The sequence below is a fragment of the Colossoma macropomum genome, unplaced genomic scaffold (assembly GCF_904425465.1).
Source record: "Colossoma macropomum unplaced genomic scaffold, Colossoma_macropomum, whole genome shotgun sequence".
Lineage (NCBI taxonomy): Eukaryota > Metazoa > Chordata > Actinopteri > Characiformes > Serrasalmidae > Colossoma > Colossoma macropomum.
The window spans coordinates 2,645,071-2,772,168 of NW_023494804.1; the positions used below are offsets into that span (position 1 = coordinate 2,645,071).

At 40.6% G+C, this 127,098-nt stretch overlaps 5 protein-coding genes and 5 non-coding genes across 10 annotated transcripts in view; 6 read left to right on the forward strand and 4 right to left on the reverse strand.

The window, feature by feature from the left end:
* Window positions 1–41,026, reverse strand: part of foxo1b (forkhead box O1 b) — a 57,308-nt gene extending 16,282 nt beyond the window's left edge. Inside the window, exon 1 of the mRNA XM_036594571.1 lies at window positions 40,179–41,026. Coding sequence (XP_036450464.1) covers window positions 40,179–40,730 — 552 coding nt within the window. The 5' untranslated portion in view covers window positions 40,731–41,026. The remainder of the gene's footprint in view (window positions 1–40,178) is intronic.
* Window positions 41,027–42,535: 1,509 nt separating this feature from the next.
* Window positions 42,536–51,156, reverse strand: ap4m1 (adaptor related protein complex 4 subunit mu 1). Its single transcript, XM_036594572.1, has 15 exons — window positions 50,832–51,156; window positions 49,541–49,626; window positions 49,318–49,424; window positions 48,193–48,289; window positions 47,953–48,063; window positions 47,180–47,260; window positions 46,273–46,335; window positions 46,104–46,170; window positions 45,944–45,997; window positions 45,726–45,832; window positions 44,780–44,871; window positions 44,640–44,684; window positions 44,406–44,456; window positions 43,900–44,017; window positions 42,536–42,916 (listed from the first exon to the last, which is right to left on the reverse strand). Exons 1-15 carry the CDS (start codon window positions 50,887–50,889, stop codon window positions 42,725–42,727), a joined length of 1,329 nt encoding a protein of 442 aa, XP_036450465.1. The 5' UTR covers window positions 50,890–51,156; the 3' UTR covers window positions 42,536–42,724.
* A 5,636-nt stretch (window positions 51,157–56,792) lies between these two features.
* and3 (actinodin3) lies at window positions 56,793–59,770 on the forward strand. The gene is made up of 5 exons (XM_036595502.1): window positions 56,793–56,850; window positions 57,157–57,220; window positions 57,309–57,350; window positions 58,114–58,277; window positions 59,084–59,770. The coding sequence occupies exons 2-5, from the start codon at window positions 57,166–57,168 to the stop codon at window positions 59,768–59,770; spliced, it is 948 nt and encodes a 315-aa protein (XP_036451395.1). The 5' UTR covers window positions 56,793–56,850; window positions 57,157–57,165.
* A 2,589-nt stretch (window positions 59,771–62,359) lies between these two features.
* On the forward strand, window positions 62,360–62,441 carry trnal-uag. The gene has a single exon. It is a non-coding gene; the product is annotated as a tRNA-Leu (tRNA).
* A 4,621-nt stretch (window positions 62,442–67,062) lies between these two features.
* Window positions 67,063–67,136, reverse strand: trnat-agu. The gene has a single exon. It is a non-coding gene; the product is annotated as a tRNA-Thr (tRNA).
* A 320-nt stretch (window positions 67,137–67,456) lies between these two features.
* Window positions 67,457–67,538, reverse strand: trnas-gcu. The gene has a single exon. It is a non-coding gene; the product is annotated as a tRNA-Ser (tRNA).
* A 1,382-nt stretch (window positions 67,539–68,920) lies between these two features.
* On the forward strand, window positions 68,921–69,055 carry LOC118825307. The gene has a single exon (XR_005008652.1). It is a non-coding gene; the product is annotated as a U8 small nucleolar RNA (small nucleolar RNA).
* A 3,593-nt stretch (window positions 69,056–72,648) lies between these two features.
* trnal-aag lies at window positions 72,649–72,730 on the forward strand. Its single transcript has one exon. It is a non-coding gene; the product is annotated as a tRNA-Leu (tRNA).
* Window positions 72,731–76,915: 4,185 nt separating this feature from the next.
* Window positions 76,916–89,320, forward strand: vamp2 (vesicle-associated membrane protein 2). Its single transcript, XM_036594890.1, has 5 exons — window positions 76,916–77,240; window positions 82,747–82,855; window positions 84,109–84,267; window positions 85,719–85,770; window positions 87,348–89,320. Coding segments are annotated over exons 1-5 (339 nt in total). The 5' UTR covers window positions 76,916–77,238; the 3' UTR covers window positions 87,365–89,320.
* Window positions 89,321–96,371: 7,051 nt separating this feature from the next.
* On the forward strand, window positions 96,372–121,403 carry per1a (period circadian clock 1a). The gene is given in 21 exon segments (XM_036594363.1): window positions 96,372–96,527; window positions 100,321–100,831; window positions 102,606–102,859; window positions 104,059–104,180; window positions 104,311–104,512; window positions 105,472–105,663; window positions 106,748–106,826; window positions 107,074–107,180; window positions 107,947–108,100; window positions 109,361–109,604; window positions 110,451–110,556; window positions 110,667–110,826; window positions 111,980–112,098; window positions 112,871–112,899; window positions 112,901–113,048; window positions 115,034–115,360; window positions 116,597–117,588; window positions 117,779–117,962; window positions 118,348–118,531; window positions 118,734–118,884; window positions 119,391–121,403. Coding segments are annotated over 20 exon segments (4,347 nt in total). The 5' UTR covers window positions 96,372–96,527; window positions 100,321–100,514; the 3' UTR covers window positions 119,667–121,403.
* The last annotated feature ends 5,695 nt before the right edge of the window (window positions 121,404–127,098 follow it).

Consider the following 127,098-nt stretch of genomic DNA (forward strand, 5'->3'; position numbering starts at 1 on the left):
GCAAAATGGTCCCCAAAGAAAACTTATTATTTGAGATTTTCCCCTGTTTTCCCATCATCAACATTCCAAATAAACTCAGAAGATAACAAATTCTCCATCTCTCTCTCTCACACACACACAAACACATGCACACACAGAGCACTTGCACTTTAACCTACAGAATCTCTTCACCGATCCAGCTGCGCAGTCACTTCCGCACCAAATCACTTTCACGTTATGCTTTAGAGCATAACTGAGGCCAGCAGCGTCACTAAATACACTATTAATGATTAGGATTATATTAAAGAAAGGTGGCTCATTGCTTCTATCTATCTATCTATGTGTATATATATATATATATATATATATATATATATATATATATTAGTCTTAGAACTAATTTAAAGCCCTGAAGTCTATAGAGATCAAAATGTTTTAAAGATCTATGAAAAGTTCTATCACTTTGGACGAGGATTCATATATTCATATATATATGTATTTTTAAATATACACATACTTGTACATGTATGTGATTACACAGCAACAGCAGTACTGTAAACACTGATGTATACAGTATGTGTCATAGTGTGGTATATAACCATGGTGGTGGTGGTGGTGGTTGTGGTGGGGGGGATTGGGGGGGTGGGGGGCTAACACAGCTGCTGCACTACAACCAGTCAAGCATGCTGCCACGGTAACGGCTAGCAGGTCAGAGTAAACAAACAACGACCCCTCAGACCAGGTGCACTGTGGGTTACAGCTCACATGCTCTATACAATATCAGGATGTGGGGTTACATATATAAGAATCTATATACAATAATAATAATTATTAATAAATTATTATAACTATTATATGTCCCATAGACATATATATGAGAACTGCATATGGATATTTAGGTATATGTAATGTCTTATTGTATTATATGTATTACATGTATTATATGTTTTTGCTGTGAGAACAAAAGTAAATTTACAGGTGCAGGAAAAACTTTCCTGCAAAAATATATAGGAGATGTGAGTCTTTGTTCCGACAGTGATGATATGTAAGTTTCTATATGTAATAATAATAATAATAATAATAATAAATCCCACATGATGAAGGGACCAACATAAATGCTCTAAAATTCATTTAAAGGATAAGAAAAATTTGCCATCTCCTATAAAGTTACCATTCTGGAGATTTGTTTGGACAGTGCTGATACATGTATATGAATATGTATATGTATATATGAGTATGTATATGTCTATGTATATGTAAGACCCTACACAAAGTCAGGAGCATTTAATTGGTTGTGTAGGTTAGTCTTGCGTTCTGCGGTTTTACTACGAATGTCAGAACATTTTTGTCCTCAAATTGTATAAACACACTCACACACAACCGCCTCAGTGTGACGTCAGCCCGTCTCTCCTCATTGTGCTCGTGTCTGTCTACAGATCGTTTCAGCGCTGCAGTGTTTGAATTGCAGACATGCGCTCGGGCAGACGGTGACGCCGTCTGGAGCTCACTTTATTTTTAAACTGGCAGCGCAAAACTGGCAGCAGGAGCTCTGCTCTCTGGAGGACAAATAGGACCTCCACCATGGACGTGATAGCTAGGGTTCCAGCGATACCCTGTATGTTAAAGCGTGTCTCTGGATGTAATCACTTAGGTACACTTAGAAAATCAACAACTCACTTAGAAAATCAACAACTCGCCCTCGAGTACGCGCCCCAGAGCGTCTGTAGTTTTTCAGAAGCTCCTCCCACCTTCAAGATACATCATCAGGAGGGATTTTGGTCATCTTTAAACTGGATCATCTTGCTCTAGAGCAGGGGGTCAAACTCAACCACTTAAAGGGCCATACTGAAATATCTCAACTAATTCACACTGTGCCATGACCCCAACTGGCCATTGTTTATTCAAACAGCAAAACAGGCACTGAATACTTGAACGATTCAAAAATAATTTTAAATATAAAAAATAGTTGTTTTATATCACACAATAAGCTACATTAGCTACAGAGAACCGTTAAACCTCTTTAAATGACCCCAGGAGGCATTTTTCTAAAACTGCCTATTCTCTTGAACTAGACACCCGGCATCTTTTCTTTGTGTGTAACTGCTGGCCCAGAGATTGTTGTTGGAGTTTTATACATAAAGTTACATCAGTGTTAACAGTAAAACGCAGGATATGGGCCCTTTAAGTAAAACCATTCGTTTTTTCACCATAGTAAAGAGATCTGCCAACACTATCATTTCATCTGAATTATTAGCTCCTTAAAATCAGCATCAGTATCAGCGGTGAAACGCTGGTATTGGTCGAGCTGCAGTGATAACAGATCTCAGTGTGTGAAAGAAAAGAGAGAGAGGGAGAGAGAGAGACTGAGAGAGAGAGAGAGAGAGAGAGAGAGAGAGAGAGAGAGAGACTGAGAGAGAGAGAGAGAGAGAGAGAGAGAGACTGAGAGAGAGCAATAGGTCTGCAGAGATAAGTTCACAACGCCAAACTTCAATGAACTAAACCACTTCCTTCTGCGCACATCCTCTCTCTCTCTCTCTCTCTCTCTTTTTTTTCTCTCTCTCTTTCTATCACTCTCTCTCTCTCTGATTAAGGGTCAAAGGTAGGCTCGTTGTAAGGTTGAGTGAAAGCTGTGTTTCTGTTTCATATATATATATATATATATATATAGAGAGAGAGAGAGAGAGAGAGAGTAAGAGAGAGAGAGATGGAAAGGAGAGAGAGAAACAGAGGGGAATGAGAAGGAAAGAAAGAAAGAAAGAAAGAAAGAAAGAAAGAAAGAAAGGCAGAGTGGGTGAGAAGAAATAATGAGAGTGAGAAAGGAGTAGGAGGAGAAAGAAGGAACGAAAGACAGTAAGAATGGCGCAGCGTGTGAGTGAAAAGAAACAAGAGGCCGAGAGAGGGAGAAAAGAAAGAAAGAAAGAAAGAAGGGAGGGTTACACACTGAGAGGTTTGGGTCAGAAGGACGACACCATCGACTCTGAGTGGCCGCTATATCAGAAACGCCTGCCCTACAGCTGCAGTTTACACAGTTACAGTTACTGTAGTTTTGCTTTAAACACTGTTTACACTTCTGGCCAGTTTATCAGAAACCCCTCTCGTGCTGCTCCACCTGGCTGTTGAACAGTTAGAGACTGGAGCTCAGTTTATGCTGGGGGGCTTTAAACCCCTCTAGCCCACGTTTGGCACTGGGCATGGTGACCTTGGGCTCACGTGCAGCTAGCGCTCTATTGGTCAGTGCCTTTCTGTGGAGATCATACAGGCTGTGCAGGCCGGCCTTACACAGCACTGTGTGTTTTCGCTGTGGACTCGCTGCCCTTCTGTCTCTGTTTGCCCCACATTAGGGTCAGAGAGACCCTCCCTGCTGGAGTCAGACACTACAGCCCAAACCCCCCCACACAACCCTTCAGGCTGGTCAGACGTGGAGGGCAGACTGAGCTCCATATCAGTCCGGGACAGCACTTCCTGAACACACTTGCACGCGCACACACACACACACACACACACACACCACCCGTTTCTCTAACAAACACTGTGGGACACCAACTTTTTTTCCCAACTCCCTCTTTTCCCTCTATCACTCGCTTTCTCTCTCTGTCTCTCTCTCACTGATCAGAAACACCTACCTTGTACTTCCACTCACCGGCCACTTTATTAGAAACACCTACGTGTTTAACTGTGCAGCAGCAGGGTGGAGCTACAGGGGAGGGGTTTCTGATAAAGTGGCCACGTATGTTTATGTATATCTGAAGTGATTCATTTTGGACAGCGATGGTAGAGATTAGTGGCAATGTTTCCATACAGAAACCCCAGCAGTGTAATGTGTTGAGGAGGTGATCACTGACAAAATCGAAAACACACACACCCACGCTCACACACACTCACACACACCCACGCACACCCACACTCACACACACTCACAAAATCCTGTTTCACATTCCTTCTGAGGACTTCAAAAGGTTTCTATTGATTTTTGTATTACTGTAGGAAGTAACACTACACCAAAACCTAAACTTAACCCTCACCTTAACGGGGTACTCCACTGATTTTTCAAAAATTCTGCATAAATAAATGCTTCAGATGTACAAAAAGTCATTCAGAGTGGTTTGTTGAAATGCTCCATCCTAGAGACACTTACCAGACAAGTAGACACTTGAGTCAGGATTGTTCACAGTGGTGGTGATAGGAACCAGACGTCCACCTCTAAAAGCCCCCTTACAGAAAGCTACTACATGAAATATTTATAAATTCACTGCCTGAGACATTGTTTTGCGATAGTTTTGCGATAACGTTTCGACTTAAAATGTATTTGAATCCATTTATGTCAATCCATTCATGGTGGAGGGATACATGCAGGGTGTTGTGAGGCCAAATAGTCCCCAAAGAAAACAGATTTTCCACTATTTTCCCATCATCAACATTCCATATAAACTCAGAAGACTCGTGTAGGTTCACTGGTGGTTCTGGATAGTAAATAAAATGTCTATATTTGTGTTGTAGTCATGGCGACCCCTGGTTCCTATCACCACCACTGTAAAGACATCTGAACCATTTCACACCAAACCACTCTGAGTCACTCTGTTCACATCTCACACACTGAATTATGCAGAAATTTTGAACAATTTGGGTGGCATTCCCCTTTATACTCAGTGTCCAAAATGCAATGTTTTACCTGAGCATTAATGTCATGTTTGTCCCATCATTGTAAGGATATGTAGTCCTCACAAGTACAGCTAGACGTCTATATATATATACATATATATATATATATATACACACTCACACGCTCAGACCAGAAGGTGGGTTTGACACCCACAGCGGTTCGTTGTGTTTTCTAAGCGTGCTCCACACCCTGAGCCCTGCAGGTTACACCATCTCATTTCATGTGGCTGAAAGAAGGAGCGGCAGGAAAGGAGGAGAGCGCGCTTCACAGGCGCAGGGCGTGACTCGCGCTGCTCAGCTGATACTCAGGCTGGAGAGTCATTATTACTGCTTCTGTTTAAATACCAGAATAATAATACATCATCATCATCATCATCATCATCATCATCTTCACTGAGCAGCTCGAACTCTTACAGAACTCTGTATAGAGGAGGACGCGCTCTTTACGCCTCTCTCTCGCTCTCCTTCCCTCTTACGTCTCCCTTCTCTATTCTCTTTCCTTCTCGCCCTTTCCCTTTTCTCCTTCCTCTCTCTCTTTCTCCCTTTCTTTCCTTTCACATCTCTCTCTCCTTCCTCTTTCCTTCTCTCCCTTGTCTATCTTCCTCTTTTTTCTTTCCTCTCTTTCTCCCTTCATTTTTCTCTCTCTCTATCTTCCTCATTCCTTCTCCCCCTACCCCTTTCTCTCCTCCCTCTCTCACCCCTCTTTCTTTCCTTCCACACCTCTCTATCTCTCCTTCCCTTTCTCTTCCCCTTTGTTCTTTCTCTCTCTATCTTACTCTTTTAATTATCTCCCTATTTCTTTCCTTCTGCACCTCTCTATCTTTCTCTCCTTCCCTTTCTCTTCTTTCTCACTTTCCTCCCTTCTCTTTTTCTTCTTTCTCTATCTTCCCCTTTTAATCTCCTCTCTCTCTCTTTCCTTCCTTCCACACCTCTTTCTCTTCTCTCTCTTTCTTCCCTTCTCTTTCTCTTGTCTCTCCCTCTATCTTCCTTTTAATCTTTTTTCTCTCTTTATTTCCTCCCATACTTCTCTTTTTCTCATTACCTTTATCTTCTTTCTCTCTATTCTCTTACGTCATTTCTCTCTCTCCCTTCCTACCTTTTTCTCGTTACCTTTCTCTTCTTTCTCTCTCCTTCCCCCTCTCTCTTTCCTTTCTTTCTTGTTCTTCCCTCTCTCGCTCTCTTTCCCGTTCTCTCATCCCCCCCTTTCTTTCCTTGATATTTATTTTTCCTTTCTCTTTTCTTCCTTCCCTTTCTCTTGTCTCTCCTTATCCTCTTTCTTCTCTCTTTCTTTCCTTTTTGCCTTATCCCCCCCCTCTCTCTCTCTCTCTTTCTCACCTGACTTGACCTCCATTCATGCTCTCTGAGTCTTACTCTTTTTTTCCTTCTGGGCGTGCCGCCAGCACACGCCGAGATTCAGCTTTAAACTCATGTATACATAAATACATATGACTCATAACAATATACACTCTAATAACTAATAACTAGATCGCCTGAGTACAAACCAGATCCGTCGCTATTAGTCACTGAGTAATCTACCTATTATTCTGACAATGAATCAGGTAATCAGAGCTGTTTTAAATATCTGACATCAATCTTCTATGGTTTCCCCTGAAGTCCACTTATAATATTTGTGTAGCTTCATATATTAAAAACAGCCATAATTCATTTCTACATGATCATTTTCCGGCCTCTCTTTATCTCTTACAATCAAATAGCGTGTTTTTGTTACTGTGCCTTTAAGACCGATATATGTAAATGAGCTCTGAGTGATACGAATCATGAAAATGTATCGTGACATATTTTTGCCATATCACCAACCCTCAACATTAGGCTCCACTGGAGCAGTAGAGAAATTTCTCCCCAGTCTGAGGGCCTCTTAGTGGTCACTTGGCTGGCAGAACCGAAATGAACTTGTCAGACATTTTTAATAATGTAATCAAATAAAATAGTGGTGGTTGCTAAGGTGTTGTTTGGCCATTGCTATTGTATCCCAGCTGATTGCTAAGGTGTTGCAAGGCCATTGCTATGGTATCCCAGCTGGTTGCTAAGGTGTTGCTAGGCCATTGCTATGGTATCCCAGCTGGTTGCTAAGGTATTGCTAGGCCACTGCTATGGTATCCCAGCTGGTTGCTAGGGTTTTGATAGGCTGCTGCTGTGTTGTCCCAGGTTGTTGCTAAGGTGTTGTTAGGCCACTGCTAGGTGGTTGCTAAGGTGTTGCTAGACCATTGCTATGGTATCCCAGGTGGTTGCTAAGGTATTAGTAGGACATTGCTATGGTATCCCAGCTGGCTGCTAAGATGTTGCGAGGCCATTGCTATAGTATCCCAGGTGGTTGGTAAAGTGTTGCTAGGCCATTGCTATGGTATCCCAGGTGGTTGCTAAGGTGTTGCTAGACCATTGCTAGGTGACATCATTTGCGGTAGTTAGATGTTGAACTGAAAATGTAAATGCGATCGAATCCAAAAGCACAATTTCCGTATAGCCTCTATGATCCTGCAGAGTTTTGTGGCTCTAGCTCAAAAACAAAGACCTGTGAAACGGAACAAAAAAACTAAAATTATAAAACAAAGAACAAAGAATAATTTTTATTATTCAATAAAAACAGTAAAATTGAAGGCTGATCTGAGGGACCTCTAAAACAGGCTGAATTTTCATTCTCTGGGTACTGTGCGTGAATAAAATAAAATATGCATTATAATTGTCAAGTAGTCACTTCTGAGTCATTGAGAAGGTACATTTTAATTAATTTATTTTTAAATTGAGTAATTGAGTAATCAAGTAATCGTGACAGAACTGCTACGAACTGAGATGTAAACAGTGTGTCTTTCTGCTGGAGCCTGACTCACAGCACAAACCGTCACATCTCAAACTCGCCAAGATCGACCACACACACACACACACACACACACACACACACACACACACACACACACACTCACACACACTCACACACACACACACACTCACACACACACACACACACACACTCACACTCACACACACACACACACACACACACACACACTCACACACACTCACACACACACACACTCACACACACACACACACACACACTCACACTCACACTCACACACATGCGGGGGCCCACGGGAGAGCAATTATCCTGAACTAGACTGAACACAATACAGCCTGCATACTTCACATTCCAATCTCACACACACATTCACAGGCCCCGGCGCGCACACACACACACACACACACACACACACACACACACACACACACATACACACACAGTCAGTCAGTCAGCCAGTCAGTCAAAAGTTTAGAGACACCAACTTGAATCTTAAAGATACTGACCAGGCTTAAGCTTAAATGCAAATATAATTTATCTCTACAAATATATTAACACAGATACAGAGACATTTTCCAAAGTGCACTTAGCATTAGCAGCATCTTTGGAGTTTTAATCCATGTATTTAGTGTAGCCAGCATCTTTGTATATGTCGCTGTTGTCAGAACAAAACCTCGTATCTCCAAAATGGTAACTTTACAGGAGAAGGAAAAATCATACTATACTTTTAATGTAAGTCAAGGGAACCAGAATTTTTTCCAAGTCATCATGAAATTTACACACAATGTAAAGAGCAACAGGCATTTTCAAATTATGTCAAAAAACTTAAAAATGACAAAAATGGAGATACGAAGTTTTCTTCCGACAGCAGCGATGTACATACATGCATACATGTATTTGCTCATGTTAAAAATATATGTGCAATGTATGCATAATATATTTGTGCTAAATGTGTTCAGCATAAGCCAACACGTGCACAAATTAGTGAATGTACTGCATTATATGCACACATGTAGGTACAATCTTTTCATATTCCCATATATGCCTAAATAAATGTAAACACGTACTTTGCATAACTAGATATATCTAGTGCAGAATATGAGGCAGAAAGCATCTTCAGAGCTTTAATCTGTCTCATGTTCTCCACTTCACTTATGAATTCTAGAGTGAACCTGTTTTACAGTGTAAATGATCCACTATTGGTTTCACTATCAGCCTTAATAACGTGTTAATTAACAGTTATCAGATCAGAAATTCCACATCATTGCGCGCTAACCCGCAGCTCTGCTCTCTCAGCACTCAGACCGTGCACCGTGGGCATGCAGGCTGTTGTAATTTGAGTGTTTGCAGTCTGCAGGCTGAGGGGAATTACACGCAGTGACGTTATGTGTAAGTGTAGAGGAAGTAAGAGTTCTTCACTGCAGCGGCTGTGGGCTGACGGGCCGAGGTCAGGGGAACAGGTCTTATCTCAGCTCCGACTCCATTCATCACACCTTTCCCACACCGAGCTTTCCCCTCACACCTTACCAAACACGCTAACACTGCCAGTAATCCGCTTTTCCCTTACGCTCATTATTCCTAAAATATAGTTACAGTGGTGCGAATGTCAAAATTTCACATCCTAAATGCACGAGCAGGCAGATTCTGCCTCTTTCTGTAATGTAGCTGGTAGTGTGGCAAATCACACACGTCTAACATACAAAGATAAATCACTAAATCAACCAAACCATCAGGTGCAGACCAGATCTTTTGCTAGCTGTGCGCAAACGTTGGGGCTAAATCTTACATTTTTCTTGCATTTTCTTTTTTTACCTGAAGTCTGTTTACTTTCTGTGAGGTTTTAGGTACCATAAGCATTCATAATGCACTTTAAAATGACCTCACTTTATCTCTTAATTATTGTTAATTATTGCACCGTGCCTTTATGTAAATGAGCTCTGCTCTGATTGGGCTGCCCTGCCGCCTCATTCAAAACAAGCAGGGCTAAAACACTGCTTATAACTTCAGCTAGAATCATGTAGGCCTCACCCACCGTGACACGGCAAGGCGACCAGAGGTCATTCATTTTCAATGAGAGCTGCGATTTCCAGCGACGGGGGGCCGTGCGAACACTGGCCATGCAAAGTGGGCGGAGTCAGCGCCATGACAAAGTCGAACGGAGTTTAACTTTATGCAAATAAGGAGCGAAGTGAGGTGGCAATTACTAATAGGAACTGAGCACTAAGCAGCATAGTGGGCGCTTTATCTCCGCCACTTTGAAACAGTACGCTCTGTTTTTGGTTTGGTTCCTAGATAACTGTTCCTACTAGAGGTGGAATAATGAATAAAGCCTCTCTGGGATGCTTTTTTATACCCAATCATGTTACTGACCTGTTGCCAATCAACCTCCAGGTGTTTTTTTTAAGCATTACACAACTTTACCAGCCGTTTGTTTCACCCATCCCAACTCTTTTTGAAAGTGCTGCTGGCATCAAATTCAAAATGGTCAAATATTTTTCAAAAGACTTCCCTAGCGCTCCCTCAAAATCACCCCTTGATGATATTCTGGAAATAGATGCTGATGCCAGAAGCATTATTTCTAAATTATATAACCTCATATTCTCTTTAGCCCCTACCCCTGGTACTGTTATTAAACAGCAGCGGGAAAAAGAGCTACAGTTCACTTTTGAGGAAAATGATTGGGACAAGATAATTCGCCGTATCCATAGCTCTTCAGTCTGTGCTAAACATAGTCTTATTCAGTTGAAGTTGGTTCATCGAACTTACTGGACAAAGGTTAAACTCGCTAAACTTAACCCAGATTTGGATGATCTTTGTGATCGATGTTCCCAAGCTCCAGCTACCTTGTCTCATATGTTTTGGTTTTGCCCTGCTCTAAAATCCTTTTGGCAGTCTGTGTTTCGTTGCTTCTCCTTCATTCTCGATTCAAAAATTGAACCTTGCCCACTAGTCGCTCTGTTTGGTTTATCGCCCAAAGATTCTACTATGTCAGCTGCATATTCTGATGTCCTTGCTTTCTGCACCCTTTTAGCTAGACGTCTAATTTTGATTCAGTGGAAAAGTCCCACTCCACCTTCATTTGAACGCTGGCTTAAGGATGTTGCCTCATTTCTTTACTTGGAAAAAATTAGACACACTTAAAGGTGACACACATTTTCTTCGCGTATGGGGTCACTTTTTCTCCTTCTTCTCTGAGTTCAAGCAGTTTAACGTTCCCAGTGTATCACAGTAATTAATTTAATTGTTAATCTTATTTATTTATTTATTTATTTTTTTAATTAATTTATTTATTTTTATTATTATTATTATTATTTTTAACTATTATTATTTATTTATTATATATATATTTTTTCCTGTTAATATATAATTGTGCATATGTTTCTGTATATATATTATGTAGGTATACATGTGGGTATGTATACGTGTATGTGTATTTTCCATTTATTTACTCATTTGACACTCAATGTTGTCTGGTGAGGTGACGGGGTGGAAGTGGGTGGACGTGGGTGGATTTGGGTGGGGGGGTGGCTGGTATGGGTTTAGTTGGTTTAGGGGATTTGGGATGGCTTATTTGGTTAATTCTTGGGAATAACCAACAAAATCTGTGCATGTATCTTGTCTCAGCTTTGATAGCCTTTTCTTTCTTTCATACTCAATAAACAGAATGGTCAAAAATATATATATATATATATATATTTCAAAAAACAATCAAATTTGTCAGTTTCAACATTTGATATATTGTCTTTGTACTATTTTCTGTAAAATATAGGGTTTAAATGATTTGCACATCATTGCATTTTGTTTCTATTTACATTTTGCTTAGCGTCCCAACTTTTTTGGAAATGGGGTTGTAGACAGAAATCGCAAAGACCAAATACTGTTTTCCTCACATACTGACTGCACAGACACAGGGGTTAAATAAAAATAAGCACACACGTGATTTCTCACCAGGATTTATACTTTTAGCAGGAACTGATCTGATTTGTGCTTGGCGTCAGTGAAACCACGGCAACCAACGGTCAGTTGGAGCTCAGAAACAGCCACAGGCGATGAGCGATCAGCGTTTTGGATGACAAGAGGCGAAAAGTCGCTGCCGGTGTGAACGCAGGCTAAGAGGTGGACATAAGTGGGTAAGTATTCATGGTTGTGACATCACAACCATGCTGGATTTTTTTTCTTACACGGTTTAGTTTCTAGGGATGCACCGATGTAGGAGCTGCAGACCAATGATGAGTTTCGGTATTTTTCATGTACATATCTGCTGATGCTGATGTTGACCCATAAACTGGAGCTACATATACCACTTATATCTATAGAGTTATAAATACAGTAAAACGAATAAAATGCAGATATTTTAGCAAATTTTAACCCAGCGTCGCCTAAACGATTTTGCTTTTCTGAGTACAATAAGTGCGTCATCAAATATCGGCTTGAAATCTTGGCCAAATCTTAACATCCATTCGATACTGGTCATTTTTTAAGCCATTAACTGCCCATACTGATACAATTTAGATATTATTATGCATCCTTAGCATGGACTGGGATGTGAACACTATGTTTTGAAACTTGAACAATGTTTTCATACTACATCAAACTCATATTATGTTAAAAAAAGTGAATAAAATCCAATTTTCCATGATATGGGCCTTTTAAAATGATTAACTGAACAATAAGCCTGCAGTGTAGCCCTTTAAGAACCACGCAAAAAAGTCTCTATTCCTGTTTCATTTATTTGTTTCATGTTGCATTTATTTGTTATGTACAGACTGTGATCTAACAAGGTTTTGTTTTTAATCAGATTGTGTCGCAAATGACATTTTTGAACAAGAAACGCATAAATAGGAACATAAATCATGCATTTCTGATACTGATCTGAATCAGAGCATCTTTTACACAGTGATGGGAAACACGGTAGCTCACAGAAAGCTCTGGTCCTGCACGCTTTTCACTGGCCAACATGGACATGCACACACCATAACTCCTCTGGCAGCAGTGTTTAAGGGCTTATCGTCAATTTCTTAGAAATTATCACCAGTGAGACGTTCGGTTCCATAGCATTAATGGTACTGTCAGCACAGTCACTTACAGCACTAGGGTCGCCGGAATGAAACGTTTATGAATGTTTACAACCTGCACGTGTGCTAACGGCTCAGTTCACAGACGCTGGCTTCCAGTAATGCACACCGGAGCAGCACGGCAGTGCGCCGTACCCCTCAGGGGGGTATAAAGCCGGGGTCCCACCGTCCGTGGGGAGCAAACGGCTGCAACACCCAGCTGGCACTGAGCCAGGGGTACAGCACTCACAGCGTGAGTGTGTGTGTGTGTGTCCACACGTGCGGTACAGGAAGCTCAGCTATGACTAAACCCCCGAGACCTGCACACTGTTATTGTGATAGTGAGTAAAGAAAACACTCCTTATTGTCCCCTCCCCTGTTATTCTCCCTCTCTCTCTCACTGTTATTGTTTTCAGTAGGTTCTCTAACTGTGCGCTTTTTCCATTTTCGTCTTTATAACTTAACTAAATGACTCAAACACAGCGTAGCTGAAGACATCAGCCAGTGCAAATCTATTATCTACAGCATAGCATGTAATTCCATCATTAATATGGGTTATTGGCTGTTTCTGCAGTCAAGTTATGCTGTGTTTTGTTTACATATCAGACACATGTACTCTAGTAACTCTAACTCTTTTAATCATTATTAATGGACAATACTAGTTCTAATGAGCAGTGGGAGCTCTAATGGGCAGGACTAGTCCTAATGGGTAGTAAAAGACCTTATGAGCAATACCTGTCCTCTAGTTCTAACTGGCAGAACTGTTCCAGTACTGAGCCTAATGGGCAGTACTATTCCTCTAGTCCTAATGGGCAGTATTAGCTATGATGGCAGTACTGGAACTAAAAAGCAACACCAGTCCTCTAGCTCTAATTAGTGGAACTATTCCTAATATGCAGTACTGGTCCTAATGAGCAGTACTAGTCTTCTAATTCCAAAGAGCAGTATTGATCCTAATAGGCAATACTTGTCCTAAGGAGAAGTCCTAGTACTTTGGTTCTAATGTGCAATATTAGCTTTAATGAACTGGACTATTCCTAATGGGCAGTAGAGTCCTAATGAGCAATATTAGTCCTCTAATCCTAATGGTCAGTACTGGTCCTAATGGGCAGCAGAACCCTAATGAGCAATAGTAGTCCTTTAATTTCAATAGACAGTACTGGTTCTAAAGGTAAGCACATGTCTTAATGAACAGTATTAGCCCTCTAAATCCCATGGGCAGTACTGGTCCTAATGGGCAGTAGAGCCCTAATGAGCAATACTAGTCCTCTAATCCTAATGGGCAGTACTGGTCCTAATGGGCAGCAGAGTCATAATAAGCAATACTAGTCCTATAATCCTAATGGGCAGTAGAATCCTATTAAGCAATACTAGTCCTATAATTTTAATGTCCTAATGAGCAATACTAGTCTTTTAATCCTAATGGGCAGCATTAGCTCTAATGGGCAGGACCAGTCCTCTAATTCAACTGGCCTGTACTAGTTCTAAAGGGAGGTACCAGTCCATCCACAAAGACAACCAGTAGTAGGGGGCAGTTTAAATTTACACCGACTACCTTCAGGACGCTTCCTGAGGACGCAGGGACGATGCTGTGACAGGTGAGACGAAGCTGAGCGTCAAAGCTTCTGAAGGTGGTTTCTGTGTTTATGTTTTGAAATGTTTACGTTCACTGCAGGGACTCGTACTATAAAACCTCAAACAGACGGACTCTTCCTCTTTTCTGTTTCTGCCTGTGTCCACAGCGGTCCTGCTGTTAAACTCTCTGGCCCTCCTCTCTGTCCAGCGAGTGTGTTTTTCAGGGAGGAGACGTTAACACACAGCGTATATTTTCCAGCCACTCAGCAGGAAACGCATCATCGCTCATTGTGGGAGACGTGTGCGCTGTTTTTACAGGAAAGTGCAAAAATAACCCCGAGCCAAAGGTTCCACCGGAGCCGCGCTGGACACAACATAAAAAAACGCGTAGAAGCAGGAAAAGGGACTTCTTAAAAGAGAGAGAGAGAGCGAGAGAGAGAGAGAGAGAGAGAGAGAGAGAGAGAGAGAGAGAGAGAGAGAAACAGAGAAACAGAGAGAGAGAGAAAAAGAGAGAAACAGAGAGACAGAGAAGAAAGACAGAGGGAGAGAGAAAAGAGATAGAGAAAAAGAAAGACAGAGAAAAGAGAACGAGAGAGAGACAGAGAGAGAGAGAGACATAGAGAGTGAGAAAAAGATAGAGAGAGACAAACCGAGAAAAAAGAGAGATAGATAGACAAAGGGAGGGAGACAGAGAAAGAAAGAAATAGAGAGAGAGAGAAAAGAGATAGAAAGATAGAGGGAGCGAGAGACAGACATAAAGAGAAAGAGAGAGAGAAAAAAAGAGAGAAGAGAGAGAGAGAGGAGAGAGACAGAGAGACAGAGAAAGAAAGAAAGAGAGAGAAAAGAGATAGAAAGATAGAGGGAGCGAGAGACAGACATAAAGAGAAAGAGAGAGAGAAAAAAAGAGAGAAGAGAGAGAGAGAGGAGAGAGACAGAGAGACAGAGAAAGAAAGAAAGAGAGAGAAAAGAGAGAAAGATAGAGGGAGCGAGAGACAGACATAAAGAGAAAGAGAGAGAGAAATAGAGACAGAGACATCGAGAAAAGAGAGAGAGAGATACAGAGAGACACAGAGGCATAGATAGAAAAGAGAGAGAGAAAGAGAGAGACAGAGACATAAAGAGAAAGAGAGAAACAGAGAAAAAGAAAAAACAAAGAGAGAGAGAGAAAGAGAAAGAGAGACGGACAGAGAAAGAGGGCTTACAGTCACAGAGGGCCAACAGAAACTGCTAATGCAGTTTATGTCAGTGTAAGTTTTTTCCTCTGATTTTACTACAAAAGTCAGAGCAAACACACACACACACACACACACTCACACACACACACACACACACACAAGCGAAAGGCTCAGACAAAGATCAGCCTTTCATGAGAGTGCTTTTGAAGACGATACTCCGCAAAGCTGACTAAAAAACCCCAAAGAAGGTTTTTTTCCATCAGTGGAAAAAAGCTGAAGTGGCGTATTTTTCATTCTTTCACTCTCAGTTAATCACTTCTCTCAGTTACACGATGAGATGAGACACAGTCACTTCACACTGGGGTGGGGCTGATTAGCGGTGATAAGGTATCGAGGAGGCGCTGGGCAATATGACAATATATATCATTATACTGATAAATTTTGTCACTGTACGAAACAATACGCTTTCCTGAACATATCATGTGTATCGTCAGCACTCGTAGACAGTGACCAACTGCATGTTTCATTATAAAGAGAGCAGAATTAGACCCGTTTGACTGGATTTAGTGCCAAATACTGAATAAAAATCACTGTGTTCACAGTTTTTGATTTATTTTTTTTTTAATGTAGCAATACTTGATCTTTTTATCTGTTACAACTGATCAGAAGACTGAAAAAATAAATATCGTGAGATATTACATTGTGAAAATTTCTTGCATCATGATATTAAATCTTTGCCATATCTCCCACCTCTACACCAAGGAATTTAAAAATGATGAAGGTTTTTAAAAAGGATGACGTATCAAATTTCTATCACGATTAAACAAACCCATTCAGTCCGATTATATTTTAGACTAGGTTAGAGCTCACCAATAGGTGGTGCTCATAAAAAGAAGGGAAAACTGAGCTTGTTAGCAGCTAAGCGCTAAACTCACAACATAACACTCAGCTTTCACTCCAACACCAGTCACTCCAGTCTGCGCTCTCAGATATCCTCTAAACAGGCATCGTTTTAGCTTCAGTTAGCTAGAACCGAGACTGTGCTGTGCTGTGTGGCACATCTGGCTGGCTAACTAAGCTCTCATTAGCTTAGCCAAAATGCTACAATCCCAAACACAGCAGAACAGCTTTGATTTCAGTTTTCTGTCATTCACTCCACTTTTACTCTCTCAGACTTTAGTTTTTATCATCTACACTTGTCTCAGCAGAGCAACAGTCAGTCAGAATCAGACCTGTACTGTGGTGTGCAGCTCTGTTTGGGTCTTTAGCTGCTCGCTAAGCTAACGTTAAGATCCAAACACCACAGAACAGGTTTCATTTCTCCTTTCTGTCCCTTCAGCTGCTCAACTTCACACTCAGACTTGAATCTATATCATCTAAACGTGTGTCGGTGTTTAGTTAGCCACAATCAAGCGTGTTCTGTGGTGAGCAGAACATTTTGAAATAAAAGTCACACTGATGACATCACTTGACGTCCTTTTACCTGTTTTCTGAGGATCTATGAAGAAAATCACATGGTGAGTCCACTGTGTCTTTCAGTTATCAGAGATTTTCTCATTTAGCTCATGATTTCATATGAAGCTTTTAGCTGAAGTCACTGGTGTGACCCACTTTATTCTGAGGTAACTGTGAAAAAATAGAATACAAATGGATTAAATTCCATATTTTAGTGGATTTTCCATGACTGACCACATGTGGTTTGATGCTCTGTAGCAGTTATTATAAAATGCATTGTTCATTAAAATGTCTCTGGTGTTTCCTTTATTATGTGTAACACCAATGAGGATCGGTAACACCAGTGACGCCTATGCACAGATAGAACAGTGGACGTTTCTGTTGAATGACCCATTTATTTCGAACTTTAACTTGTGCAGAAATATGAACTGTATCTCTAAGATTTCTGAACTCTGTCCACTATTGATTGGACAGTTTTCTGCTTTGAGCCGTTAAATTTAGACCTGATTTTCAGCCTTGCTGAAAGTGGAAGACACGGCCTTATAGCGCACAATAACAAGAGGTGACTCGAGCAAGCTAGAGAAAGAGAGAGGGAAAAAGAGAGGGAGAGAGAGAGGAGGAAGCATGTTCGAGGAGGAAAGACGTCAAACATCCTCCATTCCTGAGGCGTGCGCTCATTTCCCAGCGCGTGTCTCGCAGAGCAGCGGACTCGCCTCAGAACCAAAAACAGTTTAACTATTAACTCTTTATCTCACTAAATGAATAGTGCGGTAATATTTTGTGCCTTTGTGCACTAAAAACATGAAACAGATGAACAGCGCTAATCCCTCGCCACGCTGAACACACCCTCTAAATGAATCACTCAAACCCATTCACAAACTTTGCAGCATCTACGCCACATCTGCACCACTCCGGCTGTGGCTGCTCTTCCCTCAAATAAGCTAAACCACTGACTTTAAACATAAACCTATGAACTATTCAGCTTTAGAAGCTGTGCGATTGACAGAACTGGAAGTGAGCTAACAACCACCTGGAAGAGCTGGTAGACCCCAAAACTGCCCCATCAGATAAACAGCACTTAAAGCTTTCATCTGTGAGAGAGAGGAGAAAATCAAGCTGCTTCAGATCTGAAAACATCCACAGGTGTTTCTGTCCATCCTTCCACTGTGAGAAGACGACTCAGCGCTGTGGGTCTGAAAGGATGTGTAGCTGTCAAGAAGAACCTCACTGAGAAAAGGAGACGGACACATCAAACAAAGAAGCTGTACGATGGACTGACCACCCCAGAGTCCAGACCTCAACACCACTGAATGTGTTTGATTACTTCAGAAAATGATCAACCAGCTTCTAAGACTGAACTTTGGAGGTGTGTCTGCAGATTCTTTGAGGAGCTGAAAGCGAGTCTCCTGAAAAGAATGGAAGCTGGAATAAAGGGAAAGAGTGACACACTGAATATTAGGGGTGTAACGATTCTGAAACCAAGACCGAAAGCACGATACAAACATCCCCTCCCCAAACCCCAACCTGCTGCTGGTGAGCTCTCATTAGTGTTAACTGTGTTTCATTTCACAGTTAACACTATGACACAAGTAAAATCACTAAATCACTATACTACGTAAAATTATGGCAAACTTTATATTTTGTAAATATTGCACATTACACATATTTTATCATCTTCCAGCTGCATGTGTCATGTGACTATTTTTAACCAGTCATGACTGAGTGACCACGGCTGTGGTAAAAGTTTAGCTAGTTTAATTAGCTCAAGATGAATAATAACCCTGAGATTAGAGACCCACCAGGCACATTCAATCAGCAGTATGGGAACATTTTGGTTGTCCAGTGGAGTGTAAGGAGGGCAACTGTGTCGTAGACATCTGTCTATCTGTCTGTCTATCTGTCTATGTATGTATGTATCAAACTATCTGTCTGTCTATCTATCTGTCTATCTATCTGTCTGTCTCTCTCTCTCTGTCTATCTATCTATCTCTCTCTCTCTATCTATCTATACATATATAGGCCACATTTGCTACAGATAACTGTTAACCATCTATGAACTCATCCGCATGTCAAATTAGATGTTCCTCTCTCTTTGTGATGATCCAGCACAGAAATCCAGTTCAAACACTTCCTGAATCTGTAGAGTCGCCCTTTCCATTCCATCTTATCACGAGATCATACGAGACTCACATCCGGAGTTATGAGCCTGTGAAGAGGGGCTGAGATACACGTCATCTGCCTCTCACCGTGTGGAACTGGTGGATTGGTGTGTCCGTCTACATTCTGTGTGAAACTGACCAACGGACACTCAGGAAATCACTAAGGACTGACCATCACGCCGGAAACCCTTCATTCTTCATTCAGTCCACATCGGCGACTCATGTGAAACGGCGTGCAGAGAGTTTACAGCTGCTGAAGCTGCTGCAGCAGTTTTGGAAAGTAGTGATGAAGATAACGGAGCATTTTGATATGAAACATATGAGGATCATGATATATGAAGAGCCTTTAGAGGAGGATTTAAGAATACATGCAAAAATCGAGAGAATCCAGAGGGTTAAGCTCTTTTGGGTGAGGGAGAGGAGTGCATGCTGGGGATTGTAGTGCAGCACATTGTGAAACGGGCTAATATTAATAGAAAATTAAAATCATTTCACGGGCCTGAATTATGCAGGCTATGCAGGACGGGCCTTGTGTTCGTCACATGAGCTCTAAATACTGACAAATCTGAAACGACATTTAGTTGTGGCTTTTTTTCTTGATGCAGAAAAATGAACCTGTTCTTGTTTTAACTGGAAATGAAATAAATGAAGGGTGGGCTCTGACTTTTGCACAGTGCCATATGTTAAGGTTACTCCCCTAGTAAACAGTGCAGGCCACAATACAGTAGCACTGGCTTTTGTATGTTCAAGTTCATAAAGTCAAAGTAATTAATTTTGCTATTGAAAGTCATGCAGAGCACAAAGAGCGTAGTATTTCAGTCATTACTCATCCGCAGACGAGCGTCCACACCTGGCCGTGTTCTTTGGCTTGTTTTTTCACTCCATATCTGTCATTACGGATCAGTTCGTCTGGCCGTCTGTCTGTCAGCTAATCCCTCTCTCTCTCACCTCCGTGCTGTTTCGGAGCTGACGGCCTGCCAGCAGTGCTGACTGTACGTTCATCTCTCTCTCTCTCACGCTGTCTCGTCCGTGTGCCGCGGCTGACTAATGCTGTTGCTATCCCGCTGGGCGATGCCACGTCTGTCAGCGCGGCTAACCGCTCCAAACTCACCTCTTTAGCAGCCACTGCTGCTGAGAACAAACTGTTTCAATGCTGCGTATGAATTATTTCTGACTCGTAGCTCATTGTGGAGAAGTGTGAACCACAAGCGGAGAATCTGTGTAGAGTGTAAACTTTCAATCCACAGCACATCAGTGTTTGTAAGTTAGAGAAGAGACATTTCATTTTTGTGTGTACAAATACTGAATAGTAAATAGTAGATACTGAATAATTCATAGTAGTTCCTTAATAATTCATTGTAGACACTGAATAATTCATAGTAGTTCCTTAAAAATTCATAGTAGACACTGAATAATTCATAGTAGTTCCTTAAAAATTCATAGTAGACACTGAATAATTCATAGTAGTTCCTTAAAAATTCATAGTAGACACTGAATAATTCATAGTAGTTCCTTAATAATTTATAGCAGACACTGAATAATTCATAGTAGTTCCTTAATAATTTATAGCAGACACTGAATAATTCATAGTAGTTCCTTAATAATTTATAGTAGACACTGAATAATTCATAGTAGTTCCTTAATAATTTATAGCAGACACTGAATAATTCATAGTAGTTCCTTAATAATTTATAGTAGACACTGAATAATATATAGTAGTTCCTTAATAATTTATAGTAGACACTGAAAAATTCATGGTAGTTCCTTAATAATTCATAGTAGACACTGAATAATTCATAGTATATACTGAACAACTCAAAGTAGATACTGAAGTTCATTCATAGTAGATACTGTAAAATTCATAGTAGATGGTGAATAATTCATAGCAGATACTGAATAATTTATAGCAGATACTGAATAATTCATCGTGGATACTGAATAATTCATAGTAGTTCCTTAATATTTCATAGTAGATACTGAATAATTAAAAGTAGATATTGCAAATTTGATAAAAAGATACTGAATAATTCACAGTAGATACTGAATAATTAATAGTAGCTATGGAATAATTCACAGTAGACACTTAATAATTCATAGTAAATGTGGAATAATTCATAGTAGATACTGAATCTAATGTCTAATTTGTAATAAAGTCTTCATCAGTGAATAACAGGCCAAAAGTTTCAGAGATCACCTTAAAAAAAACACCTTTTTGTAAATATATGTTACAACAGCAAAAATACAGCTATGTATATTTTTGTGTATTTGCAATGCAGGCTATCAGATTCTTCGTGGTTTGGTGTTTGGTCTCTTCAGCCCCTCGGGCAGCGAGTTTTGGCTCGTATCAGTGAGATTCCTGTAAGTGTGTGTTTGTGCAATCACACATGACCAGATCTAACCGCGGGCACACACATACACACACACACTAACCTCTCTGTGGCCACCTTCGGTCTGACTGATAAAAATAACCACAAATCTGTTATTGTTAATGCTCCTTATTGCGAAACACTCGAAAATAGCTGGCATTTCCCACTTTCGAAGAACAGCGAAGGAACCAAAATACGGACCACTATTTATAACCGATGTAAACAGGCTTTAAGGGAATGCCTTTGGCCGAGTGCAAGGTGAATTCCCACCGATCCGAAAGTTCTTCTTTTTACTTATGGTGGAACAAAGCGCTTGGCACGCTTCCAGCGCGGCTAACATGTTAGCATTGTTCTACCTTGACTCCTTCATCTCAGGCCAGCTCGCGGCGACTGATCTCAGCTCTGATGAGGCCTGTGCCAGCCTGTGTTATTGTAGTGAGTGAAAGTTTCCTGTATTTACAGAAATTATTATTAACCAGCAGGGAACAGCCGTCATTGTAAACAACAAATCACACATCCATTATTTTACTCCATCCAGCATTTTATAAACATATACATATATACAGTACTGTGGAGAAGTCAAGTGAATAGTGTTCATTTATTTCATCACCTGTCAAAACAAGCGCAACTTATTCATTTTCAGGAGATGTTTGTGAGAAGATTAGATATAAAATACTCCACCTAAGGAAGGAAAATTAGTGAAGTTTCCAGAACTTCAAACAGAGGTCAAAAAAGTGATTAAGCACTACAGAGAAAATGGGACTCCTAACAACCACCCGCATCGCCTGGTGGACACCAAAACCACACAGAAATGCTGTAAAAATGCAGATTTTTTCGCTCAAAATGCAGAATGGCCTCAGGTGACGCAGATATCATTTGGGGTCAAACGGTGACGTTAAGTGGGCTACTTTCCGTTTTAGATAAGTGAAAGAAGTCTGGAGTCTCACCGCCTCATTCAGGAACTGAAACTTTACTAGCAATTTCGCGAATAACATGGACCTGCAAAAACTGAACAGAGGGTGAATAAAGAGTGTTGCACCTGAAAAATCACATTCAGTGTGGAAGAAGTTATCAGTTATACACGAGTTTGAATTAATTTACCGACACCCAAATAAATGGCACCAATAATTCACTCTTGGTGTGCAAAGGCCTTCAGAGTAGAGCTGGGCGATATGGCAGAAAGGTAATATCATGATAGTTTAAGATGTTTTCACAACACACAATATGCCTTGATATATCTGTTAGCTGACAACTGATACGTTGGAACAGACACAGTAAATCCAGTGAAAACAAGCATTAAGTGCAAGATATTCATTTTCAGGAGATGTTTGTGAGGAGATTAGATATAAAATAATCCACCTGAGGAAGCAGAAAGACAAAGGAAAATAAGTTTCCAAAACTGCAGTTCAAAAACTGAATAAAAGCTACAGAGAAAATAGGACTCCTAACAACCACCGGGAAGACCGGGTAGACACCAAAACTGCCAAAAATGCTGTAAAAATGCAAATATGATTTTTTCCGATCGAAGGGCAGAATGTCCTCAGGTGACGCTGATATCATCTGGGGTCAAACGGTGACGTTAAGTGGGCTACTTTCCATTATAGATAAGTGAAAGAAGCTTGGAGTCTCACCGCCTCATTCAGGAGCCGAAACTTTACTAGCAATTTTGCGGATAACGTGGACCTGCAAAAACTGAACAGAGGGTGAATAAAGAGTGTTGCACCTGAAAAATCGCGTTCAGTGTGGAAAATGTTATCAGTTATACACGAGTTTAAATTCATTTACAGACACCCAAATAAATGGCATCAATAATTCACTCTTGGTGTGCAAAGGCCTTCAGAGTAGAGCTGGGCGATATGGCAGAAATGTTATATCACGATACTTTAAGGCATTTTATGATACTTGATATGTCACGATATATATTATATATATCTGACAACTGATAAGTTTGAACAGACTAAGTAGTGCCACGTTTAAAAAATACCACCAACAATAATGAATAAAATCATTTTTATTCAACATTTCACACACTTGCTGCACTAACTCCAACTAAACAGGTCTACTTTTGCTCTCTTTCATCAAACATGCAGGTGGGAAGTGTTTTTAAGTACTGATATGCTCAGAAAAGCATGTGACACAGTTTATACTGTCATCTCGCCCAGCCGTACTTTAGAGTAAAGCGACTACTAACGTGGGGGGTGGAATGGTACGCTCTTCAAAATGATGGTTCTTCAAGAGTTCTTCTCTATACAGAACCATGAACACCCAAAGAACCCTTTGCATGATTAAATTGTTCATTGCATTGCTAAAAGGTTCTTTAGATTGATGGAGAATGTGCTGTAGTTGGTTCCATACAGAACCTTTTTGAAAAGCGTTCAATATGGCACTAAAAAAGGGTTCTTCTATAGTTATGATGTCAAGCCTATAACAATAGAAATACCCTTTTGGTGCTAAGTAGTACCCTTTTTAAAAAGGTTCTATATAGAACCACATAAAGACATTCTCCATCAATCTAAAGAACCTTTCACGATGCAAAGCACCCTTTAATCATGTGTTCTTTGAGTGTTCATGTAAATATAAAACCATTTTCTTTACCGAAGAGCCCTTGAAGAACCATCTTTTCAAGTGTGTACGAACGTGGTGAAAACAAATGTGAGTAGAACACAATCGGATTGTGTGGGCGGAGCTAAATGCTGCATCATGTGCGCGGTTATCTATAGATTCAGAAATATGTTTTAATACTGACGTAACTAAAGACGTAACTAGGCCAAATAGAACGTCCGCTGCTCTGAACGACTGATTATACTTTAAGCACTTCTGGAAAAATTTCTAAAAGTTCGGAAGTTGCCTTTTCGCTAATGACGTCACGTTTAAACCCGATCTACAGATTAAAACCGGTGAATTAAATTTAACCCTAAAAACCCGACACGAGGCTCCTTTACCTGCTAAATGACGTATGCAGAGAACCGCACTACGGCTGCAGTAAATGTCAGCTAACCCGTTGCTCGCTGCACCGCGTGCGAAAGCGCGACAATAGAGGAGAAAAGACTGCAGAGTGCTGACTGCTGTAATATGTAACTTCCTTTTGACATTTTTCTTTGGGGATTTTTCTGATATCTAATGAATTCTCAGAAGACTTTCAGGTTTCACGTGATTTTTTTTTTTTTCTCATCTTTCGTGTCGCAGCCCGTACAGCTGAGCAGGGCGCTTTCATCTCATTTCACCCCCCTCCCCCCGTCTCTGTGCACCTTGCACGATGCTAATTGCACTGCATACCTGCAGGCACGTATCATCAAGAGGAACCACAAACGCCAGCTTCAAACTCTCTGTGCTGATTTTTATCTTTGTGAAAGATTCTCAGAAGCTGGCCGAAAACCACCTTAACGTAAAGGCTTTAATCGTTCTTTATGTTAACATATAGATTAAACAACCAGCCTCTTTGATCAATACATAAAGCAGCCATTTCTAACTTTTAACCCCTTAAAATCTCAGGCTTATTACACACTAAGGCTTATTGTTCAGTAACTACAGGGACTTCAGTGCAAACTAGCTGAGCTATTCTTAAGTTATAGCAGTGAGTAGTAAAACTTGGCCATGTAAGCAGTTAATCTACTCTTCTCCATTATTAATGTTGTTGTTGCAGTTACTTTAATAGGCAAATTAAATAGGGACACACTTGACACTTCAGTGTCTGTGTTTACATGCAAAGATTTTCGCCAATCCGATTGGATACATTCTGATTATAGATGAAGACTGAGGTGTTTATTCTCACTCTGCTCAACAATCTGATGGAAAATCTCAGTTTACATGCTCACTACAAGTAATCAGATCCAAAATTCCACGCATGTGTAGAGAACCGCTTAGTGTAGACTTACCATGACAACCAGCATCACGTGAGTCCGGTCAGAGTGAGATGAGCAGCAGTGAGCAGCGCTTGTGTTTTTAATTGCTTTAAAATGATGTCAGACTCAGGAAAACGTCCTTCACATGTCCTTATTAAAGAAGGCCGAGAGGAAGACGTCGTGCTCTGAGACACATAAGATGGACGTCCGTCCCACCGCCGTCTTTTAAAGATCAGAGCATAAACTTCGTCTCCTCTGCAGATGTTGAACGGTATAAACTTTCACTATGACGCGATGAACATGATCAGAACGACTTAAACTTTCCGATAGGGAATGTAATCAGATACAGGCGTTTACAAGGATATTATTCTTCTATTTAACGGATTATTTACTGGATTACCCACCTCGATCAGTTGGATAGAAACTGCATTCCGAATGGCCTGAACCAGACTAAACTATTTCGATTGAGGTGTTTACATGGACGTATTCTATTCCGATTGAGCTATTAGTCGGATTATTAACGGATTATTAGGCTGCATGTAAACATGGCTAGTGGTCTATTATTGTTTCTCTGATTAAAAACAGATCAGTAATAAATGCTCAGAAACTCCTGCAGTGCATCCAACAATAAAGTTAGCAGAGCTACTTTTATGCAGGGATAGGAAACACAGTAAAAGCTCCGCTTCCACATGCTGATCCATTTTACTGACCAACGTGGACACGCAGATCACAAACTACTCTGGAGGACTGATTTTAAGTGAGTGGATCACCCACCACACTTTAGGTAGGAAACAGATAAGCAGAACAACAGATGCAAAATATTTATCAGAGGTCACTTTTAAGTCCATCAGTTTAAAGTTTAAAAGGTATGCATTCAATCTCGTGTCCTCCACAGAAGTGTGAGATGTAATCAGAGAGATTCAGAGCGGTTTGGTGTGAAATGGTTCAGACGTCTTTACAGTGGTGGTGATAGGAACCAGGGGTCGCCATGACTACAACACAAATATAGACATTTTATTTACTATCCAGAACCACCAGTGAACCTACACGAGTCTTCTGAGTTTATATGGAATGTTGATGATGGAAAATAGTGGAAAATCTGAAAAGTTTTCTTTGGGGACTATTTTGCCTCACAGCGCCCTGCATATTATGTATCCCTCCATCATGAATGGATTTTAAGGCCAAAATCTTCTCAAAACTATCATAAAACAGAGTCTCAGTCATCAGGCAGTGAATTCATAACCATTTCATGTAGTAACTTTCTGTGAGGGAGCTTTTAGAGGTGGACGTCTGGTTCCTATCACCACCACTGTGAACGATTCTGACGTAGTAAGTTACTCTAGAACGGAGCGTTTCACACCAAACCGCTCTGAATCACTCTGTTTACATCTTAACCATTTTATTTTACAGAACTTTCTCTTTAAAAATCAGTCGAATACTCTTTTAATAAAGATGAAAGCTCTGCACTAATGCTTGGTGCATATTTATCTTCAACACTCAGCTTCGTGTTAATCAAAGTGTCTTCCTTGGTACGAAGAGCAGGTTTGGCCTAAATAATGGCTAATTGCTTTTTCTAAAAAGATTTCAATCCAACAAATAAAACATTCCTCATTTTGAAAAGCTAGGTGTTCCCAAACTTTTGAGGTAGTGTAGCTAGAACGTAGAAAAACAGTGGTCTTCAGAGAAGGATGTTAGTTTGAATGTATTCCTGAATTCCTGCGTTCAAAACAGCCCCAACACGGCAGTCAAGGTCAGTCGCAGTGATTTGGTATTTGAGTATCAATGACCCGTCCATCCTCACAAACTGACTCACTCTGTTTACTTTCCAGCAGCAGCGTTACACATTACAGCCCCGCTCATGTGACCACATCTCACACGGCTACCTCTGCTGCTACTGTATAGTTTATCATTATTGGGATAAATTACATCAAAATATGCAAATTCAGGTATCGACACTATTACTACACTCTTAACCCTCTACTGCACGTTATGAGAGCAATTTTAAAAGAAATATTCAATTCACTTTTCTTGCATAAAATGGACCTGATTATTAAATATCAAAACCTTTTTTTAAAATAATGTGTGCAGGGGTCATTTTGGGGTTTGTTGCCCTGAGGCAACATTGTACAACAATGGGAAGAAATGATACAGAGCCGTGTTCCCTGAGCTGGTGAGACCCGGCTTGTGACTGGTCAAATCCATTGCACGATTTGCACAATGTTGCTTCTAGGCAACACGCATATTTCTACAAATTGTCATAACAAAAAAAAATTATACTGAATGTTAAAAAAGAGGTTTAAAAGTTCCCACTAAGAGACACTATGACCAGGAACCTGCTTTTTGTTGACATTGGAAACTGTTTCCTTTATTGTTAAGCATGTCATTGTCTTTAAATATGGATATTGTTATTGTAAAGTGAGGAAAATGGGTTTGTTGCCCTGAGGCAACATTGTGCAACAGAGGGTTAAAAAGATGCTTCTTCAGGTGTTCTTTAGTAAAGACAATGGTTCTACATAGAACCAATGCTAAAAGTGTTCTTTGCATGGTGAAATGGTTCTTCAGATTGATGGAGAATGTGTTGAATATGTTCCTATATAGCATCAAAAATGTTTCTGCTATTGTTACAAACTTCACATCGTAACTATAGCACAGCCGTTTTCAAAGAGATTCTCTATAGAACCACATACAACACATTCTCCATCAATCTGAAGAAGCTTTGAGCATTCATGGTTCTATTTAGAACCACTGTCTTTACTAAAGAACCATTGAAGAACCATCTTTTTTAAGTTGCTTGTAGAGGTGGGAGATATGGCGAAAATATTATATCGGGATACTTCAAGAAATTTTTATGATACACTGTACGTCATGATCTTTATTTGGAACAGAGAAAAAAAAAACAGTAGTGCTACATTTAAAAAAATACTATCAATAACTGTGAACACAATGATTTTTATTCATTATGCACTAAATCAGTTAAACAGGACTAATTTTGCTCTCTTTATAATGAAATATGCAGTTGGTCAGTTTCAACAAGCACCGACGATATGATAAGAAAAGCATATTGCATTATATTGCGATATAATTTATCACAATAACGATGTATATTATCATATTGCCCAGCCCTAGCTGCTTGCTCAAAACAAATGATATTTACGCTGTGTTTGACTAGAACTCGGAATCTCCTCACCTGGAAATTCCTACTTGGAGAGTCTCAGAACTCTGAAAATCTCAGAATTTGTAGCTTTGCTAAATCACTTTGTTTACATGTCAAATTAAAAGTGACAACAGAATTCAGAAATCACTTTATTAGTTGAAAAAAAATGTTTAGTTTGAGTCATAAATGTCATTTTTGGACAAGAATACAGGAATTAGGGGCACTGATATGAGAATTGTGTGCTGATGCCAATATTTGATATTTTTCATATACATATCTGCTGATGCCGATACATAAACACAGTATGTAACCTAACCAAACACTAACCCCAACTCACAGCATTCAGAAATCACTTTATAAGGGTAAACGAGTAAATAAACAACAGAAAGAGCCACTTTTTTCTGCAGCCTTAAAGGGTTAAAATAGGAAATCCCACTCGAGTCTACTGCGGCTCTGAGCGCGACTGTTAGCTATAAGCCGCCTTACTCGCTGTTGGCAATAACAGTGTTGGTGTCATATATTTTATTCATATGAAAACGATAATGATGTCTGAGTGCCGCTGTTCTGTCAGTGCAGTGAAGCTCTATACAGATCAGCCCTGCAGTTCACTCTCGTTCACACAGAGTGAGCAGGAGTGAATACGTGTGTCTCTGGGTCAGAGGGGCCGCCGAAAACTTCAAAAGCACGAGCGGATAACAAGGTTCATCTGCTAAAAGCACAGGGTCACAGTTAAACATTCAAACCTACTGACAAACAGAGAGAGGGGGAGAAAAGAGAGAAGAAAGAGAGAGAGAAAAGGGAGAGAGAGGGAGGGAGGGAGAGAGAAGAAAGAAAGAGAGGAGAAAGAGAGACAGAAAAGGGAAAGAGAGAGATAGGGGAAAAAGAGTAGGGGAAGAAAGAAAAAGAGAGAAAAAGAGAGAGGGGAGAGAGAGAGAATAAAGGAGAGAGAGACAAACGAGGGAGGAGGAGAAAAGAAAGACAGAGGGAAATAAGAAAGACAGGAGAAAAAGAAAGAGTAAAGAAGAGAGAGAAAGAAGAAAGACAGCAAGAGAGAAAGAGAACGAGAGAGAGAGAGAGAAATAGAAGGGGAGAGAGAGGGAGAGTAGAAAGAGAGAGAGGGGGGAGAAAAAGTGGGGGAAGAAACAGAGAGAGGAAGGAGAGACATAGAGAGAAAGAGAGAGACAGAAAAGGAGGCAGAGAGAAAGAGAAGGGGAGGGAGAGAGAGAGAGAGAGAGGAAAAAGAGGGAGAGAGTGAGAGAAAGAGAAGGGGAGAGAGAAGGGAGAGAGAGAGAGAGAGAGACACAAACACACACACACACACACACACCACACACACACACACACACACACACACCCCCCTCTCTCTCTCTCTCTCGGGCAGAGACAGTGAGATGATGTCGGTGGTGAGAGAGCGGGCACGCTGCCGATGAGGTCAGTGGGAAGGTTTGGTATTCCACAGAGACAAACTCAGGAATACCCACCACATTCCAGACACACACACAGATCAGCCAAAACACACACACTCCCCACAAACAGGCCACTGTGTGTGTGTGTGTGTGTGTGTGTGACTACAGTGGTTCTGCAAAAAGTATCTGGACACTCTGCACAGTTGTTTTTTTAAATCTGTGAAAAATAAATGTTTACGCAAACAACGTTGTGTATTTCAGTTACCTGACGACATTAAAAGGAGTGTTTCTATTATTTCTTTCTCCATTCTCCTGTGTGGGCGTGGGCATCAGCAGATTGATTGACAGCCTCTAAGCCAAACTTTACCGCCCATTTAGACAGTATGGCGCAAGCTGGAAATAGGATCGCCTTACCTTTATGAACCTGAAGAGGGAGATTCTGAACGAGAACCTGAACCTGAACCTAAAAACCACAGCTGGATTTCTGTCTGTCAGCCTGCTAATCGAAGGTTTTGCATGTCAAATGTACGTCAAACACAAAGCTTCTTACTCGCCAGCTTCTTGTTCGAATTTTCCCGTTCCACCTTAAATGGTGCAGCAGATACTAAGTCTATACTTCAAGGCAGTACATCAATATTTTGAAACACTATGTCAATATTTCAAGATACTGAGTCAATATTTTGAGATACTAAGTCAATATTTTAAGGTAATATGTTAATATTTCAATCACCAATGTCCAAATACTTTTGGGGCCACAGTATATTTTGTATTGATTAGCCTATAACGCAGCATTTAAAAACCAACAGAAACGATATCATCCATCAAAGAGCACCACTGACCTCAGCTGACACTCCGGCAGCCCAGCAAAAAACTAAATTTACACTATTTTCCCCATAAATGGACAAAAGTACGTCACACAAACTCAGTAAAATCAGCAGCAGTGGTCATCCTGAAGCCTGAACTTTGTCCATACTGTATGTTTATAGGTAACAGTGAGTCATACAGTGTCAAAAACCACAAAGTCAAGACTGTTAGAGACACTGAACGAAACTTTTAGGCCCCTGAAATCAGTACCAGCCACAAATATTCATATCAGCTGGAGCTTAATAAAAATAAGAAAGTGGGTTCCGAAGTTTTCTTATGAAATGTTGCGCACGCCGGGCGTTCCTGTACGAGCTCCGGAAAAAACGCAGACCAGAAAACATCCCACGAGCGTCAGGAACGCAGAAACTCTGACGTCAGAGCAGCATCCTGTCGAGGCATGCAGGCCTCAGAGTCTACCTGCACAGGTAATCACAGGTAATCCTGCGGCTATTTTTAGCTGGGCGTGTGGAGGGAGGGAGCTCTGACGTCTAAGGCGTAAAAACTGCGGTTTTCTGATGTCACTCACACACCTTCACATCGACACCAGCGTCCTGAGTGACAGACAAAGAATTCCACACCTAAAAGCTGTCATAACCTTTACAAAACACAATACTGTACAAAAGTCAGAGAGCTCCCTTCTGTTATCATCTCTGGTCGAAACGCTCGTTAAGTACGAGTTATTACTGTATTTAGGAGATTAGATATATAGATAATTCACTTGCATAAATAAGGATAAAGTCAAAAGTAATTAAATGGAAAACCAGGAGATTCCAAAAGTTCAAAAAAAGAAAATGTGCCTCCTAATAACCACCTGGAAGAGCTGGTCGACCCCAAAACTGCCCCCATCAGATGAACAGCACTTAAAGCTTTCATCTCTGAGAGAGAGGAGAAAATCAAGCTGCTTCAGATCTGAAAACATCCACAGGTGTTTCTGTCCATCCTTCCACTGTGAGAAGACGACTCAGCGCTGTGGGTCTGAAAGGATGTGTAGCTGATCAAGAAGAACCTCACTGAGAAAAGGAGACGGACACATCAAACAAAGAAGCTGAACGATGGACTGACCACCCCAGAGTCCAGACCTCAACACCACTGAATGTGTTTGATTACTTCTGTACAGACCCCTGCGGGTGACATACCGTATAAATAAAAATAATGTGTGGCCACGACTTAGTAAGGTGTGGGAATGAGATCCTAATGTGCAGCCATGAGATCCTAATGTTGGGTCATGACTTGCTAGACATGGGAATGAGTTAAGTCGTGGCCATGACTTAGTAAGGTGTGGAAACAAGATAAGTCATGGCCACGATTTAGTAAGGCGTGGGAACGAGATCCTAATGTGTGGCCATGACTTAGAAAGGCCTGAGAATGAGATAATTAAGCGTTGACCACAGCTTAATAAGGCGTGATCTTGTTCCAACGCTAAGTCGTGGCCACGACTTAATTATGTCATTTCCACGCTTTACTAAGTTGTGGCCACGCATTAGGATCTTGTTCCCAGATGAGTGGACAAAATTTTAAGGTGTGTATTATTTGCTGATGTTTATGTGTATTTTTCTGTTAATTATTAACGTTTTCTGAGAGAGAAAAATGAATAACTGGCACTTAATTACCAATCTGACTGGAAATTACATAAGTGGTCTCTGACTTTTGTACAGTACTGTAAATAAATGTGCGCACACTTAAAAAAGATGGTTCTTCAAGGGTTCTTTAGTAAAGGCAATGGTTCTATATACAACCATGAATTCTATATTGAACCATTTCATGCCTAAATGTTTTTTTGCATGTAGAAACGGTTCTTCAGATTGATGGAGAATGTGTTGTATATGGTTCTATATAGCACCAACCATTCTGAAACAGGTTCTATATAGACCCATATACAACACATTTCACCATGCAGAGAACTGCTTAAGCATGAAATGGATCTATATACAAATCATGGTTCTAAATAGAACCATTGCCTTTACTAAAGAACCCTTGAAGAACCATCTTTTTTATGTGTGTAGTTGTATGTACCATATGATCAGCTGAAGTTGCATGTATAGCAAAATGACGATAAGTCTCCAGTATGAAGTGCTGCAGTTGTGCACAGAGACACATGCGGGAGGAAGACAGGTAAACAACTGCAAAGCGGCGCTTCAAAACAAACCGTCCGCAGGCTTAATTTAGCTCATGAGAAATCAGGCTGTAAAACCGCAACGGAACTGCAGGCCTCGATTTGTGATAGCCGGCGTGACTGACCACATCTCAGAGCACCACAGGACTTTCAGTGTTTAAGCACAAGGTCTACACACGACTGAGAAACGGCCCAAAATGACTCTGAAAAAAGTTCTGGTTCCATTGACTTACATTACAAGTAAAGTAGGTTTTTTCCTTCTCCTGTAAAATTACTATTTCGGAGATACGAGGTTTTCTTCTGACAACAGCGATACGTATAATACTTATACATATTATTACATATAGATACATATATGTATATATATGTATATACATACATATATATATATATATATATATATATATATATATATATATATATGTATAATACTTATAGAACACATTATTATTGCATATGGATACTTAAATATAAATATAATATATGTGGGGCATTAAATTATTACATATAGATACATACATATTTATAATGTAAATGGATCACATTATTATTGCATGCAGATACTTACATATATAATATGTACAGAACATGTGAATATTACATATAGGTACTTATATATTATACATAAGGGAAATATATGACTGCCTGTCTGGCACAGTGGAAGCAAACCTGTAGCCCAGCTCACACATATGTACACACATACACACAGCTGACCGGACGCTGAGGATCAGCTGTGTTTGGTAAGGTAGTTAAGAGTTGTTAAGGTGTTGCTTGGCTGCTGCTATGGAATCCCTGTGGTTGTTAAGGTGTTGCTTGGCTATTGCTACGATTTCTTAGGTGGTTGCTAAGGTGTTGCTAGGCTGCTGCAATGCTTTCCTATGTGGTTGCTAAGGTGTTGCTCAGCTGCTGCTGCTATGATATCCAGGGGGTTGCTAAGGTGCTGCATGGCCCTTGCTAATGGATTCCTGTGGTTGCTAAGGCGTTTCTTGGCTGTTGCTATGGAATTCCTGTGGTTGTTAAGGTGTTGCTTGGCTGCTGCTATGGAATTCCTGTGGTTGTTAAGGTGTTGCTTGGCTATTGCTACGATTTCTTAGGTGGTTGCTAAGGTGTTGCTAGGCTGCTGCAATGCCTTCCTATGTGGTTGCTAAGGTGTTGCTCAGCTGCTGCTGCTATGATATCCAGGGGGTTGCTAAGGTGCTGCTAGGCCCCTGCTAATTCCTGTGGTTGTTAAGGTGTTGCTTGGCTGTTGCTATGGAGTCCCTGTGGTTGTTAAGGTGTTGCTTGGCTGTTGCTATGGAGTCCCTGTGGTTGTTAAGGCTATTAAGGCTATCCCTGTGGCTTGCCTATTGTTACGGTTTCTTAGGTGGTTGTTAAGGTGTTGCTAGGCTATTGCTATGGAATCCCTGTGGTTGCTAAGTTGGTGCTTGGCTATTGCTACGGTTTCTAAGGTAGTTGCTAAGGCTGCTGCTATGCTTTCCTATGTGGTTGCAAAGGTGTTGCTTAGCTGCTGCTATGATATCCAGAGGGTTGCTAAGGTGTTGCTAGGCCCTTGCTATGGAATCCCTGTGGTTGCTAATGTGTTGCTTGGCTGTTGCTATGGAATCCCTGTGGTTGTTAAGGTGTTGCTTGGCTGTTGCTATGGTTTCTTAGGTGGCTGCTAAGGTGTTGCTAAGCTGTTGCTATGGAACCCCAGGTGGTTGTTAAGGTGTTGCTTGGCTGCTGCTATGGAATTCCTGTGGTTGTTAAGGTGTTGCTTGGCTATTGCTACAATTTTCTAGGTGGTTGCTAAGGTGTTGCTAGGCTGCTGCAATGCTTTCCTATGTGGTTGCTAAGGTGTTGCTCAGCTGCTGCTGCTATGATATCCAACGGGTTGCTAAGGTGCTGCATGGCCCTTGCTAATGAATTCCTGTGGTTGTTAAGGTGTTGCTTGGCTATTGCTACGATTTCTTAGGTGGTTGCTAAGGTGTTGCTAGGCTGCTGCAATGCCTTCCTATGTGGTTGCTAAGGTGTTGCTCAGCTGCTGCTGCTATGATATCCAAAAGGTTGCTAAGGTGCTGCATGGCCCTTGCTAATGAATTCCTGTGGTTGTTAAGGTGTTGCTTGGCTATTGCTACAATTTCTTAGGTGGTTGCTAAGGTGTTGCTAGGCTGCTGCTGCTATGATATCCAGGGGGTTGCTAAGGTGCTGCTAGGCCCCTGCTAATGAATTCCTGTTGTTGTTAAGGTGTTGCTTGGCTGTTGCTATGGAGTCCCTGTGGTTGTTAAGGCTATTAAGGCTATCCCTGTGGCTTGCCTATTGTTACGGTTTCTTAGGTGGTTGTTAAGGTGGTGCTTGGCTATTGCTACGGCTTCTAAGGTAGTTGCTAAGGCTGCTGCTATGCTTTCCTATGTGGTTGCAAAGGTGTTGCTTAGCTGCTGCTATGATATCCAGAGGGTTGCTAAGGTGTTGCTAGGCCCTTGCTATGGAATCCCTGTGGTTGCTAATGTGTTGCTTGGCTGTTGCTATGGAATCCCTGTGGTTGTTAAGGTGTTGCTTGGCTGTTGCTATGGTTTCTTAGGTGGCTGCTAAGGTGTTGCTAAGCTGTTGCTATGGAACCCCAGGTGGTTGTTAAGGTGTTGCTTGGCTGTTGCAATGGTTTCTTACATGGTTGCCAAGGTGTTGCTAGGCTACTGCTATGATAACTAGAGGTGGTTTAAGGTGTTGTTAGGCTATGGATTCCCTGTGGTTGTTAAAGTGTTGCTAGGCTGCTGCTATGATATCCAGGGGGTTGCTAAGGTGCTGCTAGGCCGTGGCTATGGAATCCCTGTGGTTGTTAAGGTGTTGCTTGGCTGTTGCTATTGTTTCTTAGGTGGTTACTAAGGTGTTTCCAGGCTGTTGCTATGATAATAGGCGTTGCTAAGATGCTGCTAGGCCATTGCTATGCAATCGCTGTGGGGTGTTGCTTGGCCGTGGCTATGATTTTTTATTTGATTGCTAAGGTGTTCTGGGTTGTTGTTATGGTTTCCTATGTGGTTGCTAAGTTGTTGCTAGGCTGCTGCTGTGATATCCAGGAGGTTTCTAAGGTGCTGCTAGGCCGTTGCTATCGAATCCCAGGCGGCTGCTAATATGTGTGTATATTTATGCACTTGTAAGTGACAGATATCTTTTTTTTACATGCAATCAATCCGAAACGCACAGTTTTAGTACAGTACGATCAAAGTTTCATGGTTCTAACTCAAAAACTGCGACTTGTGAAAATGGTACCAAAAAAAGCATAAATAAAGAATAATAAAACAAAGAACATTACGAAGCTTCTGTGTAATTCCTGCTAATATGTTTTTTGCTTTTTCCAGACACTGAAAAATGATTTACTTGTATTTAATCGTTGTTTTGACTGTAAATTTGTGCTCTCTGGTTTTGCATAGTGCTGTATATTAATACTGCATTTATATTTATATTGTTTCATACTGTTTTGAAAATGTAAGGTAAGGGGTCTGATGTAAATACAGTAATTAGAGTGAAAGATTTTGCAGCACATGAACACAAAGTCTACATGCAAAGTCAAACATTTTAAAAGTAGGTTGCTAAAAATGACTCACCTTCTGAAACTCTAATCTTACACACACACACACACACACACACACACACACACACACGCTCACTCTACCTCTGCGTATCTCACCTTCCTCTCCTGGATTACTCATACTGAAACATCTTTGTACCTACTGCGAGCATGGGACATTTTCACGTAACCTCAGCTAACCTCACTCTTCCGTTTGCAGACGTACAGCGAGGAAGTTGTTCGCTGCTAAAACGTGTCTGCAGATAAATCTCCCTTTAAACCTGCTACGACTTCTCTGTCAAACCTAATAACCGCACTGATCGCTGACCACACGCTGTGAAACTGACCGGCGTGCTGCAAAACACTGGGGGGGGAGTCTTGGGTGTGCGTGTGCAGTCCCCCAACTGTCGTCCCAGAAATCCCAAACCAAACCACGCGTCGCTGGGGGACTTCACAAGCACTTCTCAAAATACAGGCCAGCAACCTTTTACCAACAGCTGCACGCATTACTATTATTACACACGTTGCTAAATCACATTATAGATTATAATCTGTCCCTGTCCTCCTCTCTCTACAGTCACACTTCTTATTACACGTCCATTACAGCTCACTGCACACGGATGAATTACATTATAGAGGTTATAATCTCTAATTACTGCATCATAATCCTACCTTATAATCTCTCATTTGTTACTATATGCAGCTAAATTATACTATATCTAATATTCTCTCATTCTGTTGCACCACAGCTACATTTGGTATTATATGCATATTATAGCTCACTGCACACAGCTAAATGCCATTAAGGGTTATAATCTCTCGTACACTGTATCTCATTGCATACAAATTACATTAGAGGTTATAATCTCTCATTGTCATTACATGTAGCTAAATTATGTTTTATAATCTCTCGTTATCTCACTTGTTACTACACATAGCTGAAGTGTATTATATCTTATAATCTCAACATTGTCTTTCAGTTGTTATTACATGTACAGTACAGCTTATAGCATAGAGCTAAATTATATTATAGGTTATAATCCCTCATTGTTATTACATGTAGCTAAATTATGTTTTATAATTTCTCATGATCTCATTTGTTACTACACATAGCTAAAGTGCATTATATCTTACAATCTCACATTGTCTTTCAGTTGTTATTACATGTACATTACAGCTTATAGTATGTAGCTAAATTACCTTACAGGTTATGATCTCTCATTGTTATTACATGTACATGATGTTAGAATCTCATTATCTCACTTATTATGTATATAATAGTTATAATCTCTAATATTCTTTCACAAAGTTATACTTGTTTGACATTATAGCTAATTACACAAAGGTAAATTAAATTAGTGATTATAATCTCTCATTGTTATTACATGTAGCTCAATTACATCTCATAACATTTTCATATCTTACTTATTATTGCACGCAGTGACAGCATATCTTATAATCCTACATTGCGTTACTCTAACAGTTACGCTCATTATTACATGTATGTTACAGCTCATAACACGCAGCTAACATAACATTGCAGGTTATAATCTCTCACGGTTATTACACAAAGAAAAATGATATTTTATAATCTCATTATCTCACTTGTTATATAGCGAAAGTATATTACATCTTATAATCTCTCTTTGTTATAGGAGTTTCACTCATTGCATGGACATGTTAGACAATATACACAAGGCTGTAATCTCTCATTGTTATTACAGCTCATAATCTCTTAACAGCTACACTTGTAACTTGGCCTATGATATATATCTTATCTCTTTCAATATTAATAACTAAAGCCACTGCTGACCATCAATGTGCAATAAGGGCACAGCCGCTCAGCCAGTGCCCTGTTTTTCAGGTACGGTTGACGGACTTTATCCACTACATTAGTGGTCACCAACCCACGTCCTGGACATCTACTGACCTTCTTGCAGGTTTGGACCCAAATGCAACACACTTGATGCAGCTAATCAATAATGTTTGAACACAGTCATGAGCACAAAGCAAATCACATCACTTAAGCCAAATAGGACGAAAGTTAAGGGACATTTCAAGGGAAATTTTAAGATTCCTATAGGAATTGCATAGAAATTCCTGTCGTATATAATTGATAACACTTGAATTGTTCCCTACAACAAACTACACTAGCTGCTCCAATTTACTCTAAGATTCCTATGGGAATCCTGTATAAAGTCCTGTAGCAATAACCCATATAATCTATAGTACTTTTACTTAACTCCCATAAATTTATTTTTTTTCCCCAAATGGAAACATATAGAAACGTATTATTACATAATGCATGATTCTTGCATTGTGCTCTATAGTAATGTATAGTAATTGTCCCAGTTTACTTTAATATTCCTATAGAAATTGCACATAAATTCTTATAGGAGCCTACATAATTTATATTACATGTGTAAAGTGAACCAAAATGTCCCAACTGATTCCTGAAGGCATCCTACAGAAATCTAATTGTGATTTTTCTGACTAATTTTCTGCAACTGCAATTTGAACTGTGATTATTTTCTATAAATTAATGTTCAGGCCTATTTTTTTGACCAGAATGTCCATATACACCGTATTTTCCGGCTTGAAGCTTGACCCCTGAATATAGTGTGTGAGAGTGTGAAGTTGTGGTTATGATGTCACAACACATGGGGGTTTGGTTAGATCTAATTGGTCTAACGTTTCTACAGGCAGTTCACAGGCTCCGAGTTATTTGGTTAAATCTCCCCTCTTAAAACAGCATTTTTAGTAATGTAGGCTGTAATAAACTCAATAAAATAAGCTCTTTAACTTAATAAAATAAGCTCTTGTGGTTTGAAAACTGCACCCTGTTAAATTGCAATTTCAGTTTAAAAATTATTCATCTTTCCACCCTCGTATATCATGTAAATGACTTGTGTAATATACAGAGTGCACTGTAGCTTTATTAATCTGCATAATCTGCTTTACTGGTGTTCTCCCCTATAGTAAACAATGCGTAAACCAAAGTACGGTAAACTAAAGTGAAAGTAAAGTGAGTGCCCCTCATTAACTCTGGCGGGAATCATACAGAAATCCCTCTAGTACTGCAATATTATCTATAAATACTATATATAAAGTATAATATATATACTTGTGTAGTACCGTGTTGTAGAGTAACAGTCCCAATTGACTTTTAGATACCTATAGGAATGCTATAGGAAGTTCTGTACTATTACAAACCCATATAATCTATATTACTTGTGTTTTTCCCTACTGTAAACTAACAAATAATTAAAGTGATTCCAGTATCCTTCTGGTATTACAAAATAATCTATAATGCTTTATAACACTGTCCAACACTAAACTATATTACCATTATTATTACATACTAACACTATATTATTACTATAAATCCTTTTTATAAAACCAGGATTGGTAAGCACTGTTTTGGAGTGAGCTTTTAAATATAAATCCCACCAATTGTTCAAAATTCCTCCATACTTTAGTGTGTGAGGTGTAAACAGAGTGATTCGGAGTGGTTTGGTGTGAAATGGTTCAGATTTCTTTACAGTGGTGGTGATAGGAACCAGGGGTCGCCATGACTACGACACAAATACAAACATTTTGTTGACTATCCAAAACCACCGGTGAACCTACACGAGTCTTCTGAGCGTTTATATGGAATGTTGATGATGGGTAAAATAGACAACAAGTTTTCTTTGGGGATTATTTTGCCTCACAACGCCCTGCATATTACGTATCCCTCCACCATGAACAGATTTTAAGGCCAAAATCTTCTCGTAAAACAGCGTCTCAGACATCAGGCAGTGAATTCATATCCATTTCATGTAGTAACTTTCTGTGAGGGAGCTTTTAGAGGTGGACGTCTGGTTCCTATCACCACCACTGTGCACAGTTCTGACTCTGCAGGTTTCTCTAAAATGGAGCATTTCACACCAAACCACTCTGACTGAACTTTGTTTACCTCTTAACCGTTTAATTATGGGGAACTTTTGGAAAACTGGTGGAGTTCCTCTTTAATGTGTACCTTCCATCCCGCGGAGCTGTTGCTGTCCCCCTTGTCCCTGAAGTAAGGCACACTCTTCACCATCCACTCGTAGATCTGACTCAGAGTGAGGCGCTTCTCAGGGGAGCTTTCGATGGCCCTGGTGATCAAATCCGCGTAGCTCATGTTGCCCCAGGCGTTTCTACGGGAAGAGCTGCTCTTCCTCTGCCCGGAAAGAGGCACCTGTTGCTGCTGCTGCTGCTGTTGCTGCTGCTGAACCAGCCTGGGGCTCTGCTGCTGCTGCTGCTGCTGCTGGGGCTGCTGGTGGACGCAGCCTTCCGGACACGGGAAGCCACTGCACGGCACAAACCCCTTCCCATCCTCCGGGTAGTCCTCCGTCTCTTCCAGCAGGCTCAGGCTGCTGATAAAGTCCACATTGCCCGGCTCCTGCTTCACCGAAGGCGCCGGGGAGGATGTGCTCGAACCGCCCGGCTCGCTGAGGTCCGGCCTCGGCAGCGGCCAAGTGCAAGAGCGCGGACGGGAAAGAGGCTCGAAGTCCGGGTCGAAATCGACCAGCTGCCGCTGCTCGGCCATGGCGAAAACTGAAGCTAGAGCGAGTGAATTTCCGCAGCCTTTTCACCCAAACTAAGAGCAGCTATGCATGGCTGGGTTCCCTCAAACCTTCTCTGGAAAAAAAAAGTTGGTGTTTATGTTTTGGAGCCGCTCAGTGATGCAGAGCTCTCACCATGCTTCAGCTTTCAGAGTGAGTTTAGTTGTAGAAGCGGCGTAAACTGACACCAACCACAGCGCCGACCGCGCCCACTCCTGCGCAGAGCGTCCAATCACGCGTGTCTTATTTGCATATCCCCGCCTCTCCGCTGCATACTCAACCACCTGTTGATTTCCTTTCTGTTTAGCTATATTTCAACGATTCTAACAATCAAATCTTAAAAAGATTACACATTTCAAGGGAAACTCCACCCATTTTTCAAAAAATTCTACATAATTAAAAGATTGTGATGTTAAGAAAGTCGTTCAGCAGGGTTTGGAGTGATTTTACAGTGGTGGTGATAGGAACCACACGCCCCCCTCTAAAAGCTCCCTCACAGAAAGTCATTATATGAAATGATGACTAACACACTGTTTTAGTGATAACGTTTTGGCTTAGATGTATTTTAATCAATTTATTTTAATCCATTCGTGGCAGAGGGGTACATGCAGGGTGTTGTGAAGCAAAACCGTCCCACCCAAAATATTTTGCAATATTTTTTTCCACATTTATGACTATTTTACCATCATCAACATTCCATATAAACTCAGAAGACTCGTGTAGGTTCACTGGTGGTTTTGGACAGTAAATAAAATGTCTATATTTGTGTTGTAGTCATGGTGACCCCTGGTTCCTATCACCATCACTGTAAAGAAACCTGAACCATTTCACACCAAACCACTCTGAATGACATCTCAAGGACTGAATTTTTGGAAAATGGGTGGAATTCCCCTTTAAGCATTAGTAAACAGTCCCATTAAGCTGTGCTTGCAAATTTCTCCAAAGTTTAGACGTTAGGAAGTATTTAGAAATCAACGTGAAAGCAAGTACAAAGCAAACAAACCCCTAAAACACGAATCTGCTGAGAGGATAACAAGCCAAACAACATTTTTGTTAAGATTACTGGCTGTCATGTTTTTAAAGGAGGCCACAGATTGCAGACGGACTGTTTGTTAAGTTTTGGGTCACTAGGGAGCGCCATAAACCACCAGCTCTGTTCCTGCATTACTAGAAGAGCAGACTACACCTGGTGGACATTGAAAGATCTACAGTCCCAAATGGAAGTGAAAAAGGAACACCATCCTGCTCTCAAAACAACTGTAAATTAGGCCCAGTTCACCACGTGAAAGACTGCAGATCCACAATTTCTTGTAGGCAGTTTTCAAGCCGTGTGGACCTTAGAAGATGCTGACATGCAAACCTAAAGGGGAATTCCAACCATGTACACAAAGTTCAGTAGCGATAGGAACCAGACGTCCAGCTCTAAAATCCCCCTTACAGAAAGTTACTACATGAAATGGTTATGAATTCACTGCCTGATGACTGAGACACTGTTTTAGATAGTTTTGAGAAGATTTTGGCCTTAAAATCCATTCATGGCGGAGGGATACATGCAGGGCGTTGTGAGGCAAAATTGTCCCCCAAAGAAAACTTACTTATATTTGTGTTGAGTCGCTAAGTTGTTGTACAGTGAACCATATAGTGTCATGCTGTGAACAATTGGATTATGCATGAATTTTGAAAAACTGATAAAATTGTCCATTTTAGCTATTTTAATTCTTAGGTCTTATTTGTGCTACCCAGCACAAAGCCTTGGACAAAGTCAGTGAAAAAAAAAAAAATATTACTGTTCATCGTCCAATAAACCAGTTTAATTTAAAGTCTTTATACATATACTCTCTGAAACACAAAAAAAACAAACACTGTTACAACACATACTGTCCCAGTCGTTCTTCGCCTTCGAGCAGTGAGAAGCATCAGTTTGTCCGATGGGGTTCCTGCTAAGTCCAGTGTGTGGTCATAAGCTAGGATGTGTGGGTCAGATGCGGATGGTGTAGGAGTCGGAGTGTGTGACGTAGCGGACCCAGCGCTGCGACATCCCCGGCTGGGTCGGTGAGAGCCGGAGGAAGCGGATCTGGAGTCCCGTACAGGTCTGTTTGGGCAGCTCAAAGCTCATACTGACCGGCCCCACCTCCAGGAGAGAGGCGGAGCTAAGACCTGGAACCTCCACCTATAGAAACAAACAGCATTCAGGGTCAACATTATGGATGTCCGAGTGCATTTCAGCGTTCAATACCAATTAAACAGTTTTCAAGAATATGCACACTTTTTTCAGCCTAATCTCTGCCTGTAGATACAGTCATTTAGAATGGACAGTACTAATATGTGTTTCCCTGCAATCAGAAAAGAACAGAAAACCCACAGACTCAATATATTCCTATAAAAAGAGTCAATGGCTTTAATTTTAAGGTCAGTCCATTTTAGACCTCGAATCTAAATTATAAACATGCCTTTTTGGATACTAATTCTATATTAACTCTACTCATCCAACCCCCTAAACCCTAAAGGGTCTGTATGAGGCTCCATATTTCAGTTCCTCGTTCTCACAACTACAGAACTTACACAATAGTTTCTTACCTGTTACTGAATAACTCAAAGTACGCAATGATTCATTTATATTAGTTAATGAATTAATTACAATAGATACAGAACACTTCATAGCAGATACTAAAAAATTCATAGCAGATACTAAATCATAGCAGATACTGAATAATTCAAAGTAGATACTGAATAATTCATAGTAGATACTAAATAATTCATAGTAGTTACTGAATAATTCATACTAGATACTGAATAATTTATAGTAGATACTGAATAATTCATAGCAGGTACTAAATAATTCATAATAGATACTGAATAATTCATAATAGATACTGAATAATTTATAGTAAATGTTGAAATTTTCATAGTTTATAAAACACATCAAAGTAGTTACTAAATTCATAGTATATAATATATAAATATAATTCATAGTAAATTGAAGTAGTTACTGAATAATACCATTATTATCATACACTACCAGGTGTCACCTACGTTTCATATGAATTAAAGGTGGGTTATGTAAGTATTATCATATACATTTATGAGGTATTTTTACAGATTACCAGTTAAGTTGCCCAGAGCAAACCCTACATTGACTGTATTCAGTGTTACCTTAAACAGAGCAGACAGCTGAGCGCCCCCAGGGAATCGTGGGATTGACCACAGAATGGCCTTATTTTTAAGCTGCAGCTCCGCCGTCTGGTCAGGACTGCTCAGCTCCTGAGACAGACTGAACAGAGAAAGCATATGAAGATACAATGATGTTATAATAGAGATGTTTCTCTTTTTATGGTGGTACAGAAATGCTTTAATAGGGAGTTTTCTGTTTTCATAAAAGTACTGATGACGAATATGGGGACAAGATATAAAAAAAAAAGGCTAAATTTATGTCATTCGAATAATTTCCACATGAATATAACACATATCAATTCAATTACAGCCAAAATCAAGTAAACCAAAAGACAAAATTGCACTTAAGTAACATATTTCATCTATGCAGAAATGATGTACATTTGAATCAAGCAAATTCAGTGTGGTAAGTGTGTCATCTTTTTAGCAAAGTGATGGATATGGTGATATGGAAGTGTTATAATTGTGAGTTTTCGTTTTCTTCGTACCTTAAAGATCCCTTTGGGACAGGCACAGTAACAGAAACATTTAGGGCGGTGCTGCAAAAACAGAAAATTTAATTAGATGAACTGAATTAAATGAAAGAACTCTTTCAGTAAGAAAAAAATTAATTAAACATACAAAGCCCATCATGGCAACTCTCATGCCCACATACTTTAAGCCGTATGGCTTATCTCAAGCTGAATTTGCATAATAAATACATACAGTGCAGTGTATTATACCTTTTAGGGGGCAAGTCACAGCGCAGTTTGAGGAAGATTAATAACCTACAGGAATAGACAGTGAACGTTATGCTATTTTTCTCAGAAGCTTCTCCATCAGTGATGATTTCTGAGTGTGCAGCAGATCACAGTCAGCGTACCTGCTCCCATAATCTTTCTCCACCGTGGGGAAGAGGCGGAACGGCGGCGCGCAGGGCAGCTCGTCACTCAGCTGATACTGCATCAGAATTTGCTGAAGGAACAAACAAATAAGATTGTTCACTCTGTAATTGTAACAAGAGATTTTGTTTGTGGTTCTGGTTTTTGTACAATTTCAGTACAAAAATGTAGTAAAACTGACTGACTTCATAAAGTGCTCTTTACAAAAAACAAAAACTGAAAGAGAAAAACATTTATTTTTGTCTCCTGAGGTTAAGATTCGGAACAGGATTAGGCTCAGAAAATTCTTACATATAGATATTTTAATTTAGGACACAACATCAGAATATAATTATACATGGGACCTTGTACTAACACACACACACACACACACACACACACACACACACACACACACATATATATATACATATATATATGAAAACCCCTGTTGCTCTTCTGGTTTCATTAACATTAATTACATTAAAAGTATATATATATATATATATATATATATATATATATATATATATATATATATATATATATATATATATATATCCAAAACGATAACTTTACAGGAGAAGGAAAAAAACAAAAACATATTTTACTTTTAATGTAAGTCAATGGAACCAGACTTTTTTCCTCAAGTTATTTTGGGCCGTTTCCTTAATCCTGAAATTTACAAAGTAAAGAGCAAAACCCATATTCAAATTATGTCAAAAACTGAAAAACGAGATACAACGTTTTGTTCTGAGAACAGCTTTTAGTTAATATTTTATGAATTAACTCATTAAAATGATCCAGAATTACTTGGGGAAAAAAATCATGTTCAGTTAATTTCCACTTAATTTCTTTTTTATTTTGGAGATTTGGAGGTTTGGTCACGACAGCGACAACATATATAATACAAACGGGGCTTATGAACACTACTACGTTGATACTTACCTCTCCTTGGCTGGGGCAAACTTTCAAAATCCTGTAGGTATCAAATTCATCAAGCTTTACGGCCTGGTGGAAACTACACTCATCAACCCTCACAGCTGTTCCATAACCTGACATAGAGAGAAAGAAAATCTGAATGAATGAATGAATGAATGAATGAATGAATGAAAGTCTGATCGAGTTCAGAAACAGTTCAGCGTTTCATGGGCATTCAATCCTACCTCTCAGCTGAGACCTTCCTATACTGAACTCCTCATTCAGCCCGATCCTCATCTCTGCACAGCGACAACAACAGGTGTGAGAAACACAGCAGAATAATATTATAACGTTGGTATTCGATGCTTAAAGTGCTTCATTTTAAAAACATGTTGGTTGCCAAACCTGAACACGTTGGAAGATAACATTTTACCCTGATCTCTCCCTCAACATCTGCTTTCATCAGAACACCCTGGAGAAGAGGATAAGCAGACAGACATGATTAATAATTGCTGAAGGCTCTGTCTGGTTCTCAGAGCCAGTGCTGGGCACGAAATCGCCCTGCTGCACTCACGTTGGAGCCGATAACCACAGACAGCCGCTCCACCACGTCCACAAAGATCTCATTCTTTCCTCCCTGCAAACACACAAATACATACACAAGATCAGCATTACATTGCTTATGTAGTGATGAAATAAGCACAGTGCCATTGCAGGGTAGCTGCTGGGTGTTCTGCAAGAGATTCTGTGTATAATAAATGGGTTGGAAATGATTAAAATTAGTCCTTTGAGAAAAAACAGATCCTTGAAATAGATATTTGGTTTTTAGGAGCTGCTTTAGAAACATGCCTCAGACTTTTATTCGACAGTTTGGCCTCAAACTGGATTCAAATCATAGTGCAGAAAACTAATTTTTTTTATCATTATTTTATCACCATCAACATCACATATAAAGCTCAGAAGACTCGTGTAGATTCACTGGTGGTTTTGGGTAGTAAATAAAATGTCTATATTTGTATTGTAGTGATGGCGACGCCTGGTTCCTATCACCACCACTGTAAAGACATCTTTACACCTCAGTGTCGCTACTGGACTGAGAACAAAAAACATCCAGCCAGTGACCTCCTGTGACCACTGATGAAGGACTAGAGGATGACCAACACAAACTGTGCAGCAGCAGATGAGCTATCGTCTCTGACTTTACATCTACAAGGTGGACTGACAAGGTAGGAGTGTCTAATAGAGTGGACAGTAAGTGGAGAGAGTGTTTAAAAACTCCAGCAGCACTACTGTGTCCAATTCACTCGTACCAGCGCAACACACACTACCACGCTGGACCAGGGCCGTTCAGTGTGTAAGCCCTTCAAAAAAAAAGAATTTTATTCTATTCTATGTTATCTTCTTCATGAACATCATTCTTGTTAATGTGATCTCTTTTAGCAGCTGCTTTTTTTCTGTCAAAAGAAGAAAGCAGGTCTTACCTGTTCACTGCGATGGGACATGATGGGGCGAGTGGCAGCAGTGCTGGGAGCAACTTTACTCTGCTGGGTCTCCGCTCCAAACTAGAGGAGAAAAGAATAGGATGGGTCTTAAAAGGTGCTTTGGGCTTGATTTTTGGGGGTGGGCTTATTTGAAATACTAATTTTTTCACATGACAATACAAGTGCCTGGTTATCTAGATATGTTGCTTCCGTTTGGCTTAATTTCTCTGACTATAAGAGTAAAACACTCGTCTCTGGTGTCCGTTTACTGCTAAATAAAGATAGAATCTCTGTTTTCTTTATGATTTTGTTCAACAGCCGAGGTAAAAGTGACGCTAATGCTAGCTTGGTTGTATTTATTTGCCTATAAATCAGTGGCTAGACTGGCGGACAGGATTGGTTGACACCACAGGGATCACCAAAGGTTCTATGATATATCTGCATATTGCATGCTGGGTATTGTAGTGAGAAAACATTGATGAACTGAAACATTGAAATGATCTAAAATCGTGAATTCTGTGAATTCTGTGAAAAATACATTAGCAAACTCATTTTTTAGGCCCTTTTAAGCACTTTGGCATTAGCTGGGCATCAACTATCATAGTGTAAAATGTGTTTCAAATGTATACATCGTTTCTATATGAATTATATTGGAAACAACTGTTGATTATTCATGCGGAAATGATGTACACACTTTTAGTAAACTGAACATATTTGGAGTCCTGTTTTTTCAGTGCATAGAGGTTTAAAAGAGAACACCAACACATTCTTACCAGCCCAACATTGCTGAGGTCAAACAGACTGAAGGGTTTGGAGGTGACCGCCTCCGTCTGGATGAAGTTTTTCAGTATGTCACTGGAGGTTGTCTGTATGTAGCCATAATCCTAATCGTCCAAAAGAGTTTCCAGTGAGGCAATAATAAACGAAAAAAGAAAAACACAACTGGAAGCAGCCAGTTTTGGCTATAAACATATTTTTTTAGATGAACAGAAAAACATTTGCCTAACACTCACCACCATCTCATCCAGGAGCTCGTAAATCAGAGCAAAGTTCATCCGGACAGATTTCTCGCACAGACTGCCGCAATAGTCCTTAGTAAGAGCTGCAAGCCTGAAAGACATTTAATACCAACATGTTTGGAGTAAAGATAGCAGAATATCACCTTCTCTTCCTTACAAATGTCAGATATGAAACATTTTCAGTACACGCAAACCAAACAGCCGACTAACAATTAACCAAAGCAATAAAGAGCGCATACAGCTTAAAAATGGACACTGTTCAGGAGAACAACAAGCATGCTTAAAGGGAAATTCCACCAAATATTCAAATTGACTGCATAATTCAGTGTGTGAGATGTAAACAGAGTGATTCAGAGTGGTTTGGTGTGAAATGGTTCAGATGTCTTTACAGTGGTGGTGATAGGAACCAGGAGTCGCCATGACTACAACACAAATATAGACATTTTATTTACTATCCAAAACCACCAGTGAACCTACACGAGTCTTCTGAGTTTATATGGAATGTTGATGATGGGAAATAGTGGAAAATCTGAAAATAATAAGTTTCTCTGGGGACTATTTTGCCTCACAGAGCCCTACACACTGCAAAAAATGTTATCTTCTTAAGTAAAATGATCTTAAATACAGTCGAGAAATGTAATTTTCCTCCTGTTGAGATTGTTGTAAGCTTAATTCAAGATTATTTACCTTTTGTTCTAAACATTTTTTATTTGTTTTAAGTTGATTTTATTAAGTAAAATTATCTCACTTTTAGAGGTGGACGTGTGGTTCCCATCACCACCACTGTGAACAGTTCTGCATTTCACACCAAACCACTCTGAATGACTTTGTTTACATCTCAGTCATTGAATTTTGCTGATTTTTTGGATCCCCCCTGCGCTAACCATATCTCACTTGTTCCTTACAATTTAATTAGGCAGAAATTTTGAAAAAAATGATGGAATTCTCCTTTAACTTTAAACCTAAGAGACTGGATTCAAAGTAGATTTTGTACTATTTCTATTGACGATTCATCAAAATGTTCTTGTGAAATGAAAGACAGCTGACACTGCAGTTACAAGTTTTTGCTCCGACAGCAAGTATACAAGTATACAAATCCTGAAAGTGTCTGTTACTCACCTGTTGAGAAACTCGATGATGGTAAAGGGAGAGGCGTTTGTCTTTGTAGATGCAACCCAGTAGAGCCCACCCTGCCTGACGTGAATAAAATTCAGATCTTTATGACTCTGGAAAACAGAGAAGACACAGAAGGCAAAACTGTTCATTATTCACATCACACATCAGTACAGTACGTTACTGTACAAGTCCAGTACAGTCAAATAATTCCAAATGAGCATATTACCATGACTACCGGAGGCTGGTCTCCGCTCAGTGCTGTTACCATCTCGAAGAAGACACTGATAGCATCTTTGTCTGCCTCCCCGCGGACTGAATCAGAGGGTCAAGCAAAACACACACGCAGAAACACTCATAGTAACTAAACATGAAAACCCGGTATTTATTTACCCAGTGGACATGTTCACTCTCATCCAGCTCCCAGCACACCTATGCAGGTGTTCTTGATTGCTTAAAAGTCTAAGCAAGACATTTTATTGGGGAGCAAACAAGTGAGATATGGTTAGCGCAATTACAGGGGAAATCCAAAAAATCTGCAAAATTCAATGAATCAGATGTAAACAGAGTGATTCAGAGTGGTTTGGTGTGAAATGTTTCAGATGTCTTTCTCAGTGGTGGTGATAGGAACCAGGGGTCGCCATGACTACAACACAAATATAGACACTTTATTTACTATCCAGAACCACCAGTGAAACATTAAACGTGAACAATTCTGACTCTGTAAGTTTCTCTAGAACAAAGCATTTCACACCAAACCACTCTGAATGACCCTGTTAAACTCTTAATCCTTTCATTGTGCAGGAATTCTGGAAAATCAGTGTAATTCCCCTTTAATAAGACCAACCTAACACAACAAAAAAGGTCCATTGTGATTTGAGTCATTTCCTCAAGCATTTTTAAGGGCAGAGGAATGAAATGACTCATTACTACCACAAACTGTATGCCACTGTTCTCTCTCCGGAAGAACACAGGAACCTGAACCAGGATCCTGGTAAAAGGAACCCAAGCAAAAAGAACCCTCTAATGGGACTAGGTACTATATAGAACCATATAACCTACAAAACATACTCTCTCTCAATCTAAAGAACCATTTCACCATGCAAAGAATCGTTTAAGCATGCAAATGGTTCTATATAGAGCTCATGACTCAACATAGAACCCTTGAAGAATCCCCATATATTTTAAGAAGGTAAAACTGATTTATTACAGAAAACTATGAGCGTTTCATGAACCTTTAGACGTTAAGTACACAGTAACAGCAACACCACAAACCTCATAATTCGGTATTCAGGGACTCAATATTTTGAGTATTATGACAATTTTTACTATCAAAGCTGAAATTAGCGTCTTATTAGCCGGCTTTTTAGTCGAATTATCCCGTTCCACCTTAAATACCAGTATAACTGTGGCAACATTTAAGGTGGAACGGGCAAGTTAGAACAAGCTGGAGAATATTACCACACAGTAGCCGTGTTTTAGGCAGCTGGCACCTCCAGTGAATCAGCCTGTAAGGATACAGTCTTTGTAAATGAGATGGTCACCTTTAGAGGACAAAACAAACACCTGAGAAATCATTTTTATCACGGAAATCACTGTTTACTGTTGCTAAGCTAAGCTAATGTGGCTAACTCTGCTAACGGTCCGCCCTGAAGCTCCATTTCACAGCGCAGAGGTCAAAACTGAACTACGACTGTAAAACAATAAAACAGAGCGTAAAATAAGCCGAAAATAAAGATTTTGCGCTTTTAATATGTTTTAATATGTTGTCAACTAGCACTGTAAACAACCGGGTGTACTTCTTCTTGAACGCTCAGCTGATCTTGGTGATGTGAATCACTCGCGCCACTTGTTGGCCAGGAGGAAAGCGAAAGGGCAACTCCACCGATTTAAATTTTTTTTCAGAATTCAGTGTGTGAGGTGTAAACAGAGAGATTCAGGGTGGTTTGGTGTGCAATGATTCAAAGTCAAATGTCAAATTTATTTGTATAGCGCTTTTTACAACTGATGTTGTCACAAAGCAGCTTCACAGAAATCCATTAAGGACAAAGTTTTAACATGAACTGTAAATCCTCCAGGTGAGCAAGCCAGGGGCGACAGCGGCAAGGAAAAACTCCCTCAGAGCTGGGGAAGAAACCTTGGGAGGAACCAAGGCTCACAAGGGGGGACCTATCCTCCTCTGGTCAAACTACCTACAAAATTATTATACTACCAATATTAATAGATGTCTTTACAGTGGTGGTGATAGGAACCAGGGGTCGCCATGACTACAACACAAATATAGACATTTTATTTACTATCCAGAACCACCAGTGAACCTACACGAGTCTTCTGAGTTTATATGGAATGTTGATGATGGAAAATAGTGGAAAATCTGAAATTATAAGTTTTCTTTGAGGACTGATTTGCTTCACAACACCCTGCATATTATGTATCCCTCCACCATGAATGGATTAAAATAAATGTATCTGCTAATATAATGAGATGATTTCACTTAATGAAATCACTTAAAACAAGTAAAACAAATGGCAATAAATAAGTTAAATAACACCATAATAAGCTCATTAAAACTCTCAAAACTACTGTAAAACGATGTCTCAGTCATCAGGCAGTGTATTCATAAACAACAAAGGTGGACGTCTGGTTCCTATCACCACCACTGTGAACAGTTCTGACTCGGAAAGTTTCTCTGAAACGGAGCGTTTTACACCAAATCACTCTGACTGACCTTTACTGATGTGTTAACCATTTAATTATATAGACATTTTGAAAAATCTGAGTTCCCTTTGACCGATAGCCTAGAATAGTGTTTCTCAGCCCTGCTCCTGGAGGCCTACTGCCCTGCACCTTTTAGTGTATTACCTGCTCCCAACACACCTGATCCAACAAACCAGCCGATTAACAGCCCGTTATTGTATTAAGGTGAAAGGAAAAGCAGCAATATGTGCAGAGCAGTGGGCCTCCAGGACCAAGACTGAGAAACACTGGCCTAGACAGCTCAGATACATGAGCATTAAGACAAATTTCACCTATTTTCAAAATCTTCACAACTGTGTGGTGTTGTATGTTCACAGTGGTGGTGATAGGAACCAGATGTCCACCTCTAAAAGCTCCATCACAGAAAGTTGTTACCTGAACTGCAATAGTTTTGAGAAGGTTTATTAGTTGATCTATTCCTAATGTAGAAGACACATGTAGGTTCAGACACATTATCAGACACGCTCAGTTATGCAGAAAAATTGAAAAAGTGGTGGAATTCCACTTTTAGCAAAGTGAGCTTTGGTAACTTGAATAAATGTGATTTATCTGGTGTAGTTTACACAAAAAAAACACTATATATATATATATATATATATATATATATATATATATATATATATATATATATATATATGTATTTGGGTTTGTCTTGGCATATTTGCCGCTGCTCATCACAGAAATATGACACACAAGTAAATGACAAATAAATGGAGATGTATTAACTTATCAGTTATTGGTTTAAGGTTAATATTCTATTCTCTGGGTTATAAACATGCTGTGGAAGCTGCAGCGCTGCAGGGTTTCAGTCTGTCGCAGGTTAGGACAGGCGTGTGTGTGTGTGTGTGTGTGCTGGCGTGTTTTCAGTCGGCGCAGCAGTCGAGCCCTGCTGTGCTGACAGGTTTAGTGCTGGCGCGTCACATCTGCTCACATCAAAGACTTACAGTAGCAAGAAGTAGCTGATTAGTCAAATGTTCAGGAGTGTTTACAATAAAATACAGTCACAGCCTGAAGGGCTGACTGTCAGAATCTATTAATGACAGCATCATCACAAGCTATAAAACTGACAGACAGACAGACAGACAGATAGATAGATAGATAGATAGATAGATAGATAGATGATACATCATATACTCACGCATCGTTCCAGCTGAGATAAAGGACGATACACACTAATGTAAGTGCAGACTGTTAATAACCAATTAAAGAGAACTGTACAGTTTAAAACAGAGCGCTAACAAAAGGGATGTCTGTTCCTGTTCTGTCTTCTTCAGCTGAATCGGACAAAGTGACCGGGTCATGCCCTTTCCCCTAAAACTACTGAGTGTGACCTTAATCATTTGAAGCAAACTCGAAATATGAATATATGTGAAATATTAGGACGGCACTTGTGAAAGAGTGCTGATCATTATTATTAGCGAGTATCTGATGACCATCATCAGGCTTTGCTTTTGTGCATAGTTTACATACCTGCTCTGTGCTGTCACACCTGTTTACTGAAACCCCCTCACTACTGAAATCCCCCACTACCGAAACCCCCTCACTGCTGCTGTCTGCCTCCGGCCCCACCATGGACTTTACACTGTGATGTACGGACACAGCGCTGAGTCCCAAATGCTGCTGGACGATGTATTGAAAGTTCAATGCTTTTTTAATACTACACTCCTAAAAAGATGGTTCTTTAAGGTTTGTTTAGCAAACAAAACACTCAGAGAACCCTTTGCATGGTTAAATGGTTCTTTGCATTGTGAAAGTGTTCTTTAGATTGGTGGAGGATGTGTGTGTACATGGTTCTACATAGAAACTTCTCAAAATGGGGTCTAAATAGCACCCAAAAGCGTGCTTCTACACTCTTAAAAAAGATGGTTCTTTAAGGGTTTTTCAGTACAGAAAATGGTTCTTTGTAGAACTGTGCGCATTCAAAGAACTCTTTGCATGATTAAATGGTTCTTTGCATGGTGAAAGACTTCAGATTGATGGAGAATGTGCTGTGGATTGAAAAGGGTTCTATATAGCACCCAAAACTGTTCTTCAACTGTTACAAGCTTGACATTGTCACAGTAGAAGAATGCTTTTGGGTACTATATAGAACCCTTTTTTAAAATTGTTCTATACAGAACCATATACAACACATTCTCCATCAATCTGAAGAACGCTTTCATCATGCAGAGAACCATTTAATCATGCGAAAGGGTCTTTAAGTGCTCATGGTTCTATATTGAACCATTTTCTTTACTAAAGAACCCTTGAAGAACCGTCTTTAGGAGTGTATAATAGTAGGCGTTTGGTGTTCCTGGCTCCCAAAAAGAATCAACATCCGGTTTACTTCACCACTCTGGTCAAAGGCAAAAGTTGGGAAAACTGAACTCTTGACGGAACGTTCCGCTCACCGCTGCGTTCTGCAGAACCATGCCACTGGCAGTGGTTCCATTTGAAACAACAGAACGTCCAGCTTGCCGTCAGCTACCACCAGCATGTAAATGCATCACATGAATGAATTCACCACGAATGCAGCACTGAAACTTTCAACACCATTGGTTTTTTACTTAAACAGTCTAAAATCACACAATAAAGGCACTAAACTGTCACTGGGGCGGTTCCCCTCTTGTCACTGAGGTGGAACCCTCAAGGGTTCATCTCAGTACCTTTAGTCAGGGAACATAACTGAACCATAATCCACTGAAATGATATTCTCTAAGCTGTACTGACTCCACACACCCCGTCTCGTCTCCAGGACTTTTATTTTATTATCTGTTTTAAAACATTCGGTTACGAAAAGATAGATGGGTCATTCTCCATTTGGAGGGGAAACCATGTCACAAAGTTTACAGGGCTTAAAATATCAGGCTCTAAAAGTCAGTATGTACATTTACACAGTTGAAGATTAAATAACACTTTTCCCTTCTGATTCTCTCATTGTTCTCTTTTTATCCTGTTTCATATTCGCTCTGCATCTGTAAAACAGCTCATCACAAAACCAACTTTCAACATTTGAGAAACCATTTTAATATAAAACAATATTTTTAAGAGGTTTAACTTAAGAATTTGTGTAGAACAGATTCATGTTTACTTTTTATATCATTAATATTATGCTACAAATTAAAAATATTTTATTTAAAAATCTATTTGTCACAGAGGTTGTGGTCTCTGGTGTTATCAGGACTCTTATTTTACATTGTAACAGTATTTTCAGCTCTATTAAACTGCTTCTTTGGGTCGAGGCTCATCAGAGAGGAAGCGTCTCAAGGCATGAGAAGGCGAGTCACACTCGCTCACTTTATTCATTAATTTATTAATAATTTTGTTTATTAGGCAGCTTCATAACTTCTATGTGTCACTGGTGTTTTGTGCTTTAATGGCTGGGTAATTAAAAATTTGCCAAAATAATACCAAATTATCATTTTAATTACTGGTTTTAAATAGTCTCACAAGGTCACCTGATCAGACAACGAGTCAGCCAATTTACAGAATCCTCAGTTTTAACCAGAATAAACTGGAGTCACCGTCACTGGTGTTACACCATATTCATACAACACCAGTGACTGTAAATATGTCTGGAATTCAGCTCTCCTTTCTGCTTATATGATAATAGGAGATGTTAATGGGCATATTAAGATTATTTAGTTGATGAAAGAAATTGATTTTTTAAAATTGTATCCACCTGAATTCCCACTCCAAATGGAGAACGACCCACGTATACATACTTTTCACCTGGAAAAGCTTGTTTAAGGTTCACAATCAGACCTTAAAACCACTGTTGTACCTTTGAAGGAACATTTACACTGTTTGTACCTTGATGAATGAGAAATGTACCTGAAGAGAACCTTTATTTCTAACAGTGTGCTGATGTTGTACTCTGTCAGTTGAACTGTGGGTGCTCATGCTTTAATTACACAGGCTTAAATAAACTGTGCACGCCTTTCATACTTAATATATTCCTGATCAGTCTGTTATTAATGCCTTTTCTCTAATTTTAAGCCTTTTTACACAGACAAGGCCTCAGATATCACAAGCTACTTTTGCGGCTGTGTTCCAAACAGCATTTTTTTTTTGCCTAGGTCCAAAGGCAGATGTTTACGCAAGAAAGTACAGCTGTTTCTCCAGACTGAAGGGTTTAATTTTGCGCCTCTACCACTTTATCCTTTAAACACAGGGGTTATTCTGCAACCATTACCTGCTAACACACATCTGAACTATTCGTCAAAGCGGACAGCAGGCAGGGTGAAGCTGTGTCCACCCAATACATGCTTTTATAAGATGATTTACAGCACAAGCTTCGGCAGTAAAAACTAGAATAATGGACTTTTAGTCTACATCCTCAGTGAAGAGGACAGCGTACAGGCCTGTGCAGCACTTTGCAGTCGTGGAACATGATTAAAAATGATAAAAAATCATTCAAAATTCAATCGCAAGCTCATTTTTTTGGGTCTTTTGGGTCTTGAATTAATTCCTTGCTCATCCACGTTGTGTCTGTTCACTGTGGGGGGCTACAAACTTGCTTTTTACAAGCAGTTCAGCTCTGTTTGAAGTCAGACTTTTATTAGTTTGAACCCTCGAAGCTAGACAGCATGCAGTTTTTAATGAGGCCAAAGCTGAGGTCAGACCCAGTTGGGGCTTCTGGCAGTAGGAGGGGCCAACAGGATGGGAGGAGCAGCACAGCCATCACAGCCAATAAGAATAACAGTGTAATTAGCATAATTATCAGTTTTGTGGTGGATATTTAGTCCAGATTCCCGTTCTGACCACTCATACCTGGGTACTGACACAGGAGCGCCAGCACAGGTGGGCCACCTTTTTTAATTTGGGTATTTATTCATATTCAAAATAACTGAGTTTTAATCAATATCAGAAATATCAATACTGTATGTTGGTAGTATAATATACTGCTTAACTATAACAAAAAATGGAAATCTAGCGATACAGCATACTGTATCATACAAATCATACAAAATAATGTCATATTAACTGTACAGCAAATGCAGAACACAGGTTTTTATCTTGGGAACTGATCTGGGTTTATTTAGATAAATTATGAAAACCTGTACTAATTTTACTGGTAGTTTTTTTTTTTTATTCTTATGTTTGAAGGTGTCGGAGATGAGCCCCTCGATGCCCATCATCGGGACCCTGTCCTGGATCTTAATACTGCCGAGTAAGTTACAAATGTTTGTACTTATATTACCTGTACCTTCCAGTTAAACTCCAGCTGTGTGTTTTTAATAATATTTTTCCTGATTCAGCTCTTCTACAGGCCACATCTCTCACAAAGCTCACTAATAAAGGTAATAAGAGTATTTCTTTTACACATTTAAATATAGGTTTTTATAGTACACACACACACACACACACACACACTCAAAGATATGGAGAATGTAAAATGATAAATAGAAGTTAAAATGATCTGTACAGTACACTGTATGTTGTTTATGATATGATTAAATAAATATATCATTGCTGGCCAAAGAAAACCATATGTCTCCAAAATCATAACTTTACAGGAGAGGGCGAAAACTTTCTTAACTTTTAATATAGATTAATATAAAGAGCTTTTATTTGTAATGATTTTGGAGCATTTCTATTAGTCCATTCATCATAAAATGTTCATAAAATATAAAGGAAGCTGCTAAATCAAGTGGAAAAATAAAAATTGGGTTTTTGAGGACAGCAGTGACGCTATATATACATATAGATACATATGTATATATATATATATATATATAGTATATACATATATATATATGTATATATATATATATATATACTCCCTTAAATGTGACATCTGCAGTTGTAGTGCACAATATCTATTTATTTGCTTAGTTTTAGGATCTATTAACCTATTTTTTACTTTGCAAATCAACAAAACCTAAAAACAATGTATTTTGAGCAGGGTGCACAAACTTTTGCACATTACTGTATGCATGAACTTTGAATGTTCTTATAAATCAATGCCACAATTCATGTATAAACACTGAAAAAATTTAAAAAATACATTTGTAGCTTATTGACATAACATTGTACGTCACATATGTAAATCTTGTGTGTCAGCGTCCGGTCAGCCTGTGAATGCAGTGAGCATCGACACCGCCCAAGCCAACAGCTTCCTCGCCCACTCACGGCCCCGACGCGCAGGAGACCCCAAATGGTACCAGAAAGACCCCGACTTCCAGTCCTACTACCGTTACTACAGCAGCATCGGACACATGGAGGGGGTGAGCGGACGAGCTTGCAAAAAGATGGTGTTGAGTTTTTTTGGCGAAGAGATCTATACAGAACCATTTACATGCCTAAATGGTTGTTCATGCTGATGGAGAATGTGTTGAATATTTTTTAGAAAATAGTTCTAATAGCATCAAAACGGGTGTTTCTATTGTTCCGATGTCAAGCATGTAACAACAGAAGAACCTATGAAGAACCATCTTTTTCAAGTGTGCAGTTAAAGCCTTTTACTCCACTTGGACAGGCCTTCAAGACTGCTGTTCTCCTTGACATTCACTTTATCCATTTTTATAGATGACAGTGTGTTAAACAGTGTCAGAAACCACACAATCAAGACTATTAGAGATACTGAGAACTCTAATACACCTGATCCAGCCAATCAGGGACTTGGGAAGAGGCTGATTAGCTGTAGCAGGTGTGGCACATTGTAGTTGGAAGTACACACAGCTATATAGGACCATATACAACACATTCTCTATCAATGTGAAGAACCATTTCACCATGCGACAAACCATTTAATCATGCAAAAGGTTCTTTGAGTATTCCTTGTTCTATATAGAACCATTTTCTTTACTATAGAACCCTTGAAGAACCATCTTTTTTAAGAGTATAGGCTCTGCAGGAAGGTAGCTCTCCAGTGCCAGGATTGGAGACCACTGGTCTACACACAATATAGATAATATAAACAATAGACCAAACTTTTTGGGTGAGATAAAATTTTTTGTAGGAAAAAAAGCCCAAGAATTAAATTTTCACCTACACCTACCTTTCGCTTAAACCCTTGTTTTCCTCCAAACAGCTGTACGAGGTTGACAAGATCAGGATGCTTTACCAGCAAATGCGCCACCTAGAGAACACCTACGGCCCGGACGCCTCCAAATACCAGAACGTTCTTGGCGTTCGGCTTCCCAAAAGCACTTCTCCACCTCCAACCACCAAGCCCCCACCACCCCCCACCACTCCTCCTCCAGCTCCTGCCCTGCCGCCTCAATCTCAGGTTGACGTTACCTACCTGTGCAACCCCAAAGACCCCCTCTGCAAGCCTCAAATAGTGTACCTGCCCACCGGGGCGGTCCCTGTTCTCTGTGATCCACGCTACCACCCAACGTGTAAGCTAACTGCGGCTAAAGAGGCCCCTTCTGCCCCCGTCAAGCCAGACGCCCCCGTCCCCCCGCCGGCTAAAAAACCCGTTGCACCTCCACCCCCACCTCCGATAATCGTCAAAGGAATGGAGTATGACTGTGATCCCTACTGGGATCCGGACTGTCTGATTGACAGCCCGCCCCGACCTGTGAAAGTTAGCAAGCCTGCGTTAGCGCTGCCCACAAAAGGCCCGGTCATTCAGAAGGCAGAGAAAGAGCATGAAGATGACGATGACAATCCAGCACCAGAAGACAAGAGCAGCCTCTACTACGACCCCTTCGATTATCGCAGAGATCTTTACGACCCATACCTTTACACTAATCCAGCCGATGACCCTCAGTAGCACTTTAGCATTGCGTTTAGTCGCTCTATCAACAAGTGCATCTATAGATTTTTAAAAGAACACCTGCTGGATATTAGAAAATATTATTGTTGCTTAAATAAAGTGCTCATGCATCTTTTTTGTAAAATTTCCTTGATGCATCCATCAATGGTGAAAACATTAATTAGCATTATTCGCTTATTTTGAGTAAGAATAACTTATGCACTTGAAGTCCCAGGAAACACAGAGTATAATATTAAAAATATTGGTGTGATACTAAATTTGAGTGTTATTTTAGACATACTGCAAAGAGTGAATTAAAAACAAACGATGTAAATATAACAAAATGCTGCTTCAAAACTGCTAGTCAGGCCTCTCCGAGAACTAGGTGTGGCCTAATATTCTAATGAGCATGCTTGATTGACATCCTTCTGTCCAACGCTCGGACGGGGGACGAAACACTGGCTTGACTGGTTGGACAAAGAGACAAACAAATGGATGGACAGACATATGTGCAAGCTTTATGGCTCAATTATGCCTGCTATAGGTCAGCTTTTCGCTTGGTTGTTAGCGTCCTTTCACTCAAACAGAAAGATACTATGGGAAATGCATGGTTCTGTTAAAGCTGTGTGGGCAGAAATAACCATATCAGCCCCGTGAATGGTGAGAATAATACTCACGTAGGTGCTACACAAGATTAGGACCACCCAGAATACATCGAGAGAATTTAGACTAAATACATTGGTAATTTATTCGTCACCGGGGCATTATTCACAGGACACTCTTTATACATGAATATTGTGGCCCATATGAGAAACATTAATCTAATTTGAAAGAAAACATAGATTTAAGTTCCCTGGGATTTTAGGTCATAAGGTACTGTAAATTAGAATATCACTGCTATCATATCAGAAGCTATAACTACTATTTTTTCTGTTTTTCATTTTACATAATTTGAAAACCCAAGATGCCTTTTATGTTGTGTGAACATTTCACGATGCATGGACCAAAATTAACAGTCCAGAATTGGTATGAAATAAAATCTTGTTACATTAATGTGTATTAAAGTTTTGTTATGACACTGTCAAGTATTTAAATCTGTTTTATGTTTACATATTTTATACAGTTGTGGCTGACTGGTGTCCTTTAATCGCAAAAATATGAAATAGCATTATTAGCTTATTTTAAGAAATAATAACCATACATTTAATCCTCTTAAAGAAACCTGCCCACACACACACACTGCAGGGAATAATTTAATAACAGGTTATTTTTCTTATTTACAATAAACTAACAATGCAGTTAATTGCTTTCACCACAAAAGAACATACATACAGTCCTATGCAAATGTTTGGGTACCCCTGATCAAATTACGTGTTGTTGTTGATTTTCTAGGCATTGATGGAAATAAAAGAGCCAAAGTGTGAAGAATTACAGAGGGAATTCCACCCATTTTTCATTTATTTTCAAAATTCCAAAATAATTCAGTGTTTAAGATTTGAACAAAGTTCATTCAGAGTGGTTTGGTGTGAAACGCTCTTACTGAGTCAGAACTGTTCACAGTGGTGGTGATAGGAATCAGACGTCCACCTCTAAAAGCTCCCTCACAGAAAGTTACTACATGAAATGGTTATGAATTCACTGCCTGATGACTGAGACTCTGTTTTATGATAGTTTTGAGAAGAGTTTGGCCTTAAAATCCATTCATGGTGGAGGGATACACAATACGCAGGGCACTGTGAGGCAAAATAGTCCCCAAAGAAAACTTATTATTTCAGATTTTCCACTATTTTCCATCATCAACATTCCATATAAACTCAGAAGACTCGTGTAGGTTCACTGGTGGTTCTGGATAGTAAATAAAATGTCTATATCTGTGTTGTAGTCATAGCGACCCCTGGTTCCCATCACCACCACTGTAAAGACATCTGAACCATTTCACACCAAACCACTCTGAATCTCTCTGATTACACCTCACACACTGAGTTATGGGGAAAATTTTAAAAATGGGTGGAATTCCCCTTTAAACCCCAGCAATGTTTCAGTCTTAAAACAAGGTGGTTCTTCAAGGGTTCTTTAGTAAAGGGAATGGTTCTATTCAGAACCACAAGTTCTATAAAGAAATGGCCCTTGGCATGGTGAAATGCTCTTCAGACTGATGGAGAATGTGTTATGCATGGTTCTAGATAGCACCAGAAAGAGTTCTGCTATTGTGTCAAGCTTGTATCAGTAGAAGAACTCTTTTTGGTGCTGTATAGAACCATATGCAACACATTCTCCAATCTGAAGAACCACTTCACCAGACAAAGACCCATTTAAGCATGAAATTGTTCCAAATAGCTACAACTCGTGGTTCTGAATAGAACCATTCCCTTTACTAACCTTTGAAGAACCATGTTTTTTGCGAAAATCTTTCCAGAGAAACTCGTGTTTCACGTATTTCTCGTCTCTGCAAACTTCCCTGTTTGTCAAGCTGACTCATCGCTGACTGAGCAACTAATAATCAGTAATAAAAGACATAAGATTTAAATCGACATTAAAGCAGCGTCCGTGTATCTGATTTGTGATTTGACGTCATTGATATTCCCTCCTCGCGCCGCTGAAAGTCAAGGTAGCGTGGCCGAGCGGTCTAAGGCGCTGGATTTAGGCTCCAGTCTCTCTGGAGGCGTGGGTTCGAATCCCACCGCTGCCAACTGCTTTTGACCACCAGGAAAGCTCAGACTTATAATAAAAAGCAGCTCTCTACTCTTATTATGAAGCCATGAAACCGGAAACAAATCAGAGCATCTGAATACAATAAATACACCACCTTGTTTCTACACTCACTGTCCACTTTATCAGCTCCACTGACCGTGTAGTTTCACTCTGTAGTTCTACAGTTACAGACTGTAGTCCATCTGTTTCTCTGCATACTTTGTTACCCTGTTCTTCAGTGGTCAGGACCCCCACAGGACCCCACAGAGCAGGTACTATTTGGATGGCGGATCATTCTCAGCACTGCAGTGACGCTTACGTGGTGGTGGTGTGTTAGTGTGTGTTGTGCTGGTCTGAGTGGATCAGACACAGCAGTGCTGCTGGAGTTCTTAAACACCTCAGTGTCGCTACTGGACTGATAACCAGCCAACAGCGTCCTGTGGGCAGCGGCCTGTGACCACTGATGAAGGACTAGAGGATGACCAACACAAACTGTGCAGCAGCAGATGAGCTATCGTCTCTGACTTTACATCTACAGTTTCTCATCTAATCACTAATATTGCCAACTATGCAGCCTGTAGCCTAAACTGAGCAGCTACTGGAGCGAGACTGAAGCTCGCTGATTTAGCCAGCAACGTTACCAGCAGTTCCAACAAAAAATGAAATGCAAACCAGGTTTGCATTTTACAATCTCAATATGTTAGTTGCGCTCAAAAAATCTTAGCTAGCTATATTTTTACTTGCAATGTTATATGTTAGCCTATAGCATGTGAGCTGCATACCTGAACATCTCAAGAAGTCAAAGTTACTCTGGTACTGAGGGCAGCATCGCGTCTTGTACAGAGATAAACAGAGCGAGCAGTTAAGTCTATGGCCCAGCCACAGATGTTCTGAGGTCAGCTAAGAATCAGTCACAGCTCATTGGGTAGTTTTGGTGCATTTTTCCACACTGAATTTACTAAAACCCTTCAGAAACTTCAGAGGACCTTGGTGTCCCAACGCTAGTTACGAACATTATGAACCGCTGATAACGTACTGAAGTAATTGCGGATCGCAGCGATTGCTAATCAGTTATTGCCATAATACAGTGACAGCGCTCAGAGAAAAATAAATATTATTAATAAATATTGTGTGCCCATTTGGGTAGGTCTGTGACACCGTGGCTGCACCCCTGAGTCCCAGTACTTTGAAAAGCAGTGGGTCAAATGCCTGCTCACCACCGTCGTTCCTGCGGCCCTGACTGCGAGCGAGTGGAGCTGTTCTTTGGGAGAAAGCGGCCTGTTGCTTAGGGAGGTCAGTGGAGAATGGCTAGACTTGTTCAAGTTGACAGGTAGGCTACAGTAACTCGAATAGCCACTCTTTACAACAGCGGTGATCAGGAAAGGATCTCTGGTAGAACGAGTTTGCATCTAGAAATGCATACTACACATACTACACATACTACAAATACTACACATACTACACCTACTACATTGCTGAATGCACTATTACTTGGTGGCAGGAGTATCACTAGTTTGGTTTTGAATGAATGTCCTTTATTAGTTAAATCATCAGCATTGCTCATCATTTATTTTTCATCATAAAATGAATAGTTCAGGTCCTAAAATCTGATTGGCTGAGCCGCATTCGAGCCCAGGCTGAATCCCAAACAACTCTGTACTCCCTAAACAGTGTTTTAGCTATGAAAGTTTAGAATTCTTAGTATTCTAGTCTCTACAGCCAAATGGTGCATCGTTTATCCAGTGTGGATGTGTCTGAGTCCCAAATGACCATTTCTTAGCTATATTATGCGCTGTTGTTGGGCAGGAGCCAGTTTTTAAATTCCTACATAGTGCGTTATGTAGGGAGCAGGGCGGCATTTGAGATTCAGCCCCAGTGTGAGAAGAGGGGCGCCACTGGATAATATGGATGGTAATTGGGTGACTGGAATGTACTTATAAAGTGAAAGTCCGTGCATTAAACAGTGCTGTGTTATCATATGTTCATTGTTATACGACAAAAAAATTAAAAAGTTCATGAAATAATCGCAGTGTACAGCGAAGGGTGACCGAACTGTCTTCTCTTCATTCAGCAGTCCATGGTTGCTTGGCAACGATACGGTACACTTACCATGTACTTGTTTATGTCGATTATTATTAATAATAGCTTAAATACCATGCAGAATACCATGACATTCATAAAATATAGCTAGACTGTAGATCTTTAGTGCACGCTCGGTTCTGCACGAAATTTCAAAATTGCTTTCTTCACTGCTGCCAGAGAAGCCATCAGTTAGCTACTGAGGACGCTGATTAGCTGGAGCAGGTGTGGCAGATTACGGTTGGAACTAGATAGTGCAGAAAGGTAGATCTCCAGGACCAGCGTTGGTGATCACTGCTCTAAGGAATGTCTCCATCACCTTGTGGAATCCATGCCATGAAGAATTCGGGCAGTTCTGAGAGCTACCCATGATTAGCATGGTGTTCCTAATAAAGTGGCAGGTGAGTGTGTTTTCATATGTTAGATCTGTGTTTAAAAATTCATAAAGTGTTCAAACGTTCGGTCCCTTAAATCTCATAAAACAGGTGGCAGCTTAACCCCCCCCCCAACCCCACCCCAACCCTGTACATTTTGCATTTTAAGTTCTAACTTTAAACTCATAATTTTTATTCTTATAGAACTGCTACAACTTTTTCCCACTGGCTTTTAATTTAATGAACTGACCTGCTGTTTCATTTCCCACTGAACTGCACATTAGTGCACCTAATTAATTATAACAATACATGTTGAAGGTTGTGCGTCATGTTGTAGTCAGTAGGCCCAAATAAGAGGTCTAAGCTGTCTTTCTCTATGGGAAAATGATCATGTTTGCCGCTAGCGCCCCCTGCAGTAAACAAAAATGCTTCAAAGTCAGTACATTTTATTCTTAAATTTCCTCACCAAATGTCTGTGGATTATTCTGAATGATTCTCTGAATTACACAGGTTGTTCGGTAGTGGAAATACCAATATTGCTGTATCTATCTGATGCACAATTAAATGATGTTGCATGGAAGCAAGGCTACAACTATAACTGTACACCAGGGATGTCCAAAGTCCGGCCCCAGGGCCAAATACAGCCCTTGGACAGATTTTAATTGCCCCATGGCTTCTGTTTTAGAGCGTGTTATAAAAGGCCCACTAGTCAGCACGCTGCAGTTCTTCCTTTCACCTGATGGTGGCAGCAGTACTGTAAAAACACACTGTAATGCACCGCATTGTGATAATGAAGTTAGCTGAAGTTTAAAGGCCTGTCTTCTCTGACTGACCCACAGCTTCATTTACTGACCCACGTTTAGTCCAGACTGCAGCCATAAGGCTCAAACTCAACTCTGAGAACAAGATTTCAGCAAGATGGAGGTTTGAACTCTTTTCATCAAGAGCCGCAGCAAATGAGCTTCATGTTTCAACAGGCTGTGATGAACTTAATATCAACAGACATGAAACACAGCATGACATGAACATTACAGTAAATACTCAGGAGAGAAGCTAAAGCAGCTGCAGCTCCGCGAGTCTCACAGCACCGACTTCTTATCAGAGCAGCTCAGTAAACATGAGCCTATATAGAACCATGAACATTCAAAAAACCCTTTGTGTGATTAAAAGGTTCTTTGCATCGTCAAAGCGTCCTTCAGATTAATGGAGAATGTGTTTTAGGTGGTTCTGAATAGAACCTTTTTGAAAATGGTTCTACATAGCACCACAAAGTGTTCTGCTATTGTGACTACGTCACGCTTGTATACAGTGGAAAACCCCTTTTTGGTGCTTTAAAGGGCCCTTTTCAAAAAGGTTCTAAATAGAACCATCCACAGCACATTCTCTGTCAGTCTGAAGAACCCTTTCATGATGCAAAGAACCCTTTAATCACGCAAAGGGTTCTTTGAGTGTTCATGGTTCTATATATTTTTCAAATACAGAAAAACAGCCATAGAGGTTCAAATTTGGGCTACAGAATGATGACACGTCCTCACAAAAGATGGTTCTTCAGGGGTATTTTAGCAAAGGCAATGGTTCTATACAGAACCATTTCATGCCTCAACAGGTCTTTGCATGGCGAAATGGTTCTTCAGATTGTTCTGTTGTGGTTCTGTTCAGAACCTTTCTGAAAATTATTGTATATAGCACCAGAAGGGTTCTTCTGTTGTTACAAGCTTGACATCGTTACGGTAGCATCACCCTTTTTGGTGCTGTATAGAACCATATACAACACATTCTCCTTCAATCTGAAGAAATATTTCACCAAGCAAACAACGTTTTAAGCATGAAATGGTTCTATTTAGAACTCCTATGTGATATATATGACCCTATATGGAACCTTTATGAAAATGATTGTATATGGCACCAGACACCTTTTTGGCGCTATACAGAACCATATACATTATAGTCTCCATCAGTCTGAATAACCATTTCACCATGTGAGGAAACATTTAAGCATGAAATGGTTCTATATAGAACTCATGATTCTAAAAAGAACCAGTGTCTTTACTAAAAAACCATCTCTTGAAGTGTGTAGAACAGCTTGCTGAGTCCCACAGTTCGTGAGCATCTGTCCCAACATAATGGTTTAAATGTGTGCTGCAAGCACTGAACCCCAAAGGCAAAAGGCACCGCTGGGATTCGAACCCAGGATCTCCTGTTTACTAGACAGGCGCTTTAACCAACTAAGCCACGGCGCCCTGCGAGCAGCAGAGGAACGGTTGGCTTTTCGAAGCACGTTGTATTTTACCAGCTGCGTATTTTTACAGAAAGATGGAAATATCTGTTCTGATTACATCTCAGATGACGTTATTCCGGGTAACGCTCGAGCTTAAACAAGTCGGTGCCTAAACAATACATGTGATCAATACTGAAAGGCAGAACAGCGTGTATTAAAACAACAGTGTATTTTGTATGTATCGTGCAGCCCAAACAGGAACCTTTCAGCCTCTTTGTCCATTACGCTCCATTTCTCCTTTATTTAAAAGATCGAATCGAGAACAAAATGATCGAAAACGTTCGACGAGGATGGGATTCGAACCCACGCGTGCAGAGCACAATGGATTAGCAGTCCATCGCCTTAACCACTCGGCCACCTCGTCTACATGCCTTACACCGCACACGCCTTTACTGTTAAAACTTCATGTATGCTGTCTTTGATTACTTTGGCTGTTAATAGTATAAACTAATATCTAAAATACGATGTAAATATAAGACGCTCAGTCTGTTCCAGATCAAAACACCAGGGGGCGCACATTCAAATCTAACGCTTGCTGATTTCTCATGTCATTTCTTATGCCATAGTTATCATATTTAATTTGTAAGTTATTTATGAATGTGGTATTTGTTAATTAAATAAACACGATATTCATTTATTAATCTATTTCTAATTTATTCTTCTTTATTATTTATTATTTAATTTATTTAGTATTCATACCAATTACAGCAATCATCGGTTGGGTAAATTCACAGCAGAGAAATAAACTCAAATAAATAAACACACAAAGTGAAACACAAGAAAATAAATAAATGAATTAGAAAGAAAATCGTATCATAATGACATCCAGGTATTGAGGGATTCAGATTGTGTTGTTTGAATATTATCGTATCATTATTGTTCAAATCACGCAAAGAGCTCTTTTAGTGTTCATGGTTCTGTGCAGAACCATTTTCGTTACTGAAGAACGCTTGAAGAAGCTTCTTTACGAATGTAATTGGTTCTATATAGCACCAAAAAGGGTTTGTATACAAGCTTGGTGCTGGGTAGAACCATACATACAACAAACTGTTCTGACTTTTTTGACTGATTGTAAATTATATGTATATTTATATATTTATATATAAGTGTATGTCAAGATAAGGACCTCCAATTTTTAGTTTTCTGCATAAATTTGATGTTGTTTGGACCAATATAGTTTGGACCAATATACATACACACACACACACACACACACACACACACACACACACACACATATATATATATATATATGTGTGTGTGTGTGTGTGTGTGTGTGTGTGTATGTACATATGTATATATATTCTATTTGAAGTGTGTCATTGCCTGTGCCTGGATGTTTTTCCTCACAACTCGCCCTCTTAACTGATCTAATCCTAAGGAAATGTGTTCCTATAGCATTTTGTGGTGAGTTATACTGCACTGCACGCTTTGGCTTTAAAGGCTGCGCAGCTAAAGTTCTAATTCAAGCTTTAGAACGATAGAAATACGCTATTCTGAAATCCACCAATCAGGACGCTTCGCTGCACTTTATGTTAATTTATGCTAATGTAGAGTGCACCGAGAAACGTGTTTAAACCGTGAAATTTGGCGGATAGAAGCTTCGGAGTTGGATTATTTTGGCTTGTTAACAAACTACGTCGGTTGTATTTTTGAGGCACTTTGTTAAAACAGCATGTTTGATCCTCACCGTGACCGTAAATGCCGGAAAGTTTGCCAAAACCATCCGCGGCGGAGTGATACGGCAACACAGTAAGGTTAATCCTTACCTGTTTGCCTTAGAAATAAGGCGGCAGATCATGATGATTGGATTCAATGAGTGCGTGATTATCTTCCGTGTTCATCAGGGATATTGCAACCCCTGTTTGAATCCTGTCTGATATCTGTTTGTATTGGTTAATAGCAGAATTATGAAGCTTTCTACTTCTATATTATCATAAAGACCGTTGAACTGTAATTACATCGGATGAAATAGTATTTGTGTAAAGTGCTAACTATGGGAACAGAATGCTGAAATACTGTTTTAATGTATTGGTATTTTAATTTTATTTGCCAAAACAATTTATTAATATAAACAAATGAACTATCACAATGATGATTATACAGGAATTCGAAATATGTTATAAAGTCGGAGATGTTTTTGAGGGAAAGATTGCTCTTTTTATTATTTATTTTACATTTTTTTAATCGTCTTTATTTATTTTTCTGGAATTGAAATTGACAAAAAATGTTTTTATGAACGTTTTGCAGGGAAAAAATTACTGACAGTATTCAGGATCAGTGTTAGAATTTGTGTAGAAACAAAAGACATCTTTTATAGCAAAACTGTAAATCTTACTTTACAGGAGAAAAGGAAAAAAACTTAAGTGAGACCAGAAAAGATACATTTATATTATATTATATTATATTATATTATATTATTGATATAATAACAATTATTGTATATTATTGATTTAGAACAATAACAACATAACAATAAAAAAATATATGTTGACTAAGTCTATCTATCTATCTATCTATCTATCTATCTATCTATCTATCTATTCGCGTGTCCGGCAGTGATGCGTCGTTTACGTTATTGACCATATAAGGAATGTGTTTCCGGTGATTCCCTGCCGGGGAGCTCAGACTGAGACACTGACTTAGAAACAGCGCTGTTTTATCTAATTACCATTCAAACAAATTACAATATGCTAAAATACACACTTATATTTCAGTATAAATAACAGCCCATAATCTACACCTCACGTGTCAAACACGAGGCTCGTGGGCCGCAAGATCATTCTCATTTTCCATTAACGAGAAGGAAAAAACATACTGTACTTTTAATGTAAGTCAATGGAACCAGAATTTTTTCCAAGTCATTTTGGGTCGTTTCTTTTGGTCCATTCACCCTGAAATTTAAATACAACGTAAAAGACAACAGGCAGTTCCCAATTATGTCAAAAACTGAAAAACAACAAATATATATATATATATTAAGGTCACTTTATGGCGTTCTTTCTTTCTTTTGGGCTTGTTTTCATAGACCTGTTTGCTTGTTTCTCTTGTGAGGTTTGGCAACACTGCACATCGCCAGAGAACTTGAAGTTCTGTCCCAATTCAGGGCTGCATCCTTCGAAGGACTTGGTCTACAAAGCCGTGTCCTTCAAAGGCTGCGTAGACCCACGAAGGCGGAACCGAAGTGAGACGGTCTGCTCTACAGCGGATTTCCTGTTTGCGTCACAGCACCGCTGTTCCCGCCCTCACCTAAGTTCTTTTAAAGTTCTTTAAAGACGGAGACAGAACTTTTGATATTATTTATTATTTTATTTTTTCATATATTAGAGCTGGCATACAGCATAATGGCGTAAGTTCTGCTTCAGACCACGTTGGCTTTTTTTAACATCTGTATCGTTCGCTATTCGACTCAGTTTAATCCCAATACATACATTTAAAGTGTCTCCAAAGTGTATCCACCTGTTAGACCCTTCGTTGCCATGGAAAAGAAGGACACATTTCCTGGCAGCATATGCGACAGCCTAGTCGCACCGCTGTGACGCAGTCGGCCTTCAAATGCAGCCTCCAAAGGATGCAGCCCCTGAATTGGGACACAGCCGTAGAGGAGAATTCCCACTCTGTAACGTCTTCTGTGTTTCTCAAAAGCTAGAGGGCGCTCCCGAGCGAGTCCAAAATGAATGGGTTAAGATGGAGCATTTGAGCAAAATCATAGTTTATAAATTACAAAATTACATTCATTTTCTGAACATAAAACATTTTAACACTGCTGTTATATCTTAAGAGCTTTTAAACTTGAGATATGGGGGTTTAAAACGATGCCTCATGTACGTTCATGACTTCAGTGAGCGCGAAAAGGAAACATACAGGTGAGTTTTCTCTGCTTTTTTAGTGAAAATCATCCTTCTACTTTCTAAAATTAAAGGAGAGTTCTGGGCGAGAGATTAGAAACTATTTTAACTTTTCATTTTTAGCCGTTTAGCCAGAGCCGGTTTATGAGGAGCCTGGCCACTTCCTATTTCCCCCATTATATCAAAAACAGGACTACTAATCAGCAGAGGGTGCCCACGAGCGAGTCCTCAATGAATGGGAGTAAATGGAGCTCAACGGCTAAAAACGAAAAGTTAAAATAGTTTCTAATCACTGAACCAGAACTTTCCTTTAATTTTAGACAGTAGAAGGATGAGTTTCACTAAAAAAGCGAAGAAAACTCACCTGTATGTTTCCTTTTTCTACAGTAAAAGGGTTTTGGGCAGCAGAAGGCGGGCATTAGTGGTAGAGAGTGATAATTGGTTGGTGAGCGGAGCAGCTCATTGGCTGTTCGCACTCACTGACGTCATGAACGTACATGAGGTGCCGTTTTAAACTCCTATAACTTGAGTTGAATGTAGTCTTTTATATTAAAAATGTTTCAGCATTTATTAACTATGATTTTGCTCAAATGCTCCATATCAACCCATTCATTTTGGACTCACTCAGGAGCGCCCTCTAGCGTCTGAGAAACCCAGAAGACATTACAGAGTGGGAATTCTCCTCTACAAGTTCTCTGGAATTTTCACTCTGTAATGTCCGGGTTTCTCTAACGCTAGAGGGCGCTCCCGAATCCTGGAGCATTTGAGCAAAATCATAGTTTATAAATGATTAAACATTTTAATGTAAAGAATTCATTCATTTCCTGAACACAGAACAGCATAAAACATTTTAACACTGCTGTTATATTTTAAGAGCTTTTAAACTCGAGTTATAGGAGTTTAAAACTGCACCTCATGTATATCCATGACGTCATTGAGCTCGAACAGCCAATGAGCTGCTCCGCTCACCAACCAATCATCACTCTCTCGCAGTAATGTTAGCGTCCTGCTGCCCAAAACCCGTTTGCTGTAGAATAAAGGAAACATACAGGTGAGTTTTCTCTGTTTTTTTTAGTGAAATCCATCCTTCTACTGTCTAAAATTAAAGGAAAGTTCTGGTTCAGTGATTAGAAACTATTTTAACTTTTCGTTTTTAGCCGTTGAGCTCCATTTACTCCCGTTCATTGAGGACTCGCTCGCGGGCGCCCTCTGCTGTTTAGTCCTGTGTTTGATATGCCGTAAACGGTAAGAGGCTCTGACTGCACATAACCAAACACGCTGGCTAGCTGTGTTTCAGCTGCAGTTTGACCAGTATAAACACTCAGCTAGCTAAATAAAACACCTAATAATTGAACGCTGGGGATTTCAAGACAGCTGGGAGCTCGAATACTTTTTCACTGTCAATATCTGTCTCGTTGGCAGAGATGGTGCGGCACCATTACGAAACAAAACGGAGCTGGATGGACAGCAGAGGCAACAGAAAAGTGGCAGAAACGAAGAGGGGCGTTCTCTGACCCCCTGATTTGTTAGGTTTTTTTAATATGGCCCTTTTGGCGGTCCAATTTGACGCCTCTGATCGAGGTACACGATCTCCATACACATGTACTTTCAACACCCGGTATCAAGGGTAGCGTGGCCGAGCGGTCTAAGGCGCTGGATTAAGGCTCCAGTCTCTTCGGGGGCGTGGGTTCGAATCCCACCGCTGCCAACACGTTTTGTTCTCCAGAATGACTGAATAACAGTGTGAAACGTTTAACATAATCAAAAGTACTAAAATACGGAGAGCGCTGTAATTTTTTGCTGTTGCCTGTGCTGAATTAAATATTTCCTAAAGGGGGATTCCACCAATTTTTCAAAATCCCTGCATAATTCCGTCTGTGAGATGTAAACAGTCATGCAGAGTGGTTTGGTGTGAAATGGTTCCGATTCCTTTACAGTGGTGGTGATAGGAACCAGGGATCGCCATGACTACAACACAAATGTAGACATTTTATTTACTATCCAGAACCAGCAGTGAACCTACACGAGTCTTCTGAGTTTATATGGAATGTTAGGAATGGTAACATAGTCATAAATCTGGAAAAAAATCTGAGCCCTGACCTCAACCCTATCAAACGCCTTTGGGATGAACTGGAACGGAGATTGTGAGCCAGGCCCTCTCGTCCAACATCAGTGTCTGACCACACAAATGGTCTTCTGGATGAATGGGCAGAAATTCCCACAGAGACTCTCCAACATCTTGTGAAAAGCTCCCTAGAAGAGTGGAAGCTGTTAGAGCTGCAAAGGGGACCAGCTCCATATTAATGCCTATGGATTTAGAATGGGAGTCATAAAAGCTTCTGTAGGTGTGATGTATAGGTGTCCCAATACTTTTGTCCATATAGTGTATATAGAATTCTTTTGAAAAATCGGTGTAGTTTCACTTTAAGTCGTCACTAATAGTCCTGTGAATAAACATATTTGGCATGAATTTGGAAAAAAATCACAAGATAGTAACAACACAGCCATAACTGGACAAGTTTTTGCTTTGTATCTCCTCAATGTACTCATAATAAACCTAATAATTCTGTTCCATCCAAACATTAAAGGGGAACTCCATTGATTTTTCAAAAATTCTTCATAATCAAGTGATAAAGAGAGTGAAAAAGAACAGAGTCATTCAGAGTGGTTTGGTGTGAAACGCTCTGTTCTAGAGAAACTTACTGAGTCAGAATTGTTCACAGTGGTGGTGATAGGAACCAGACGTCCACCTCTAAAAGCTCCCTCACAGAAAGTTCCTACATGAAATGGTTATGAATTCACTGCCTGATGACTGAGACACTGTTTTATGATAGATTTGAGAAGATTTTGGCTTAAATATCCATTCATGGTGGAGGGATACATAATATGTAGGGTGTTGTGAGGCAAAATAGTCCAAAGAAAACTTATTATTTCAGATTTTCCACTATTTCCCATCATCAACATTCCATATAAACTTAGAAGACTCGTGTAGGTTCACTGGTGGTTTTGGATAGTAAATAAAATGTCTATATTTGTGTTGTAGTCATGGTGACCCCTGGTTCCTGTGACCACCATTGTAAAGACATCTGAACCAATTCACACCAAACCACTCTGAATCTCTCTGTTTACATCTCACACACTGAATTATGAAGGAATTTTGAAATATTGGTGGGATTCCCCTTTAATACAACACACGGCCATTTTGTTTGTTTCTGGTACCCCTCGCTGACCGAAACAGAAGATCGCTAATTGAGGACGACAAATCTACGGATATGCTTTTTATTTATCCGTTCTCGTTCGTCCCAGTTTGTCTGAAAGCGCCGAAACGCTTTAAAGCATCGCTGAAACGCGGTTAGCAGGTGCATCTGCTCCTCTCCTCTCCTCTGCCTCCATCTTTTTCTCTCCATCGCCCTTTCCACACAGCGCTGCTGCAGCCGCGTTCTTGTTTTCCCGCCCGTTTTCCGACAGATCCCGCCTCTGATTGGCGGACGGCTCGCCTGTGTGGAAACACGAGCCAATCCCAGCGCAGCACAGCGGGACGCTACGAGCCAATCGTGTCCAGGCTAGTGATGCACGACTCCGAGTTACTCCGACTCAACTCCTGCTGCTGGAATCGACTCCTCGACTCACTTATACTTTAACCAGTACAGCTCCACAGATAAAGGGACGCAGCAGAGATTAAACCACCCTAAACGTAGTTTACCCATTTCAGAACACCTACAGATTATAGTGATATGACGAAAATTCAGCTTAGTTCACAGAATGATGTGCTTTAAAAAAGGAACCACTTTCAGATTCTTTTTTCAATTCTTTGAAAAAGGTTGGATGTTATCCTGCTCCTCTTTTCACAAAGCTGAAGCTCTTCTTGTTTGACTTTTCCGATCCACGGAAACGGCAATTTTGAATAAGAAGCTGGCCTATAAGGAGCAAATCCCAGCTTTATCATCTTTTCCACAAGTTTCTGTTAAAAAATGTGTTTTTGGTTTTGCTTTCGTTGATTATCTATGTATATTCTTCTTCTTATTATTATTATTATTATTTTGCCAGATTTTTGTCCGCTAACACCTAATACAGTTTTAAAGATCCACCTCTGGAATGTTTGGTCTGATCCGGAATGGTGTGCTTGTATACAGCTTTTGATCGGAGGTAAGGTTTTTGTACAATGATAGTCAAATGATGATTTTTTTTCTGCTAGGGATGAATGGGGTGCAAAAGTCCATTAGTAACACCCTATTAACCACATAGAATATCATAGTAACCACCTGGGTTAATAGCAACTGCCTAGCAACCACCTGGGATACCATCTGGCTAAACCAGCACCAGCATAAACCATCTTAGACTAGCATTTCCGTATGGCTAAACCAGCACCAGCATAAACCATCTTAGACCAGCATTTCTGTTGTTTTTTCAGCAGGAAAAGCAACACCCTAGCAACCACTTGGGATACGATAGCAACCACCTAGCAACACCCTAGCAATCATTTGAGATACCATAGCAACCACACAGCAACACCCTAGCAATCATCTGGGTTCCCATAGCAGCACCCCAGCCTCCACCTGGAATACTAAAGCAACAACCTAGCAACACCCTAGCAACCATCTAGGATACCACAGCAACCAAACAGCAACACCCTAGCAATAATCTGGATTACCATAGCAGCACCCTAGCCTCCACCTGGGATACCATAGCAACATCCTAGCAACCATCTAGGATACCACAGCAACCAAACAGCAACACCCTAGCAATAATCTGGGTTACCATAGCAGCACCCTAGCCTCCACCTGGGATACCATAGCAACAACCTAGCAACACCCTAGCAATAATCTGGGATACCATAGCAACCACACAGCAACACCCCTAGCAATAATCTAGGATACCACAGCAACCATACAGCAACACCCTAGCAATAATCTGGGATACCATAGCAACCACACAGCAGCACCCTAGCAATAATCTGGGATACCATGGCAACCACACAGCAACACTCTAGCAATCATCTGGGTTACCATAGCATCACCCTAGCCCCCACCTGGGATACTATAGCAACAACCTAGCAACACCCTAGCAACCACCTAGGATACCAGAGCAACCGCACAGCAACACCTTAGCAATCATCTAGGTTACCATAGCAGCACCCTAGCCTCCACCTGGAATACTAAAGCAACAACCAAGCAACACCCTTACAACCACCTAGGATGCCTTAGCAACCACACAACAACACCCTAGCAATAATCTGTGTTACCATAGCAACACCCTAGCCTCCACCTGGGATACTATAGCAACAATCTAGCAACACCCTAGCAACCACCTAGGATACCACAGCAACCACACAGCAGCACCCTAGCAATAATCTGGGATACCACAGCAACACCCTAGCCTCCACCTGGGACACTATAGCAACAACCTAGCAACCACACAGCAACACCCTAGCAACCTCCTGGGATATCATAACAACCTAGCAACATCTTGGCAAGCATAAGCTGCGCAATCACAGCATTTTCTTCAGGAATTGCACTTGTTTATTGCAGCGCTGAGGTGCGGGATGAATCGAAAATGGTGTTGCGAGCAGAGTTTGTGTTCACAGCGGCTGGTTTGCAGCGCTGGCGTTGTTTAAAGCCGCTAATTAAACAAACTCACACTCTCTCCTGCTTCACACACGCCTCCGTCAAACTGACCCTGGAGCCAGGTTTAAAAAAACCCAGAGTCGAAGAGTCGACTCAGAGCATTCGACTCTTTGAGTCATTATCCAAGAACCGAGCCCGACTCGCAGCCGCGTTGGAGTTGAAGAATCGACTCTTCCGGAGTCGACTCCTCATCGCTAGGCCGAGGGTAGGCGGGGCGAGTCGGAGTACGGGTGTGGAAAAAAAACCCCGTCACCCGTATGACGAGTGACGTCAACGAGCCATCTTTGTTCCCCCTTAATCCAAAGCATCTTATTTTTTGTGTACACAGTGGCAGAGAGGCGAGTCAGCTGAAGCTCCGTGCGGCTCATAGACGGGATATCAGGCGAGAGGAGCGCGCGGACGAGAGGCAAAAGACGAAGAGCGGTTCTGAGAGGATCAACAGCAAACAAACAAACAAATAAATAAATAAACAATCACCTCTGAAATCGAGAAGAAGGGAGAAAAAAAAAACGCCCGAGGCAGCCCACCCAACCTTCCAGAAACCACCTTTCTCCAGGACCTGTATATAGCTGCACACAAACCTCAGTGAGAAATGTGAGTATTGCGTTTTTATCTATTTATTTATATATTTGATGTGGTTATAGAATGGATGGAGGACATTCTAGAACGTGCTCAGCAGCTGATCATGTAAAAAAATAGCTTTCTTTAAAGAAAATCTGCTTTTTTTTAAAAAAGGATTTTAGTACCTGTATCCCTTATCTGCTCATTTTGAAAGCACAGAGCATTTTTTCTTCTAATAATAGCTAATAATGTCCATAAATAGGCTGATAATAGGCAGCTCTGTTTATGCTCAGCACAAATAGTCTTAAATATAACCAGCTATTTACACCAAATGACGTCTAAAATGTAGTATATTTTAGATCCAGGTCTGTCTGCTGCTGTTTGAAAGCATCAGTGACTGGAAACACGCCTATATCCACCGGATTGGACTGGTTTGGGAGGATGAGAATGGTTCAAATACATGAGAAAATTATTATTGTATTATAACCGTCTTTATAAACCGTGTGTACATGTGAATAAGCATCCATTTAAAGACACAAGGTGATTTCAGGAGCCTCAGGCCCCTTTTATTCCCTCACAGACAGGCCCATCGTTGGGATATTGTCCTAAAATGGCATTAAACTGTCCTTATTTTTACAAATAAAGTTATATATTTAGATATAAAAGCGGCTGTTGGGTTCATTTTATTCACCCAGGCTGTTTTCCTCAAAGCGTGATCCACATGGTGGGGGTTGGGGAGCATTGCCTGTCGTTTGCGAAGCAAAAGAGGACCGTCACGTCCATTGTTTGTGCCATCCTTTCCCAAATTGGCTCGTTCTGTTCCACATTTGCCCAAATCAGAGGCTCTTGCGTGGTTTATGTGGCTGGGTTGTGACCAAATGGCTGGCGCAATAAGGATCATGCATGCTCCTCTGCAAGAGAAGATGGCCGTGCTGCTCTTTCCATCCCTGTCCACACGCCTTATTTAACCTGGATTAAATAACTGAAGTGGAAATGCAAGACTAAACCACCTATTTGAGCTAATCTGAACGGGCCAGTTTGCTACACAGACCTTGCATATGTGTGCATCAGTGAAAACAATGTGCTTATAGAACAGGTGCGCTGTTTATTTCATTATTTAGGTTATTATATGTGGTCAGAGATGTGGAGTTTGCACGCTGCTGCTTGTAAACCTCGTTCATTTTGACCCTTTTGTCATAGAAAACGGTCTCAGAGTGTGTGTGTTGCGTGTGACGCACATAAATGCAGGCCTATTGAGGGTGGGGGTGTTGGCCCTGTCTTCGTCTCTGACCCTATGCTGGTCACATCCATATATAAAAGTCCCAGCATTGTTAAATCTGTTAAATATGAAGCGATTCTGAATGTTGGTGCTGTTCGGACCTGCTGTCTGTGTTTATACAGGCCTACAGTGTGTGAATGGCGCATTTTTGGAACCGTAATAGGCATCATAGGATTATATGATGGACCCAGAAGCTAGCAAAGCTACTCCAAGCAAGTACTTATTGTGGATTATGAGAAATTATTCACGCCAAGAGCCTCGCCTGTCTCCTCCAGACTGGCCAGCTGACTGTCAGCGTTCAAGTTCAGCAGGCATTTAAACAAAATGGACGTTATTTAACTTTGCCACACATTTCCATTCACTCAAGTGTGGTAGGGTCAGCTTATATGACCCTTAGCATGGTATGCACTTTAATTTTTCATATAAATTAATATATTTTCAACGTGTAAGTTCATTTTTCCGAGTATGAGACATATATTTTGCGACTGGCAGCCTCTTTTTCAACCTTTCTTCTCTCTGTCCAGCACTGTTGAAACAAAAAAGCCCTAATCGTAGGCCACGCTGGCCCATAGCATGGAGTGCATTCTTGATTTTCATATAAATTAATATATTTTCAACTTGTAGGGTTATTTTTTTGACTATGAGACGTGCGTTTTGTGGCTGGCAGCCTCTTTTTCAACGTTTCATCTTTCTATCCAGCACTATAGAAACAAAAAAGCCCTAATCATGGGCCGTACTGGCCCTTAGCATGGAGTGCATTCTCGATTTTCATTTAAATTAATATATTTTCAGCTTGTACGTTCATTTTTTCGAGTATGAGATGTGCATTTAATAGCTGGCAGCCCCTTTTAACCTTTCATCTCTCTGTCCAGCACTGTTGAAACAAAAAAGCCCTAATAGTGGGCCGCGCTGGCCGAGGCCTGTGGAGAGGCTGCTTTGAATTCGTTCTTTGAAACACCGTCCCACCTTTCCAGCGTCACAGAACGAGCCTTTGTGGCCTGATAATTGTGTTGGTGTAATGGTGGCGCTGAGCTGATGTACACAAGCCTTTTCGTTCGAAACAGCACCTCAGCCGCAAGGCTAAAGCTAGTGGACCGATAGCCGCACTGTTGGCGATTCCTCTGCTCAGTGAAGGTGACAGTGGGCAGGATTTGATGTCTAAATATAGGCCCTCGAGAAGGAGAGGCTGAAACAGAAGCCGAGACTCAAGTAAATGTGCTACGCTGACACAAATAAGACCTTAATTAGCTTTTAATGTGCTCATATGTTCTCATATGTCACCTATTCTGTTCATTTGGGCACAATTAGTGTATTAAAGCGATGGTGTTTGTCCAGTTAGAGGGATTAGAAGCAGAGGTGACCTTTATACAGAGTTTTGTCTCCTCCTGGTGGCCAAATAGGGGAATTACAACCACAGTTTATTCACTGGATTTGTCCATATATTGGCTATTAAAGACTAAAATTGTACTTATGCACAATAAGGAATGAATATTCTATACATTTTTTGTATATTATAATTGTGATATGCCTCTCAGTATAACAAAACACTTTGATTTAACAGCGTGAACCATCAAAACATGCACAGAAATTGATCTGGAACATAGGTGCTCATAATGGACAATGGATTGTATTATTAAAACACTTTTCTTTTTGATTTATTAAGGTCTCATTTGCATATTGTGTCAAAAAAAGCTAACATAATATGTTGTGATGCAGTTATACATTATATATGGTGAGATTTTAGACCAATATTGTGGCTGGCTGGTCTATAATGCTTCAAATGTGTGGATATTGATTTAACTCCTTGCTCTCCAGGCTCGTTATTCAGCTGTTAGGCTTTAACACAGTAATTACTACAGCGTGTCCAGTAACTACTATACAGCTGGTATGAAACGTGTGCAGTTCTAAGAGCCTAAAGCCGCCCACGGTTCGTTGGAGTAAAATGGGGTAATGATTTATGCATTAGCACGGGGGGGGGTTCTGGTTCTCTTCTCACGAAGCTGATAACCAGAAACATTTCATACCGATGTTATGAAGGCTTACGAGGCCTCACTGACCCGTATGAGTCCTGACGCTCCTGCCTGGCCAGATCTGCTAATGTGTAATCTACCCTCTTTAGCCAAAATAAAACTCTGTTACAAGTGGATTAGTACAGTTTTAGCATTTTCATGCCATTGATGATGCTGACAGTCATCGGATGGCAGATTTTAAGCTTACAGGTTTCACTTCACTTTAAAAAAACGACAAAACTGTATCGCACAGCTGAAAACAGTAGGAGGGTTATTCTCAAAGTAACATTAAAATGACTAAAACTGACTGTTTACTTTATATATACAAACAATCATGGCTGAAGAATAAACCTGAATGACTGAGTTTAAAATGATTTTCAGTGACATTTTCTTTAACATTTAAGTGACCAAATTATCATCACCGCAACAGAGTACGATTTGAAGTCTGTAAATAATGTTTTTAGGACCTTTGTTTTCTTAATCTGTATACTGGTCTTGGAATAAGTATTTTAAAGCTGATTATTTATATATATCTTTTTGCAATTTTGTCTCATTACCGCAACACGTTGACAGTTGTTGAGTTTTTCTTTTTTTTGTGCCACGAAACATTTTGCTGTGTTTGGTTTGCATCGTTAAAACACTAAAGAGATTCAGCAGTTAAAAGTAGAACAAACTCTTTTTGTTTAATTAAAAAAAGTGAAAAAATGATAAAAATCGGTAATGAGAAACACATGTGGACACGTTACGGTAATGAGGAGTAAAAAAAATGCCCCCAAAAAATTTTTTTTTCTGTACCATACGCCATGATTATATGAACCACATAGCGAGTTTATGTAAGTATAATTATGTTATAAATGATAAATGGTAATAGTTATGGTATAAATGGTATATGGATCATTCTATGGAAACAGTCACTTAACCAAATGTTTCGGTAATGACAATTTTAGCCCATTTGGAGCAGAACCGAAAAACACAGCCAGTTCATGACTAACAAACACAGCTTTGACGTACATAAAATCACAAAATTTTTACTGAAAAACAAAAAATGTGTTTAACTGCAGAAAATCTGTTTCGGTAGTGACGATTCTTAATGTTCCACATTGATTTTCAGACTTTGGGACACATTTACTTTGAAACAATGGGATCTAACTGCTCACCATGTGGCCATGAGGGACAGGGATGCAGCCTCACTTCCTGCTCTAAAATGCAGGGGCGGCGCTGAAATAAGGCTCTGCCCACAGACCAAAATTCTTTGTTGTTTCGTAGTGACATGAAAATGTGGGCAGCGTTTTTAATGTAAAAATTAAACTCATGATGAATCTAAATCTTTCAGCTTCGCTTTGAAAGAAATAAAAAAAGATCTTTAAACACACAAAAAAGCAAAATGTGAGTTTTATTTTCAATTTTAGGGGTTGGAGTTTGGGACAGACTCCGCTCAATAGAAAGAACCCTATATATGATGATTTTGTATATTTTTAACTACTAATATAGTTTAATAACTATATTAATGCAGCATAAAGGCTGCTGTCAGAAGAAAACCTCGTACCTCCAAAATGGTAACTTTACAGGAGAAGGAAAAACATACTTTACTTTTAATGTAAATTAATGGAATGTACACAATGTAAAGGGTAACGGGTATTTTCAAATTATGTCAAAAACTGAAAAACGTCAAAAATGGAGATACGAGGTTTTCTTCTGAAAACAGTGATATATTGATATATATTGATTAATTAATAAATAGATCATACTTCAATGTTTTTTAAAGTGTTTTGTAATTGTGGGAGCTCACTTTGTACTCATACAGTAGAATGGTCCATATAAGGCGTATGAATATAAATTATACACTAATATTTTTATGTGTGCTGCTTATGACACTCAAATATTCATGGACATGTTTTGAGGCGGTTTTGTGAGACGTAGCGTCTTAAAGCCTGAATTGTGTCCATACTTTAGTCCATGTTTATAGACAACAGGGAGTCATACACTAAACTAAAGCAGCGCCGAGCAGCTTAGCTGATCAACTACATTTTGGGTGAGATGAACAGCTATAAATGTGATTTTTTTGACTGAACTGTCGCTTTAATCCTTCAGAAAGACTCTGAACCTCCAGAGCTGCATCAGTGCGTCTCTGCGTTTCTCCATTACAGTCATTAAACAGTTTTTTTTACTGTGGATACGTTTGCAGGGGTAGTTTTTAGGGCACCTTGAGACACTAAAGATGTGAAATGTGTGTTTGATTTTTGATTGACAGGTCTGCCCCAGGCCCCGCCGGCGCACCCGCCCCAGAGGGAGGGAACCAGGCCCCCCCAAACCTGACCAGCAACCGCCGCTTACAGCAGACGCAGGCTCAGGTGGACGAGGTGAGTGACCCCACCCCCCACCTTCCTCCTTACAGACCACTGCTCGAACACGATCCTACACCTTAATATAAAAGATTATTTTTAAATAAACTTATATTTATTACATTTATGTAGCACATTTCAGCTTAAAGGGGCCTGAAACTAGCATTTAAAGGGCCGGTATTATAGAAAAAACAGTTTTGAATCCACTGTTTTTGTGATGTCACATCTCCACACATTCTTCCTACAGCAGTTTAGCTCCGCCCACTCACACTGAGGAGTGGATGGACGGCTTTTTGAGCAAGGCACAATACAGGGCAGCCAATCGGAAGAGAGCTTATTTACATAGATCAGTCTTAAAGGCACAGCAACAAAAACAGCCGGCTTAATTCTGAAGGGATAAAGAGGATACAGGCCCTTTAAAATGTTACTAAAATGCTGTAAAAGCCGTCTGAGTTCATGATTTTATATGATTTTCATTCTCCTTCATCAACGTTTTCTCACGACAGTACCCAGAAATACATCTGAGTATCTCTGTGGTGTCACCCAATCATGACTGCTAGCCCGGCTGACCGCTAGCCTAGCCACCGAGCTGTAGGCTATTTAATACAGCATTAGCATTTCAAACATAAGCCTGTCCATAAAATCCACCCTAAAGCAACTGTAGTTTTCCTTCTACCTTCAAGATATGTCATCAGAAGGTGCTTTTCCTGGTCTTTAAACCTGGAAATCTTGCTCTATAGACGACTGCAGCGTCGCTGAAGGAGGCGATTGGGCACTTAAATGCACTTTAAAGTGTTTTACAAAGAAACAAGCATAAAACTAAAAGAGAAGTAAAAATACTGAGCAAGAAAGACAGTTAGAATGGAGTCAAAATGCAAAAAAAATGACAAGTGAAGCAAGGATTATTAGTACAAATCAATGAATAAATAAACGAACTGCTAACAAAATAATGTCACATGATAATACAAATATAAAAAAAGTAAACATACCAACTGAGGATGCTTGACGTGTCTTGCGAGAGGGAGTTAGGAGATAATAAACAGGCATGTAAGCCCACGTCATAGGTATATAAAGTGTTAAATAAAATAAATATACATTTTAAATATAGATAAAAATACAAATTACCAGCAAATCTAGCATAATTAGCTTAATATTTGTCTACCTTCTGTTTTTGTGGAGGGAGATTTCAGATCAGACAGACCCGTGTCATGACGCTCCAGACGTTTCCAGTGTTTTATAATAGACGCTAATCTCTGTTTGTCCGTCTTCAGGTGGTGGACATCATGCGTGTGAACGTAGATAAGGTCCTGGAGCGAGATCAGAAGCTTTCAGAGCTGGACGACCGGGCCGACGCGCTGCAGGCCGGAGCCTCACAGTTCGAGACCAGCGCCGCCAAGCTGAAGAATAAGTACTGGTGGAAGAACGCCAAGGTACCAACACAGAGCGACTGAAGCAGCGCTGCAGAGAATCACAGCACAGCACAGTTTATCACAGCACATACGGGCTCAGTCCAGCCTCGGGTTACTGTCTGATCCAAACTGAGCGCCAGTTTAACTCCTCTTTAATACCACCAGCTTTAAAGATGCAGTATGACTAGATGATCAGTGAGGAGACTGAATGTGTGAATATAGTTCTTCAGTCATGCTTAATGCTGTGCTGTTCGTGCTATTTGTGAATCTAGGCTGTAAAAATATTATGTGGTAATAGGAATTATTCAGTAATTATTCAGTAATTACTATAAATAATTCAGTATCTACTGCATATTATTCAGTGTCCATTATAAATTATTCAGTATCTTTTATAAATAATTCAGTATCTACTACATATTATTCAGTATGCACTATGAATTATATCTTATCTACAATGAATTATACAGTGTCTAGTATGAATTATTAAGTATCTACTATGAATTTTTCAGTATCTACTATGAATTATTCAGTATCTACTATGAATTATTCAGTATCTACTATGAATTTTTCAGTATCTACTATGAATTATTCAGTATCTACTATGAATTATTCAGTATCTACTATGAATTATTCAGTATCTACTACGTATTATTCAGTAATTACTATGAATTATTCAGTATCTACAATGAATTATTCAGTATCTGCTATGAATTATTCAGTATCTACTATGAATTATTCAGTATCTACTATGAATTATTCAGTATCTACTATGAATTTTTCAGTGTCTACTACGAAGTATTTAGTATCATGAATTATTCAGTATCTACTATGAATTATTCAGTATCTACTATGAATTTTTCAGTATCTACAATGAATTATTCAGTATCTACTATGAATTATTCAGTATCTACTATGAATTTTTCAGTATCTACTATGAATTTTTCAGTAACTACTATGAATTATTCAGTATCTACAATGAATTATTCAGTATCTACTATGAATTATTCAGTACCTACTATGAATTATTCAGTATCTACTACGTATTATTTAGTGTCTACTACGAAGTATTTAGTATCATGAATTATTCACTATCTACTATGAATTATTCAGTACCTAGTATGAATTATTCAGTATCTACTTTAGATTATTCAGTATCTACTATGAATTATTCAGTACCTAGTATGAATTATTCAGTATCTACAATGAATTATTCAGTATCTGCTATGAATTATTCAGTATCTGCTATGAATTATTCAGTATCTAGTATGAATTGTTCAGTATCTAGTATGAATTGAATGTGTTCTGTAATTATGAGAGTGAGGCACTGCAGTGTGGATCTTTGAGTTTGAAAGGTTAATCAAGGCATTTATTTAATCTGAATAAAGTCATTTGATTGTTACCACACACAGTAAATTTCTCGGCTGAGTTAGGAAACGTATCTCACAGTGCGTCTGTCTCTCCTCTCTCTGTAGATGATGATCATCCTGGGGGTGATATGTGTGATTGTGCTCATCGTCATCATCGGTAAGACAGCAGAGCACTTCACTGTGACACATGCCAGCTAGTGAGGGTGTAACGATGCGCATGTTTACAGCCTCGATGCGATTTTTAATTCAGAGGTCAAGATTCAGTTAGATTTTTGATTTTTGTTGCGTATTAATGTGAGTTATTTCTTCAGGGCTCTAATTCCGCTTCACACAGGTTCCTTTGGCTCACACAAGTAAAAGTTTTCCAATAGACTCCAATAGATTTAATTTCCTCTAACAATAAGAACCTCCAAAAATCATAACCTCCAGAATTTAAAAGCTATTCAGATAATAAATGTCCGGTCATTTGAGTGTGGGTGTGTCTTGAGCATAAGCCATGCCCCTCCCCACCCACTTTACTCTGATAGGCTGTACCCAGATGCCTAGTTTTGATCATTGACGGTGATTTCCAGGATAGACAGTAATTGGGAGACGCTCAGAAGAACGTTTCCTGGTTTCCATCCATTTTTTAAATTAAATTCAAGTAAATAACTCCAAAAAAAATGAATTATGTGATAAAAGGCTGCGTTTCTGAGTTGCAGAGAAATCATTGCTGCTTTGTTTACTTTTATGGCTGTATCAGCACAGAAGTTTATGTACTAATTCAAATTAGATTAAGCAATTTTATTCAATACAAGTCTTTTTTATCTGACATCAAAAAATGTGAACAGAAACCTGGCTGCTCATTAAACCCACCTCCTTGTTTCTGCACTCACTGTCCATTTTATCAGCTCCACTGACCATATAGTTTCACTCTATAGTTCTACAGTTACAGACTGTAGTCCATCTGTTTCTCTGATACTTTGTTAGCCTCCTTTTACCCTGTTCTTCAGTGGTCAGGACCCCCATGGACCCTCACAGAGCAGGTACTATTTGGATGGTTGGTCATTCTCAGCACTGCAGTAACACTGACGTGGTGGTGGTGTGTTAGTGTGTGTTGCGCTGGTCTGAGTGGATCAGACACAGCAGTGCTGCTGGAGTTTTAAACACCTCAGTGTCACTGCTGGACTGAGAATAGTCCACCAACCAAAAATATCCAGCCAACAGCATCCTGTGGGCAGCGTCCTGTGACCACTGATGAAGGACTAGAGGATGACCAACACTAACTGTGCAGCAGCAGATGAGCTATCGTCTCTGACTTTACATCTACAAGGTGGACCGACAAGGTAGGAGTGTCTAATAGAGTGGACAGTGAGTGGACACAGTGTTTAACAACTCCAGCAGCACTGCTGTGTCTGATCCACTCAGACCAGCACAACACACACTAACACACCACCACCACATCAGTGTTACTGCAGTGCTGAGAATGATCCACCACCCAAACAGTACCTGCTCTGTGGGGGTGCTATGGGGGTCCTGACCACTGAAGAACAGGGTAACAAAGTATGCAGAGAAACAGATGGACTACAGTCTGTAACTGTAGAACTACAGAGTGAAACTATATGGTCAGTGGAGCTGATAAAGTGGACACTGAAGTGGATGGTCAGTGTATATTTAGACAAACCTATTTCTAAAAGTAAACAGAAAAGCTTCGGTTGTGGTTTAACGTCTGTTTTGTCTTGTTTTCTCTTCCAGTCTACTTCAGCACCTAAAGGCCGGCGCTCCTACCCCAGTCTGCGCTCATGACCACCCGATTTACAACAGCTGAATTATCTACCCCTGCAAAGAGTGTAAATCTGTCCCCTCGATGAACCCTGTAACACCCCCCCCCCAATAAACCCCACCCCCCTCACAGCAGGACCCCAGTCTCTCCGTCCATCCCCACGTCCATCCGTCCGTCCGTCGGTCCGTCCATCCTGTGAGTCTGTGGTCGTGTCTCCTCTGTAAATACGTCCCCGCTTTTTCTGAAACGTCCTTCACAAACTCTAAAATATCGACGAGAGGGCGACCCTGGCGACCCCGGCGACCCCGGCGACTATTGGGTATATTTATGATCTACCGTATATACACGAATCGTCCTTTGTAGACTTTTATTCTGATATTATAACAGTTTTTTGTAGTTTGTGTGCGTGTGAATGTGTGCATTTGTACGTTATTTTGTTTTTTTTATTAATTAATTTACTTATTTTTGTACGACTCCTCTTGCTTCGGCTTCGACAAACTGCCTACAGATCTCTGTGTATATATTGCACGTTCTTCCTCTCATCCATCCTCAATCCTTCTCTTCTTCTTCTTCCTCTGCTTACTGTTGAGTTTTAGTGGGTTTTTGCACAACCGAGATACAAAATCAGAACCTTTTTCCGCGTCACACGACCGTCAGATCCATCCAGCATGTCACTCTCCCTCCTTCTTTTCTTCTCTTTTTCTTTTTCTTACCAACAATAGACTCGTAGCCTTTTTGTAAACTGCCACAAAATGATTTGGACCAATGTCTGTAGATGTCTTTTATTCTTTTTAACGTCTATTTAGTGTCTTATCTCTTAAACATTCCTTTATAGCAGTGTAGGACTATGCTGTCTATAAACTGCATGCAGACATACAGGGCGTGGGTTTGCCAATACAGTGGGAATCTATTGAAAAAGTCGATTGATCAGGCCTAGCAGAGCGAAAGCGCACACTGTGCATTGCAGTTGGGCTTTGTAAACGTACCAGTGGCCACTTAATACCACTAAACACAAATTAGGGCCCGAAAATGGCCCGAAATCAACCAGTTTCGATACCAGAGATGCTCCACAAGCATTATTTGGAGCGGAAATTACCAGAAAGGGGAAACGATCATGCACAAGAACCTCGTTTTTGATGGCGCTTTTAAACTTGAGCGAGGCAGAACCGCAAAAACGTGCAACTTTCTCACTAAACGCGACTCAAATCCACGAAAACGAACTCGTTTAAAAGTACAAGCAGGCCAAAACGTCGCCAGCAGAATTAGTTTTATCCTTCAAAGCACACGTTCCGCCGTGAGTCGGTTGCTAGCGCTGTGTTTCTGTCTTATTATTACTTTTTGTCTTATTAAATAGAGATTATGCCTTTTTTTAGTTTGGTTTTTTAACGTAGAAGTAGATTATATTTGTATTCAGAGTATATTTTGTGTGAGTGAAGCAGGCAGAAAAGGGACCAGATCATTCAGGACTTTATTTGCTGCAGTGTGTGAGTGTGTGTGTTTGTGTGTGTGTGTGTGTGTGTGTGTGTGTGTGCGTGTGCGTGTGCGTGCGCGCCTGTTTGTTGGTTTTAGCTCTGTAGTTTATACACTGCCAGGCACCTGGGGGGACGTTTTCTGTTTCTCTTTTTTTTTTCTTTTCTTTTTTTCTATCTCTTTATTTTCGCAGTGCCCTTACCGGTTTGCTCTTATGCATACAAACCCCCCCTCCCCGCTCCCCCCTCCCCCTCTGCTCCCAGCACACTCAGAATTACCCATCATCCCCCAGTGCTCCAGTCACACAGGACACAATCTGTCAGCATGAAATGAGCCAGTGATGATGTGTGCAGCTACACGTGATCACGCATGTAAGCTGGATGTCTCTCGCTCTCCCTCTCTCTTCCTCTCCTGCTCTCTTTTTCTCCCCCCCCTCTCTCTCACTCGCTCTTTTTCTTTTTCTCCTCTCTCTCTTGCTTTCTTTTCTCTCTCCCTCTCTTTTTCTTCTTCTCTTCTCTCTTTCACTCTTTTTCTTTTTGTCCCATCTCCCTTTTTTCTGCTCTCTCTCTCTCTCTCTTTTTCTCCTCTCTTTCTCTTTCTCTCTATATTTCTTGCTTCTTTTCTCCTCCCTCACCCTCTCTATTTCTCTTCTCTCTCTCTTTCTTATTTTTTCTTCTCTCTCTCTCTTTCTTTTACTCTTTTCTTTCTTTTACTCTCTCTCTCTCTCTCTCTCCCCCTTCTCCTGTACATTAGCCCAGCTTCATCCGACCAGATTAGGCGGCTTAGACTGCTTGCTTACAGCGGCAGCTGATTGGTTTTGACAGTGGGCGGAGCTAGATAGCACTAGCGGGCGGAGCTAGCAGCTCTGTGGGCGTCTTCAGCACCTAAAATGACCTGTTTCTGTGCTCCACTATGGCCATAAATCTGAAACAGGTTAGTTCTCAGGTATTCCACAGCAAAACGAGGAAGGAGTGGAGCCCTGTCATCATTACAGTCACTCTACTTCCACCCAAAACTCGCTTCATTTATTTCTGTCTTATAAAAGTAAATGGCCTTAGATCATTCTTTTTCCCCCATCCAAGCATGACTGACCCCTCTTTATTTCTCACCCACCCAAAGAGAGCAAAACTAATTTAGGAAAATGACCAAAGACCGTATTGTCTTGCTTATGCTGCCAACTGCCATCAAAAACAGGTTTAGGGAAGTTTTCCCCTCTTCTCTGGTTTAAAAACGATGCTCAAAAACCCCGAACGTGCTGGCGTTTTCAGGTCTAGACCTGTTTTTACTTGAATCAGGAAGCAGGCGATTTTTGAAAACTGTAACGTGGGTCTAATTAGAGCCGAAGACTGACGCAGATTTATGGCCGGGCCTAAACTACAACGATAGCACAACTTCTTTATTTATTTCTGTCTTATTTCTGTGATGCTGAGTATGAAACATGGAAATAAACATTTATCTGTAGCTGTTATAATATATATAAATATAATATATAAAAAAAAACAACAAAAAACAAAATCTGTATCGTTCGGTGTTGTACTGTGGGGAATATCTGGGGGACGGGGGTCCAATTTTTTTTCAGGTACGCCCCAAAAAATAGTCCAAAATTGACACATTTTCGAAAGAATTTTAAAATTTGGGTGATTGGTATATCAGATGGTCGTAAATTAAAGGGGTGGAAGTGATCAGAACACACTTATTGGGGTAGGACTCGTAAGACACGATGGACAGAAGGCTTGTCCGAGGAATCGTGCGGCGAGGATCCTTAAAGAGGACTAATAAAACTTGATGTGTGTGTTTTCTGTTTTTTTATTATTATTATTATTTTTCTGTTGTTTTATGTGAGTGTATGAAGCCATTTCTTCGTCTTGGTATTTATTTTTATTTGTTGTTTGGACGGAGGGGGGAACAGGCACGGGTAATTTGTCCGCTCTGTTGAAGTTAGCGCGTCCTCTTCACTGGAGGGACCTAAAGGGGGCGCCGTAACTTCAGCACAGCGGCTGCGAATCCACAACGATTTGTCCATCGCGCACGCCGTCCGTTTACGTTGACCTGTTTACCTTTTGTTGTTTTTTTTTCCAAGCAGAAATTAGTCAGGGCACAGCCTGCTTCTGCGTTCTTTCGTTAAAAAAGGACTTTTATTTTGTAATTTTGCGTCATCTTCTTTTTCGTTTTATGTTTTTAAGGCGAGAATGAGGACCTAGTAGAAAATGTAATAATGGAAACTGAAGCCTGCCTTATTAAAGGTTAGTGTGTCGGAGCGTTTCCAGAATAACGTGTACAGAAAAGAAAGCGAGACAACAACAACCCACGTAGATGCCGTGGCTTCGGAGCGGGAATCGTCTCAAATGGGAAGGCTGGCTTTTGGAATAGTGGGCGGAGCTAAAGCAGATTCAGAACGAAAGCTGGTTTAAGCCCGCAGGGTTCAGTGCTCGGGTCTGTTAGGAACCTATTTGCTGTATTGTATTTAATTTACGTATTTATTTAATTTACACTCTTAGAAAAGATGGTTCTGCAAGGGTTCTTCAGTGAAGGCAGTGGTTCTATTTTGAACCGTGAGTTCCATGTAGAACCATGTCATGCTTGAATGGTTCTCTGCATGGTCAAATGGTTCTTTAGATTGATGGAGAATGTGTTGTATATGGTTCTACATAGCACCAAAAAGGGTTCTTCTGTTGTTAGAGTAGGAGAACCCTTTTTGGTGCTGTGTAGAACCAAAAAGGTTAGATATAGAACCATATACACACATTCTTCATCAATCTGAAGAACTATTTCACCATGCAAAGAACGCTTTAAGCATGCAAATGGTTCACGGTTCTAAATAGAAGCATTGCCTTTACTAAAGAACCCTTGCAGAACCGTCTTGTTTAAGAGTGTCAGCTTGGAGAAAGGGATGTAGGTTAGCATCGCCTCTGCTCGTCTGGCCTCTTTCGGAGGGACCAGGCCGGAAGAACACAGGCGATGCGCTCTTCACACTATTATTTTATTATTTTATTATTTAATTTTATTTTATTATTTTATTTATTTATGTATGTTTCGATGTTTTCATTTCCAATGTTTTGAATATTTACACCGGCTGAGGTACCATGTTACAGGAAACCATTTGAGAACCAGACATACATGGCAAACAATTGTAGAGTAAATCTGTCAATGTCTAATTATACTGATGAACATCTTGGGAAAATATATATATAAATATACATATATATTGGAAAAAAAGACAATTATGATGACCTGTGTTTATTGTTCCGAGTTAGAAATTAAAATGTGTGTGTGTTTGAAAAACAATGACAACATTAAACAAAAGAAATATATGATACAAATACTTGTGCGCTCTTTATTTTCAAAACTAACTGTGTTTTTTTGGATGTTGATAAAGGGGAATTCCACCCATTTTTCAAAGTTTCTGCAAAATTAAGTGGTTATGATGCATGAAATCATCATCAACATTCCATATAAACTCAGAAGACTCGTGTAGGTTCACTGGTGGTTCTGGATGGTAAATAAAATGTCTATATTTGTGTTGTTGTCATGGCGACCCCTGGTTCCTATCACCACCACTGTAAAGACATCTGAACCGTTTCACACCAAACCACTCTGAATCTCTCTGTTTACACCTCATACTCTCAACTGTGCAGGAATTTTGAAAAATTGGTGCTTTGAGTTGTTTAAATGTGTAGTTTGCTCATTTGCATCAAATATTACAGGTGAGTAATTGTACATATTTTTCATTATGATACGTATCATTATTCAGGAGTTGCAGTGTGATGTAATGTGGGTTAAAAAACATGAAATCAAGTCTTACAGAAACATGTTAGTGTTTACATTAAAGCATGATGTTAAATCATGCTGCTTAAAGATGTAAGAAAATGATTAATAAATTAAATATTAATATTCAGCATCAATCTGGCCTATAGTTACTACTATACTACTTTATACTTTTCGATATGTAAATTACTTTTTTCTGTTCATTTACAACCCCGTTTCCAAAAAAATTGGAATGCAGTGGAAAATGTAAATAAAAACAAAATGCAATAATGTGCATTTAAACCCCATATTTAATTTAAAATAGTACAAAGACAACATATCAGATACTGAATCTGAGAAATTTTATTGTGTTTTGAAAAATATTTGCCCATTTAGAATTTGATGCCAACAACACATTTCAAAAAAGTTGGGACAGGGGCAACAAAAGACTGGTAAAGTTGTGTAATGCTAAAAAAACACCTGGTGGAACATCTCACGACTACTTAGGTCAACTGTCAGCAGGTCAGTAACATGATTGGGTATAAAGCATCTCAGAGAGGCGGAGTCTTTCAGAAGTAAAGGTGAGGAGGGGTTCACCACTCTGTGAAAGACTGCACCATCAAATAGTGCAACAATTCAAGAATAACGTTTCTCAACATAAAATAGCAAAGAACTTTCGCTTTTCATCATCTACGGTACAAAATATCATTAAAAGATTCAGAGAATCTGGAGAAATCGCTGTATGCAAGGGGCAAGGCCAAAAACCAGTACTGACTGATCGTGATCTTTGGACTTTCAAGCGGCACGGCATTAAAAACAGACATGATTCTGTAGTGGAAATCACTGCATGGGCTCAGAAACACTTCTGAAAACCACTGCGTATGAAAACAGTTTGTTGCTGCATCCACAAATACAAGTTAAAACTTGAAGAAGGAACCGCATATAAACAGGACCCAGAAACGCCGCCGCCTTCTCTGGGCCAGAGCTCGTTTAAGATGGACTGAGGCAAAGTGGAAAAGTGTCCTGTGGTCTGACAATTCTTGGAAATCATGGATGCCGCTTCCACCAGGCTAAAGAAGAGAAGGACCATCTGACTTGTTATTAGCACACAGTTTAAAAGCCAGCTTCCGTGATGGTATGGGGTGCATTAGGGCGCATCTGTGAAGGCACCATTAATGCTGAACGATATATACATGTTTTGGTGACATATGCTGCATCCAGACAACATCTTTTTCAGGGAAGGCCTTGATTATTTCAGCAAGACAATGTCAAACCACATTCTGCAAGTATTACAACAGCATGGCTCTGTAGGAAAAGAGTCTAAACTGGCATGCCTGCTGTCCAGACCTAATTCTAAAAAAATTAATATCCAGAATTAGGTGCTAATAAAAATAATATCCAGAATATCCTTGATGGTGATCAAATTAAATCATTTAAATTGGCTATAAATAAATAACTTAAATATATTTGTAATTTATTACCTTCTTGTTGTTAAAAAAGTCCTCCCCAACAAAAAAAAAACAGCTAAAAAAACTACAATATTTCACAAAAATAATATTATTTTATCCACTAAGTTAATATTGAAAGAAACAACATTATAGAAGTGCATAACTTCGTTCCTTTAAAGCCACCATGCTGCCCGTTAGGACTTCACTGCCTTACAGTAACAGAAACACTGATGTTTACATGATGCAGATTAATACCTGAATGACACCTCAGCTCACTGTCTCTGAGTCATATCTGTCTCTGAACACAGACGAACCTTTTAAATTAAAGTCTAAACTGTCTATTCTGTTCTGAAAAATAACACCAAATGACCTTCTTATATATTTGATAAATAAATAGAAAGCTAAAATATCTATTTTAAACTGGTGCGCATGGTACAGGTATATATTTTCGGCAGAGCTTGGACACCCTCTAGTGGCGGGTTTATGTATTGCACATCTAACAGACAGAAACGCCTGTAAACACTGAACGTTTGTATTGTTTTGAGCCTTTGTACTTCCACTCACTGGTCAATTTGAGGTCCACTGTAGATCCACCATCCCTTTGTACATTCTGAGAATAGTGCATCACCCAGAAACTGACTGATGATAAATGAAGTAGATAAACTGTGCATTAAAGGGGAATTCCACCCAAATTGTTCAAAATTTCTGCATAATTCAGTGTGTGAGATGTAAACAGAGTGACTCAGAGTGGTTTGGTGTGAAATGGTTCAGATGTCTTTACAGTGGTGGTGATAGGAACCAGGGGTCGCCATGATGACAAATATAGACATTTTATTTACTATCCAAAACTACCAGTGAACCCGCATGTATGTATATATATATATATATATATATATAAATATATATATATATGTATATATATATAGTCATTCAGGTCATCAGCCAGGCCTCACCACACTGATGCAGGGTTGTTGGCTGAAAACCTGTTTTTCAACTTTTCAGTGTAACTTTTTACAGCCACTCTGATCTCCTTTGACAGTGAGTTTCTGGCCTGTTTGTAGGGCCCTGTCTCCACTCCTCCACTGCCTTGGCCTGACAGAGTTGTCTTAGTTTGGCTGCGAACCATGGCTTGTTATTGTTGTACGTGCGGAAGGTCCTGGCTGGCACATATTTCTTCGCAAAAACTGATGTAGGATGTCACAGTGTCAGTCAGTTCATCCAGGTTGTCGGTTGCAGCTTCAAAAACACCCCAGTCGGTACATTGAAAACAGTCTTGCAGTTCTTGCTTTGCCTCTCTGGCCCAATTCTTCACTGTTTGTACTACAGGCTTTGCAGATTTTAGTTTCTGCCTGTAGGTTGGAATAAGATGAACAAAGCTGCTCAGGGGACAGAGCGATATGCATCTTTAAGAATAGTGTAGCAGTGGTCCAGTGTGTTATTATCCCTGTTAGGACAATTAATATGCTGCCTTTTCTTTGGTAGTTCTTGGATTAATTTTGCTCTGTTAGAGTCCCCAGTGATTATGAAGAGTGAGTCTGTATCACCAATATAGCCATTTTATTTACTATCTGAAACCCCCAGTGAACCTACATGTGTCTTCTGAGTTTTTATATGTAAAATTAGATGGTAAAATCTTGAAAAATACGTTTTCTTTGGGGACTGTTTGCATGTATCCCTCCGCTACGACTGGATTAAAATATGTTTTAGGCCAAATATTTATCACAGAATTATCGTAAAACAGTGTCTCAGTCATCAGGCAGTGAATTCACAACCATTTCATGTAGTAACTTTCTGTGAGGGAGCTTTTAGAGGTGGACGTCTGGTTCCTATCACCACCACTGTGAACAGTTCTGACTCGGTAAGTTTATCTAGAACGTAGCGTTTCACACCAAACCACTCTGAACCGCTCTGTTTACATCTTAAATACTGAATTATGCAGAATTTTCTTTAAATGGGTGGACTTCCCCTTTAAAACAGACGGCCCAAAGTCTTCGTATGTTTATAACGTATTATAATTGTTCAGCCCTATAGATGGACCCCATAAGGTGGCCAAAGGTGTCTAATAAAGTTAATATGATTAATGAATATGAAGTATCATGTATAATGCAGCGCGTGTGTACACTGCGGGGAAAGCCCAGTGTTCTCAATATGTAAATTAGGACAGGAGCGCTTCTTCAACGTGACAGCCGAGAAAAAAATAACACGGCACGCAGCGCGTCGTCCAATCAGAGCTTTAGATTCTGGCACAGGGGCGCGGTTTACTCTGATTGGGCGGTGATGTTGTCATCGAGTAGCCAATCAGCTGCGAGAGCCGTTGCCCATGCACGTGTGGAATTTCGTGTTGAGTGTGCTGAGGGCTTCGGAGACGTGCATTCGACTCGTAGCTGTAAATGCGTCGTTGCTTGAGATTTTTGTCTCCGATTTTCTTCCACAATTCTTTCTCTACAGTCGTAATAAGAGGCTCTTCTCGAACCAAGAAGTCGATCTAAGGTAAGAAACCTGCCTCTGCCTCAGAATTGCCCCTTTTTTATCGCTGTTTTGTGGCCGAATTAAGATAAAGAACGGTGGGCGGTGTAGCTAAGCCAACGTTTAAGGGCAACGCCGCCGATTTTTCAGTATAAATTCTGCATAATGAAACGATTAAGATGTAAACAAAGGTCGTTTGGTGTGAAACGATGCGTTTTAGAGAAACTTACCGAGTCAGAATTGTTCACAGTGGCGGTGATAGGAACCAGACGTCCACCTCTAAAAGCTCCCTCACAAAATGTTATTGCATGAAATGGTTATTAAATCACTGCCTGATGACTGAGACACTGTTTTACGATAGTTTTGTGATAATTTTGTGGCTTAGAATATATTTGGATCTATTTATTTTAACCCGTTCATGGCGAAGGGATACGTGCAGGGTGGCGTGAGGCAAAACAGTCCCCACAGAAAGCTTATTATTTCAGATTTCCACTATTTTCCATCATCAACATTGCTTGTAAAACTCAGAAGACTCGTGTAGGTTCACTGGTGGTTCTGGATAGTAAATAAAATGTCTATATTTGTGTTGTAGTCATGGCGACGTTTGGTTCCTATCACCACCACTGTAAAGACATCTGAACCATTTCACACCAAACCACTCTGAATCTCTCTGTTCACATCTCACACACTGAGTTATGGAGGGAATTTGGAAAATCAGTGGAGTTCCCCTTTAAGTTAAAGGGCCTTGTGGAGGATTTGTGCCAAAGTGTTCATTGTTATTTTGGATTATGTTCCAGATTTCAGATGAACAAAGCTGTTGTTATTGCTGTCTAATTCTCTCTGCATATGGTTGATCATTCTTGCTTGTTTGGCAGTGACTCTCAGCTGGAGCTAAACTTGAACTTCAGGTATATTTAACCTGTAGCTGCAACTACCAGACTTTAATCCCTTTACCTGTAGAAGTGTGGTCGTTTCATCCCTTTATTTAGCAGTTTGTCCTCCACGACTCATCTATCTGTCCTTCTAGCTGCCTGGCTTCAAATATAAATAAACTTTTCCCCATGAAAGTAAAGCATCTCTCTCTCTCTCTCTCTCTGTATTTGTTTGTATGTGCAGATAGATGTATAGTTACATACATGGTAGGACAGAATACGTTGATGTTGTTGATGGCTGAATTCTGAATAGACTGTCTTAAATGTATTTAGTAATGTATTCATGTATTATAATGCACTAAAAAATAATGTTTTTAGTAGCACTGAGATTAATAACTGATAATCACATCGATTTATCAGTCTACTCAGGCTTTAGCAGAGCTCAATAACACAGAGATTAGCCTAGCAACCACCTGGGACTGCAAAGCAGCAGACTAGCAACACAGCAACCTCTTGGGATAGCACAGCAAATGCTTAGCAACACCTTAGTAACCACCTGGGATACTATGGCAGTGGCGTAGGAACACCTTAGCAACCACCTGGGATACTATAGCAATGGCATAGGAACACCTTAGCAACCACCTGGGATACTATAGCAATGGCATAGGAGCAGCTTAGCAACCACCTAGGACAGTATAGCAATGGCATAAGAACACCTTAGCAACTACCTGGGATACTATATCAATGGCATAGGAACACCTTAGCAACTACCTAGGGTACCATAGCAACACCTCAGCAACACCTTGGCAACCACCTGGGATACTATAGCAATGGCATAAGAACACCTTAGCAACCACCTGTGATACTGTAGCAATGGCATAAGAACACCTTAGCAACCGCCTGGAATACTATAGCAATGGCATAAGAACACCTTAGCAACTACCTAGGGTACCATAGCAACACCTCAGCAACACCTTGGCAACCACCTGGGATACTATAGCAATGGCATAAGAACACCTTAGCAACCGCCTGGAATACTATAGCAATGGCATAAGAACACCTTAGCAACTACCTAGGGTACCATAGCAACACCTCAGCAACACCTTGGCAACCACCTGGGATACTATAGCAATGGCATAAGAACACCTTAGCAACCACCTGTGATACTGTAGCAATGGCATAAGAACACCTTAGCAACCGCCTGGAATACTATAGCAATGGCATAAGAACACTTTAGCAACTACCTAGGGTACCATAGCAACACCTCAGCAACACCTTGGCAACCACCTGGGATACTATAGCAATGGCATAAGAACACCTTAGCAACCGCCTGGAATACTATAGCAATGGCATAAGAACACCTTAGCAACTATCTAGGGTACCATAGCAACACCTCAGCAACACCTTGGCAACCACCTGGGATACTATAGCAATGGCATAAGAACACCTTAGCAAGCACCTGTGATACTGTAGCAATGGTATAGCAACACCTTGGCAACCACCTAGGGTACCATAGCAACACCCCAGCAACACCTTGGCAACCACCTGGGAAACAATTGCAATGGCATAGAAACCCTTTAGCAAGCACCTGTGATACTATAGCAGTGGCATAGGAACACCTCAGCAACCACCTGGGATACTATAGCAATGGCATAGCAACATCTTAGCAACCACTTTGGATACTATAGCAACGGCATAAGAACACCTTGGCAACCACCTGGGATACAAAAGCAATGGCACAGGAACATCTTAGCAACCACCTAGGGTAGCATAGTAACAGCCTAGCAACACCTTGGTAACCACCTGATATACCATAGCACTGGCATAGAAACACCTTAGCAACCTCCTGGGATACTATAGCAAAGGCCCAGCAACACCTTAGCAACCATCTGGGATACTATAGCAATGGCCTAGCAACACGTTAGCAACCACTTGGGATACTATAGCAGTAGCATAGGAACACCTTAGCTACCACCTGGGATACAAAAGCAATGGCATAGAAACATCTTAGCAATCACCTAGTGTACCATAGCAACAGCCGAGCAGCACCTTGGCCACCACCTGGGATAGTATAGCGGTAGCATAGGAATACCTTAGCAACCACCTGGGATACTATAGCAATAGCATAGGAACAACTTAGCTTCCACCTGGGATACTATAGCTGTGGCATAGGAACACCTTAGCAACCACATGGGATACTGTAGCAATGACATAGGAACACCTTAGCAACCACCTGGGATACCATAGCAATGGCTTAGGAACATCTTAGCATCCACCTGGGATACTATAGCTGTGGCATAGGAACACCTTAGCAACCACATGGGATACTATAGCTATGACATAGGAACACCTTAGCAACCACCTGGGATACTATAGCAGTGGCATAAGAACACCTTAGCAACCACCTGGGATACCATAGCAATGGCTTAGGAACATCTTAGCATCCACCTGGGATACTATGGCAGTGGCATAGGAACACCTTAGCAACCACCTGGGCTGCTTTAGCAATGGCGTAGGAACACCTTAGCAACCACCTGGGATGTTATAGCTATGGCATAGGAACACCTTAGCAACCATCTGGGCTACTATAGCTGTGGCGTAGGAACACCTTAGCAACCACCTGGGATACTATAGCACTGGCATAGGAACACCTTAGCAACCACCTGTGATACTATAGCAGTGGCATAAGAACACCTTAGCAACCACCTGGGTTACTATAGCAATGGCATAGGAACACCTTAGCAACCACCTACGGTACCACAGCAACAGCCTAGCAACTCGTTAGCAACCACCTGGGATTCTATAGCGATGCCATAGGAACACCTTAGCAACCACCTACGGTACCATAGCAACAGCCTAGCAACACCTTGGCAACCACCTGGGACTTTTGTTTTGCTGTACATTAATCTGAAGTGGCTTTTCTTCTCTTTTCTTTGTATTTCCAGGTGTAGAGTGATTCTAGAATCAGCGAAGGACTGAGGACTCGAAGGGAGTCGAGAAGAACCCTGCAGACTGACCAGACCGGACGGACCGTTCCGTCTTCTGCGAGGATTCTGTGTCTGCTGATTCATGCTTTCTCGTAGAACCATTTCAGTACACATGAGCGGAACACACTGTGTGACCTAGTCTCAGTTGTATTATGAGTGATGTTAACTTACAGACCGCTGTCAGCAATGATACCGGTAAAGGGGTTGGAGGGACGGACGAGGATGACGGAAAGAAACATAGAACCGGTTCCACCAGGTTGAGCAGCAGGGGTACGGTCGGTCGTAGTGGCCGCTCCGTGACCGACAGTTCCGGGACGGCGCAACGGTCACACTCTGATGACACAGACGCCCAGTCCAGCGGGAACGATTCTCCCGAGAGAGAGTGCGATGGTCATGCGGGTCAGGAGGCGTCCACCTGCAGCTCTAACAATGGAAAGGACTCTGCTATAGAGGCCACAGAGAGCAAGAGGTACCCATACAGTCAGAAACCGTCCTGCTTCTACCTCTTTAGGTCGTTTCATAAGAGTATATAATGGGGGCTGTACCAGAAAACCTATTTTTTTCTGGTTAAATACAGTTCTCAGTTCTGTGGTCAAGGTCTGATTCAGTGTCCTGTGCTTTGGACATTTCTACAGATCTCACATAGACGTACTTCAGTGTCTGCTGTTCCACCATCTAACAAAATAAACCCTAAAATTAGCGACTTCATAAAAATCTGCCCACTTTACTTTGATTGGCTGCACCCAGATGCCTATGTTTGATAATTGACAGTGGCTTCCATGAAAGATCTGATTAAGAAAGCAGCTGAAAACATGCATTAAAACTACGGCAACTACTAGACAGAAATAAATAAAATAAGATAATGTTATTATAAGCTGGTTGTTGTTTATCTGAGCAATTAGTGTGTTTTTTGCTTGTAAAATCATTATAGATCATAAAAATAGACACAAATAAGCTTAAATGCAAGAAAGTTGTTGAAAATGTTAAAAATATTGTTGATAGGAGGTAGTTTGAAAAAGTTTGGTTCCAGATTTCTCCTGGATGCCTGGAGCCGTAACATGGATTTATTAAATGACATCAGCAGCACCTGATTTAACACAATGAAGTATTGATTGGATGAGTAATACAAATGATACTGGGCTGAAGGCAGGAAATGGTTAAACAAGCACATTAACATACATAAAAATACTGTTTACTACTATATTAATATTGTGTGAATTTATTATATTGTTTGTGTTTTTACTGCCCACATGAAGGTTTAAGTCAGATGCCAAAAAATAGTGTTGTGTGTGTTTGTTTGTTTGTTTATGTATTTATTTATTCATATTTTAAAATATAGATCATTGTACTGATTTATTTCACAGTCTTTTAACTGATTTTGGACTTAAGACTAAAATCCTGTGAACAGCCGTTCACACATAAAATCATCATATTTTTCATCAAAACACTAAAAAGTGTTAAACTGCAGAAAATATGATGATTCTTAATGTTCCACACTGATCTTCAGACTTTGGGACACATTTACTTCAAAACAATGGGATCTAACTGCTCACCATGTGGCCATGAGGGACAGGGATGCAGCCTCACTTCCTGCTCTAAAATGCAGGGGCGTGGCTAAAATAAGGCTCCGCCCACAGACTAAAACTTTCGGTAGTGACGAAAACGCGGCACAGCATTTTTTTTTTTTAAATAAACTTATGATTAAATTAAAATCTTTCATCTTCACTTTAAAAGAAATCAAAAAAATCTTTAAAAAAAATGTTTTTTTGTTAGTAGATGTTTTTGTTTTTTGTTTTTCCAACAGAAAGTACTCTGTATACATGATGAAGTATAAATGATGATGATGATGATGATTATTTTGAGTATAATCATCTTATTACTGTCTCTATTAAAGCCTTAGATTTAAATAGATCAGAACATAATCCATGTAAATATCTAAGGCCTGAATATTTGTTTTTGTACTGTGGGACCACAGTTTGAACAAATTCAGTCGAATCATCCATATATAAAATGGAGCATATAGGCACGCCATTACGGGCAGTAAAATGGGTCATAATCTCTTTTTTGTGGTCTATGCAGTTCTTCAGTGTTCTAGAAGTACTGACCACAATCATCATATACCCAGAAAAGAGTATCCTGGTCAAATTTATCGCTGGAATGAGGACATATTGTCACATCGCCTGCCCATAATTAATAAGTGAACTTATTATTTCTTGCTCTTACCCTCTTCTCCCGTCCTCCAGCTCCAACTCGCACAGCCCGTCTCCTCCCAGCAGCTCGGCCGCCTACAGCCTGCTAAGCGGCAGCTCTGAGCAGGACCAGCCGTCCACCAGCGGATGCAGCAGTGACCAGTCTGCACGCCTGCAGACGCAGAAGGAGCTGCTGAAGGCCCTGCATGAGCTGAAGATCCGCGTTCCAGCGGAGCAGCGAGGGAAAGGCCGGTCCAGCACGCTGGCCTCGCTGCAGTACGCTCTCAACTGCGTTAAACAAGTGCGGGGTGAGTGCTGGACGCAATACTTCAGTCCTTACCTAGTTGCATTTGAGTTGCACGTTGGCTGCTTTGTGACTTAATTTGACCTTTAGAGTGAAGACGTGTGAAATAATGACATTCGTGTGGGTTTATGGCCCCAAAACAGTCTTAAATCCATTTTACATAACAATTTTCAAGCAATCCAGGCTGAAACAGTCTTTATAACTGCTTCAGTGTGATTGGGCGGAGCTAAATGGCCAAAGGTTGCATAGGCAGATGTGTGTAAGTGTGCTGGTTTGTGTGACATCACAAAAACATAGATATCAAAACGGGCTGAGGTCTAAGTCAGACTGCACGAGTTTTACCACGATTTTAGCCCCGATTCTCAGTCTGGCTGAGTCTGTGCTGGTCGGCTCTAGTCTGAAGATTTTGGGTCAGTCTGAGTCGACAGTCAGATTTTTGGCCTCCCAATCGCGTCTCAGACCAGTCAGAGTTTATTAAACATGTTTGATTTTTTTGACCCGACTCTGAGAGTAATCTAGTGTAAACTGGTCAACGACTCAATCTGAACGCATTCCTGCAACAGCCGATGAAAACTGTGAGTGCAAAAGAAGAAAATATGAGTAAACAAGAAAAAATGTGGAGTGAAGGATTTTATGAGCTGCGTTTAAGGCACAGTCGAGTTTATGTACATTTAAAAGTCTAAAAATATCAAAACTGATCACTTTTTTAAATCCATGATCCTCATTTAAACATGTTTACCTGCTGCTTCTTTACTGTTTCAGCGCAAACGGCAGAGAAAACAGCAGCAGCCACTACACGTTTGTTTATTTGCGTCTCCTAGTAATCGGAGAAAGCGAGAGTTCGGTGAGGTCAGTGAGCTCCGTTTGCTTTAGCAGCAGCTTAAAAGTTGAGTAGTGTAGGATCCCTAATTGTTTAGTGAGGATCTCCAATATTTCCAAAAAAATCTGCAAACACCAGTCGGATAGTGAGATGGCCAGTTTTTTAATAATCTGTTCAGACTTTAACTGTCGTGTAGTGAACTCAAGGCTTTCATTTCCAAAAATGAGCTGATGGGTTGGAGAATAACAGTGTTTACACAATATGGGCCCCTTTAAATGAATACGCAACACTAATTTTGCTCTTATAAAATATTTAAAAAAAGACTTATCAGCAATTTTGAAAAATGAATTTGGTCTGAACCATCTTGTGTTGTGATTTCACAGCCAATCAGGAGTACTACCACCAGTGGAGTGTGGAGGAAAATCATGGCTGCTGCCTGGATCTGTCCGCGTTCACCGTGGAAGAGCTGGACAACATCACTTCAGAATACGCACTTCAAAACACTGTAAGGCAAACAGCAAAACACACAACACACAATCTCGTTTATCGGCTGCTGTTTGTTTCCAGCCCGACTTTCCTTTCGTTGTTTTATGTTACGGATGTTCAGAATTTGCTCTGTGTGCCTTTGTTTCTAGGATACGTTCTCCGTGGCCGTGTCCTTCCTCTCAGGGAAAGTGGTCTATATCTCTCCGCAGGCGTCCTCTCTGCTGCGCTGTAAGCCGGAGAGGCTGCAGGGGTCTGTGTTTTCTGAGCTTTTGGCCCCTCAGGACGTCAGCACCTTCTACAGCAGCACAGCCCCCTGCCGCCTGCCTCCGTGGGCCTCCTGCACCGGCACTGGTACGGCTGTTATCTAGAGATTTAGAGACACTCGTGGGTTTATAAAATTTGTTTTTTTTGTGTGTCACTATTATGGAGATGTACGACTGTATGAGGCTAGAATGTGTAAAATCTGGTCTAGCACAGTTTTTCCTTTAACTTTGGCCAATTAATGTCAATAATTCTTTCAAGAAGGGAACAAACTTAAATCTGACATGTTTTCTTGCACATTTTAGAGCACAGTTTTGATTTATTTAAGTCAGTTGAGTGTAACATATTCGGCTAAAAACTGAAATAAAAAATGTGCTGTAACTTTTTTTTCCCCCCAGTTTACTAAATTCAGCAAATAAAGAGTAATTGTGCATTAAAATGTGCAGAAGTGTGTTCTCTGTAGATGACCAGAGGTGCACAAACTTTTGCATATGACTGTATCTTCATAAATATATATAAAATCACAACGTTTTATAAGTGGCCTAGTTAATAATTATGGTTATTAACGTTTAACAGAAATTATATATGAACCACTTAATTAAATAATCATTAAAGAAAAGTAAATAACTGCTTAATCATTCAAAAGACAATTTGTTCATAATTCTTATGGAATGTGTTTATGCGATTAAGTAAACGCATAATGTTTCAAGTTATGGAATTTGGGTTATGAGTATCAAAAATGGAATCATTATTAATAAACTATTATTAATGATTAGGTTTCTGCAATTCAGAATAATTACTGATTGTTCGTCAGTCCAGTAGATGGTTAATAATTGAAATGGTACCATTTGTTAATGTTAGTGTAACTATTACATAACAGTCGTTAACAAACTGAGATAATTATTAAGTTGCTGTATTAATGAAGGGATGACCGTGGGCACTATTTAGCATGACTGCATTTGCATGATGTTAATTGATGGCCATTATGTTCATTAACTGTTACCATCGTTAGCTTTAGCTTTGCTGACCTGTGCTGTGTTGTTTTGCAGCCTCCCCGGTGGACTGCGCTCAGGAGAAGTCCATGTTCTGCCGAATCAGCGGCGAGAGAGAGAGCGGAGGAGAGCTGAAATATTATCCGTTCCGGCTGACGCCGTATCGGCTGATTCTGCGGGACTCGGACACGTCTCAGCCCGAGCCGTGCTGTCTGCTCATCACCGAGAGGGTGCACTCCGGATACGAGGGTGAGGGACTGACTTAAGCAACCTTGCTTTTTTTCAGAGTACAGACACAATTAAGGCTTTAAGATGTAAACAACTAATGTTTTTAAGTATATGTGATGTACATTAGTTCAACCAGGTCAGGAACCACATAATCAGTTCTGTTAGAGATACTGAACACCTCCACATGGTTTGAGGGAAGTGGGTGATTATTTAGGCTGTTAGCACTGTTAGCTAATTAGTAAGGTAGTTGTCCATTACCTGAAGGACTACATTTACATTAAGGGGTGAAGGAAGTGTGGAAATTTGGCCAAACCTTTGCTTTGGAGGGTCAGTATCATGGATAGTCAAATTTTCCTCACTTTTTTGGAAATAAAGGAGATTAATGTGGAACGTAAACAGTGTTAAAGTTTCAAAATATCCTTACAGTGTAAATATGAAAGGATGTGAAGGATAAAGTATATATATAGTGTCTATCTTTAGTTTAGATGTATGTATGTATGTATGTGTGTGTGTGTGTGCGCGTATATATATATATATATATATATATATATATATATATATATATATATATATATATATAATCTGTTCTGATTGGCAATCTCTGATTCAAAAAGCGCTCAGAGCTGAAACACTCCTCCTTATAACTTCAGTGTGAGTGGGTGGGGCTAAAGCACTGTAGGCCAAATAGGTAGATACATATAAACAAGTTGATTCTTGACGTCACAGAAACAATGAATTCAAAACAGGCTGTTTTTTGCAGGTTAGTTTCCACATAAGGCCTGTTCGGAGTGAGGAGTGTATGGTGAAGTTTTAAAAGTGTTCACATATTTCTTCATTACCTTTCAAGGCACAGCATGTTTAATTCTAAGGGATAAAGAGAGGTTGAAAAATGATCATGTAGATACGTTATGACTCTTTTTAGTAAAAGAAGCAGTTCAAACGTCCCATGTGGACCTTAGGCAGAAAAGTATAAGACCTTTTAATGAGTGAAATTGACTTTTGGTGAGATTTGAGAAAGGAAATAGGGGAAAAGAACGAGCTAGTTTTATGATGTTTCCCCATAACTGTAAGAATCATACTTAAATTCTGTTTTTATCTCTTTCAGCACCACGAATCCCTGCAGACAAAAGAATCTTCACCACCAGCCACTCTCCGAGCTGCCTGTTCCAGGAGATTGATGAGAGGTTAGTTGGACCTTAGTTTGTTTGTTTGTTTGTTTGTTTGTTTTTATTTATTTCTACTTACCTACCTACCTACCTTCTTTCTTACTTACTTACCTACTTACTTACTTTATCATTGTTGTCCTTCCCCATAATCTGGTCTTGGTTTAATGCTCCCTTTTTCAAATTAGAAATATTTTTCAATGTCAGACTGAACTCTTTTCCTAAAAGATTCCTCAGTAATAGTTTACATAATGTCCTCTCTTCTCAGAGCCGTCCCGTTGCTGGGTTATCTCCCTCAGGACCTGGTGGGGACGCCGCTGATGTTGTGCCTTCATCCTGAAGACAGACCGCTTATGGTGGACATTCACAAAAAAAGTGAGTGGCATGTAGGCAGTTTTCTCCTATTGTTATTAGGAGTTTACATGTCTGACCTCACAGCGGTCCAATTTGAGTTCAAGATTCATAAGCATCATTAAATCTCTAGTTTCACTGCGATTCACACACACACATTATCTAAGCTGCTTATCCTCCTGGGTTGCAGGGGTTGTTGGAGCCTGTTCTAGCAGCTATTGAGTGAAAGGCGGGAAACACCCTGGCAGGTCACCAGTTCATCGCAGGGCAGACAGACATACACATTCACACCTAGGGGTAATTTAGCATCTCCAGTTGGCTTGACTGCATGTCTTAGGACTGTGGGAGGAAACCCACACAGACACGGGGAGAACATGCAAACCCCACACAGACAGGCCCCTGGTCGCCTGACTGGGGCATCGAACCCAGGCCCTTCTTGCTGTGAGGCGACAGCGCCACTGCAATTCGGTTTGATTCAGTCATTTTGATACGATTCCAGCTTCAACTGAATACACTGTTGTGACTGTAGGATCTGTGAACGCTGTGGTAGAATATAGACAACAAAACTAACACAGTGAGGTGTTGTTTACATTTAAAAAATATGCAAGGATTTTTATTTTGACCACATCCTTAGATGCTATTTTATGCCCTCATGTTAGTCACGTCTTCAGCTGCAGCACCTCAGCCGGCCAAGCTACTCAGAAGTTCAGACATTTCAGAATATTTTGCAGAAATATTCGACTGTAGATGCTCTTTTGTTGTTCCCCATCTTCTTTTCTCTGTGTTCCAGTTGTACAGTATGCCGGTCAGCCTATTGACCACACGCCCCTGCGCATGTGTGCACGGAGTGGGGAATATCTGACCATGGACACCAGCTGGTCGTCCTTCATCAACCCCTGGAGCAGGAAGGTGGCTTTCATCGTGGGACGGCACAAAGTCAGAACGTGAGTCAGCAAAGTCGCTACGATTCAACTTTTTTTGATAGATAGACACAAGAGTTCATAATTCAAGGGTTCTTTAGTAGAGAAAATGCTTCTATATAGAACCATGAACATTCCTGGAACACTGTCCATGATTAAAGGGTTCTTTGCATTGTGAAAGGGTTACTTTTCCATTTATAACTATTTTCTTTACTAAAGAACCCTTGAACCATCATTTTTAACTGTGTAGATACAAATAAAAAGGATTATGCAAGACCTAGATATATAAGTAGTGTTAAAACTATATAAATGTTTTAACAGTTCTTACAGTTAGAGCTGGGCGATATGACAATGTTTATCGTTAACGAGATAAATTATCACAATATACTTTTCTGAGTACCCCCACCTGCATAGCTCATCACAAAGAGAGCACAGTCAGTCCTGTTCAGTTGTATTTAGTGCAGCACATTGTGCAAAATGTTGAATACAGATCATTGTGTTTATTGTTTTTGATAGTAGTTTTTAAATGTGGCACTACTTTGGTTGCTCCAACTTATCAGATGTCAGAAAAAATATATATAGTGACAAATCGTATCGTGCGCCCTCTCCTGGCGACAGCAGAGTAGTGTCGCTTTCCTTGCAGTAGAAAACGCCACCAGGGCTTTCGCTAAAACGTGGAAGTGTGAGAATGGTGCATTATATCGAACATTTATCGAACCTGTCTTATCGCTCTATCGAGGAAAAGTTATATCGCGACACTTATCGTTATCGTTTTATCGCCCAGCCCTACCTCCACCTCATCGTATCACTGCCGATGTGAACGCAGGCTTACAATGTACTAAAACAGCAATGTGGCTTTACAAATGTGGGCTCAAATGCAGGTGAATTCTGCTGGAACAAAGGCTCGTATCTCTGAAACGGAAACTTTACAGGAGAAGGAAAAAACATGCTTAACTTGTAATGGAAGATAATGCAACAAGACTGTTTACAAAGTCGTTTTGGGCCGTTTCTGTTGGTCCATTCATCATGGAATTTTAACACAATATAAAATGGAGTTTTCAAATTAGGCATAAAAAAGGATAAAAATGGCAAAAATGGAGATACAGGTTTTTGCCCAATTGGAGGGATGATGTGGCCAAACGAACATGCAAATATGTCTAATGTTGCTTACAATGAATATAATCCAGCAGGACATGAGGCCAGCATTGCCGTATTTACTGCTGGCTGAGCATCTTAGCGATCTGGAAGAACGAGCTCTGGTCTTGTCGCTGTCTGTGTCTGTAGGAGCCCCCTGAATGAGGACGTGTTCACGGCCCCTGAGGAAGACGAGGTGAGGCCGATGTCTCCGGAGGTTCCTCAGCTCAGTGAGCAGATCCACAAGCTGCTGGTGCAGCCGGTCCACAGCGGCGGCTCGCAGGGCTACAGCAGCCTCGGCAGCAGCGGCTCCCGCGAGCTCCATCCCAGCGCCGCCTCGTCCAGCGACAGCACCGGAGCCGCCGCAGAGGAGCCGCCACACTCCAACAAACTGGTGAGCCTTCAGTCAAATAACCTGCCTGTGAAATCAGGAGGGATGTAAATTACACCAGAGACTGTTTATTATCTATTTATTAATAATAGTGGATAATTCCCCTGGTCCATTTCCGTGTCTTATTGATTGTCAAACACATCCTCTACAGAAAACACACTCCTGCACATTTTAATGCACAGTTACTGTTCATGTGGATATATTTTTTAACATGCTAGAGAGAAAGTCAAACATAAAATGTAGCCTGTGCTAAAGTTACGGCACCATTTTGTTAAAAAATGGAAATTGTGCACTAAAATGTGCACAAAAGTGTCATATTTAAGTGTGATCTCTGTAGAGGATGTCTTAACTCATTTTCATTTAGAAAATCAAGGCATGTCTTTTGACCAGGGTGTTCAAACTTCTGCATACGACTGTATTATTACAGTCAAACGTAACTGTAACGTTCCAAAATCAGCGCACCTTCAGATTCACTCATGCAATTATCGTGAGTGTATCATCTGCATGTCGCTGCTGTCAGAAGGAAACCTTTTATCTCCGAAATGGTAACTTTACAGGAGAAGGAAAAAACATGCTTTACTCTTAATGTAGGTCAGTGGAACCAGACGTCCTTCCAAGTCATTTTGGGTCATTTCTTTTTTAAATTATGTCAAAAACTGAAAAACGACAAAAATGGATATACAAGGTTTTGTTCCGACAGCAGCAATATGTTGATAGTAGACCCTCTAGAAGTTCTCAAAGAGTACCACCATCTTTAGGGTCACATAAGTCACACAAAAAATGGTCCCTGTGCTAGACTCATACCTGAGCTCTTTTCTTCCCCTCTGCTCTGCTCATTGTCTCTTCCAGACCTTCCAGCAGATGTGTAAGGATGCGCACATGTTGAAGACCAGCGGACAGCAGGTTTACACAGAGTCGCGAAACAGACCTGCACCTCGCAAACAGGCCAGCTCAGGTACGTACAGCAGGACCTCAAACACAGAAGCCTTCGACTAACTGACACTCTGTCATAAATCGTGAGCCTTCAGCTGTTGCCATGGTTCTGATATGACCTTCATGTCTCAGTAGATATGGTAAAGGCTGCTGAAGCAGAGAGCACTTCCAGAGAGAGCCAGCAGGTGGCGACTCTTAGTCCTAAAGCACAGGCTTCCACACAGCTACCACGAAAAGAGCTCCCGGCCACCTACTCGTACCAGCAGATCAACTGTCTGGACAGCATCATCCGGTATGTGATTGCATGGATTTGAAGACGACTAGTGGATTAATAGAGCAGAACCTCGTGTCTCCAATATTGTAACTTTTAATGTTGCATAATTTTATGTTTTTCATGTTTGTGTTGATCAGAGCTGACACTCTCAAATTATGGAACAACCCCACTAAAAACAAAGCAAAACAAAAAACAAAGACACTGCAATGCTGTGAGGTTCTGTCACGAGAGAACTCAGATGTTCTAGCTGACAGTGTGTTGTTAAATGACGCATAGTCAGCTGTTTTAACCTGCCTGCTCTTAAAAAAGATGGTTCTTCAGTAAAGAAAAGAGCCATGAACACTCAACGAACCCTTTGATGATCGAAGCGTTCTTTGCATCATGAAAGGGTTCTCCAGATTGATAGAGAATGTGCTATGGATGATTCTGTATAGAACCTTTTTGAGAAGTGTTATATATCTACATCAACAAAAGAAAAACCCTTTTGGGTGCTATATAGAGCCCTTTTCAAACAGGTTCTATATAGAACCATCTACAGCACATTATGAAGAACGCTGTAATCATGCAAAGGGTTCTTTGAGTGTTCATGGCTCTTTGTAGAACCATTTTCTTAACTGAAGAACCCTTAAAGAACCATCTTTCTTAAGAGTGTACAGTTCTATTGAAAGTTTGAACTTATAAACGTTTGATTTTCTACAAAATAAAAAAAAATGCATGAAAATAACGAATCATCTTAAATATGACATTTTTCTGCAAATTTTAGTGCACAATTTCTGTTTATTTGTTGAGTTTAACATGTTGGGGAAAAAGTAAAACAACATTTAAAATGTGCCATAACTTTTGCCAAATTTCATATGTGATTTTTTTTTTTTTCCCTCAATATCTTAAATTCAGCCAATAAGCAATAATTGTGCAATAAAGTGTGCAGAAGTGTGTTCTCTGTAGAGGGTGTGTTCACATATTTTCACTTGGAAAATTAACACAGCATGAAATTTGTCTGAGGGCGTCCAAACTTTTGCATACCACTGTGTCTAGTAAATAACTAGTGCGTATGCAGCACCTGCTTGGTCTGGAAGACTTACTGGAGCACTTATTGAGGAATGACAGCATGTGTTTTATGCACAGTCACCTCTCCAGCCTTGACACAGTGCTTGTTTTGTTCCCGTCACAGTTATTTGGAGAGCTGTAAGGTTCCCAACACGGTGAAGAGGAAATGTGGTTCTTCCTCCTGCACCACGTCCTCCACCTCTGACGACGACAAGCGGAGAGAGGCAGCAGGACCAGCTAAAGGTAAACACTGTCTGTGTTTACATGCAAAGAATTCACCAATCCGATTGAACACATTCTGATTATAGATGAAGACTGAGGTGTTTATTCTCACTCTGCTCAACAATCTGATGAAAATCTCTGTTTACATTCACTCTCCAAGTAATCAGATCCAAAATTATGCGCATGTGTAGAGAACCATTTAGCGTAGATGTTACCGTGACAACCAGCATCACGTGAGCCCAGTCAGAGTGAGATGAGCAGCAGTGAGCAGCGCTTGTGTTTTTAACTGCTTTAAAATGATGTCAGACTCAGGAAAACGTCCTTCACATGTCCTTATTAAAGAAGGCCGAGAGGAAGACGTCGTGTTCTGAGACACATAAGCTGGACGTCCGTCCCACCGCCGTCTTTTAAAGATCAGAGCATAAACTTCGTCTCCTCTGCAGACCAGTTTCTGCTCCGCCATGTTGAACAGTATAAACTTTCACTACGACGCGACGAACATGATCAGAACGGACTTAAACTTTCCGATAGGGAATGTAATCAGATACAGGCGTTTACACAGATATTATTCTTCTATTTAACGGATTATTTACAGGATTACCCACCTCGTTCAGTCGGATGGAAACTGTATTCCGAATGGCCTCAAAATCAGATTGAGGTGTTTACCTGGACGTATTCTATTCCAATTGAGCTATTAGTCTGATTATTAACGGATTATCAGGCTGCATGTGAAAGTGGCTACTGTTGGGTATGTACAGAATCAACGACACGCATTTCCTTCTCTGCCCTCCAGACATAGTGGAGACACTGGAGGTGGCCGAGGGGATCAAAAGTGGTCCCTGCTGAGCCGACTCACCCCCTGACTCCTCTGGCTCTACACTACAAGGCCGAGAGCGTGGTGTCTGTGACTTCCCAGTGCAGTTTCAGCAGCACCATCGTCCACGTCGGAGACAAGAAGCCACCAGAGTCAGGTAGGACTGTTCTGGAATCCTCTCTGTAGCCCATTTCACACACTTAGCACTTGGGACATTACTGGGTTCCTTTGCCACTGATGTTCAGGCTTTACATCATTCACGCTGTTCACAGTGTTTTATTGGGATGCACGTTCACACTGAGCAGTTTTTGCTGCTTCTCTTGAGTGGTTTGCCTTTACAGTCATACAAAATATACTTCTGTAACGTTTTCCACTCATAAACAGAAGGCTTGACTGTAAAAACAACAGAAGCCACTTCATTACTCACGTTCCTGATGGGCATCTAGAGTCCCAAGAAAACACAGTTAAGAAGATTAGATATGTGTTAAATAGCCTAATTTTTTATATTTCTAGCTGAAATTTGCAACAATAGTGATTATTTTTAATAATTTTAATGCAGCGCCCCCTCTGCCGTGATTATAATCTATTATTCCATGTTTGTAAGTGATGACACAACTGCGTGAAGACAGACTGGTATGAATAAAGAGATAGTCTACGGCCCTGTCCCATTTCTTATTTTTACCCCTACCCCTTGTTTTCGAGTGTTGTCCCTTGGAACTGAGTTACAGGGTAGTGGTTGAGATCTTCCCTCAAATAAAAAGAGCATCACTTCATTAACAGCTACCAGCGCTGCTCTGTAGGCGACCCTGCCAGTCTGCAGTGACAGCAGAGGAGGGTAAAGTTCAGCTCCTCACTGCTGGGCTTTAGTTACATTTAGGAAATCATATGATCTTCAAAGAGGGGGGCAATTATTTATTATCACCCACCCCTAATTCTTCAGTGATATGAAGCTGAAGTCAGATATTCACCAGATTGTTCAAGTTTTCCTGTTCCACCTTAAATGGAGCAGCATTTCTAATGCCTGAGGCACCAGAATGTAACTGCTGGACCATTTAAGGTGAAACGAGAAATTTAGCTACTGAGACATCAGCACTGCTAGAGATTTTTATGCTTGTTATGAAGGAAAGGACCAAAATAGATTCGAACAACATTAAACTAAGATAATTCAATGTTTATCATATTTTTTTAAAAGAGAAAATTCTCACATTTTTGGGTTTATTGTCATTTTCACAGTCATCTTGCTGGTTTTTCTTCTTTTCTCATATCTCTCTGTTTGGAGTCTCTGAAAAACCTCCGTTTGGAGGGTCATGTAGCCCAAACACTTCGCCCTACCCCTCTATCTCAACAACAATCGGGACACCCTACCCCTAAATGTGAACGCGCAAAACAGAGGGCTAAGGGCTAAGAGGTGAAATGTGATTAGACTTACATTATGGACAGGAAGTCCTTCGGTGTGAATCTGTAAGTGTTGAGAAGGAAAATCAATTAAAGTGAAACAAGCACGTCAAAGAAAAAGCAAAAAGAGTGAGGAGAGCGGACAGTTCGTCCCCACACTTACAAAACTAACTTTGTTTTTTAGTCAGAACAGAGAGCTGAACAGGCTCAGCAGTACCTAATGCTAGCGTTAGTGTTGGTATAGATAGCTCCAGTGTTGAGTAATTACTCAAAAAAGTAACTGAATACAAATGAATAATAACTTCTTTCAAAACGTGATGGGATTATGTTACTTGTTACCTGCTGAGCCCTAGTTTCGTAAGAAACGTACTGGGTGTCAGGCAGTGAAATTGCAGCGCAAGTCATAACGGGATGCATTTTATTACCAAATAACTGAAGTCAAACTGAAATAAAACCAAAAAAACAGATAATAAATACTATTATTGAAAATGGCTGAAAAGGTATACAACTGGTTCTCAAGTTTTCATGATTTTAGGCCTGTTTTTATGTGTTGCATCCATATTTTGTGTGACAACTGTGGATAGTATAATATATATACTTAACTGGCCCTCACAAAACTATGACCCATAATTATAAGAGCACATTCTTGAAGGCTCTGCAGGACTGCAGTGTTTGGCTTCCACAGAGCCAAGTGCAGACTGTAGTACTACAGTAACCAAAACTGAAGCTTTTTTGTTTCTTCACCAGACATTGTAATGATGGAGGAGCCTCCAACCACCCCGACTCCTGCACCATCTACCGCAGCCCTCCAAAACCCCACCGCGTCTCCCACAGGGGTGACTCCGCTGCCTGCTGCCTCCCCCAGCCCTGCGGAGAAGGAGAAGGAGAAAGATAAAGAGGGGAGACGAGGGGGTGGAGGAGTGAGCAGATGGGGGCTCACTAAAGAAGTGCTGTCCACTCACACTCAGCAGGAGGAGCAGGCCTTCCTGAACCGCTTCAGAGACCTGAGCCAACTGCGGCTGATCCAGTCCAGCCCGACCCAGCAGAGACAAGCGGCCACACCTGCGGCGAAAGGTACGGCACTGAGACTTCAGGCTGGATTCCCGAGTGAGGATTGAGCCTAGTGTTGGATTAAATTGCAATACCAAATGGGGATTCGCTGTAATTGAAGATGTAGTTATGATGAAGGGCCCAGTCATGTTAGCTCTTCATCAGACCAGTTATGTGAGCATAATTAGATTTAATTAGCCAAAAAACCGTCATGATCAGTACTCCTCCTTCACAGACTTCACGGACAGAAGTTAGATTTCACATGCAAAAATTTTCACATCTTAAGTGTGCAGCACTGAAGACACTGACACCATGATATATATACAAAAACATAAACGTCGTGATATTTTGTTTTCCTGATTCGAGTAGGGCTGGACAGTGTGGTGATATTTACTTCTATTGTGATACATTACATCAAAATATGTCACAGTCTGCTTTTCTGAGCACATTGTGGACATCTATACTTCTAGAACTGGACGTTTCATTACAAAAGGAGTATAATTAGTCCTGATTTAGTGTGGTACAATATACACGTTTGAATATAATCATTTGTATTTTTTTAACGTGTCGCTACTGTTTTTGTCTGTTCAAAGTTATTAAACCTCAGAAAAACTAAATATCATGACATGAAAATTTCTCGAAATATTGGCCCATTATGTTTTTGACATATTGCCCACCAACTTTTATATATATCACCGATTTACATATCGCTGTTGTCAGAATAAAACCTCGTATCTCCATTTTTGACTTTTTCAGTTTTTGACATAATTTGAAAATGCCTGTTACCCTTTATATTGTAAGTAAATTTCATGATGAATGGACTAAAAGAAACGGCCCAAAATGACTTAGAAAAAAATTCTGGTTCCATTGACTTACATTAAAAGTAAAGTATGTTTTTTCCTTCTCCTGTAAAGTTACCATTTTGGAGATACGAGGTTTTGTTCTGACAACAGTGATATGTAAATTAGGCAGTCAGTCAGGAAGCTGTCTTTACTTTTGTGTGATTGATTTATTTATTTATTTATTTATTTAAACTGTTTTTGGTCAGAGGTTTAGCCGGTCACTGCTGACTTGCTTACTCAACTGAGTTTTTTTTATTTTTTTGTTCATTGCCAGTTTTTTGGTTGTGCATTGGTCATACCTTCTTTGCAATGCAAAACCCTTTCTAAATTTCTAGACATCTTCAATGAAAAGTCTTTCTTTATTATTGTAATTGTAAAGTCTTGTTTTCACCCTGCTCTCCTTTTTTATGCTGTTTAGGTGTCCGCAGTTCCCAGGACTACCCAGCAGGTGGAGGTAGTGGGCGGCGGCGGGGCAGAGGAGGCAAAAGACTCAAACATCAAGCCGAGGGCTCTTTCCCCGACAGCCCGGCCCTGTCCACGTCCGGGCCTAGCATGCCCCCTAGATCGACAGCAGACGGTCCAAGTGTCCCAGCTTTCCCCAGCAGTCAGCACCTTTCTGCGGGGGCTCAGTCATCCTCCTCCCCCTGGCCAACTTCCGTGGGCTCCCAGGCTAGCGGACCACCCATAATGACCTCATATCCTCCCGGCTGCACGCCCTTCTACTCCCTGTACCCCCCATTCCCTGTCCCGCAGGTGGAGGTGGACCCGAGGATGCAGGCGGCGTTTTCTTGCCCCCAGCCAGGCCCAAGATTTCCACTGCAAGGTTCTCAAATGTTCCCCTCAGTGGTTCCTCCGGTTATGGCCTTTATCCTGCCTAACTGTATGTTCCCTCAGCTTAATGGTCCTAATGCTGCAATGCAACAGCTTGGACAGGCCATGCCCCTGCCCACCCAGCTCAACCCCCAGTTCAATCCAGCATTGTCTCAGATTAGCCCTGCTGTGGCTAATTTTAACCCCACTTTGGGGCAGTTTAACCCGCTAGCCCCCCAGCTCAATCCCACCCAGCCTTTAGCCGTACCTCAGCAATTCTACAACCCCAACCTTCTGTTTGGATTCCAAAACGGAGCTGCTGTACCTGCCCCGCCTCCCCCAGCAGCCCCGCCCGCCCGCGGCCCCTCTCGCTCCAGCACCCCTCAGTCCACCGGCCAGCCGGCTCCGGACCGCGAGGGGGCGGGGTCTCCTCTCTTTCACTCCCGATGCTCCTCGCCTCTCAACCTGCTGCAGCTGGAGGAGTTGCCGAGCAACCGTACCGATGTCACACAGCAGACCCCGCCCCCAGGGGGAGGGGCCACCCAAGCAGCACAGACCACCGGGACCCGTAGCAGCTCTAAAGACGCCGTGAGTGAAGAGGTTTGGATAAAAAACATTTTTTTTCATAGGGGTCACTGCATGACATACGGTTGTCTATTAAAAATGTGTGCAGAATTCAGGCTTTAAGGTGACTTTTACTGCAGTTTTTAGCTTTTTTACTGACATTTAAACTCTGCATCAGTGTTAATGTCTTTTTTTCACTCTGTGCTTCTTTGATCCGATCTCTCAGGCTGAAGTCAACGAGTCCAACCAGGACGCCATGTCCACCTCCAGTGACCTGCTGGACCTGCTGCTGCAGGAGGACTCTCGCTCAGGAACGGGTTCGGCTGCCTCGGGCTCAGGGTCCTCGGGATCTGGCTCCGGATCCTCCGGCTCTGGATCTAACGGCTGTAGCACGTCAGGAAGTGGCACTAGTGAGTTCTAACAATAAGATGGAAATTTTCACTGTTGAGTGTTTTCTGTTCTAAAGCCCAGGGCAGAACAGTTCTAAGGGGGGCACAATATATTGTGTGTTAATCGTGATATTAGACAGAATGAGCTTTTACCGTCACTGGGGGCTGTTACAGTCATCTTAACTCAGTTAACCGTCGCCAGGCACAAGGCAAAGCATAGTATAACCACGATGTTGTATTTTTTCCATATTGTGCAGCTGTAAAAACCGTATTCGAAGTGCAGGAATCTGGTGTTAATTAAAGAACAGTACTAGAAGAAAAAAAATCTAGAAGAAGGCATCTGTGAATTGTTTCATTTGCACAGGAGTATTGATATATATTACCTTCTGATCTGTTTCAATCCTAGGAAGCAGTAATACCAGCAAGTACTTCGGCAGCATAGACTCATCAGAGAACGACCACGGTCACAAGCAAGCATCAGGGGGCTCAGGAGAGGAGCAGTTTATTAAATACGTCCTCCAGGATCCGATCTGGCTCGTCATGGCCAACACAGACGAGAAAGTAATGATGACCTACCAGATGCCCAAAAGGTATAAAATACAGCTGTTCCTCCAGCGGCTGAGCACAGGAGTTGTTAGACTGAGTTTTTAAAAGTTTCTGAAAGATGCCTGTGCTTGGAAACGTTAATTTAGAGATGCACAATAGTATAAGATTCATAACTTAAATTGAATTTTTAGCTGACTGATCACTGTAATGCGTACAGTTCTGTATCTGTGTGCTTGTGTGTTGCAGGGACAGGGAGGCGGTGCTGCGAGAGGACAGAGAGGTTATGAAGACTGCCCAGATGCAGCAGCCACACTTTACTGAGGAGCAGAAGAAAGAGCTGAGTCAGGTCCACCCATGGATCCAAACCGGCTGCCTCCCCAAAGCCATCAATATCACTGTGAGAGGCTCTCATTAAAAACTCTTTGCTGATCTTGAAGCTAAAGCACTGCTGGAGTAGCAGATTTATACTGGATTAAAATCACTCCACAATTATTACCGTCAGACTGTAAAACTACACACACTGCAGATTCATACTGGATTAAAATCGCTCCACAATTATTACAGTCAGACTGTAAAACTACACACACTGCAGATTCATACTGGATTAAAATCACTCCACAATTATTACAGTCAGACTGTAAAACTACACACACTGCAGATTCATACTGGATTAAAATCACTCCACAATTATTACTGTCAGACTGTAAAACTACACACACTGCAGATTCATACTGGATTAAAACTGGATCTGGTCAATAATTACTTAAGTTGCACATAGAGCCCAGATAAAATGTATCAAGCTTGTCTAGAGCTTTATCCAGAATAAGTCCTGTTGTTGTTGTTGTTGTTGTTGTTGTTGTTGTTGTTTTTAAACCTCATCACTGGATGTCATTCACCCCACAGTCCTGCAGAGGGTGTGGTTCCCCTACAGAAGCCTCCTCTGCCCCACCATTTGATGTGGAGCTCCACGACATGGATCTCACCAGGATCCTGAGGGAAGAGAGTGATCACATTACCGCGGTCACGGCTGATTCGGCGCTTCCCGACAGCCCGCAGTCATCAGAAACGGCTCAGAGAGAAGCTCCGGCTGACACGAGTAACACAAATGCTCGGGATGAGGCTGTGAAGGAGGCAGAGGTGACGTCATCGTCATCGTCAGTGGAAGTGAAACAGGACTGAGCGCTGTTTCACTGATTTGCCAGTTATTAGATCCAGCTGCCGTATACCTACACCTGTTGGCCATTTTATCAGAAGCACTCACCACGTTGTATGTTTGCAGTTGCAGACTGTAGCCCATCAAGTCTTATCAGCACCCCTACAGTGTCTAACTGCTCACCCACAAGGTGGCGCTGCAGGGCTGTAAATGCACCTGCATGGACCTGATGGCCAGTGAAACACCGAAATCAATGCACTTCGTTCTGTAGGCTGACTCAGAGGACGACGGCCCAGTCTCATTTCTTCTTTTTACCCCTACCCCTTGTTTTCGAGTGTCACCCTAACCCCTTGGAACTGAGTTACAAGGGGTTACCCCTCTATCTTAACAAGAATCGGGACACCCTACCCCTAGACATGAACGTGCAAAACAGAGGGCTAATGGCGAAGTGGTGGGGCGAGGGGTGAAATGGGACTGGGCCAACGTGTGATTGCCTTTAGATGGCTGTGTCGTTGACCAGAGTTTAGTTGTGTGTCGTTGGTATTGTCTTAAATGTATCATCGTCCTAGTCAGTAGAAAATGTAAAATAAATAATGTGATATTACTTTGAGATCCGTTTAAGGACAATGCATTAGAAACACTTACTTTTTTGTGGTTTGTTCAAGTTTTCTATCTAAGTTTCAGTCTTTTTTATGCCATTTCTGCATTTTTTTGTCGAAAAAAATAATGATTGTATGCACCAAAGACAATCTAGAATAGGCACATTTTATTTGAAATTGAACTCATGCACATTGACCGTATGTGTGTGATTTTTGTTTATTCTAAAATGTGGTGGTGTTGATCCTGTCTGTGTGTTTTTTTTTTTGTTTGTTTTTTTTTTATGCACAGTTTAGAGCTGCTGTATATCCTGCCGACCAAATCCAGAATAATCCACCTATTTTCTCCTGTCTAGATAAAAAATATGCAGTTTGTAATGGTTTGTTTTGTATTATTTGTCTGTTTTCGGACAAAAGGAGCAGAACTAAGCCTCCGATTTGCGAGGAGCTGATCTGGCCGTTCCTATGGAAACGCGGTAATCTTGCTGGGTGGACATTAATCGTGTGTAAACAGAAAGAAAAAAACCCAGCACAGTGTGCCTGAGGTTCAGAGCGATTTCAAGACTTTAGCCGACGATGCTGATTCCTTAATTCTTCTGAATGAGCGTCTGTTGGCTGCGTTTCACTCCCCCGAGTTTGAATGCTGGGGCTTTCGAAAAGCTTGTCTGTGAAAACAGTCGGCTTCCAATCAGTTTACATGCAGTAGATGGTCTTGATAGGAGCTTCTCGGAACAGGACAGTCTCTTTTACGCCACGTTGGGTCAACTCTTGCCACGTGGGTCAGACTTTTATTGAAGGAACACTTCAGTGGATGTCAACTTCATCTCTACCTGCTGCATCTGTAGCTTACGGTCATAAAACAATGTAACAGACCAGTAGAGGTCAGTGGGCAGTTGCTTCTGCATGTATATAATAGAAGCCAGTGAGCAGCTGCCCATCGACTTACATTAAAGCGTGTTTGGAGTGAACAGATTTTATATTATTTTCTAAGTGCAGGAAAACATAACGACTTTATTATCTGTGGTAATGACTATTAGTTACAAATGCAGCAGATATTAAAGAGGTATAAAAATACCGAAGTATTCCTTTAAAACAGTGATTTACAGAGGATTCCTCTCTATTGTTTCATTTAATATTCAAATAAATAAATGTTGACAGTTGAACAAACTTTGTTGTTTTGTCTGTTTTTTCAGTTATTTGGAAATGAGAAACGATCTTTAATACATTTTCACACAACCCTTTTCCCCCTGCTCTGATCTGATTGGCTGGCCTGCAGAGCACCTCCTTCAAAACGCTTTTTTACAAAGAAAAATAAAAGTACCTTAAGTGTGTGAGGGTGGGGCTAAACTGCAATAGGCTGTATAGGCTGATATATGCAAATGCATCACTAAAAGTCAATTCAAAATTAGGTTGTTTCTGTAAGCTGGTCTGAATGGGACGTTTGGGAACTTTAACAGTCCAACTCTTATTTTAAAAAGTGAGGGGAAAAATCTATAATATGGGCCTTTTAAGAGCTGAGTTGTTTAGTTAATGTGGAATCTGTCAGGCTGCTTTTAAAAGGCGTAAACAATAAGTGAGTCCAGGCTTCCCAGGCTCGATGATTTGGGGAACGAGTCCGTCCAAACCAAACAAATTTTGAGGCACAGCTATCGGAAAGAATTTGTATGTGTTTGGGAGTGAAGATGGTTTGGACATTCCTCATTCTGCCATTTTTTTCCCCATTGTTGAAGCAGCATTGGATGCAGAATCCATGATTTAACATGTGATTCCTGACTGGATGGAACTGAGACAACACTCATCACGCGCTACTAAGAAGCTATGGATTTTGTGTGGTCTAGGAGACCCTTCCAAAGTATGTCTTCATACCCCTCTCTCTCTCTGGAGTAGATGACAAAAACTGACGTTGAAATATTCCTTATTTGTGTTGGCCGTCCTCTAGTCCTTCATCAGTGGTCAGTTTCTGACCCCCCAGAGCTGCTCTTGGCTGGACATCTTTGGGTCTCACACTAGCAGATGGCTCACACAAACTGTACATCTATTGATGCCAAAGTACTGCTGTGCAGAGAACGGACCACCACCTGAATAATATCTGGACAACAGAGACCGTAGTGTCAGAAAATGACCAATGATGAATGGGATAGAGGGGTGCTGATGAACTGTAGATGGGCTACAGGCTGTAATTTTACACCGATATAGTGACCAATAAGGTTGGGGTTTCCAATAAAGTGCCCAGTCAGTGGAAACACAAGGTGGATGTTTCTAATAAAGTGGCCAGTGAGTGGAAGCACAAGTTGTGTGTTTCTAATAAAGTGGCCACTGAGTGAAAGCACAAGGTAGGTGTTTCTAATAAAGTGGCCAGTGAGTGGCAGTACAAGGTAGGTGTTTCTAATAAAGTGGCCAGTGAGTGGAAGCACAAGGTAGGTGTTTGTAATAAAGTGGCCAATTAGTGAAAGCACAAAGTGGGCGTTTCTAATAAAGTGGCCAGCTAGTGGACGCACAAGGTAGGTGTTTCTAATAAAGTGGCCAGTGCAGACAAATTTGTATCCTGACAATTTAAAAACTTTAGCAGCCGTCAAGGTCACTTCGACTTTCTTCAAATCAACCTCTTCTTATCTGTAAACACTGGAGAAACCATAATAGCAGAGAGGAGCACTGCGGCCAGACTGCCCTAAAATTAGATTTTATGTGTGAAGTGCATGTCAGCAGCTTTCATTCATCGCCTCAACCGAGCTGTTTTTGTTTTCTTCACCATTTCACAGCAGGGTTATCAGATCAGGTCACAACCAACTTCTGCAACTTTTATCTGAAACTGTTTTTCCCCTCTTTTTGCTCGCACACTTGTTTCAGTTAAATCTGCTCCTCAGAGACGTGTTTATCCCTTAGAATTAAACAGACTGTCACTACACCTCTGAATCATCATGATGATCTCCATGGACAATCCACACCTCAAACAGACTCACTCTGATCTTACTGCAACTATAATCTAGCAATCTATATCTGCACATATAGACTGAAATCTTGCATATCTACTATCCATATCTTGTATAATCTGGAAAATATATATATATATATATATATTCTTTCACCTGTGTACCTGCATCTCCTTTGTCTACCTCAGACTCACTAAATGCATATATGGCAATGTGTATAACTGTACATATCAAAGCTTTTACTGGTGCAACACTGTGTACATATATATATATATATATATATATATATATATATATATATATATATATATTCACGCATCTTAGCACCTGTATAAATGTGATGTGACAACAAACATGATTTGATTTGATTTGACTTTCTGTTACTGTGCTTTTAAGACTGGTATATGTAAATAAGCTGTGCTCTGATTGGCTGTGCCTCAGTTCAGACTGAAACACTCCTTCAGACTTCAGCTTGAGTGGGTGGAGCTAAACTGCGGAGGGCTGAATAGATAATACGCAAATAAGTTACTTTTGACACCACAGAAAAAAGTAATAGTAAGTAAGTCTTTTATTTCATAACTGTGAGGGAAATGCAGTTTTCCACAATAAGGGCCCAGTAATGTTTTACAATCATTTATTTCTTCTGTTCATTTATGTATTTTTCTGTTTTATGTTAAAACTGTAAAGTAATTTTGCGTTTCATACATTATGTTGACTTTTCTTTTGAAATCACTGCTTTGTAAAGCACTTATGAGCAAGTCTAAGTGACCTTAATGAAGACCTGATGCATCCTGAGAGGGGAGAGAGGAGTTTTGGGGATGTATTTACAGAAAAGATTTGGGTGACTATTGAATTTTAGTGTTTGCTAGCAACGTTAGCCTTGTAGCTCCAGTTCTAAACTAAGGAAGTGAACTTCAGACACCAAACGTTTTTTGGCTGATCGACTACATTTGGGGTGAGTAGGAAATTATCTACATTTTATTTTTCACCGAACTATCCCTTTAACTTACTCTAGACCGAACCAGTGTTCTCTAACCTTCAACGTTGGTTCTTCAAGAGTTCTTCAGTAAAGAAAATGGACACTCAAAGAACGCTTTGATGATTAAATGGTTCTTTGCATGGTGAAATAGTTCTTCAGAAGATTGATGGAGAGTGTGCTGTAGATGGTTCTACATAGAACCTTTTTGTAAAGTGTTCTATATGGCACCAAAAAAGGTTCTTCTAATGTGACAAGCTTGACATCGTAACAGTAGAAGAACCCTTTTTGATGCTTCATAGAACCATATACAGCACAATCTCCAACAATCTGTAGAACCATTTCACCATACAAAGAACCCTTTAATCATACAACGGGTTCTGTGAGTGTTCATGGTTCTGTATAGAACCATTTTCTTTACTGAAGATCCCTCATTTTTAAGCATATAGGAAAATTGAGGTTAAACCTGGCAAAACAACATTATTTATTAATGAATTTCCTTGTCATTATTAAAGTACCACCCCACCCAGTACGTCTCACTCTGTGTCGTCTCTCTGCACTATTCCTCCTCCAGACCCCCCCTCTGTTGCCCCCCAGTTGGAATCTGTTTCTTTTTTGAGGAGTTGTTTCTCTGTTCTACACCCTTTGGACTGCTGCCAGCTGTGAGGGGTCATTGTAATCCTCCTGTTGCCTCTCCACGCCTCCTCCACTGCCTCCCCCTTCCGCCCCCCAGCAACGCTCCCACGTCACCACATTCCTGAGTCCTGCTGACTCTTATCACGACTCCAGCCAGACGCCACCAGGACAAACGCCAAGACACGCAGAGCTTCTCCCCGCTGTGACTCATCAACCTCGCGCCAGTCGCCTCTGTGTGTTTGCTGAAGTGTTCAGGCACCACAAGCGTGAAGGAACAGCCCACAGTGCTGAACATCACTAACCGTGATTCTGTTCCTTTAACCTTCATGACTCTGTGTGTCTGTGTTGGTGAAGCTCTGCAGGTCTCAAAAGTCAGTCAGCAACAGAAAACCATATGGAGCCGATTCCTCAACATCTGGACAGGACAGATCAACAGTGTCCCCGTAGAACAATACACACATATTTACAATACTCACTTACACAAACTTCAATAACGACTCCCTCAGTCGGGCCTGGTCACCAGCAAAACCAGCATATGTTGGATTGGGTGCTGACCAACCAGCTGAGCGACAAGCTAAACCAGCGCGAACCATTAGACCAGCACAGAATTCATGCTGGTCTGTGCTGCTTTTTTCTGTATAGCTTTGAATTTGTATCACTGTTGCTAATGCTGTCTGTCTATCTATCTATCTATCTATCTATCTATGTATCTATCTATCTGTCTGTCTGTCTGTCTATCTATCTATCTGTCTGTCTGTCTGTCTGTCTATCTATCTGTTTGTCTGTCTCTGTCTATCTATCTATCTATCTATCTATCTATCTATCTATCTGTCTGTCTGTCTGTCTGTCTATCTATCTATCTATCTATCTATCTATCTATCTATCTGTCTATCTCTGTCTGTCTGTCTGTCTGACTATCTATCTGTTTGTCTGTCTGTCTGTCTGAGTATCTATCTATCTCTCTGTCTGTCTATCCACCTGTCTGTCTGTCTGTCTGTCTGTTTGTCTAAGTCCAGCCTATGCCGAGGGGGTAAGTACGAGGGGGTAAGTTTAAGCTAAGACGTCCAACGTAAACAATCGGAGAGCTCCATATAATTTCACCCATATACTTTCACAGCAGTCATTTAAAAAACTGCTTTTGCTGATCGCTGCTGTTCAGTGTGGTCTAAAACACAGTTTTCATATTTATTTTGATGTAGATGGTTTTATGTATTTGGGAAGCTCATCTGGTTCAAACGACACAGAACACTGAATTAACCGTGTTTCTGTCAGCCACCTGCCCAGGGTGTGACTGTTAACCCTGCCTGTGGGGTGAGCAGTCACATATGCACTCATGCCACTTTTGGCTGAATGGTTGTAAAACCTCCTTCTCAGAAATGGGTGAGGTGGTGCCCAGCTCTCCCTCACAACCAGGACAGCCTTGAAAACTTCAAACAGTCGCAAATTCACTTCCACATGTATTCCACACTGCTGCTCTATTTCCACATATCAGCAAATGCTTAACAGCCTGGCTCACGCTGCACTGCGCAATGTGTGTGTAATTGAGATCAGGAGTTGTGTTAGTGCTGGAATGAGGGACAGTCAGCCTGTCCACTAAAGCCAGGCTGTTAACCACGTCCTGTGAAGCTCAAAGGCCCGAGGCACTTCCTGCCTCGACAGTACGCAGCCGACCCTCAGTCGGGACATGTTCAGTGTCTGGGGTTTGACTCTAGTTTTAGCGCTGGAGCTACGAGGCTAATGCAGCTAACAAGTAAAACATGACTGCTGCTACTGTTTTTAGCTATGCTAATGTACTTCAGTCCATGTTTATAGATAAAAGTGTGTCATACAGCATCAGAACCCCCTTAATCAAACCTATTAGAGATCACTTGAAGGGCAATTCCTTCCAATTTTTTAAATTACTACATAACTCAGTGTAATGTAAACAGAGTGATTCAGAGTGGTTTGGTGTGAAATGGTTCAGATTTCTTTATAGTGGTGGTTATGATAGGAACCAGGGGTCGCCATGACTACAACACAGATATAGACATTTTATTTACTAACCAGAACCACCAGTGAACCTACACGAGTCTTCTGAGTTTATATGGAATGTTGATGATGGGAAAATAGTAGAAAATCTGGAAAAATATTTTTTCTTTGGGGACTATTTTGCCTCACAATGTCCTGCATGTATCCCTCCACCATGAATGGATTAGAAATGATGTTTTATTCCAAAAATCTTCTCAAAACTATCATAAAACAGTGTCTCAGTCATCAGGCAGTGAATTCCTAACCATTTCATGTAGTAACTTTCTGTGAGGGAGCTTTTAGAGGTGGACGT

What these genes read in the sequence shown, in the direction of transcription:
- vamp2 (XM_036594890.1), top strand. An exon ending in CGCAGGCTCAGGTGGACGAG is followed by an intron (nt 82,856 to 84,108) that starts GTGAGTGACCCC and finishes GTCCGTCTTCAG; the next exon opens with GTGGTGGACATCATGCGTGT. An exon ending in ACTGGTGGAAGAACGCCAAG is followed by an intron (nt 84,268 to 85,718) that starts GTACCAACACAG and finishes CTCTCTCTGTAG; the next exon opens with ATGATGATCATCCTGGGGGT.
- and3 (XM_036595502.1), top strand. Translation starts at nt 57,166, where the DNA reads ATGAGCCCCTCGATGCCCATCATCGGGACCCTGTCCTGGATCTTAATA. An exon ending in CTGGATCTTAATACTGCCGA is followed by an intron (nt 57,221 to 57,308) that starts GTAAGTTACAAA and finishes TTCCTGATTCAG; the next exon opens with CTCTTCTACAGGCCACATCT. An exon ending in GCATCGGACACATGGAGGGG is followed by an intron (nt 58,278 to 59,083) that starts GTGAGCGGACGA and finishes TCCTCCAAACAG; the next exon opens with CTGTACGAGGTTGACAAGAT.
- ap4m1 (XM_036594572.1), bottom strand. Translation starts at nt 50,889, where the DNA reads ATGATTTCTCAGGTGTTTGTTTTGTCCTCTAAAGGTGACCATCTCATT. An exon ending in CCATCTCATTTACAAAGACT is followed by an intron (nt 49,627 to 50,831) that starts GTATCCTTACAG and finishes CCTCTGATTCAG; the next exon opens with TCCGCGGGGAGGCAGACAAA. An exon ending in AGGAAGGTCTCAGCTGAGAG is followed by an intron (nt 45,833 to 45,943) that starts GTAGGATTGAAT and finishes TCTCTATGTCAG; the next exon opens with GTTATGGAACAGCTGTGAGG.